This window comes from Scyliorhinus torazame, chromosome 9 (genome assembly GCF_047496885.1).
Source record: "Scyliorhinus torazame isolate Kashiwa2021f chromosome 9, sScyTor2.1, whole genome shotgun sequence".
NCBI classification, from domain to species: Eukaryota; Metazoa; Chordata; class Chondrichthyes; order Carcharhiniformes; family Scyliorhinidae; genus Scyliorhinus; species Scyliorhinus torazame.
This window is the reverse complement of record NC_092715.1, coordinates 1-134,744: the sequence shown is the minus strand read 5'-3', so window position 1 is coordinate 134,744 and position 134,744 is coordinate 1. Positions and strand designations below refer to the sequence as shown.

Here is a 134,744-nt window from a genome sequence, read left to right as displayed (position 1 = left end):
TCTCCCGTTTCCCCCTCCTGTCTCTCTCTCTCTCCCGTTTCCCCCTCCTGTCTCCAGCTCTCCCGTTTCCCCCTCCTGTCTCTCTCTCTCCCGTTTCCCTCTCCTGTCTCTCTCTCTCCCGTTTCCCTCTCCTGTCTCTCTCTCTCCCGTTTCCCTTTTCTGTCTCTCTCTCTCCCGTTTCCCTCTCCTGTCTCTCTCTCTCCCGTTTCCCTCTCCTGTCTCTCTCTCTCTCCCGTTTCCCCCTCCTGTCTCCAGCTCTCCCGTTTACCTCTCCTGTCTCTTACTCTCCCGTTTACCTCTCCTGTCTCTGACTCTCCCGTTTCCCTCTCCTGTCTCTCTCTCTCCCATTTCCCTCTCCTGTCTCTCTCTCTCCCGTTTCCCTCTCCTGTCTCTGACTCTCCCCTTTCCCTCTCCTGTCTCTCTCTCTCCCGTTTCCCTCTCCTGTCTCTCTCCCGTTTCCCTCTCCTGTCTCTCTCTCTCCCGTTTCCCTCTCCTGTCTCTCTCTCTCCCGTTTCCCTCTCCTGTCTCTCTCTCTCCCGTTTCCCTCTCCTGTCTCTCTCTCCCGTTTCCCTCTCCTGTCTCTGACTCTCCCGTTTCCCTCTCCTGTCTCTATCTCTCCCGTTACCCCCTCCTGTCTCTGACTCTCCCGTTTCCCTCTCCTGTCTATCTCTCCCGTTTCCCTCTCCTGTCTCTATCTCTCCCGTTTCCCTCTCCTGTCTCTCTCTCTCCCGTTTCCCTCTCCTGTCTCTGACTCTCCCGTTTCCCTCTCCTGTCTCTCTCTCTCCCGTTTCCCTCTCCTGTCTCTCTCTCTCCCGTTTCCCTCTCCTGTCTCTGACTCTCCCGTTTCCCTCTCCTGTCTCTCTCTCTCTCCCGTTTCCCTCTCCTGTCTCTATCTCTCCCGTTTCCCTCTCCTGTCTCTGACTCTCCCGTTTCCCTCTCCTGTCTCTGACTCTCCCGTTTCCCTCTCCTGTCTCTGACTCTCCCGTTTCCCTCTCCTGTCTCTGACTCTCCCGTTTCCCTCTCCTGTCTCTCTCTCTCCCGTTTCCCACTTCTTTCTCTATCTCTCCCGTTTCCCTCTCCTGTCTCTGACTCTCCCGTTTCCCTCTCCTGTCTCTGACTCTCCCGTTTCCCTCTCCTGTCTGACTCTCCCGTTTCCCTCTTCTGTCTCTGACTCTCCCGTTTCCCTCTACTGTCGCTCTCTCTCCAGTTTCCCTCTCTCTCCCGTTTCCCTCTCCTGTCTCTCTCTCTCCCGTTTCCCTCTCCTGTCTCTATCTCTCCCAACTCCCTCTCCTGTCTCTCTCTCTCCCGTTTCCCTCTCCTGTCTCTCTCTCTCCCGTTTCCCTCTCCTGTCTCTCTCTCTCCCGTTTCCCTCTCCTGTCTCTCTCTCTCCCGTTTCCCTCTCCTGTCTCTATCTCTCCCGTTTCCCTCTCCTGTCTCTGACTCTCCCGTTTCCCTCTCCTGTCTCTCTCTCTCCCGTTTCCCCCTCCTGTCTCTGACTCTCCCGTTTCCCTCTCCTGTCTCTCTCTCTCCCGTTTCCCCCTCCTGTCTCTCTCTCTCTCCCGTTTCCCCCTCCTGTCTCCAGCTCTCCCGTTTCCCTCTCCTGTCTCTCTCTCTCCCGTTTCCCTCTCCTGTCTCTCTCTCTCCCGTTTCCCTCTCCTGTCTCTCTCTCTCCCGTTTCCCCCTCCTGTCTCTCTCTCTCTCCCGTTTCCCCCTCCTGTCTCCAGCTCTCCCGTTTCCCTCTCCTGTCTCTCTCTCTCCCGTTTCCCTCTCCTGTCTCTCTCTCTCCCGTTTCCCTCTCCTGTCTCTCTCTCTCCCGTTTCCCCCTCCTGTCTCTCTCTCTCTCCCGTTTCCCCCTCCTGTCTCCAGCTCTCCCGTTTCCCTCTCCTGTCTCTCTCTCTCCCGTTTCCCTCTCCTGTCTCTCTCTCTCCCGTTTCCCTCTCCTGTCTCTCTCTCTCCCGTTTCCCTCTCCTGTCTCTCTCTCTCCCGTTTCCCTCTCCTGTCTCTCTCTCTCTCCCGTTTCCCCCTCCTGTCTCCAGATCTCCCGTTTACCTCTCCTGTCTCTGACTCTTCCGTTTCCCTCTCCTGTCTCTCCCCCGTTTCCCTCTCCTGTCTCTGACTCTCCCGTTTCCCTCTCCTGTCTCTATCTCTCCCGTTTCCCTCTCCTGTGTCTCTCTCTCCCGTTTCCCTCTCCTGTCTCTCTCTCTCTCCCGTTACCCTCTCCTGTCTCTGACTCTCCCGTTTCCCTCTCCTGTCTCTGACTCCCCCGTTTCCCTCTCCTGTGTCTCTCTCTCCCGTTTCCCTCTCCTGTGTCTCTCTCTCCCGTTTCCCTCTCCTGTCTCTCTCTCTCCCGTTTCCCTCTCCTGTCTCTCTCTCTCTCCCGTTTCCCTCTCCTGTCTCTGACTCTCCCGTTTCCCTCTCCTGTCTCTGACTCCCCCGTTTCCCTCTCCTGTCTCTCTCTCTCCCGTTTCCCTCTCCTGTCTCAATCTCTCCCGTTTCCCTCTCCTGTGTCTCTCTCTCCCGTTTCCCTCTCCTGTGTCTCTCTCTCCCGTTTCCCTCTCCTGTCTGTATCTCTCCCGTTTCCCTCTCCTCTCTCTCTCTCTTTCTCCCGTTTCCCTCTCCTGTCTCTCTCTCTCCCGTTTCCCTCTCCTGTCTCTCTCTCTCCCGTTTCCCTCTCCTGTCTCTCTCTCTCCCGTTTCCCTCTCCTGTCTCTCTCTCTCCCGTTTCCCTCTCCTGTCTCTATCTCTCCCGTTTCCCTCTCCTGTCTCTGACTCTCCCGTTTCCCTCTCCTGTCTCTCTCTCTCCTGTTTCCCCCTCCTGTCTCTGACTCTCCCGTTTCCCTCTCCTGTCTCTCTCTCTCCCGTTTCCCTCTCCTGTCTCTCTCTCTCCCGTTTCCCCCTCCTGTCTCTCTCTCTCCCGTTTCCCTCTCCTGTCTCTCTCTCCCGTTTCCCTCTCCTGTCTCTGACTCTCCCGTTTCCCTCTCCTGTCTCTATCTCTCCCGTTACCCCCTCCTGTCTCTGACTCTCCCGTTTCCCTCTCCTGTCTATCTCTCCCGTTTCCCTCTCCTGTCTCTATCTCTCCCGTTTCCCTCTCCTGTCTCTATCTCTCCCGTTTCCCTCTCCTGTCTCTATCTCTCCCGTTTCCCTCTCCTGTCTCTCTCTCTCCCGTTTCCCTCTCCTGTCTCTGACTCTCCCGTTTCCCTCTCCTGTCTCTATCTCTCCCGTTTCCCTCTCCTGTCTCTGACTCTCCCGTTTTCCTCTCCTGTCTCTCTCTCTCCCGTTTCCCTCTCCTGTCTCTCTCTCTCCCGTTTCCCTCTCCTGTCTCTCTCTCTCCCGTTTCCCTCTCCTGTCTCTCTCTCTCCCGTTTCCCTCTCCTGTCTCTCTCTCTCTCCCGTTTCCCTCTCCTGTCTCTGACTCTCCCGTTTCCCTCTCCTGTCTCTGACTCCCCCGTTTCCCTCTCCTGTCTCTCTCTCTCCCGTTTCCCTCTCCTGTCTCAATCTCTCCCGTTTCCCTCTCCTGTGTCTCTCTCTCCCGTTTCCCTCTCCTGTGTCTCTCTCTCCCGTTTCCCTCTCCTGTCTGTATCTCTCCCGTTTCCCTCTCCTCTCTCTCTCTCTTTCTCCCGTTTCCCTCTCCTGTCTCTCTCTCTCCCGTTTCCCTCTCCTGTCTCTCTCTCTCCCGTTTCCCTCTCCTGTCTCTCTCTCTCCCGTTTCCCTCTCCTGTCTCTATCTCTCCCGTTTCCCTCTCCTGTCTCTGACTCTCCCGTTTCCCTCTCCTGTCTCTCTCTCTCCTGTTTCCCCCTCCTGTCTCTGACTCTCCCGTTTCCCTCTCCTGTCTCTCTCTCTCCCGTTTCCCTCTCCTGTCTCTCTCTCTCCCGTTTCCCCCTCCTGTCTCTCTCTCTCCCGTTTCCCTCTCCTGTCTCTCTCTCCCGTTTCCCTCTCCTGTCTCTGACTCTCCCGTTTCCCTCTCCTGTCTCTATCTCTCCCGTTACCCCCTCCTGTCTCTGACTCTCCCGTTTCCCTCTCCTGTCTATCTCTCCCGTTTCCCTCTCCTGTCTCTATCTCTCCCGTTTCCCTCTCCTGTCTCTATCTCTCCCGTTTCCCTCTCCTGTCTCTCTCTCTCCCGTTTCCCTCTCCTGTCTCTGACTCTCCCGTTTCCCTCTCCTGTCTCTATCTCTCCCGTTTCCCTCTCCTGTCTCTGACTCTCCCGTTTTCCTCTCCTGTCTCTCTCTCTCCCGTTTCCCTCTCCTGTCTCTCTCTCTCCCGTTTCCCTCTCCTGTCTCTCTCTCTCCCGTTTCCCTCTCCTGTCTCTATCTCTCCCGTTTCCCTCTCCTGTCTCTGACTCTCCCGTTTCCCTCTCCTGTCTCTCTCTCTCCCGTTTCCCCCTCCTGTCTCTGACTCTCCCGTTTCCCTCTCCTGTCTCTCTCTCTCCCGTTTCCCCCTCCTGTCTCTCTCTCTCTCCCGTTTCCCCCTCCTGTCTCCAGCTCTCCCGTTTCCCTCTCCTGTCTCTCTCTCTCCCGTTTCCCTCTCCTGTCTCTCTCTCTCCCGTTTCCCTCTCCTGTCTCTCTCTCTCCCGTTTCCCCCTCCTGTCTCTCTCTCTCTCCCGTTTCCCCCTCCTGTCTCCAGCTCTCCCGTTTCCCTCTCCTGTCTCTCTCTCTCCCGTTTCCCTCTCCTGTCTCTCTCTCTCCCGTTTCCCTCTCCTGTCTCTCTCTCTCCCGTTTCCCCCTCCTGTCTCTCTCTCTCTCCCGTTTCCCCCTCCTGTCTCCAGCTCTCCCGTTTCCCTCTCCTGTCTCTCTCTCTCCCGTTTCCCTCTCCTGTCTCTCTCTCTCCCGTTTCCCTCTCCTGTCTCTCTCTCTCCCGTTTCCCTCTCCTGTCTCTCTCTCTCCCGTTTCCCTCTCCTGTCTCTCTCTCTCTCCCGTTTCCCCCTCCTGTCTCCAGATCTCCCGTTTACCTCTCCTGTCTCTGACTCTCCCGTTTCCCTCTCCTGTCTCTCCCCCGTTTCCCTCTCCTGTCTCTGACTCTCCCGTTTCCCTCTCCTGTCTCTATCTCTCCCGTTTCCCTCTCCTGTGTCTCTCTCTCCCGTTTCCCTCTCCTGTCTCTCTCTCTCTCCCGTTACCCTCTCCTGTCTCTGACTCTCCCGTTTCCCTCTCCTGTCTCTGACTCCCCCGTTTCCCTCTCCTGTGTCTCTCTCTCCCGTTTCCCTCTCCTGTGTCTCTCTCTCCCGTTTCCCTCTCCTGTCTCTCTCTCTCCCGTTTCCCTCTCCTGTCTCTCTCTCTCTCCCGTTTCCCTCTCCTGTCTCTGACTCTCCCGTTTCCCTCTCCTGTCTCTGACTCCCCCGTTTCCCTCTCCTGTCTCTCTCTCTCCCGTTTCCCTCTCCTGTCTCAATCTCTCCCGTTTCCCTCTCCTGTGTCTCTCTCTCCCGTTTCCCTCTCCTGTGTCTCTCTCTCCCGTTTCCCTCTCCTGTCTGTATCTCTCCCGTTTCCCTCTCCTGTCTCTCTCTCCCGTTTCCCTCTCCTGTCTCTGACTCTCCCGTTTTCCTCTCCTGTCTCTCTCTCTCCCGTTTCCCTCTCCTGTCTCTCTCTCTCCCGTTTCCCTCTCCTGTCTCGCTCTCTCCCGTTTCCCTCTCCTGTCTCTCTCTCCCGTTTCCCTCTCCTGTCTCTCTCTCTCTCTCCCGTTTCCCTCTCCTGTCTCTCTCTCTCCCGTTTCCCTCTCCTGTCTCTCTCTCTCCCGTTTCCCTCTCCTGTCTCTCTCTCTCCCGGTTCACTCTCCTGTCTCTGACTCTCCCGTTTCCCTCTCCTGTCTCTCTCTCTCTCCCGTTTCCCTCTCCTGTCTCTATCTCTCCCGTTTCCCTCTCCTGTCTCTGACTCTCCCGTTTCCCTCTCCTGTCTCTGACTCTCCCGTTTCCCTCTCCTGTCTCTGACTCTCCCGTTTCCCTCTCCTGTCTCTGACTCTCCCGTTTCCCTCTCCTGTCTCTCTCTCTCCCGTTTCCCACTTCTTTCTCTATCTCTCCCGTTTCCCTCTCCTGTCTCTGACTCTCCCGTTTCCCTCTCCTGTCTCTCTCTCTCCCGTTTCCCTCTCCTGTCTCTCTCTCTCCCGTTTCCCTCTCCTGTCTCTCTCTCTCCCGTTTCCCTCTCCTGTCTCTCTCTCTCCCGTTTCCCTCTCCTGTCTCTATCTCTCCCGTTTCCCTCTCCTGTCTCTGACTCTCCCGTTTCCCTCTCCTGTCTCTCTCTCTCCTGTTTCCCCCTCCTGTCTCTGACTCTCCCGTTTCCCTCTCCTGTCTCTCTCTCTCCCGTTTCCCTCTCCTGTCTCTCTCTCTCCCGTTTCCCCCTCCTGTCTCTCTCTCTCCCGTTTCCCTCTCCTGTCTCTCTCTCCCGTTTCCCTCTCCTGTCTCTCTCTCCCGTTTCCCTCTCCTGTCTCTGACTCTCCCGTTTCCCTCTCCTGTCTCTCTCTCTCCCGTTTCCCTCTCCTGTCTCTCTCTCTCCCGTTTCCCTCTCCTGTCTCTCTCTCCCGTTTCCCTCTCCTGTCTCTGACTCTCCCGTTTCCCTCTCCTGTCTCTCTCTCTCCCGTTTCCCTCTCCTGTCTCTGACTCTCCCGTTTCCCTCTCCTGTCTCTATCTCTCCCGTTTCCCTCTCCTGTCTCTGACTCTCCCGTTTTCCTCTCCTGTCTCTCTCTCTCCCGTTTCCCTCTCCTGTCTCTCTCTCTCCCGTTTCCCTCTCCTGTCTCTCTCTCTCCCGTTTCCCTCTCCTGTCTCTCTCTCCCGTTTCCCTCTCCTGTCTCTCTCTCTCTCTCCCGTTTCCCTCTCCTGTCTCTCTCTCTCCCGTTTCCCTCTCCTGTCTCTCTCTCTCCCGTTTCCCTCTCCTGTCTCTCTCTCTCCCGGTTCACTCTCCTGTCTCTGACTCTCCCGTTTCCCTCTCCTGTCTCTCTCTCTCTCCCGTTTCCCTCTCCTGTCTCTATCTCTCCCGTTTCCCTCTCCTGTCTCTCTCTCTCTCCCGTTTCCCTCTCCTGTCTCTGACTCTCCCGTTTCCCTCTCCTGTCTCTGACTCTCCCGTTTCCCTCTCCTGTCTCTGACTCTCCCGTTTCCCTCTCCTGTCTCTGACTCTCCCGTTTCCCTCTCCTGTCTCTCTCTCTCCCGTTTCCCACTTCTTTCTCTATCTCTCCCGTTTCCCTCTCGTGTCTCTGACTCTCCCGTTTCCCTCTCCTGTCTGACTCTCCCGTTTCCCTCTCCTGTCTCTCTCTCTCCTGTTTCCCCCTCCTGTCTCTGACTCTCCCGTTTCCCTCTCCTGTCTCTCTCTCTCCCGTTTCCCTCTCCTGTCTCTCTCTCTCCCGTTTCCCCCTCCTGTCTCTCTCTCTCCCGTTTCCCTCTCCTGTCTCTCTCTCCCGTTTCCCTCTCCTGTCTCTGACTCTCCCGTTTCCCCCTCCTGTCTCTCTCTCTCCCGTTTCCCTCTCCTGTCTCTCTCTCCCGTTTCCCTCTCCTGTCTCTGACTCTCCCGTTTCCCTCTCCTGTCTCTCTCTCTCCCGTTTCCCTCTCCTGTCTCTCTCTCTCCCGTTTCCCTCTCCTGTCTCTCTCTCCCGTTTCCCTCTCCTGTCTCTGACTCTCCCGTTTCCCTCTCCTGTCTCTATCTCTCCCGTTACCCCCTCCTGTCTCTGACTCTCCCGTTTCCCTCTCCTGTCTATCTCTCCCGTTTCCCTCTCCTGTCTCTATCTCTCCCGTTTCCCTCTCCTGTCTCTCTCTCTCCCGTTTCCCTCTCCTGTCTCTGACTCTCCCGTTTCCCTCTCCTGTCTCTATCTCTCCCGTTTCCCTCTCCTGTCTCTGACTCTCCCGTTTTCCTCTCCTGTCTCTCTCTCTCCCGTTTCCCTCTCCTGTCTCTCTCTCTCCCGTTTCCCTCTCCTGTCTCTCTCTCTCCCGTTTCCCTCTCCTGTCTCTCTCTCCCGTTTCCCTCTCCTGTCTCTCTCTCTCTCTCCCGTTTCCCTCTCCTGTCTCTCTCTCTCCCGTTTCCCTCTCCTGTCTCTCTCTCTCCCGTTTCCCTCTCCTGTCTCTCTCTCTCCCTGTTCACTCTCCTGTCTCTGACTCTCCCGTTTCCCTCTCCTGTCTCTCTCTCTCTCCCGTTTCCCTCTCCTGTCTCTATCTCTCCCGTTTCCCTCTCCTGTCTCTGACTCTCCCGTTTCCCTCTCCTGTCTCTGACTCTCCCGTTTCCCTCTCCTGTCTCTCTCTCTCCCGTTTCCCTCTCCTGTCTCTCTCTCTCCCTGTTCACTCTCCTGTCTCTGACTCTCCCGTTTCCCTCTCCTGTCTCTCTCTCTCTCCCGTTTCCCTCTCCTGTCTCTGACTCTCCCGTTTCCCTCTCCTGTCTCTGACTCTCCCGTTTCACTCTCCTGTCTCTGACTCTCCCGTTTCCCTCTCCTGTCTCTCTCTCTCCCGTTTCCCTCTCCTGTCTCTGACTCTCCCGTTTCCCTCTCCTGTCTCTGACTCTCCCGTTTCCCTCTCCTGTCTCTCTCTCTCCCGTTTCCCACTTCTTTCTCTATCTCTCCCGTTTCCCTCTCCTGTCTCTGACTCTCCCGTTTCCCTCTCCTGTCTCTCTCTCTCCCGTTTCCCTCTCCTGTCTCTCTCTCTCCCGTTTCCCTCTCCTGTCTCTCTCTCTCCCGTTTCCCTCTCCTGTCTCTCTCTCTCCCGTTTCCCTCTCCTGTCTCTCTCTCTCCCGTTTCCCTCTCCTGTCTCTGACTCTCCCGTTTCCCTCTCCTGTCTCTCTCTCTCCTGTTTCCCCCTCCTGTCTCTGACTCTCCCGTTTCCCTCTCCTGTCTCTCTCTCTCCCGTTTCCCTCTCCTGTCTCTCTCTCTCCCGTTTCCCCCTCCTGTCTCTCTCTCTCCCGTTTCCCTCTCCTGTCTCTCTCTCCCGTTTCCCTCTCCTGTCTCTCTCTCCCGTTTCCCTCTCCTGTCTCTGACTCTCCCGTTTCCCTCTCCTGTCTCTCTCTCTCCCGTTTCCCTCTCCTGTCTCTCTCTCCCGTTTCCCTCTCCTGTCTCTGACTCTCCCGTTTCCCTCTCCTGTCTCTATCTCTCCCGTTACCCCCTCCTGTCTCTGACTCTCCCGTTTCCCTCTCCTGTCTCTATCTCTCCCGTTTCCCTCTCCTGTCTCTCTCTCTCCCGTTTCCCTCTCCTGTCTCTGACTCTCCCGTTTCCCTCTCCTGTCTCTCTCTCTCCCGTTTCCCTCTCCTGTCTCTCTCTCCCGTTTCCCTCTCCTGTCTCTGACTCTCCCGTTTCCCTCTCCTGTCTCTCTCTCTCTCCCGTTTCCCTCTCCTGTCTCTATCTCTCCCGTTTCCCTCTCCTGTCTCTGACTCTCCCGTTTCCCTCTCCTGTCTCTGACTCTCCCGTTTCCCTCTCCTGTCTCTGACTCTCCCGTTTCCCTCTCCTGTCTCTGACTCTCCCGTTTCCCTCTCCTGTCTCTATCTCTCCCGTTACCCCCTCCTGTCTCTGACTCTCCCGTTTCCCTCTCCTGTCTATCTCTCCCGTTTCCCTCTCCTGTCTCTATCTCTCCCGTTTCCCTCTCCTGTCTCTATCTCTCCCGTTTCCCTCTCCTGTCTCTCTCTCTCCCGTTTCCCTCTCCTGTCTCTGACTCTCCCGTTTCCCTCTCCTGTCTCTATCTCTCCCGTTTCCCTCTCCTGTCTCTGACTCTCCCGTTTTCCTCTCCTGTCTCTCTCTCTCCCGTTTCCCTCTCCTGTCTCTCTCTCTCCCGTTTCCCTCTCCTGTCTCTCTCTCTCCCGTTTCCCTCTCCTGTCTCTCTCTCCCGTTTCCCTCTCCTGTCTCTCTCTCTCTCTCCCGTTTCCCTCTCCTGTCTCTCTCTCTCCCGTTTCCCTCTCCTGTCTCTCTCTTTCCCGTTTCCCTCTCCTGTCTCTCTCTCTCCCGGTTCACTCTCCTGTCTCTGACTCTCCCGTTTCCCTCTCCTGTCTCTGACTCTCCCGTTTCCCTCTCCTGTCTCTCTCTCTCTCCCGTTTCCCTCTCCTGTCTCTATCTCTCCCGTTTCCCTCTCCTGTCTCTGACTCTCCCGTTTCCCTCTCCTGTCTCTGACTCTCCCGTTTCCCTCTCCTGTCTCTGACTCTCCCGTTTCCCTCTCCTGTCTCTCTCTCTCCCGTTTCCCACTTCTTTCTCTATCTCTCCCGTTTCCCTCTCCTGTCTCTCTCTCTCCCGTTTCCCTCTCCTGTCTCTCTCTCTCCCGTTTCCCTCTCCTGTCTCTCTCTCTCCCGTTTCCCTCTCCTGTCTCTCTCTCTCCCGTTTCCCTCTCCTGTCTCTATCTCTCCCGTTTCCCTCTCCTGTCTCTGACTCTCCCGTTTCCCTCTCCTGTCTCTCTCTCTCCTGTTTCCCCCTCCTGTCTCTGACTCTCCCGTTTCCCTCTCCTGTCTCTCTCTCTCCCGTTTCCCTCTCCTGTCTCTCTCTCTCCCGTTTCCCCCTCCTGTCTCTCTCTCTCCCGTTTCCCTCTCCTGTCTCTCTCTCCCGTTTCCCTCTCCTGTCTCTCTCTCCCGTTTCCCTCTCCTGTCTCTGACTCTCCCGTTTCCCTCTCCTGTCTCTCTCTCTCCCGTTTCCCTCTCCTGTCTCTCTCTCTCCCGTTTCCCTCTCCTGTCTCTCTCTCCCGTTTCCCTCTCCTGTCTCTGACTCTCCCGTTTCCCTCTCCTGTCTCTATCTCTCCCGTTACCCCCTCCTGTCTCTGACTCTCCCGTTTCCCTCTCCTGTCTATCTCTCCCGTTTCCCTCTCCTGTCTCTATCTCTCCCGTTTCCCTCTCCTGTCTCTATCTCTCCCGTTTCCCTCTCCTGTCTCTCTCTCTCCCGTTTCCCTCTCCTGTCTCTGACTCTCCCGTTTCCCTCTCCTGTCTCTATCTCTCCCGTTTCCCTCTCCTGTCTCTGACTCTCCCGTTTTCCTCTCCTGTCTCTCTCTCTCCCGTTTCCCTCTCCTGTCTCTCTCTCTCCCGTTTCCCTCTCCTGTCTCTCTCTCTCCCGTTTCCCTCTCCTGTCTCTCTCTCCCGTTTCCCTCTCCTGTCTCTCTCTCTCTCTCCCGTTTCCCTCTCCTGTCTCTCTCTCTCCCGTTTCCCTCTCCTGTCTCTCTCTCTCCCGTTTCCCTCTCCTGTCTCTCTCTCTCCCGTTTCCCTCTCCTGTCTCTCTCTCTCCCGGTTCACTCTCCTGTCTCTGACTCTCCCGTTTCCCTCTCCTGTCTCTCTCTCTCTCCCGTTTCCCTCTCCTGTCTCTATCTCTCCCGTTTCCCTCTCCTGTCTCTGACTCTCCCGTTTCCCTCTCCTGTCTCTGACTCTCCCGTTTCCCTCTCCTGTCTCTCTCTCTCCCGTTTCCCACTTCTTTCTCTATCTCTCCCGTTTCCCTCTCCTGTCTCTGACTCTCCCGTTTCCCTCTCGTGTCTCTGACTCTCCCATTTCCCTCTCCTGTCTCTCTCTCTCCTGTTTCCCCCTCCTGTCTCTGACTCTCCCGTTTCCCTCTCCTGTCTCTCTCTCTCCCGTTTCCCTCTCCTGTCTCTCTCTCTCCCGTTTCCCCCTCCTGTCTCTCTCTCTCCCGTTTCCCTCTCCTGTCTCTCTCTCCCGTTTCCCTCTCCTGTCTCTCTCTCCCGTTTCCCTCTCCTGTCTCTGACTCTCCCGTTTCCCTCTCCTGTCTCTGACTCTCCCGTTTCCCTCTCCTGTCTCTCTCTCTCCCGTTTCCCCCTCCTGTCTCTGACTCTCCCGTTTCCCTCTCCTGTCTCTCTCTCTCCCGTTTCCCCCTCCTGTCTCTCTCTCTCTCCCGTTTCCCCCTCCTGTCTCCAGCTCTCCCGTTTCCCTCTCCTGTCTCTCTCTCTCCCGTTTCCCTCTCCTGTCTCTCTCTCTCCCGTTTCCCTCTCCTGTCTCTCTCTCTCCCGTTTCCCCCTCCTGTCTCTCTCTCTCTCCCGTTTCCCCCTCCTGTCTCCAGCTCTCCCGTTTCCCTCTCCTGTCTCTCTCTCTCCCGTTTCCCTCTCCTGTCTCTCTCTCTCCCGTTTCCCTCTCCTGTCTCTCTCTCTCCCGTTTCCCCCTCCTGTCTCTCTCTCTCTCCCGTTTCCCCCTCCTGTCTCCAGCTCTCCCGTTTCCCTCTCCTGTCTCTCTCTCTCCCGTTTCCCTCTCCTGTCTCTCTCTCTCCCGTTTCCCTCTCCTGTCTCTCTCTCTCCCGTTTCCCTCTCCTGTCTCTCTCTCTCCCGTTTCCCTCTCCTGTCTCTCTCTCTCTCCCGTTTCCCCCTCCTGTCTCCAGATCTCCCGTTTACCTCTCCTGTCTCTGACTCTCCCGTTTCCCTCTCCTGTCTCTCCCCCGTTTCCCTCTCCTGTCTCTGACTCTCCCGTTTCCCTCTCCTGTCTCTATCTCTCCCGTTTCCCTCTCCTGTGTCTCTCTCTCCCGTTTCCCTCTCCTGTCTCTCTCTCTCTCCCGTTACCCTCTCCTGTCTCTGACTCTCCCGTTTCCCTCTCCTGTCTCTGACTCCCCCGTTTCCCTCTCCTGTGTCTCTCTCTCCCGTTTCCCTCTCCTGTGTCTCTCTCTCCCGTTTCCCTCTCCTGTCTCTCTCTCTCCCGTTTCCCTCTCCTGTCTCTCTCTCTCTCCCGTTTCCCTCTCCTGTCTCTGACTCTCCCGTTTCCCTCTCCTGTCTCTGACTCCCCCGTTTCCCTCTCCTGTCTCTCTCTCTCCCGTTTCCCTCTCCTGTCTCAATCTCTCCCGTTTCCCTCTCCTGTGTCTCTCTCTCCCGTTTCCCTCTCCTGTGTCTCTCTCTCCCGTTTCCCTCTCCTGTCTGTATCTCTCCCGTTTCCCTCTCCTCTCTCTCTCTCTTTCTCCCGTTTCCCTCTCCTGTCTCTCTCTCTCCCGTTTCCCTCTCCTGTCTCTCTCTCTCCCGTTTCCCTCTCCTGTCTCTCTCTCTCCCGTTTCCCTCTCCTGTCTCTCTCTCTCCCGTTTCCCTCTCCTGTCTCTATCTCTCCCGTTTCCCTCTCCTGTCTCTGACTCTCCCGTTTCCCTCTCCTGTCTCTCTCTCTCCTGTTTCCCCCTCCTGTCTCTGACTCTCCCGTTTCCCTCTCCTGTCTCTCTCTCTCCCGTTTCCCTCTCCTGTCTCTCTCTCTCCCGTTTCCCCCTCCTGTCTCTCTCTCTCCCGTTTCCCTCTCCTGTCTCTCTCTCCCGTTTCCCTCTCCTGTCTCTGACTCTCCCGTTTCCCTCTCCTGTCTCTATCTCTCCCGTTACCCCCTCCTGTCTCTGACTCTCCCGTTTCCCTCTCCTGTCTATCTCTCCCGTTTCCCTCTCCTGTCTCTATCTCTCCCGTTTCCCTCTCCTGTCTCTATCTCTCCCGTTTCCCTCTCCTGTCTCTCTCTCTCCCGTTTCCCTCTCCTGTCTCTGACTCTCCCGTTTCCCTCTCCTGTCTCTATCTCTCCCGTTTCCCTCTCCTGTCTCTGACTCTCCCGTTTTCCTCTCCTGTCTCTCTCTCTCCCGTTTCCCTCTCCTGTCTCTCTCTCTCCCGTTTCCCTCTCCTGTCTCTCTCTCTCCCGTTTCCCTCTCCTGTCTCTCTCTCTCCCGTTTCCCTCTCCTGTCTCTCTCTCTCTCCCGTTTCCCTCTCCTGTCTCTGACTCTCCCGTTTCCCTCTCCTGTCTCTGACTCCCCCGTTTCCCTCTCCTGTCTCTCTCTCTCCCGTTTCCCTCTCCTGTCTCAATCTCTCCCGTTTCCCTCTCCTGTGTCTCTCTCTCCCGTTTCCCTCTCCTGTGTCTCTCTCTCCCGTTTCCCTCTCCTGTCTGTATCTCTCCCGTTTCCCTCTCCTCTCTCTCTCTCTTTCTCCCGTTTCCCTCTCCTGTCTCTCTCTCTCCCGTTTCCCTCTCCTGTCTCTCTCTCTCCCGTTTCCCTCTCCTGTCTCTCTCTCTCCCGTTTCCCTCTCCTGTCTCTGACTCTCCCGTTTCCCTCTCCTGTCTCTCTCTCTCCCGTTTCCCTCTCCTGTCTCTCTCTCTCCCGTTTCCCCCTCCTGTCTCTCTCTCTCCCGTTTCCCTCTCCTGTCTCTCTCTCCCGTTTCCCTCTCCTGTCTCTGACTCTCCCGTTTCCCTCTCCTGTCTCTATCTCTCCCGTTACCCCCTCCTGTCTCTGACTCTCCCGTTTCCCTCTCCTGTCTATCTCTCCCGTTTCCCTCTCCTGTCTCTATCTCTCCCGTTTCCCTCTCCTGTCTCTATCTCTCCCGTTTCCCTCTCCTGTCTCTCTCTCTCCCGTTTCCCTCTCCTGTCTCTGACTCTCCCGTTTCCCTCTCCTGTCTCTATCTCTCCCGTTTCCCTCTCCTGTCTCTGACTCTCCCGTTTTCCTCTCCTGTCTCTCTCTCTCCCGTTTCCCTCTCCTGTCTCTCTCTCTCCCGTTTCCCTCTCCTGTCTCTCTCTCCCGTTTCCCTCTCCTGTCTCTCTCTCTCTCTCCCGTTTCCCTCTCCTGTCTCGCTCTCTCCCGTTTCCCTCTCCTGTCTCTCTCTCCCGTTTCCCTCTCCTGTCTCTCTCTCTCTCTCCCGTTTCCCTCTCCTGTCTCTCTCTCTCCCGTTTCCCTCTCCTGTCTCTCTCTCTCCCGTTTCCCTCTCCTGTCTCTCTCTCTCCCGGTTCACTCTCCTGTCTCTGACTCTCCCGTTTCCCTCTCCTGTCTCTCTCTCTCTCCCGTTTCCCTCTCCTGTCTCTATCTCTCCCGTTTCCCTCTCCTGTCTCTGACTCTCCCGTTTCCCTCTCCTGTCTCTGACTCTCCCGTTTCCCTCTCCTGTCTCTGACTCTCCCGTTTCCCTCTCCTGTCTCTGACTCTCCCGTTTCCCTCTCCTGTCTCTCTCTCTCCCGTTTCCCACTTCTTTCTCTATCTCTCCCGTTTCCCTCTCCTGTCTCTGACTCTCCCGTTTCCCTCTCCTGTCTCTCTCTCTCCCGTTTCCCTCTCCTGTCTCTCTCTCTCCCGTTTCCCTCTCCTGTCTCTCTCTCTCCCGTTTCCCTCTCCTGTCTCTCTCTCTCCCGTTTCCCTCTCCTGTCTCTATCTCTCCCGTTTCCCTCTCCTGTCTCTGACTCTCCCGTTTCCCTCTCCTGTCTCTCTCTCTCCTGTTTCCCCCTCCTGTCTCTGACTCTCCCGTTTCCCTCTCCTGTCTCTCTCTCTCCCGTTTCCCTCTCCTGTCTCTCTCTCTCCCGTTTCCCCCTCCTGTCTCTCTCTCTCCCGTTTCCCTCTCCTGTCTCTCTCTCTCCCGTTTCCCTCTCCTGTCTCTCTCTCCCGTTTCCCTCTCCTGTCTCTGACTCTCCCGTTTCCCTCTCCTGTCTCTCTCTCTCCCGTTTCCCTCTCCTGTCTCTGACTCTCCCGTTTCCCTCTCCTGTCTCTATCTCTCCCGTTTCCCTCTCCTGTCTCTGACTCTCCCGTTTTCCTCTCCTGTCTCTCTCTCTCCCGTTTCCCTCTCCTGTCTCTCTCTCTCCCGTTTCCCTCTCCTGTCTCTCTCTCTCCCGTTTCCCTCTCCTGTCTCTCTCTCCCGTTTCCCTCTCCTGTCTCTCTCTCTCTCTCCCGTTTCCCTCTCCTGTCTCTCTCTCTCCCGTTTCCCTCTCCTGTCTCTCTCTCTCCCGTTTCCCTCTCCTGTCTCTCTCTCTCCCGGTTCACTCTCCTGTCTCTGACTCTCCCGTTTCCCTCTCCTGTCTCTCTCTCTCTCCCGTTTCCCTCTCCTGTCTCTATCTCTCCCGTTTCCCTCTCCTGTCTCTGACTCTCCCGTTTCCCTCTCCTGTCTCTGACTCTCCCGTTTCCCTCTCCTGTCTCTGACTCTCCCGTTTCCCTCTCCTGTCTCTGACTCTCCCGTTTCCCTCTCCTGTCTCTCTCTCTCCCGTTTCCCACTTCTTTCTCTATCTCTCCCGTTTCCCTCTCGTGTCTCTGACTCTCCCGTTTCCCTCTCCTGTCTGACTCTCCCGTTTCCCTCTCCTGTCTCTCTCTCTCCTGTTTCCCCCTCCTGTCTCTGACTCTCCCGTTTCCCTCTCCTGTCTCTCTCTCTCCCGTTTCCCTCTCCTGTCTCTCTCTCTCCCGTTTCCCCCTCCTGTCTCTCTCTCTCCCGTTTCCCTCTCCTGTCTCTCTCTCCCGTTTCCCTCTCCTGTCTCTCTCTCTCCCGTTTCCCTCTCCTGTCTCTCTCTCTCCCGTTTCCCTCTCCTGTCTCTCTCTCCCGTTTCCCTCTCCTGTCTCTGACTCTCCCGTTTCCCTCTCCTGTCTCTATCTCTCCCGTTACCCCCTCCTGTCTCTGACTCTCCCGTTTCCCTCTCCTGTCTCTATCTCTCCCGTTTCCCTCTCCTGTCTCTATCTCTCCCGTTTCCCTCTCCTGTCTCTCTCTCTCCCGTTTCCCTCTCCTGTCTCTGACTCTCCCGTTTCCCTCTCCTGTCTCTATCTCTCCCGTTTCCCTCTCCTGTCTCTGACTCTCCCGTTTTCCTCTCCTGTCTCTCTCTCTCCCGTTTCCCTCTCCTGTCTCTCTCTCTCCCGTTTCCCTCTCCTGTCTCTCTCTCTCCCGTTTCCCTCTCCTGTCTCTCTCTCCCGTTTCCCTCTCCTGTCTCTCTCTCTCTCTCCCGTTTCCCTCTCCTGTCTCTCTCTCTCCCGTTTCCCTCTCCTGTCTCTCTCTCTCCCGTTTCCCTCTCCTGTCTCTCTCTCTCCCGGTTCACTCTCCTGTCTCTGACTCTCCCGTTTCCCTCTCCTGTCTCTCTCTCTCTCCCGTTTCCCTCTCCTGTCTCTATCTCTCCCGTTTCCCTCTCCTGTCTCTGACTCTCCCGTTTCCCTCTCCTGTCTCTGACTCTCCCGTTTCCCTCTCCTGTCTCTGACTCTCCCGTTTCCCTCTCCTGTCTCTGACTCTCCCGTTTCCCTCTCCTGTCTCTCTCTCTCCCGTTTCCCACTTCTTTCTCTATCTCTCCCGTTTCCCTCTCCTGTCTCTGACTCTCCCGTTTCCCTCTCCTGTCTCTCTCTCTCCCGTTTCCCTCTCCTGTCTCTCTCTCTCCCGTTTCCCTCTCCTGTCTCTCTCTCTCCCGTTTCCCTCTCCTGTCTCTCTCTCTCCCGTTTCCCTCTCCTGTCTCTCTCTCTCCCGTTTCCCTCTCCTGTCTCTGACTCTCCCGTTTCCCTCTCCTGTCTCTCTCTCTCCTGTTTCCCCCTCCTGTCTCTGACTCTCCCGTTTCCCTCTCCTGTCTCTCTCTCTCCCGTTTCCCTCTCCTGTCTCTCTCTCTCCCGTTTCCCCCTCCTGTCTCTCTCTCTCCCGTTTCCCTCTCCTGTCTCTCTCTCCCGTTTCCCTCTCCTGTCTCTCTCTCCCGTTTCCCTCTCCTGTCTCTGACTCTCCCGTTTCCCTCTCCTGTCTCTCTCTCTCCCGTTTCCCTCTCCTGTCTCTCTCTCCCGTTTCCCTCTCCTGTCTCTGACTCTCCCGTTTCCCTCTCCTGTCTCTATCTCTCCCGTTACCCCCTCCTGTCTCTGACTCTCCCGTTTCCCTCTCCTGTCTCTATCTCTCCCGTTTCCCTCTCCTGTCTCTATCTCTCCCGTTTCCCTCTCCTGTCTCTCTCTCTCCCGTTTCCCTCTCCTGTCTCTGACTCTCCCGTTTCCCTCTCCTGTCTCTCTCTCTCCCGTTTCCCTCTCCTGTCTCTCTCTCTCCCGTTTCCCTCTCCTGTCTCTCTCTCCCGTTTCCCTCTCCTGTCTCTGACTCTCCCGTTTCCCTCTCCTGTCTCTCTCTCTCTCCCGTTTCCCTCTCCTGTCTCTATCTCTCCCGTTTCCCTCTCCTGTCTCTGACTCTCCCGTTTCCCTCTCCTGTCTCTGACTCTCCCGTTTCCCTCTCCTGTCTCTGACTCTCCCGTTTCCCTCTCCTGTCTCTGACTCTCCCGTTTCCCTCTCCTGTCTCTATCTCTCCCGTTACCCCCTCCTGTCTCTGACTCTCCCGTTTCCCTCTCCTGTCTATCTCTCCCGTTTCCCTCTCCTGTCTCTATCTCTCCCGTTTCCCTCTCCTGTCTCTATCTCTCCCGTTTCCCTCTCCTGTCTCTCTCTCTCCCGTTTCCCTCTCCTGTCTCTGACTCTCCCGTTTCCCTCTCCTGTCTCTATCTCTCCCGTTTCCCTCTCCTGTCTCTGACTCTCCCGTTTTCCTCTCCTGTCTCTCTCTCTCCCGTTTCCCTCTCCTGTCTCTCTCTCTCCCGTTTCCCTCTCCTGTCTCTCTCTCTCCCGTTTCCCTCTCCTGTCTCTCTCTCCCGTTTCCCTCTCCTGTCTCTCTCTCTCTCTCCCGTTTCCCTCTCCTGTCTCTCTCTCTCCCGTTTCCCTCTCCTGTCTCTCTCTTTCCCGTTTCCCTCTCCTGTCTCTCTCTCTCCCGGTTCACTCTCCTGTCTCTGACTCTCCCGTTTCCCTCTCCTGTCTCTGACTCTCCCGTTTCCCTCTCCTGTCTCTCTCTCTCTCCCGTTTCCCTCTCCTGTCTCTATCTCTCCCGTTTCCCTCTCCTGTCTCTGACTCTCCCGTTTCCCTCTCCTGTCTCTGACTCTCCCGTTTCCCTCTCCTGTCTCTGACTCTCCCGTTTCCCTCTCCTGTCTCTGACTCTCCCGTTTCCCTCTCCTGTCTCTCTCTCTCCCGTTTCCCACTTCTTTCTCTATCTCTCCCGTTTCCCTCTCCTGTCTCTGACTCTCCCGTTTCCCTCTCCTGTCTCTCTCTCTCCCGTTTCCCTCTCCTGTCTCTCTCTCTCCCGTTTCCCTCTCCTGTCTCTCTCTCTCCCGTTTCCCTCTCCTGTCTCTATCTCTCCCGTTTCCCTCTCCTGTCTCTGACTCTCCCGTTTCCCTCTCCTGTCTCTCTCTCTCCTGTTTCCCCCTCCTGTCTCTGACTCTCCCGTTTCCCTCTCCTGTCTCTCTCTCTCCCGTTTCCCTCTCCTGTCTCTCTCTCTCCCGTTTCCCCCTCCTGTCTCTCTCTCTCCCGTTTCCCTCTCCTGTCTCTCTCTCCCGTTTCCCTCTCCTGTCTCTCTCTCTCCCGTTTCCCTCTCCTGTCTCTGACTCTCCCGTTTCCCTCTCCTGTCTCTCTCTCTCCCGTTTCCCTCTCCTGTCTCTCTCTCTCCCGTTTCCCTCTCCTGTCTCTCTCTCCCGTTTCCCTCTCCTGTCTCTGACTCTCCCGTTTCCCTCTCCTGTCTATCTCTCCCGTTTCCCTCTCCTGTCTCTATCTCTCCCGTTTCCCTCTCCTGTCTCTATCTCTCCCGTTTCCCTCTCCTGTCTCTCTCTCTCCCGTTTCCCTCTCCTGTCTCTATCTCTCCCGTTACCCCCTCCTGTCTCTGACTCTCCCGTTTCCCTCTCCTGTCTCTGACTCTCCCGTTTCCCTCTCCTGTCTCTGACTCTCCCGTTTCCCTCTCCTGTCTATCTCTCCCGTTTCCCTCTCCTGTCTCTATCTCTCCCGTTTCCCTCTCCTGTCTCTGACTCTCCCGTTTCCCTCTCCTGTCTATCTCTCCCGTTTCCCTCTCCTGTCTCTCTCTCTCCCGTTTCCCTCTCCTGTCTCTGACTCTCCCGTTTCCCTCTCCTGTCTATCTCTCCCGTTTCCCTCTCCTGTCTCTATCTCTCCCGTTTCCCTCTCCTGTCTCTATCTCTCCCGTTTCCCTCTCCTGTCTCTCTCTCTCCCGTTTCCCTCTCCTGTCTCTGACTCTCCCGTTTCCCTCTCCTGTCTCTATCTCTCCCGTTTCCCTCTCCTGTCTCTGACTCTCCCGTTTTCCTCTCCTGTCTCTCTCTCTCCCGTTTCCCTCTCCTGTCTCTCTCTCTCCCGTTTCCCTCTCCTGTCTCTCTCTCTCCCGTTTCCCTCTCCTGTCTCTCTCTCCCGTTTCCCTCTCCTGTCTCTCTCTCTCTCTCCCGTTTCCCTCTCCTGTCTCTCTCTCTCCCGTTTCCCTCTCCTGTCTCTCTCTCTCCCGTTTCCCTCTCCTGTCTCTCTCTCTCCCGTTTCCCTCTCCTGTCTCTCTCTCTCCCGGTTCACTCTCCTGTCTCTGACTCTCCCGTTTCCCTCTCCTGTCTCTCTCTCTCTCCCGTTTCCCTCTCCTGTCTCTATCTCTCCCGTTTCCCTCTCCTGTCTCTCTCTCTCCCGTTTCCCTCTCCTGTCTCTCTCTCTCCCGTTTCCCTCTCCTGTCTCTCTCCCGTTTCCCCCTCCTGTCTCCAGCTCACCCGTTTACCTCTACTGTCTCTCTCTCTCTCCCGTTTCCCTCTCCTGTCTCTCTCCCGTTTCCCTCTCCTGTCTCTCTCTCTCTCCCGTTTCCCCCTCCTGTCTCTCTCTCTCTCCCGTTACCCTCTCCTGTCTCTATCTCTCCCGTTTCCCTCTCCTGTCTCTGACTCTCCCGTTTCCCTCTCCTGTCTCTGACTCTCCCGTTTCCCTCTCCTGTCTCTCTCTCTCCCGTTTCCCTCTCCTGTCTCTCTCTCTCCCGTTTCCCTCTCCTGTCTCTCTCTCTCTCCCGTTTCCCTCTCCTGTCTCTGACTCTCCCGTTTCCCTCTCCTGTCTCTGACTCTCCCGTTTCCCTCTCCTGTCTCTGACTCCCCCGTTTCCCTCTCCTGTCTCTCTCTCTCCCGTTTCCCTCTCCTGTCTCAATCTCTCCCGTTTCCCTCTCCTGTGTCTCTCTCTCCCGTTTCCCTCTCCTGTGTCTCTCTCTCCCGTTTCCCTCTCCTGTCTGTATCTCTCCCGTTTCCCTCTCCTCTCTCTCTCTCTCTCTCCCGTTTCCCTCTCCTGTCTCTCTCTCTCCCGTTTCCCTCTCCTGTCTCTCTCTCTCCCGTTTCCCTCTCCTGTCTCTCTCTCTCCCGTTTCCCTCTCCTGTCTCTCTCTCTCCCGTTTCCCTCTCCTGTCTCTATCTCTCCCGTTTCCCTCTCCTGTCTCTGACTCTCCCGTTTCCCTCTCCTGTCTCTCTCTCTCCTGTTTCCCCCTCCTGTCTCTGACTCTCCCGTTTCCCTCTCCTGTCTCTCTCTCTCCCGTTTCCCTCTCCTGTCTCTCTCTCTCCCGTTTCCCCCTCCTGTCTCTCTCTCTCCCGTTTCCCCCTCCTGTCTCTGACTCCCGTTTCCCTCTCCTATCTCTATCTCTCCCGTTTCCCCCTCCTGTCTCTCTCTCTCTCCCGTTTCCCTCTCCTGTCTCTCTCTCTCCCGTTTCCCTCTCCTGTCTCTATCTCTCCTGTTTCCCTCTCCTGTCTCTCTCTCTCCCGTTTCCTTCTCCTGTCACTGACTCTCCCGTTTCCCTCTCCTGTCTCTCTCTCTCCCGTTTCCCTCTCCTGTCTCTCTCTCTCCCGTTTCCCTCTCCTGTCTCTGACTCTCCCGTTTCCCTCTCCTGTCTCTGACTCTCCCGTTTCCCTCTCCTGTCTCTCTCTCTCCCGTTTCCCTCTCCTGTCTCTCTCTCTCTCCCGTTTCCCCCTCCTGTCTCCAGATCTCCCGTTTACCTCTCCTGTCTCTGACTCTCCCGTTTCCCTCTCCTGTCTCTCCCCCGTTTCCCTCTCCTGTCTCTGACTCTCCCGTTTCCCTCTCCTGTCTCTATCTCTCCCGTTTCCCTCTCCTGTGTCTCTCTCTCCCGTTTCCCTCTCCTGTCTCTCTCTCTCCCGTTTCCCTCTCCTGTCTCTGACTCTCCCGTTTCCCTCTCCTGTCTCTGACTCTCCCGTTTCCCTCTCCTGTCTCTCTCTCTCCCGTTTCCCCCTCCTGTCTCTCTCTCTCCCGTTTCCCTCTCCTGTCTCTCTCTCCCGTTTCCCTCTCCTGTCTCTCTCTCTCCCGTTTCCCTCTCCTGTCTCTCTCCCGTTTCCCCCTCCTGTCTCCAGCTCTCCCGTTTACCTCTCCTGTCTCTGACTCTCCCGTTTCCCTCTCCTGTCTCTCTCTCTCCCGTTTCCCTCTCCTGTCTCTGACTCTCCCCTTTCCCTCTACTGTCTCTCTCTCTCCCGTTTCCCTCTCCTGTCTCTCTCCCGTTTCCCTCTCCTGTCTCTCTCTCTCTCCCGTTTCCCTCTCCTGTCTCTCTCTCTCTCCCGTTACCCTCTCCTGTCTCTATCTCTCCCGTTTCCCTCTACTGTCTCTCTCTCTCCCGTTTCCCTCTCCTGTCTCTCTCCCGTTTCCCTCTCCTGTCTCTCTCTCTCTCCCGTTACCCTCTCCTGTCTCTATCTCTCCCGTTTCCCTCTCCTGTCTCTGACTCTCCCGTTTCCCTCTCCTGTCTCTGACTCTCCCGTTTCCCTCTCCTGTCTCTCTCTCTCTCCCGTTTCCCTCTCCTGTCTCTGACTCTCCCGTTTCCCTCTCCTGTCTCTGACTCCCCCGTTTCCCTCTCCTGTGTCTCTCTCTCCCGTTTCCCTCTCCTGTGTGTCTCTCTCCTGTTTCCCTCTCCTGTCTCTCTCTCTCCCGTTTCCCTCTCCTGTCTCTCTCTCTCTCCCGTTTCCCTCTCCTGTCTCTGACTCTCCCGTTTCCCTCTCCTGTCTCTGACTCCCCCGTTTCCCTCTCCTGTCTCTCTCTCTCCCGTTTCCCTCTCCTGTCTCAATCTCTCCCGTTTCCCTCTCCTGTGTCTCTCTCTCCCGTTTCCCTCTCCTGTGTCTCTCTCTCCCGTTTCCCTCTCCTGTCTGTATCTCTCCCGTTTCCCTCTCCTCTCTCTCTCTCTCTCTCCCGTTTCCCTCTCCTCTCTCTCTCTCTCTCTCCCGTTTCCCTCTCCTGTCTCTCTCTCTCCCGTTTCCCTCTCCTGTCTCTCTCTCTCCCGTTTCCCTCTCCTGTCTCTCTCTCTCCCGTTTCCCTCTCCTGTCTCTCTCTCTCCCGTTTCCCTCTCCTGTCTCTATCTCTCCCGTTTCCCTCTCCTGTCTCTGACTCTCCCGTTTCCCTCTCCTGTCTCTCTATCTCCTGTTTCCCCCTCCTGTCTCTGACTCTCCCGTTTCCCTCTCCTGTCTCTCTCTCTCCCGTTTCCCTCTCCTGTCTCTCTCTCTCCCGTTTCCCCCTCCTGTCTCTGACTCTCCCGTTTCCCTCTCCTATCTCTATCTCTCCCGTTTCCCCCTCCTGTCTCTCTCTCTCCCGTTTCCCTCTCCTGTCTCTCTCTCTCTCCCGTTTCCCTCTCCTGTCTCTCTCTCTCCCGTTTCCCTCTCCTGTCTCTATCTCTCCCGTTTCCCTCTCCTGTCTCTCTCTCTCCCGTTTCCTTCTCCTGTCTCTGACTCTCCCGTTTCCCTCTCCTGTCTCTCTCTCTCCCGTTTCCCTCTCCTGTCTCTCTCTCTCCCGTTTCCCTCTCCTGTCTCTCTCTCTCCCGTTTCCCTCTCCTGTCTCTCTCTCTCCCGTTTCCCTCTCCTGTCTCTATCTCTCCCGTTTCCCTCTCCTGTCTCTATCTCTCCCGTTTCCCTCTCCTGTCTCTCTCTCTCCCGTTTCCCTCTCCTGTCTCTCTCTCTCCCGTTTCCCTCTCCTGTCTCTCTCTCTCCCGTTTCCCTCTCCTGTCTCTCTCTCTCCCGTTTCCCTCTCCTGTCTCTGACTCTCCCGTTTCCCTCTCCTGTCTCTCTCTCTCCCGTTTCCCTCTCCTGTCTCTGACACTCCCGTTTCCCTCTCCTGTCTCTCTCTCTCCCGTTTCCCTCTCCTGTCTCTCTCTCTCCCGTTTCCCTCTCCTGTCTCTCTCTCTCCCGTTTCCCTCTCCTGTCTCTCTCTCTCCCGTATCCCTCTCCTGTCTCTCTCTCTCTCTCCCGTTTCCCTCTCCTGTCTCTCTCTCTCCCGTTTCCCTCTCCTGTCTCTCTCTCTCCCGTTTCACTCTCCTGTCTCTGACTCTCCCGTTTCCCTCTCCTGTCTCTATCTCTCCCGTTTCCCCCTCCTGTCTCTATCTCTCCCGTATCCCTCTCCCGTTTCCCTCTCCTGTCTCTCTCTCTCCTGTTTCCCCCTCCTGTCTCTGACTCTCCCGTTTCCCTCTCCTGTCTCTCTCTCTCCCGTTTCCCTCTCCTGTCTCTCTCTCTCCCGTTTCCCCCTCCTGTCTCTGACTCTCCCGTTTCCCTCTCCTATCTCTATCTCTCCCGTTTCCCCCTCCTGTCTCTCTCTCTCCCGTTTCCCTCTCCTGTCTCTCTCTCTCTCCCTCTCTCCCGTTTCCCTCTCCTGTCTCTCTCTCTCCCGTTTCCCTCTCCTATCTCTATCTCTCCTGTTTCCCTCTCCTGTCTCTCTCTCTCCCGTTTCCTTCTCCTGTCTCTGACTCTCCCGTTTCCCTCTCCTGTCTCTCTCTCTCCCGTTTCCCTCTCCTGTCTCTCTCTCTCCCGTTTCCCTCTCCTGTCTCTCTCTCTCCCGTTTCCCTCTCCTGTCTCTCTCTCTCCCGTTTCCCTCTCCTGTCTCTATCTCTCCCGTTTCCCTCTCCTGTCTCTCTCTCTCCCGTTTCCCTCTCCTGTCTCTCTCTCTCCCGTTTCCCTCTCCTGTCTCTCTCTCTCCCGTTTCCCTCTCCTGTCTCTCTCTCTCCCGTTTCCCTCTCCTGTCTCTCTCTCTCCCGTTTCCCTCTCCTGTCTCTGACTCTCCCGTTTCCCTCTCCTGTCTCTCTCTCTCCCGTTTCCCTCTCCTGTCTCTGACACTCCCGTTTCCCTCTCCTGTCTCTCTCTCTCCCGTTTCCCTCTCCTGTCTCTCTCTCTCCCGTTTCCCTCTCCTGTCTCTCTCTCTCCCGTTTCCCTCTCCTGTCTCTCTCTCTCCCGTATCCCTCTCCTGTCTCTCTCTCTCTCTCCCGTTTCCCTCTCCTGTCTCTCTCTCTCCCGTTTCCCTCTCCTGTCTCTCTCTCTCCCGTTTCACTCTCCTGTCTCTGACTCTCCCGTTTCCCTCTCCTGTCTCTCTCTCTCCCGTTTCCCCCTCCTGTCTCTATCTCTCCCGTATCCCTCTCCCGTATCCCTCTCCTGTCTCTCTCTCTCCCGTTTCCCTCTTCTGTCTCTGACTCTCCCGTTTCCCTCTCCTGTCTCTCTCTCCCGTTTCCCTCTCCTGTCTCTCTCTCTCCCGTTTCCCTCTCCTGTCTCTCTCTCTCCCGTTTCCCTCTCCTGTCTCTCTCTCTCCCATTTCCCTCTCCTGTCTCTCTCTCTCCCGTTTCCCTCTCCTGTCTCTCTCTCTCCCGTTTCCTTCTCCTGTCTCTGACTCTCCCGTTTCCCTCTCCTGTCTCTCTCTCTCTCACCGTTTCCCTCTCCTGTCTCTCTCTCTCTCCCGTTTCCCTCTCCTGTCTCTGACTCTCCCGTTTCCCCCTCCTGTCTCTATCTCTCCCGTTTCCCTCTCCTGTCTCTCTCTCTCCCGTTTACCTCTCCTGTCTCTGACTCTCCCGTTTCCCCCTCCTGTCTCTCTCTCTCTCCCGTTTCCCTCTCCTGTCTCTCTCTCTCTCCCGTTTCCCTCTCCTGTCTCTATCTCTCCCGTTTCCCTCTCCTCTCTCTCTCTCTCTCTCCCGTTTCCCTCTCCTGTCTCTCTCTCTCTCCCGTTTCCCTCTCCTCTCTCTCTCTCTCTCTCTCTCCCGTTTCCCTCTCCTGTCTCTCTCTCTCCCCGTTTCCCTCTCCTTTCTCTCTCTCTCTCCCGTTTCCCTCTCCTGTCTCTCTCTCTCCCGTTTCCCTCTCCTGTCTCTCTCTCTCCCGTTTCCCTCTCCTGTCTCTGACTCTCCCGTTTCCCTCTCCTGTCTCTCTCTCTCCCGTTTCCCTCTCCTGTCTCTGACTCTCCCGTTTCCCTCTCCTGTCTCTCTCTCTCCCGTTTCCCTCTCCTGTCTCTGACTCTCCCGTTTCCCTCTCCTGTCTCTCTCTCTCCCGTTTCCCTCTCCTGTCTCTGACTCTCCCGTTTCCCTCTCCGGTCTCTCTCTCTCCCGTTTCCCTCTCCTGTCTCTCTCTCTCCCGTTTCCCTCTCCTGTCTCTCTCTCTCCCGTTTCCCCCTCCTGTCTCTATCTCTCCCGTTACCCCCTCCTGTCTCTGACTCTCCCGTTTCCCTCTCCTGTCTATCTCTCCCGTTTCCCTCTCCTGTCACTATCTCTCCCGTCTCTATCTCTCCCGTTTCCCTCTCCTGTCTCTCTCTCTCCCGTTTCCCTCTCCTGTCTCTGATTCTCCCGTTTCCCCCTCCTGTCTCTCTCTCTCCCGTTTCCCTCTCCTGTCTCTGCTTCTCCCGTTTCCCTCTCCTGTCTCTTTCTCTCCCGTTTCCCTCTCCTCTCTCTCTCTCTCCCGTTTCCCTCTCCTGTCTCTCTCTCTCTCTCTCTCTCCCGTTTCCCTCTCCTGTCTCTCTCTCTCCCGTTTCCCTCTCCTGTCTCTCTCTCCCGTTTCCCTCTCCTGTCTCCCTCTCTCCCGGTTCACTCTCCTGTCTCTGACTCTCCCGTTTCCCTCTCCTGTCTCTCTCTCTCCCGTTTCCCTCTCCTGTCTCTGACTCTCCCGTTTCCCTCTCCTGTCTCACTCTCTCCCGTTTCCCTCTCCTGTCTCTGACTCTCGCGTTTCCCTCTCCTGTCTCTCTCTCTCCCGTTTCCCTCTCCTGTCTCTCTCTCTCCCGTTTCCCTCTCCTGTCTCTCTCTCTCCCGTTTCCCTCTCCTGTCTCTCTCTCTCCCGTTTCCCTCTCCTGTCTCTCTCTCTCTCCCGTTTCCCTCTCCTGTCTCTGACTCTCCCGTTTCCCTCTCCTGTCTCTCTCTCTCCCGTTTCCCTCTCCTGTCTCTGACACTCCCGTTTCCCTCTCCTGTCTCTCTCTCTCCCGTTTCCCTCTCCTGTCTCTCTCTCTCCCGTTTCCCTCTCCTGTCTCTCTCTCTCCCGTTTCCCTCTCCTGTCTCTCTCTCTCCCGTATCCCTCTCCTGTCTCTCTCTCTCTCTCCCGTTTCCCTCTCCTGTCTCTCTCTCTCCCGTTTCCCTCTCCTGTCTCTCTCTCTCCCGTTTCACTCTCCTGTCTCTGACTCTCCCGTTTCCCTCTCCTGTCTCTATCTCTCCCGTTTCCCCCTCCTGTCTCTATCTCTCCCGTATCCCTCTCCCGTTTCCCTCTCCTGTCTCTCTCTCTCTCCTGTTTCCCCCTCCTGTCTCTGACTCTCCCGTTTCCCTCTCCTGTCTCTCTCTCTCCCGTTTCACCCTCCTGTCTCTGACTCTCCCGTTTCCCTCTCCTATCTCTATCTCTCCCGTTTCCCCCTCCTGTCTCTCTCTCTCCCGTTTCCCTCTCCTGTCTCTCTCTCTCTCCCGTTTCCCTCTCCTGTCTCTCTCTCTCCCGTTTCCCTCTCCTGTCTCTATCTCTCCTGTTTCCCTCTCCTGTCTCTCTCTCTCCCGTTTCCTTCTCCTGTCTCTGACTCTCCCGTTTCCCTCTCCTGTCTCTCTCTCTCCCGTTTCCCTCTCCTGTCTCTCTCTCTCCCGTTTCCCTCTCCTGTCTCTCTCTCTCCCGTTTCCCTCTCCTGTCTCTCTCTCTCCCGTTTCCCTCTCCTGTCTCTATCTCTCCCGTTTCCCTCTCCTGTCTCTCTCTCTCCCGTTTCCCTCTCCTGTCTCTCTCTCTCCCGTTTCCCTCTCCTGTCTCTCTCTCTCCCGTTTCCCTCTCCTGTCTCTCTCTCTCCCATTTCCCTCTCCTGTCTCTCTCTCTCCCGTTTCCCTCTCCTGTCTCTCTCTCTCCCGTTTCCCTCTCCTGTCTCTCTCTCTCCCGTTTCCCTCTCCTGTCTCTGACTCTCCCGTTTCCCTCTCCTGTCTCTCTCTCTCCCGTTTCCCTCTCCTGTCTCTGACACTCCCGTTTCCCTCTCCTGTCTCTCTCTCTCCCGTTTCCCTCTCCTGTCTCTCTCTCTCCCGTTTCCCTCTCCTGTCTCTCTCTCTCCCGTTTCCCTCTCCTGTCTCTCTCTCTCCCGTATCCCTCTCCTGTCTCTCTCTCTCTCTCCCGTTTCCCTCTCCTGTCTCTCTCTCTCCCGTTTCCCTCTCCTGTCTCTCTCTCTCCCGTTTCACTCTCCTGTCTCTGACTCTCCCGTTTCCCTCTCCTGTCTCTATCTCTCCCGTTTCCCCCTCCTGTCTCTATCTCTCCCGTATCCCTCTCCCGTATCCCTCTCCTGTCTCTCTCCCGTTTCCCTCTTCTGTCTCTGACTCTCCCGTTTCCCTCTCCTGTCTCTCTCTCTCCCGTTTCCCTCTCCTGTCTCTCTCTCTCCCGTTTCCCTCTCCTGTCTCTCTCTCTCCCGTTTCCCTCTCCTGTCTCTCTCTCTCCCATTTCCCTCTCCTGTCTCTCTCTCTCCCGTTTCCCTCTCCTGTCTCTCTCTCTCCCGTTTCCTTCTCCTGTCTCTGACTCTCCCGTTTCCCTCTCCTGTCTCTCTCTCTCTCACCGTTTCCCTCTCCTGTCTCTCTCTCTCTCCCGTTTCCCTCTCCTGTCTCTGACTCTCCCGTTTCCCCCTCCTGTCTCTATCTCTCCCGTTTCCCTCTCCTGTCTCTCTCTCTCCCGTTTACCTCTCCTGTCTCTGACTCTCCCGTTTCCCCCTCCTGTCTCTCTCTCTCTCCCGTTTCCCTCTCCTGTCTCTCTCTCTCTCCCGTTTCCCTCTCCTGTCTCTATCTCTCCCGTTTCCCTCTCCTCTCTCTCTCTCTCTCTCCCGTTTCCCTCTCCTGTCTCTCTCTCTCCCGTTTCCCTCTCCTCTCTCTCTCTCTCTCTCTCCCGTTTCCCTCTCCTGTCTCTCTCTCTCCCCGTTTCCCTCTCCTTTCTCTCTCTCTCTCCCGTTTCCCTCTCCTGTCTCTCTCTCTCCCGTTTCCCTCTCCTGTCTCTCTCTCTCCCGTTTCCCTCTCCTGTCTCTGACTCTCCCGTTTCCCTCTCCTGTCTCTCTCTCTCCCGTTTCCCTCTCCTGTCTCTGACTCTCCCGTTTCCCTCTCCTGTCTCTCTCTCTCCCGTTTCCCTCTCCTGTCTCTGACTCTCCCGTTTCCCTCTCCTGTCTCTCTCTCTCCCGTTTCCCTCTCCTGTCTCTGACTCTCCCGTTTCCCTCTCCGGTCTCTCTCTCTCCCGTTTCCCTCTCCTGTCTCTCTCTCTCTCCCGTTTCCCTCTCCTGTCTCTCTCTCTCCCGTTTCCCCCTCCTGTCTCTATCTCTCCCGTTACCCCCTCCTGTCTCTGACTCTCCCGTTTCCCTCTCCTGTCTATCTCTCCCGTTTCCCTCTCCTGTCACTATCTCTCCCGTCTCTATCTCTCCCGTTTCCCTCTCCTGTCTCTCTCTCTCCCGTTTCCCTCTCCTGTCTCTGATTCTCCCGTTTCCCCCTCCTGTCTCTCTCTCTCCCGTTTCCCTCTCCTGTCTCTGATTCTCCCGTTTCCCTCTCCTGTCTCTTTCTCTCCCGTTTCCCTCTCCTCTCTCTCTCTCTCCCGTTTCCCTCTCCTGTCTCTCTCTCTCTCTCTCTCCCGTCTCTCTCTCTCCCGTTTCCCTCTCCTGTCTCTCTCTCCCGTTTCCCTCTCCTGTCTCCCTCTCTCCCGGTTCACTCTCCTGTCTCTGACTCTCCCGTTTCCCTCTCCTGTCTCTCTCTCTCCCGTTTCCCTCTCCTGTCTCTGACTCTCCCGTTTCCCTCTCCTGTCTCACTCTCTCCCGTTTCCCTCTCCTGTCTCTGACTCTCGCGTTTCCCTCTCCTGTCTCTCTCTCTCCCGTTTCCCTCTCCTGTCTCTCTCTCTCCCGTTTCCCTCTCCTGTCTCTCTCTCTCCCGTTTCCCTCTCCTGTCTCTCTCTCTCTCCCGTTTCCCCCTCCTGTCTCTGACTCTCCCGTTTCCCTCTCCTGTCTCTGACTCTCCCGTTTCCCTCTCCTGTCTCTCTCTCTCCCATTTCCCTCTCCTGTCTCTCTCTCTCCCATTTCCCTCTCCTGTCTCTCTCTCTCCCGTTTCCCTCTCCTGTCTCTGACTCTCCCCTTTCCCTCTCCTGTCTCTCTCTCTCCCGTTTCCCCCTCCTGTCTCTCTCTCTCCCGTTTCCCTCTCCTGTCTCTGACTCTCCCGTTTCCCTCTCCTGTCTCTCTCTCTCCCGTTTCCCTCTCCTGTCTCTCTCTCTCCCGTTTCCCTCTCCTGTCTCTCTCTCTCCCGTTTCCCTCTCCTGTCTCTCTCTCTCCCGTTTCCCTCTCCTGTCTCTCTCTCTCCCGTTTCCCTCTCCTGTCTCTCTCTCTCCCGTTTCCCTCTCCTGTCTCTCTCTCTCCCGTTTCCCTCTCCTGTCTCTCTCTCTCCCGTTTCCCTCTCCTGTCTCTCTCTCTCCCGTTTCCCTCTCCTGTCTCTCTCTCTCCCGTTTCCCTCTCCTGTCTCTCTCTCCCGTTTCCCTCTCCTGTCTCTGACTCTCCCGTTTCCCTCTCCTGTCTCTATCTCTCCCGTTACCCCCTCCTGTCTCTGACTCTCCCGTTTCCCTCTCCTGTCTATCTCTCCCGTTTCCCTCTCCTGTCTCTATCTCTCCCGTTTCCCTCTCCTGTCTCTCTCTCTCCCGTTTCCCTCTCCTGTCTCTGACTCTCCCGTTTCCCTCTCCTGTCTCTGACTCTCCCGTTTCCCTCTCCTGTCTGACTCTCCCGTTTCCCTCTTCTGTCTCTGACTCTCCCGTTTCCCTCTACTGTCGCTCTCTGTCCAGTTTCCCTCTCCTGTCTCTCTCTCTCCCGTTTCCCTCTCCTGTCTCTCTCTCTCCCGTTTCCCTCTCCTGTCTCTATCTCTCCCAACTCCCTCTCCTGTCTCTCTCTCTCCCGTTTCCCTCTCCTGTCTCTCTCTCTCTCCCGTTTCCCTCTCCTGTCTCTCTCTCTCCCGTTTCCCTCTCCTGTCTCTGACTCTCCCGTTTCCCTCTCCTGTCTCTGACTCTCCCGTTTCCCCCTCCTGTCTCTCTCTCTCCCGTTTCCCTCTCCTGTCTCTCTCTCTCCCGTTTCCCCCTCCTGTCTCGATCTCTCCCAACTCCCTCTCCTGTCTCTCTCTCTCCCGTTTCCCTCTCCTGTCTCTCTCTCTCCCGTTTCCCTCTCCTGTCTCTCTCTCTCCCGTTTCCCTCTCCTGTCTCTCTCTCTCCCATTTCCCTCTCCTGTCTCTATCTCTCCCGTTTCCCTCTCCTGTCTCTATCTCTCCCGTTTCCCTCTCCTGTCTCTCTCTCTCCCGTTTCCTCTCCTGTCTCTCTCTCTCCCGTTTCCCTCTCCTGTCTCTATCTCTCCCGTTTCCCTCTCCTGTCTCTCTCTCTCTCCCGTTTCCCCCTCCTGTCTCCAGCTCTCCCGTTTCCCTCACCTGTCTCTCTCTCTCCCGTTTCCCTCTCCTGTCTCTCTCTCTCCCGTTTCCCTCTCCTGTCTCTCTCTCTCCCGTTTCCCTCTCCTGTCTCTATCTCTCCCGTTTCCCTCTCCTGTCTCTGACTCTCCCGTTTCCCTCTCCTGTCTCTGACTCTCCCGTTTCCCTCTCCTGTCTCTCTCTCTCCCGTTTCCCTCTCCTGTCTCTCTCTCTCCCGTTTCCTTCTCCTGTCTCTGACTCTCCCGTTTCCCTCTCCTGTCTCTCTCTCTCTCCCGTTTCCCTCTCCTGTCTCTCTCTCTCCCGTTTCCCTCTCCTGTCTCTCTCTCTCCCGTTTCCCTCTCCTGTCTCTCTCTCTCCCGTTTCCCTCTCCTGTCTCTCTCTCTCCCGTTTCCCTCTCCTGTCTCTATCTCTCCCGTTTCCCTCTCCTGTCTCTCTCTCTCCCGTTTCCCTCTCCTGTCTCTCTCTCTCCCGTTTCCCTCTCCTGTCTCTCTCTCTCCCGTTTCCCTCTCCTGTCTCTCTCTCTCCCGTTTCCCTCTCCTGTCTCTCTCTCTCCCGTTTCCCTCTCCTGTCTCTCTCTCTCCCGTTTCCCTCTCCTGTCTCTGACTCTCCCGTTTCCCTCTCCTGTCTCTCTCTCTCCCGTTTCCCTCTCCTGTCTCTGACACTCCCGTTTCCCTCTCCTGTCTCTCTCTCTCCCGTTTCCCTCTCCTGTCTCTCTCTCTCCCGTTTCCCTCTCCTGTCTCTCTCTCTCCCGTTTCCCTCTCCTGTCTCTCTCTCTCTCCCGTATCCCTCTCCTGTCTCTCTCTCTCTCCCGTTTCCCTCTCCTGTCTCTCTCTCTCCCGTTTCCCTCTCCTGTCTCTCTCTCTCCCGTTTCACTCTCCTGTCTCTGACTCTCCCGTTTCCCTCTCCTGTCTCTATCTCTCCCGTTTCCCCCTCCTGTCTCTATCTCTCCCGTATCCCTCTCCCGTATCCCTCTCCTGTCTCTCTCTCTCCCGTTTCCCTCTTCTGTCTCTGACTCTCCCGTTTCCCTCTCCTGTCTCTCTCTCTCCCGTTTCCCTCTCCTGTCTCTCTCTCTCCCGTTTCCCTCTCCTGTCTCTCTCTCTCCCGTTTCCCTCTCCTGTCTCTCTCTCTCCCGTTTCCCTCTCCTGTCTCTCTCTCTCCCGTTTCCTTCTCCTGTCTCTGACTCTCCCGTTTCCCTCTCCTGTCTCTCTCTCTCTCACCGTTTCCCTCTCCTGTCTCTCTCTCTCTCCCGTTTCCCTCTCCTGTCTCTGACTCTCCCGTTTCCCTCTCCTGCCTCTATCTCTCCCATAACCCTCTCCTGTCTCTATCTCTCCCGTTTCCCTCTCCTGTCTCTCTCTCTCCCGTTTACCTCTCCTGTCTCTGACTCTCCCGTTTCCCCCTCCTGTCTCTCTCTCTCTCCCGTTTCCCTCTCCTGTCTCTCTCTCTCTCCCGTTTCCCTCTCCTGTCTCTATCTCTCCCGTTTCCCTCTCTCTCTCTCTCTCTCCCGTTTCCCCCTCCTGTCTCTCTCTCTCCCGTTTCCCTCTCCTCTCTCTCTCTCTCTCTCTCCCGTTTCCCTCTCCTGTCTCTCTCTCTCCCCGTTTCCCTCTCCTGTCTCTCTCTCTCTCCCGTTTCCCTCTCCTGTCTCTCTCTCTCCCGTTTCCCTCTCCTGTCTCTCTCTCTCCCGTTTCCCTCTCCTGTCTCTCTCTCTCCCGTTTCCCACTCCTGTCTCTGACTCTCCCGTTTCCCTCTCCTGTCTCTCTCTCTCCCGTTTCCCTCTCCTGTCTCTGACTCTCCCGTTTCCCTCTCCTGTCTATCTCTCCCGTTTCCCTCTCCTGTCACTATCTCTCCCGTCTCTATCTCTCCCGTTTCCCTCTCCTGTCTCTCTCTCTCCCGTTTCCCTCTCCTGTCTCTGATTCTCCCGTTTCCCCCTCCTGTCTCTCTCTCTCCCGTTTCCCTCTCCTGTCTCTGATTCTCCCGTTTCCCTCTCCTGTCTCTTTCTCTCCCGTTTCCCTCTCCTCTCTCTCTCTCTCCCGTTTCCCTCTCCTGTCTCTCTCTCTCTCTCTCTCCCGTTTCCCTCTCCTGTCTCTCTCTCTCCCGTTTCCCTCTCCTGTCTCTCTCTCTCCCGTTTCCCTCTCCTGTCTCCCTCTCTCCCGGTTCACTCTCCTGTCTCTGACTCTCCCGTTTCCCTCTCCTGTCTCTCTCTCTCCCGTTTCCCTCTCCTGTCTCTGACTCTCCCGTTTCCCTCTCCTGTCTCACTCTCTCCCGTTTCCCTCTCCTGTCTCTGACTCTCGCGTTTCCCTCTCCTGTCTCTCTCTCTCCCGTTTCCCTCTCCTGTCTCTCTCTCTCCCGTTTCCCTCTCCTGTCTCTCTCTCTCCCGTTTCCCTCTCCTGTCTCTCTCTCTCCCGTTTCCCTCTCCTGTCTCTCTCTCTCCCGTTTCCCTCTCCTGTCTCTCTCTCTCTCCCGTTTCCCCCTCCTGTCTCCAGCTCTCCCGTTTACCTCTCCTGTCTCTTACTCTCCCGTTTACCTCTCCTGTCTCTGACTCTCCCGTTTCCCTCTCCTGTCTCTCTCTCTCTCCCATTTCCCTCTCCTGTCTCTCTCTCTCCCGTTTCCCTCTCCTGTCTCTGACTCTCCCCTTTCCCTCTCCTGTCTCTCTCTCTCCCGTTTCCCTCTCCTGTCTCTCTCTCTCCCGTTTCCCTCTCCTGTCTCTGACTCTCCCGTTTCCCTCTCCTGTCTCTCTCTCTCTCCCATTTCCCTCTCCTGTCTCTCTCTCTCCCGTTTCCCTCTCCTGTCTCTCTCTCTCCCGTTTCCCTCTCCTGTCTCTCTCTCTCCCGTTTCCCTCTCCTGTCTCTCTCTCTCCCGTTTCCCTCTCCTGTCTCTCTCTCTCCCGTTTCCCTCTCCTGTCTCTCTCTCTCCCGTTTCCCTCTCCTGTCTCTCTCTCTCTCCCGTTTCCCTCTCCTGTCTCTCTCTCTCCCGTTTCCATCTCCTGTCTCTCTCTCTCCCGTTTCCCCCTCCTGTCTCTCTCTCTCTCCCGTTTCCCCCTCCTGTCTCCAGCTCTCCCGTTTCCCTCTCCTGTCTCTCTCTCTCCCGTTTCCCTCTCCTGTCTCTCTCTCTCCCGTTTCCCTCTCCTGTCTCTCTCTCTCCCGTTTCCCTCTCCTGTCTCTCTCTCTCCCGTTTCCCTCTCCTGTCTCTCTCTCTCTCCCGTTTCCCCCTCCTGTCTCCAGATCTCCCGTTTACCTCTCCTGTCTCTGACTCTCCCGTTTCCCTCTCCTGTCTCTCCCCCGTTTCCCTCTCCTGTCTCTGACTCTCCCGTTTCCCTCTCCTGTCTCTCCCCCGTTTCCCTCTCCTGTCTCTGACTCTCCCGTTTCCCTCTCCTGTCTCTATCTCTCCCGTTTCCCTCTCCTGTCTCTCTCTCTCCCGTTTCCCTCTCCTGTCTCTCTCTCTCCCGTTTCCCTCTCCTGTCTCTGACTCTCCCGTTTCCCTCTCCTGTCTCTGACTCTCCCGTTTCCCTCTCCTGTCTCTCTCTCTCCCGTTTCCCCCTCCTGTCTCTCTCTCTCCCGTTTCCCTCTCCTGTCTCTCTCTCCCGTTTCCCTCTCCTGTCTCTCTCTCTCCCGTTTCCCTCTCCTGTCTCTCTCCCGTTTCCCCCTCCTGTCTCCAGCTCCCCCGTTTGCCTCTCCTGTCTCTGACTCTCCCGTTTCCCTCTCCTGTCTCTCTCTCTCCCGTTTCCCTCTCCTGTCTCTGACTCTCCCCTTTCCCTCTACTGTCTCTATCTCTCCCGTTTCCCCCTCCTGTCTCTCTCTCCCGTTTCCCTCTCCTGTCTCTCTCTCTCCCGTTTCCCTCTCCTGTCTCTCTCCCGTTTCCCTCTCCTGTCTCTCTCTCTCTCCCGTTTCCCTCTCCTGTCTCTCTCTCTCTCCCGTTACCCTCTCCTGTCTCTATCTCTCCCGTTTCCCTCGACTGTCTCTCTCTCTCCCGTTTCCCTCTCCTGTCTCTCTCCCGTTTCCCTCTCCTGTCTCTCTCTCTCTCCCGTTTCCCTCTCCTGTCTCTCTCCCGTTACCCTCTCCTGTCTCTATCTCTCCCGTTTCCCTCTCCTGTCTCTCTCCCGTTTCCCTCTCCTGTCTCTCTCCCGTTTCCCTCTCCTGTCTCTCTCCCGTTTCCCTCTCCTGTCTCTCTCTCTCCCGTTACCCTCTCCTGTCTCTATCTCTCCCGTTTCCCTCTCCTGTCTCTGACTCTCCCGTTTCCCTCTCCTGTCTCTGACTCTCCCGTTTCCCTCTCCTGTCTCTGACTCTCCCGTTTCCCTCTCCTGTCTCTCTCTCTCTCCCGTTTCCCTCTCCTGTCTCTGACTCTCCCGTTTCCCTCTCCTGTCTCTGACTCCCCCGTTTCCCTCTCCTGTGTCTCTCTCTCCCGTTTCCCTCTCCTGTGTCTCTCTCTCCTGTTTCCCTCTCCTGTCTCTCTCTCTCCCGTTTCCCTCTCCTGTCTCTCTCCCGTTTCCCTCTCCTGTCTCTGACTCTCCCGTTTCCCTCTCCTGTCTCTGACTCCCCCGTTTCCCTCTCCTGTCTCTCTCTCTCCCGTTTCCCTCTCCTGTCTCAATCTCTCCCGTTTCCCTCTCCTGTGTCTCTCTCTCCCGTTTCCCTCTCCTGTGTCTCTCTCTCCCGTTTCCCTCTCCTGTCTGTATCTCTCCCGTTTCCCTCTCCTCTCTCTCTCTCTCTCTCCCGTTTCCCTCTCCTGTCTCTCTCTCTCCCGTTTCCCTCTCCTGTCTCTCTCTCTCCCGTTTCCCTCTCCTGTCTCTCTCTCTCCCGTTTCCCTCTCCTGTCTCTCTCTCTCCCTTTTCCCTCTCCTGTCTCTCTCTCTCCCGTTTCCCTCTCCTGTCTCTATCTCTCCCGTTTCCCTCTCCTGTCTCTGACTCTCCCGTTTCCCTCTCCTGTCTCTCTCTCTCCTGTTTCCCCCTCCTGTCTCTGACTCTCCCGTTTCCCTCTCCTGTCTCTCTCTCTCCCGTTTCCCTCTCCTGTCTCTATCTCTCCCGTATCCCTCTCCCGTATTCCTCTCCTGTCTCTCTCTCTCCCGTTTCCCTCTTCTGTCTCTGACTCTCCCGTTTCCCTCTCCTGTCTCTCTCCCGTTTCCCTCTCCTGTCTCTCTCTCTCCCGTTTCCCTCTCCTGTCTCTCTCTCTCCCGTTTCCCTCTCCTGTCTCTATCTCTCCCGTTTCCCTCTCCTGTCTCTCTCTCTCCCGTTTCCCTCTCCTGTCTCTCTCTCCCGTTTCCCTCTCCTGTCTCTGACTCTCCCGTTTCCCTCTCCTGTCTCTGACTCTCCCGTTTCCCTCTCCTGTCTATCTCTCCCGTTTCCGCCTCCTGTCTCTATCTCTCCCGTTTCCCTCTCCTGTCTCTCTCTCTCCCGTTTCCCTCTCCTGTCTCTGACTCTCCCGTTTCCCTCTCCTGTCTCTATCTCTCCCGTTTCCCTCTCCTGTCTCTGACTCTCCCGTTTCCCTCTCCTGTCTCTCTCTCTCCCGTTTCCCTCTCCTGTCTCTCTCTCTCCCGTTTCCCTCTCCTGTCTCTCTCTCTCCCGTTTCCCTCTCCTGTCTCTATCTCTCCTGTTTCCCTCTCCTGTCTCTGACTCTCCCGTTTCCCTCTCCTGTCTCTGACTCTTCCGTTTCCCTCTCCTGTCTCTCTCTCTCTCTCCCGTTTCCCTCTCCTGTCTCTCTCTCTCCCGTTTCCCTCTCCTGTCTCTCTCTCTCCCGTTTCCCTCTCCTGTCTCTCTCTCTCTCCCGTTTCCCCCTCCTGTCTCCAGCTCTCCCGTTTCCCCCTCCTGTCTCTGACTCTCCCGTTTCCCTCTCCTGTCTCTGTCTCTCCCGTTTCCCTCTCCTGTCTCTCTCTCTCCCGTTTCCCTCTCCTGTCTCTCTCTCTCTTCCGTTTCCCTCTCCTGTCTCTCTCTCTCCCGTTTCCCTCTCCTGTCTCTCTCTCTCCCGTTTCCCTCTCCTGTCTCTCTCTCTCTCCCGTTTCCCCCTCCTGTCTCCAGCTCTCCCGTTTACCTCTCCTGTCTCTGACTCTCCCGTTTCCCTCTCCTGTCTCTGACTCTCCCGTTTCCCTCTCCTGTCTCTCTCTCTCCCATTTCCCTCTCCTGTCTCTCTCTCTCCCGTTTCCCTCTCCTGTCTCTGACTCTCCCCTTTCCCTCTCCTGTCTCTCTCTCTCCCCTTTCCCTCTCCTGTCTCTCTCTCTCCCGTTTCCCTCTCCTGTCTCTCTCTCTCCCGTTTCCCTCTCCTGTCTCTCTCTCTCCCGTTTCCCTCTCCTGTCTCTCTCTCTCCCGTTTCCCTCTCCTGTCTCTCTCTCTCTCCCGTTTCCCTCTCCTGTCTCCGGCTCTCCCGTTTACCTCTCCTGTCTCTGACTCTCCCGTTTCCCTCTCCTGTCTCTGACTCTCCCCTTTCCCTCTCCTGTCTCTGACTCTCCCGTTTCCCTCTCCTGTCTCTCTCTCTCCCGTTTCCCTCTCCTGTCTCTCTCTCTCCCGTTTCCCTCTCCTGTCTCTCTCTCTCCCGTTTCCCTCTCCTGTCTCTCTCTCTCCCGTTTCCCTCTCCTGTCTCTCTCTCTCCCGTTTCCTTCTCCTGTCTCTGACTCTCCCGTTTCCCTCTCCTGTCTCTCTCTCTCTCACCGTTTCCCTCTCCTGTCTCTCTCTCTCTCCCGTTTCCCTCTCCTGTCTCTGACTCTCCCGTTTCCCTCTCCTGCCTCTATCTCTCCCATAACCCTCTCCTGTCTCTATCTCTCCCGTTTACCTCTCCTGTCTCTCTCTCTCCCGTTTACCTCTCCTGTCTCTGACTCTCCCGTTTCCCCCTCCTGTCTCTCTCTCTCTCCCGTTTCCCTCTCCTGTCTCTCTCTCTCTCCCGTTTCCCTCTCCTGTCTCTATCTCTCCCGTTTCCCTCTCCTCTCTCTCTCTCTCTCTCCCGTTTCCCCCTCCTGTCTCTCTCTCTCCCGTTTCCCTCTCCTCTCTCTCTCTCTCTCTCTCCCGTTTCCCTCTCCTGTCTCTCTCTCTCCCCGTTTCCCTCTCCTGTCTCTCTCTCTCTCCCGTTTCCCTCTCCTGTCTCTCTCTCTCCCGTTTCCCTCTCCTGTCTCTCTCTCTCCCGTTTCCCTCTCCTGTCTCTCTCTCTCCCGTTTCCCACTCCTGTCTCTGACTCTCCCGTTTCCCTCTCCTGTCTCTCTCTCTCCCGTTTCCCTCTCCTGTCTCTGACTCTCCCGTTTCCCTCTCCTGTCTCTCTCTCTCCCGTTTCCCTCTCCTGTCTCTGACTCTCCCGTTTCCCTCTCCTGTCTCTCTCTCTCCCGTTTCCCTCTCCTGTCTCTGACTCTCCCGTTTCCCTCTCCGGTCTCTCTCTCTCCCGTTTCCCTCTCCTGTCTCTCTCTCTCTCCCGTTTCCCTCTCCTGTCTCTCTCTCTCCCGTTTCCCCCTCCTGTCTCTCTCTCTCCCGTTTCCCTCTCCGGTCTCTCTCTCTCCCGTTTCCCTCTCCGGTCTCTCTCTCTCCCGTTTCCCTCTCCTGTCTCTCTCTCTCTCCCGTTTCCCTCTCCGGTCTCTCTCTCTCCCGTTTCCCTCTCCGGTCTCTCTCTCTCCCGTTTCCCTCTCCTGTCTCTCTCTCTCTCCCGTTTCCCCCTCCTGTCTCTCTCTCTCCCGTTTCCCCCTCCTGTCTCTGACTCTCCCGTTTCCCTCTCCTGTCTATCTCTCCCGTTTCCCTCTCCTGTCACTATCTCTCCCGTCTCTATCTCTCCCGTTTCCCTCTCCTGTCTCTCTCTCTCCCGTTTCCTTCTCCTGTCTCTGATTCTCCCGTTTCCCCCTCCTGTCTCTCTCTCTCCCGTTTCCCTCTCCTGTCTCTGATTCTCCCGTTTCCCTCTCCTGTCTCTTTCTCTCCCGTTTCCCTCTCCTCTCTCTCTCTCTCCCGTTTCCCTCTCCTGTCTCTCTCTCTCTCTCTCTCTCTCCCGTTTCCCTCTCCTGTCTCTCTCTCTCCCGTTTCCCTCTCCTGTCTCTCTCTCTCCCGTTTCCCTCTCCTGTCTCCCTCTCTCCCGGTTCACTCTCCTGTCTCTGACTCTCCCGTTTCCCTCTCCTGTCTCTCTCTCTCCCGTTTCCCTCTCCTGTCTCTGACTCTCCCGTTTCCCTCTCCTGTCTCACTCTCTCCCGTTTCCCTCTCCTGTCTCTGACTCTCGCGTTTCCCTCTCCTGTCTCTCTCTCTCCCGTTTCCCTCTCCTGTCTCTCTCTCTCCCGTTTCCCTCTCCTGTCTCTCTCTCTCCCGTTTCCCTCTCCTGTCTCTCTCTCTCTCCCGTTTCCCCCTCCTGTCTCTGACTCTCCCGTTTCCCTCTCCTGTCTCTGACTCTCCCGTTTCCCTCTCCTGTCTCTCTCTCTCCCATTTCCCTCTCCTGTCTCTCTCTCTCCCGTTTCCCTCTCCTGTCTCTGACTCTCCCCTTTCCCTCTCCTGTCTCTCTCTCTCCCGTTTCCCCCTCCTGTCTCTCTCTCTCCCGTTTCCCTCTCCTGTCTCTGACTCTCCCGTTTCCCTCTCCTGTCTCTCTCTCTCCCGTTTCCCTCTCCTGTCTCTCTCTCTCCCGTTTCCCTCTCCTGTCTCTCTCTCTCCCGTTTCCCTCTCCTGTCTCTCTCTCTCCCGTTTCCCTCTCCTGTCTCTCTCTCTCCCGTTTCCCTCTCCTGTCTCTCTCTCTCCCGTTTCCCTCTCCTGTCTCTCTCTCTCCCGTTTCCCTCTCCTGTCTCTCTCTCCCGTTTCCCTCTCCTGTCTCTGACTCTCCCGTTTCCCTCTCCTGTCTCTCTCTCTCCCGTTTCCCTCTCCTGTCTCTCTCTCTCCCGTTTCCCTCTCCTGTCTCTCTCTCTCCCGTTTCCCTCTCCTGTCTCTGACTCTCCCGTTTCCCTCTCCTGTCTCTCTCTCTCCCGTTTCCCTCTCCTGTCTCTCTCTCTCCCGTTTCCCTCTCCTGTCTCTCTCTCTCCCGTTTCCCTCTCCTGTCTCTCTCTCTCCCGTTTCCCTCTCCTGTCTCTCTCTCTCCCGTTTCCCTCTCCTGTCTCTCTCTCTCCCGTTTCCCTCTCCTGTCTCTCTCTCTCCCGTTTCCCTCTCCTGTCTCTCTCTCCCGTTTCCCTCTCCTGTCTCTGACTCTCCCGTTTCCCTCTGCTGTCTCTATCTCTCCCGTTACCCCCTCCTGTCTCTGACTCTCCCGTTTCCCTCTCCTGTCTATCTCTCCCGTTTCCCTCTCCTGTCTCTATCTCTCCCGTTTCCCTCTCCTGTCTCTCTCTCTCCCGTTTCCCTCTCCTGTCTCTGACTCTCCCGTTTCCCTCTCCTGTCTCTGACTCTCCCGTTTCCCTCTCCTGTCTGACTCTCCCGTTTCCCTCTTCTGTCTCTGACTCTCCCGTTTCCCTCTACTGTCGCTCTCTGTCCAGTTTCCCTCTCCTGTCTCTCTCTCTCCCGTTTCCCTCTCCTGTCTCTATCTCTCCCAACTCCCTCTCCTGTCTCTCTCTCTCCCGTTTCCCTCTCCTGTCTCTCTCTCTCTCCCGTTTCCCTCTCCTGTCTCTCTCTCTCCCGTTTCCCTCTCCTGTCTCTGACTCTCCCGTTTCCCTCTCCTGTCTCTGACTCTCCCGTTTCCCCCTCCTGTCTCTCTCTCTCCCGTTTCCCTCTCCTGTCTCTCTCTCTCCCGTTTCCCCCTCCTGTCTCGATCTCTCCCAACTCCCTCTCCTGTCTCTCTCTCTCCCGTTTCCCTCTCCTGTCTCTCTCTCTCCCGTTTCCCTCTCCTATCTCTCTCTCTCCCGTTTCCCTCTCCTGTCTCTCTCTCTCCCGTTTCCCTCTCCTGTCTCTATCTCTCCCGTTTCCCTCTCCTGTCTCTCTCTCTCCCGTTTCCCTCTCCTGTCTCTCTCTCTCCCGTTTCCCTCTCCTGTCTCTATCTCTCCCGTTTCCCTCTCCTGTCTCTCTCTCTCTCCCGTTTCCCCCTCCTGTCTCTCTCTCTCTCCCGTTTCCCCCTCCTGTCTCCAGCTCTCCCGTTTCCCTCACCTGTCTCTCTCTCTCCCGTTTCCCTCTCCTGTCTCTCTCTCTCCCGTTTCCCTCTCCTGTCTCTCTCTCTCCCGTTTCCCTCTCCTGTCTCTCTCTCTCCCGTTTCCCTCTCCTGTCTCTCTCTCTCCCGTTTCCCCCTCCTGTCTCTCTCTCTCTCCCGTTTCCCCCTCCTGTCTCCAGCTCTCCCGTTTCCCTCTCCTGTCTCTCTCTCTCCCGTTTCCCTCTCTTGTCTCTCTCTCTCCCGTTTCCCTCTCCTGTCTCTCTCTCTCCCGTTTCCCTCTCCTGTCTCTCTCTCTCCCGTTTCCCTCTCCTGTCTCTCTCTCTCCCGTTTCCCTCTCCTGTCTCTCTCTCTCTCCCGTTTCCCCCTCCTGTCTCCAGATCTCCCGTTTACCTCTCCTGTCTCTGACTCTCCCGTTTCCCTCTCCTGTCTCTGACTCTCCCGTTTCCCCCTCCTGTCTCTCTCTCTCCCGTTTCCCTCTCCTGTCTCTCTCTCTCCCGTTTCCCTCTCCTGTCTCTCTCTCTCCCGTTTCCCTCTCCTGTCTCTCTCTCTCTCCCGTTTCCCCCTCCTGTCTCCAGCTCTCCCGTTTACCTCTCCTGTCTCTTACTCTCCCGTTTACCTCTCCTGTCTCTGACTCTCCCGTTTCCCTCTCCTGTCTCTCTCTCTCTCCCATTTCCCTCTCCTGTCTCTCTCTCTCCCGTTTCCCTCTCCTGTCTCTGACTCTCCCCTTTCCCTCTCCTGTCTCTCTCTCTCCCGTTTCCCTCTCCTGTCTCTCTCTCTCCCGTTTCCCTCTCCTGTCTCTGACTCTCCCGTTTCCCTCTCCTGTCTCTCTCTCTCTCCCATTTCCCTCTCCTGTCTCTCTCTCTCCCGTTTCCCTCTCCTGTCTCTCTCTCTCCCGTTTCCCTCTCCTGTCTCTCTCTCTCCCGTTTCCCTCTCCTGTCTCTCTCTCTCCCGTTTCCCTCTCCTGTCTCTCTCTCTCCCGTTTCCCTCTCCTGTCTCTCTCTCTCCCGTTTCCCTCTCCTGTCTCTCTCTCTCCCGTTTCCCTCTCCTGTCTCTCTCTCTCCCGTTTCCCTCTCCTGTCTCTCTCTCTCCCGTTTCCCTCTCCTGTCTCTGATTCTCCCGTTTCCCCCTCCTGTCTCTCTCTCTCCCGTTTCCCTCTCCTGTCTCTGATTCTCCCGTTTCCCTCTCCTGTCTCTTTCTCTCCCGTTTCCCTCTCCTCTCTCTCTCTCTCCCGTTTCCCTCTCCTGTCTCTTTCTCTCTCTCTCCCGTTTCCCTCTCCTGTCTCTCTCTCTCCCGTTTCCATCTCCTGTCTCTCTCTCTCCCGTTTCCCTCTCCTGTCTCTCTCTCTCCCGGTTCACTCTCCTGTCTCTGACTCTCCCGTTTCCCTCTCCTGTCTCTCTCTCTCCCGGTTCACTCTCCTGTCTCTGACTCTCCCGTTTCCCTCTCCTGTCTCTATCTCTCCCGTTTCCCTCTCCTGTCTCTATCTCTCCCGTTTCCCTCTCCTGTCTCTGACTCTCCCGTTTCCCGCTCCTGTCTCTGACTCTCCCGTTTCCCTCTCCTGTCTCTCTCTCTCCCGTTTCCCTCTCCTGTCTCTATCTCTCCCGTTACCCTCTCCTGTCTCTGACTCTCCCGTTTCCCTCTCCTGTCTCTGACTCTCCCGTTTCCCTCTCCTGTCTGACTCTCCCGTTTCCCTCTTCTGTCTCTGACTCTTTCGTTTCCCTCTACTGTCGCTCTCTCTCCCGTTTCCCTCTCCTGTCTCTCTCTCTCCCGTTTCCCTCTCCTGTCTCTCTCTCTCCCGTTTCCCTCTCCTGTCTCTGACTCTCCCGTTTCCCTCTCCTGTCTCTCTATCTCTCCCAACTCCCTCTCCTGTCTCTCTCTCTCCCGTTTCCCTCTCCTGTCTCTCTCTCTCCCGTTTCCCTCTCCTGTCTCTCTCTTTCCCGTTTCCCCCTCCTGTCTCTCTCTCTCCCGTTTCCCTCTCCTGTCTCTATCTCTCCCAACTCCCTCTCCTGTCTCTATCTCTCCCGTTTCCCTCTCCTGTCTCTCTCTCTCCCGTTTCCCTCTCCTGTCTCTCTCTCTCCCGTTTCCCTCTCCTGTCTCTCTCTCCCGTTTCCCTCTCCTGTCTCTCTCTCTCCCGTTTCCCTCTCCTGTCTCTCTCTCTCCCGTTTCCCTCTCCTGTCTCTATCTCTCCCGTTTCCCTCTCCTGTCTCTCTCTCTCCCGTTTCCCTCTCCTGTCTCTCTCTCTCTCCCGTTTCCCCCTCCTGTCTCTCTCTCTCTCCCGTTTCCCCCTCCTGTCTCCAGCTCTCCCGTTTCCCTCTCCTGTCTCTCTCTCTCCCGTTTCCCTCTCCTGTCTCTCTCTCTCCCGTTTCCATCTCCTGTCTCTCTCTCTCCCGTTTCCCCCTCCTGTCTCTCTCTCTCTCCCGTTTCCCCCTCCTGTCTCCAGCTCTCCCGTTTCCCTCTCCTGTCTCTCTCTCTCCCGTTTCCCTCTCCTGTCTCTCTCTCTCCCGTTTCCCTCTCCTGTCTCTCTCTCTCCCGTTTCCCTCTCCTGTCTCTCTCTCTCCCGTTTCCCTCTCCTGTCTCTCTCTCTCTCCCGTTTCCCCCTCCTGTCTCCAGATCTCCCGTTTACCTCTCCTGTCTCTGACTCTCCCGTTTCCCTCTCCTGTCTCTCCCCCGTTTCCCTCTCCTGTCTCTGACTCTCCCGTTTCCCTCTCCTGTCTCTCCCCCGTTTCCCTCTCCTGTCTCTGACTCTCCCGTTTCCCTCTCCTGTCTCTATCTCTCCCGTTTCCCTCTCCTGTCTCTCTCTCTCCCGTTTCCCTCTCCTGTCTCTCTCTCTCCCGTTTCCCTCTCCTGTCTCTGACTCTCCCGTTTCCCTCTCCTGTCTCTCTCTCTCCCGTTTCCCCCTCCTGTCTCTCTCTCTCCCGTTTCCCTCTCCTGTCTCTATCTCTCCCGTTTCCCTCTCCTGTCTCTGACTCTCCCGTTTCCCCCTCCTGTCTCTCTCTCTCCCGTTTCCCTCTCCTGTCTCTCTCTCCCGTTTCCCTCTCCTGTCTCTCTCTCTCCCGTTTCCCTCTCCTGTCTCTCTCCCGTTTCCCCCTCCTGTCTCCAGCTCCCCCGTTTGCCTCTCCTGTCTCTGACTCTCCCGTTTCCCTCTCCTGTCTCTCTCTCTCCCGTTTCCCTCTCCTGTCTCTGACTCTCCCCTTTCCCTCTACTGTCTCTATCTCTCCCGTTTCCCCCTCCTGTCTCTCTCTCCCGTTTCCCTCTCCTGTCTCTCTCTCTCCCGTTTCCCTCTCCTGTCTCTCTCCCGTTTCCCTCTCCTGTCTCTCTCTCTCTCCCGTTTCCCTCTCCTGTCTCTCTCTCTCTCCCGTTACCCTCTCCTGTCTCTATCTCTCCCGTTTCCCTCGACTGTCTCTCTCTCTCCCGTTTCCCTCTCCTGTCTCTCTCCCGTTTCCCTCTCCTGTCTCTCTCTCTCTCCCGTTTCCCTCTCCTGTCTCTCTCCCGTTACCCTCTCCTGTCTCTATCTCTCCCGTTTCCCTCGACTGTCTCTCTCTCTCCCGTTTCCCTCTCCTGTCTCTCTCCCGTTTCCCTCTCCTGTCTCTCTCTCTCCCGTTACCCTCTCCTGTCTCTATCTCTCCCGTTTCCCTCTCCTGTCTCTGACTCTCCCGTTTCCCTCTCCTGTCTCTGACTCTCCCGTTTCCCTCTCCTGTCTCTGACTCTCCCGTTTCCCTCTCCTGTCTCTCTCTCTCTCCCGTTTCCCTCTCCTGTCTCTGACTCTCCCGTTTCCCTCTCCTGTCTCTGACTCCCCCGTTTCCCTCTCCTGTGTCTCTCTCTCCCGTTTCCCTCTCCTGTGTCTCTCTCTCCTGTTTCCCTCTCCTGTCTCTCTCTCTCCCGTTTCCCTCTCCTGTCTCTCTCCCGTTTCCCTCTCCTGTCTCTGACTCTCCCGTTTCCCTCTCCTGTCTCTGACTCCCCCGTTTCCCTCTCCTGTCTCTCTCTCTCCCGTTTCCCTCTCCTGTCTCAATCTCTCCCGTTTCCCTCTCCTGTGTCTCTCTCTCCCGTTTCCCTCTCCTGTGTCTCTCTCTCCCGTTTCCCTCTCCTGTCTGTATCTCTCCCGTTTCCCTCTCCTCTCTCTCTCTCTCTCTCCCGTTTCCCTCTCCTGTCTCTCTCTCTCCCGTTTCCCTCTCCTGTCTCTCTCTCTCCCGTTTCCCTCTCCTGTCTCTCTCTCTCCCGTTTCCCTCTCCTGTCTCTCTCTCTCCCTTTTCCCTCTCCTGTCTCTCTCTCTCCCGTTTCCCTCTCCTGTCTCTATCTCTCCCGTTTCCCTCTCCTGTCTCTGACTCTCCCGTTTCCCTCTCCTGTCTCTCTCTCTCCTGTTTCCCCCTCCTGTCTCTGACTCTCCCGTTTCCCTCTCCTGTCTCTCTCTCTCCCGTTTCCCTCTCCTGTCTCTATCTCTCCCGTATCCCTCTCCCGTATTCCTCTCCTGTCTCTCTCTCTCCCGTTTCCCTCTTCTGTCTCTGACTCTCCCGTTTCCCTCTCCTGTCTCTCTCCCGTTTCCCTCTCCTGTCTCTCTCTCTCCCGTTTCCCTCTCCTGTCTCTCTCTCTCCCGTTTCCCTCTCCTGTCTCTCTCTCTCCCGTTTCCCTCTCCTGTCTCTCTCTCTCCCGTTTCCCTCTCCTGTCTCTCTCTCTCCCGTTTCCTTCTCCTGTCTCTGACTCTCCCGTTTCCCTCTCCTGTCTCTCTCTCTCTCACCGTTTCCCTCTCCTGTCTCTCTCTCTCTCCCGTTTCCCTCTCCTGTCTCTGACTCTCCCGTTTCCCTCTCCTGCCTCTATCTCTCCCATAACCCTCTCCTGTCTCTATCTCTCCCGTTTCCCTCTCCTGTCTCTGACTCTCCCGTTTCCCTCTCCTGTCTCTGACTCTCCCGTTTCCCTCTCCTGTCTCTGACTCTCCCGTTTCCCTCTCCTGTCTGACTCTCCCGTTTCCCTCTTCTGTCTCTGACTCTCCCGTTTCCCTCTACTGTCGCTCTCTGTCCAGTTTCCCTCTCCTGTCTCTCTCTCTCCCGTTTCCCTCTCCTGTCTCTATCTCTCCCAACTCCCTCTCCTGTCTCTCTCTCTCCCGTTTCCCTCTCCTGTCTCTCTCTCTCTCCCGTTTCCCTCTCCTGTCTCTCTCTCTCCCGTTTCCCTCTCCTGTCTCTGACTCTCCCGTTTCCCTCTCCTGTCTCTGACTCTCCCGTTTCCCCCTCCTGTCTCTCTCTCTCCCGTTTCCCTCTCCTGTCTCTCTCTCTCCCGTTTCCCCCTCCTGTCTCGATCTCTCCCAACTCCCTCTCCTGTCTCTCTCTCTCCCGTTTCCCTCTCCTGTCTCTCTCTCTCCCGTTTCCCTCTCCTATCTCTCTCTCTCCCGTTTCCCTCTCCTGTCTCTCTCTCTCCCGTTTCCCTCTCCTGTCTCTATCTCTCCCGTTTCCCTCTCCTGTCTCTCTCTCTCCCGTTTCCCTCTCCTGTCTCTCTCTCTCCCGTTTCCCTCTCCTGTCTCTATCTCTCCCGTTTCCCTCTCCTGTCTCTCTCTCTCTCCCGTTTCCCCCTCCTGTCTCTCTCTCTCTCCCGTTTCCCCCTCCTGTCTCCAGCTCTCCCGTTTCCCTCACCTGTCTCTCTCTCTCCCGTTTCCCTCTCCTGTCTCTCTCTCTCCCGTTTCCCTCTCCTGTCTCTCTCTCTCCCGTTTCCCTCTCCTGTCTCTCTCTCTCCCGTTTCCCTCTCCTGTCTCTCTCTCTCCCGTTTCCCCCTCCTGTCTCTCTCTCTCTCCCGTTTCCCCCTCCTGTCTCCAGCTCTCCCGTTTCCCTCTCCTGTCTCTCTCTCTCCCGTTTCCCTCTCTTGTCTCTCTCTCTCCCGTTTCCCTCTCCTGTCTCTCTCTCTCCCGTTTCCCTCTCCTGTCTCTCTCTCTCCCGTTTCCCTCTCCTGTCTCTCTCTCTCCCGTTTCCCTCTCCTGTCTCTCTCTCTCTCCCGTTTCCCCCTCCTGTCTCCAGATCTCCCGTTTACCTCTCCTGTCTCTGACTCTCCCGTTTCCCTCTCCTGTCTCTGACTCTCCCGTTTCCCCCTCCTGTCTCTCTCTCTCCCGTTTCCCTCTCCTGTCTCTCTCTCTCCCGTTTCCCTCTCCTGTCTCTCTCTCTCCCGTTTCCCTCTCCTGTCTCTCACTCTCTCCCGTTTCCCCCTCCTGTCTCCAGCTCTCCCGTTTACCTCTCCTGTCTCTTACTCTCCCGTTTACCTCTCCTGTCTCTGACTCTCCCGTTTCCCTCTCCTGTCTCTCTCTCTCTCCCATTTCCCTCTCCTGTCTCTCTCTCTCCCGTTTCCCTCTCCTGTCTCTGACTCTCCCCTTTCCCTCTCCTGTCTCTCTCTCTCCCGTTTCCCTCTCCTGTCTCTCTCTCTCCCGTTTCCCTCTCCTGTCTCTGACTCTCCCGTTTCCCTCTCCTGTCTCTCTCTCTCTCCCATTTCCCTCTCCTGTCTCTCTCTCTCCCGTTTCCCTCTCCTGTCTCTCTCTCTCCCGTTTCCCTCTCCTGTCTCTCTCTCTCCCGTTTCCCTCTCCTGTCTCTCTCTCTCCCGTTTCCCTCTCCTGTCTCTCTCTCTCCCGTTTCCCTCTCCTGTCTCTCTCTCTCCCGTTTCCCTCTCCTGTCTCTCTCTCTCCCGTTTCCCTCTCCTGTCTCTCTCTCTCCCGTTTCCCTCTCCTGTCTCTCTCTCTCCCGTTTCCCTCTCCTGTCTCTGATTCTCCCGTTTCCCCCTCCTGTCTCTCTCTCTCCCGTTTCCCTCTCCTGTCTCTGATTCTCCCGTTTCCCTCTCCTGTCTCTTTCTCTCCCGTTTCCCTCTCCTCTCTCTCTCTCTCCCGTTTCCCTCTCCTGTCTCTCTCTCTCTCTCTCCCGTTTCCCTCTCCTGTCTCTCTCTCTCCCGTTTCCATCTCCTGTCTCTCTCTCTCCCGTTTCCCTCTCCTGTCTCTCTCTCTCCCGGTTCACTCTCCTGTCTCTGACTCTCCCGTTTCCCTCTCCTGTCTCTCTCTCTCCCGGTTCACTCTCCTGTCTCTGACTCTCCCGTTTCCCTCTCCTGTCTCTATCTCTCCCGTTTCCCTCTCCTGTCTCTATCTCTCCCGTTTCCCTCTCCTGTCTCTGACTCTCCCGTTTCCCGCTCCTGTCTCTGACTCTCCCGTTTCCCTCTCCTGTCTCTCTCTCTCCCGTTTCCCTCTCCTGTCTCTATCTCTCCCGTTACCCTCTCCTGTCTCTGACTCTCCCGTTTCCCTCTCCTGTCTCTGACTCTCCCGTTTCCCTCTCCTGTCTGACTCTCCCGTTTCCCTCTTCTGTCTCTGACTCTTTCGTTTCCCTCTACTGTCGCTCTCTCTCCCGTTTCCCTCTCCTGTCTCTCTCTCTCCCGTTTCCCTCTCCTGTCTCTCTCTCTCCCGTTTCCCTCTCCTGTCTCTGACTCTCCCGTTTCCCTCTCCTGTCTCTCTATCTCTCCCAACTCCCTCTCCTGTCTCTCTCTCTCCCGTTTCCCTCTCCTGTCTCTCTCTCTCCCGTTTCCCTCTCCTGTCTCTCTCTTTCCCGTTTCCCCCTCCTGTCTCTCTCTCTCCCATTTCCCTCTCCTGTCTCTATCTCTCCCAACTCCCTCTCCTGTCTCTATCTCTCCCGTTTCCCTCTCCTGTCTCTCTCTCTCCCGTTTCCCTCTCCTGTCTCTCTCTCTCCCGTTTCCCTCTCCTGTCTCTCTCTCCCGTTTCCCTCTCCTGTCTCTCTCTCTCCCGTTTCCCTCTCCTGTCTCTCTCTCTCCCGTTTCCCTCTCCTGTCTCTATCTCTCCCGTTTCCCTCTCCTGTCTCTCTCTCTCCCGTTTCCCTCTCCTGTCTCTCTCTCTCTCCCGTTTCCCCCTCCTGTCTCTCTCTCTCTCCCGTTTCCCCCTCCTGTCTCCAGCTCTCCCGTTTCCCTCTCCTGTCTCTCTCTCTCCCGTTTCCCTCTCCTGTCTCTCTCTCTCCCGTTTCCATCTCCTGTCTCTCTCTCTCCCGTTTCCCCCTCCTGTCTCTCTCTCTCTCCCGTTTCCCCCTCCTGTCTCCAGCTCTCCCGTTTCCCTCTCCTGTCTCTCTCTCTCCCGTTTCCCTCTCCTGTCTCTCTCTCTCCCGTTTCCCTCTCCTGTCTCTCTCTCTCCCGTTTCCCTCTCCTGTCTCTCTCTCTCCCGTTTCCCTCTCCTGTCTCTCTCTCTCTCCCGTTTCCCCCTCCTGTCTCCAGATCTCCCGTTTACCTCTCCTGTCTCTGACTCTCCCGTTTCCCTCTCCTGTCTCTCCCCCGTTTCCCTCTCCTGTCTCTGACTCTCCCGTTTCCCTCTCCTGTCTCTCCCCCGTTTCCCTCTCCTGTCTCTGACTCTCCCGTTTCCCTCTCCTCTCTCTCTCCCGTTTCCCTCTCCTGTCTCTATCTCTCCCGTTTCCCTCTCCTGTCTCTCTCTCTCCCGTTTCCCTCTCCTGTCTCTCTCTCTCCCGTTTCCCTCTCCTGTCTCTGACTCTCCCGTTTCCCTCTCCTGTCTCTCTCTCTCCCGTTTCCCCCTCCTGTCTCTCTCTCTCCCGTTTCCCTCTCCTGTCTCTATCTCTCCCGTTTCCCTCTCCTGTCTCTGACTCTCCCGTTTCCCCCTCCTGTCTCTCTCTCTCCCGTTTCCCTCTCCTGTCTCTCTCTCCCGTTTCCCTCTCCTGTCTCTCTCTCTCCCGTTTCCCTCTCCTGTCTCTCTCCCGTTTCCCCCTCCTGTCTCCAGCTCCCCCGTTTGCCTCTCCTGTCTCTGACTCTCCCGTTTCCCTCTCCTGTCTCTCTCTCTCCCGTTTCCCTCTCCTGTCTCTGACTCTCCCCTTTCCCTCTACTGTCTCTATCTCTCCCGTTTCCCCCTCCTGTCTCTCTCTCCCGTTTCCCTCTCCTGTCTCTCTCTCTCTCCCGTTTCCCTCTCCTGTCTCTCTCCCGTTTCCCTCTCCTGTCTCTCTCTCTCTCCCGTTTCCCTCTCCTGTCTCTCTCTCTCTCCCGTTACCCTCTCCTGTCTCTATCTCTCCCGTTTCCCTCGACTGTCTCTCTCTCTCCCGTTTCCCTCTCCTGTCTCTCTCCCGTTTCCCTCTCCTGTCTCTCTCTCTCTCCCGTTTCCCTCTCCTGTCTCTCTCCCGTTACCCTCTCCTGTCTCTATCTCTCCCGTTTCCCTCGACTGTCTCTCTCTCTCCCGTTTCCCTCTCCTGTCTCTCTCCCGTTTCCCTCTCCTGTCTCTCTCTCTCCCGTTACCCTCTCCTGTCTCTATCTCTCCCGTTTCCCTCTCCTGTCTCTGACTCTCCCGTTTCCCTCTCCTGTCTCTGACTCTCCCGTTTCCCTCTCCTGTCTCTGACTCTCCCGTTTCCCTCTCCTGTCTCTCTCTCTCTCCCGTTTCCCTCTCCTGTCTCTGACTCTCCCGTTTCCCTCTCCTGTCTCTGACTCCCCCGTTTCCCTCTCCTGTGTCTCTCTCTCCCGTTTCCCTCTCCTGTGTCTCTCTCTCCTGTTTCCCTCTCCTGTCTCTCTCTCTCCCGTTTCCCTCTCCTGTCTCTCTCCCGTTTCCCTCTCCTGTCTCTGACTCTCCCGTTTCCCTCTCCTGTCTCTGACTCCCCCGTTTCCCTCTCCTGTCTCTCTCTCTCCCGTTTCCCTCTCCTGTCTCAATCTCTCCCGTTTCCCTCTCCTGTGTCTCTCTCTCCCGTTTCCCTCTCCTGTGTCTCTCTCTCCCGTTTCCCTCTCCTGTCTGTATCTCTCCCGTTTCCCTCTCCTCTCTCTCTCTCTCTCTCCCGTTTCCCTCTCCTGTCTCTCTCTCTCCCGTTTCCCTCTCCTGTCTCTCTCTCTCCCGTTTCCCTCTCCTGTCTCTCTCTCTCCCGTTTCCCTCTCCTGTCTCTCTCTCTCCCTTTTCCCTCTCCTGTCTCTCTCTCTCCCGTTTCCCTCTCCTGTCTCTATCTCTCCCGTTTCCCTCTCCTGTCTCTGACTCTCCCGTTTCCCTCTCCTGTCTCTCTCTCTCCTGTTTCCCCCTCCTGTCTCTGACTCTCCCGTTTCCCTCTCCTGTCTCTCTCTCTCCCGTTTCCCTCTCCTGTCTCTATCTCTCCCGTATCCCTCTCCCGTATTCCTCTCCTGTCTCTCTCTCTCCCGTTTCCCTCTTCTGTCTCTGACTCTCCCGTTTCCCTCTCCTGTCTCTCTCCCGTTTCCCTCTCCTGTCTCTCTCTCTCCCGTTTCCCTCTCCTGTCTCTCTCTCTCCCGTTTCCCTCTCCTGTCTCTCTCTCTCCCGTTTCCCTCTCCTGTCTCTCTCTCTCCCGTTTCCCTCTCCTGTCTCTCTCTCTCCCGTTTCCTTCTCCTGTCTCTGACTCTCCCGTTTCCCTCTCCTGTCTCTCTCTCTCTCACCGTTTCCCTCTCCTGTCTCTCTCTCTCTCCCGTTTCCCTCTCCTGTCTCTGACTCTCCCGTTTCCCTCTCCTGCCTCTATCTCTCCCATAACCCTCTCCTGTCTCTATCTCTCCCGTTTCCCTCTCCTGTCTCTGACTCTCCCGTTTCCCTCTCCTGTCTCTGACTCTCCCGTTTCCCTCTCCTGTCTCTCTCTCTCCCGTTTCCCTCTCCTGTCTCTGACTCTCCCGTTTCCCTCTCCTGTCTCTGACTCTCCCGTTTCCCTCTCCTGTCTGACTCTCCCGTTTCCCTCTACTGTCGCTCTCTCTCCAGTTTCCCTCTCCTGTCTCTCTCTCTCCCGTTTCCCTCTCCTGTCTCTCTCTCTCCCGTTTCCCTCTCCTGTCTCTATCTCTCCCAACTCCCTCTCCTGTCTCTCTCTCTCCCGTTTCCCTCTCCTGTCTCTCTCTCTCCCGTTTCCCCCTCCTGTCTCTGACTCTCCCGTTTCCCTCTCCTGTCTCTCTCTCTCCCGTTTCCCTCTCCTGTCTCTCTCTCTCCCGTTTCCCTCTCCTGTCTCTCTCTCTCCCGTTTCCCTCTCCTGTCTCTCTCTCTCCTGTTTCCCCCTCCTGTCTCTGACTCTCCCGTTTCCCTCTCCTGTCTCTCTCTCTCCCGTTTCCCTCTCCTGTCTCTATCTCTCCCGTTTCCCTCTCCTGTCTCTCTCTCTCCCGTTTCCCTCTCCTATCTCTATCTCTCCCGTTTCCCCCTCCTGTCTCTCTCTCTCTCCCGTTTCCCTCTCCTGTCTCTCTCTCTCCCGTTTCCCTCTCCTGTCTCTATCTCTCCTGTTTCCCTCTCCTGTCTCTCTCTCTCCCGTTTCCTTCTCCTGTCTCTGACTCTCCCGTTTCCCTCTCCTGTCTCTCTCTCTCCCGTTTCCCTCTCCTGTCTCTCTCTCTCCCGTTTCCCTCTCCTGTCTCTCTCTCTCCCGTTTCCCTCTCCTGTCTCTCTCTCTCCCGTTTCCCTCTCCTGTCTCTATCTCTCCCGTTTCCCTCTCCTGTCTCTCTCTCTCCCGTTTCCCTCTCCTGTCTCTCTCTCTCCCGTTTCCCTCTCCTGTCTCTCTCTCTCCCGTTTCCCTCTCCTGTCTCTCTCTCTCCCGTTTCCCTCTCCTGTCTCTCTCTCTCCCGTTTCCCTCTCCTGTCTCTATCTCTCCCGTTTCCCTCTCCTGTCTCTCTCTCTCCCGTTTCCCTCTCCTGTCTCTGACTCTCCCGTTTCCCTCTCCTGTCTCTGACTCTCCCGTTTCCCTCTCCTGTCTCTCTCTCTCCCGTTTCCCTCTCCTGTCTCTGACACTCCCGTTTCCCTCTCCTGTCTCTCTCTCTCCCGTTTCCCTCTCCTGTCTCTCTCTCTCCCGTTTCCCTCTCCTGTCTCTCTCTCTCCCGTTTCCCTCTCCTGTCTCTCTCTCTCCCGTTTCCCTCTCCTGTCTCTCTCTCTCCCGTATCCCTCTCCTGTCTCTCTCTCTCTCCCGTTTCCCTCTCCTGTCTCTCTCTCTCCCGTTTCACTCTCCTGTCTCTGACTCTCCCGTTTCCCTCTCCTGTCTCTATCTCTCCCGTTTCCCCCTCCTGTCTCTATCTCTCCCGTATCCCTCTCCCGTATTCCTCTCCTGTCTCTCTCTCTCCCGTTTCCCTCTTCTGTCTCTGACTCTCCCGTTTCCCTCTCCTGTCTCTCTCCCGTTTCCCTCTCCTGTCTGTCTCTCTCCCGTTTCCCTCTCCTGTCTCTCTCTCTCCCGTTTCCCTCTCCTGTCTCTCTCTCTCCCGTTTCCCTCTCCTGTCTCTCTCTCTCCCGTTTCCCTCTCCTGTCTCTCTCTCTCCCGTTTCCCTCTCCTGTCTCTCTCTCTCCCGTTTCCTTCTCCTGTCTCTGACTCTCCCGTTTCCCTCTCTTGTCTCTCTCTCTCTCACCGTTTCCCTCTCCTGTCTCTCTCTCTCTCCCGTTTCCCTCTCCTGTCTCTGACTCTCCCGTTTCCCTCTCCTGCCTCTATCTCTCCCATAACCCTCTCCTGTCTCTATCTCTCCCGTTTCCCTCTCCTGTCTCTCTCTCTCCCGTTTACCTCTCCTGTCTCTGACTCTCCCGTTTCCCCCTCCTGTCTCTCTCTCTCTCCCGTTTCCCTCTCCTGTCTCTATCTCTCCCGTTTCCCTCTCCTCTCTCTCTCTCTCTCTCCCGTTTCCCTCTCCTGTCTCTCTCTCTCCCGTTTCCCCCTCCTGTCTCTATCTCTCCCGTTACCCCCTCCTGTCTCTGACTCTCCCGTTTCCCTCTCCTGTCTATCTCTCCCGTTTCCCTCTCCTGTCTCTATCTCTCCCGTTTCCCTCTCCTGTCTCTCTCTCTCCCGTTTCCCTCTCCTGTCTCTGATTCTCCCGTTTCCCCCTCCTGTCTCTCTCTCTCCCGTTTCCCTCTCCTGTCTCTGATTCTCCCGTTTCCCTCTCCTGTCTCTTTCTCTCCCGTTTCCCTCTCCTCTCTCTCTCTCTCCCGTTTCCCTCTCCTGTCTCACTCTCTCTCTCTCCCGTTTCCCTCTCCTGTCTCACTCTCTCCCGTTTCCCTCTCCTGTCTCTCTCTCTCCCGGTTCACTCTCCTGTCTCTGACTCTCCCGTTTCCCTCTCCTGTCTCTGACTCTCCCGTTTCCCTCTCCTGTCTCACTCTCTTCCGTTTCCCTCTCCTGTCTCTGACTCTCCCGTTTCCCTCTCCTGTCTCTGACTCTCCCGTTTCCCTCTCCTGTCTCTCTCTCTCCCGTTTCCCTCTCCTGTCTCTCTCTCTCCCGTTTCCCTCTCCTGTCTCTCTCTCTCCCGTTTCCCTCTCCTGTCTCTCTCTCTCCCGTTTCCCTCTCCTGTCTCTATCTCTCCCGTTTCCCTCTCCTGTCTCTCTCTCTCCCGTTTCCCTCTCCTGTCTCTCTCTCTCCCGTTTCCCTCTCCTGTCTCTCTCTCTCCCGTTTCCCTCTCCTGTCTCTCTCTCTCCCGTTTCCCTCTCCTGTCTCTCTCTCTCCCGTTTCCCTCTCCTGTCTCTATCTCTCCCGTTTCCCTCTCCTGTCTGTATCTCTCCCGTTTCCCTCTCCTCTCTCTCTCTCTCTCTCCCGTTTCCCTCTCCTGTCTCTCTCTCTCCCGTTTCCCTCTCCTGTCTCTCTCTCTCTCCCGTTTCCCTCTCCTGTCTCTCTCTCTCCCGTTTCCCTCTCCTGTCTCTCTCTCTCCCTTTTCCCTCTCCTGTCTCTCTCTCTCCCGTTTCCCTCTCCTGTCTCTATCTCTCCCGTTTCCCTCTCCTGTCTCTGACTCTCCCGTTTCCCTCTCCTGTCTCTCTCTCTCCTGTTTCCCCCTCCTGTCTCTGACTCTCCCGTTTCCCTCTCCTGTCTCTCTCTCTCCCGTTTCCCTCTCCTGTCTCTATCTCTCCCGTATCCCTCTCCCGTATTCCTCTCCTGTCTCTCTCTCTCCCGTTTCCCTCTTCTGTCTCTGACTCTCCCGTTTCCCTCTCCTGTCTCTCTCCCGTTTCCCTCTCCTGTCTCTCTCTCTCCCGTTTCCCTCTCCTGTCTCTCTCTCTCCCGTTTCCCTCTCCTGTCTCTCTCTCTCCCGTTTCCCTCTCCTGTCTCTCTCTCTCCCGTTTCCCTCTCCTGTCTCTCTCTCTCCCGTTTCCTTCTCCTGTCTCTGACTCTCCCGTTTCCCTCTCCTGTCTCTCTCTCTCTCACCGTTTCCCTCTCCTGTCTCTCTCTCTCTCCCGTTTCCCTCTCCTGTCTCTGACTCTCCCGTTTCCCTCTCCTGCCTCTATCTCTCCCATAACCCTCTCCTGTCTCTATCTCTCCCGTTTCCCTCTCCTGTCTCTGACTCTCCCGTTTCCCTCTCCTGTCTCTGACTCTCCCGTTTCCCTCTCCTGTCTCTCTCTCTCCCGTTTCCCTCTCCTGTCTCTGACTCTCCCGTTTCCCTCTCCTGTCTCTGACTCTCCCGTTTCCCTCTCCTGTCTGACTCTCCCGTTTCCCTCTACTGTCGCTCTCTCTCCAGTTTCCCTCTCCTGTCTCTCTCTCTCCCGTTTCCCTCTCCTGTCTCTCTCTCTCCCGTTTCCCTCTCCTGTCTCTATCTCTCCCAACTCCCTCTCCTGTCTCTCTCTCTCTCCCGTTTCCCTCTCCTGTCTCTCTCTCTCCCGTTTCCCCCTCCTGTCTCTGACTCTCCCGTTTCCCTCTCCTGTCTCTCTCTCTCCCGTTTCCCTCTCCTGTCTCTCTCTCTCCCGTTTCCCTCTCCTGTCTCTCTCTCTCCCGTTTCCCTCTCCTGTCTCTCTCTCTCCTGTTTCCCCCTCCTGTCTCTGACTCTCCCGTTTCCCTCTCCTGTCTCTCTCTCTCCCGTTTCCCTCTCCTGTCTCTATCTCTCCCGTTTCCCTCTCCTGTCTCTCTCTCTCCCGTTTCCCTCTCCTATCTCTATCTCTCCCGTTTCCCCCTCCTGTCTCTCTCTCTCTCCCGTTTCCCTCTCCTGTCTCTCTCTCTCCCGTTTCCCTCTCCTGTCTCTATCTCTCCTGTTTCCCTCTCCTGTCTCTCTCTCTCCCGTTTCCTTCTCCTGTCTCTGACTCTCCCGTTTCCCTCTCCTGTCTCTCTCTCTCCCGTTTCCCTCTCCTGTCTCTCTCTCTCCCGTTTCCCTCTCCTGTCTCTCTCTCTCCCGTTTCCCTCTCCTGTCTCTCTCTCTCCCGTTTCCCTCTCCTGTCTCTATCTCTCCCGTTTCCCTCTCCTGTCTCTCTCTCTCCCGTTTCCCTCTCCTGTCTCTCTCTCTCCCGTTTCCCTCTCCTGTCTCTCTCTCTCCCGTTTCCCTCTCCTGTCTCTCTCTCTCCCGTTTCCCTCTCCTGTCTCTCTCTCTCCCGTTTCCCTCTCCTGTCTCTATCTCTCCCGTTTCCCTCTCCTGTCTCTCTCTCTCCCGTTTCCCTCTCCTGTCTCTGACTCTCCCGTTTCCCTCTCCTGTCTCTGACTCTCGCGTTTCCCTCTCCTGTCTCTCTCTCTCCCGTTTCCCTCTCCTGTCTCTGACACTCCCGTTTCCCTCTCCTGTCTCTCTCTCTCCCGTTTCCCTCTCCTGTCTCTCTCTCTCCCGTTTCCCTCTCCTGTCTCTCTCTCTCCCGTTTCCCTCTCCTGTCTCTCTCTCTCCCGTTTCCCTCTCCTGTCTCTCTCTCTCCCGTATCCCTCTCCTGTCTCTCTCTCTCTCCCGTTTCCCTCTCCTGTCTCTCTCTCTCCCGTTTCACTCTCCTGTCTCTGACTCTCCCGTTTCCCTCTCCTGTCTCTATCTCTCCCGTTTCCCCCTCCTGTCTCTATCTCTCCCGTATCCCTCTCCCGTATTCCTCTCCTGTCTCTCTCTCTCCCGTTTCCCTCTTCTGTCTCTGACTCTCCCGTTTCCCTCTTCTGTCTCTCTCCCGTTTCCCTCTCCTGTCTGTCTCTCTCCCGTTTCCCTCTCCTGTCTCTCTCTCTCCCGTTTCCCTCTCCTGTCTCTCTCTCTCCCGTTTCCCTCTCCTGTCTCTCTCTCTCCCGTTTCCCTCTCCTGTCTCTCTCTCTCCCGTTTCCCTCTCCTGTCTCTCTCTCTCCCGTTTCCTTCTCCTGTCTCTGACTCTCCCGTTTCCCTCTCTTGTCTCTCTCTCTCTCACCGTTTCCCTCTCCTGTCTCTCTCTCTCTCCCGTTTCCCTCTCCTGTCTCTGACTCTCCCGTTTCCCTCTCCTGCCTCTATCTCTCCCATAACCCTCTCCTGTCTCTATCTCTCCCGTTTCCCTCTCCTGTCTCTCTCTCTCCCGTTTACCTCTCCTGTCTCTGACTCTCCCGTTTCCCCCTCCTGTCTCTCTCTCTCTCCCGTTTCCCTCTCCTGTCTCTATCTCTCCCGTTTCCCTCTCCTCTCTCTCTCTCTCTCTCCCGTTTCCCTCTCCTGTCTCTCTCTCTCCCGTTTCCCCCTCCTGTCTCTATCTCTCCCGTTACCCCCTCCTGTCTCTGACTCTCCCGTTTCCCTCTCCTGTCTATCTCTCCCGTTTCCCTCTCCTGTCTCTATCTCTCCCGTTTCCCTCTCCTGTCTCTCTCTCTCCCGTTTCCCTCTCCTGTCTCTGATTCTCCCGTTTCCCCCTCCTGTCTCTCTCTCTCCCGTTTCCCTCTCCTGTCTCTGATTCTCCCGTTTCCCTCTCCTGTCTCTTTCTCTCCCGTTTCCCTCTCCTCTCTCTCTCTCTCCCGTTTCCCTCTCCTGTCTCACTCTCTCTCTCTCCCGTTTCCCTCTCCTGTCTCACTCTCTCCCGTTTCCCTCTCCTGTCTCTCTCTCTCCCGGTTCACTCTCCTGTCTCTGACTCTCCCGTTTCCCTCTCCTGTCTCTGACTCTCCCGTTTCCCTCTCCTGTCTCACTCTCTTCCGTTTCCCTCTCCTGTCTCTGACTCTCCCGTTTCCCTCTCCTGTCTCTGACTCTCCCGTTTCCCTCTCCTGTCTCTCTCTCTCCCGTTTCCCTCTCCTGTCTCTCTCTCTCCCGTTTCCCTCTCCTGTCTCTCTCTCTCCCGTTTCCCTCTCCTGTCTCTCTCTCTCCCGTTTCCCTCTCCTGTCTCTCTCTCTCCCGTTTCCCTCTCCTGTCTCTCTCTCTCCCGTTTCCCTCTCCTGTCTCTCTCTCTCCCGTTTCCCTCTCCTGTCTCTCTCTCTCCCGTTTCCCTCTCCTGTCTCTCTCTCTCCCGTTTCCCTCTCCTGTCTCTCTCTCTCCCGTTTCCCTCTCCTGTCTCTATCTCTCCCGTTTCCCTCTCCTGTCTCTCTCTCTCCCGTTTCCCTCTCCTGTCTCTGACTCTCCCGTTTCCCTCTCCTGTCTCTGACTCTCCCGTTTCCCTCTCCTGTCTCTCTCTCTCCCGTTTCCCTCTCCTGTCTCTGACACTCCCGTTTCCCTCTCCTGTCTCTCTCTCTCCCGTTTCCCTCTCCTGTCTCTCTCTCTCCCGTTTCCCTCTCCTGTCTCTCTCTCTCCCGTTTCCCTCTCCTGTCTCTCTCTCTCCCGTTTCCCTCTCCTGTCTCTCTCTCTCCCGTATCCCTCTCCTGTCTCTCTCTCTCTCCCGTTTCCCTCTCCTGTCTCTCTCTCTCCCGTTTCACTCTCCTGTCTCTGACTCTCCCGTTTCCCTCTCCTGTCTCTATCTCTCCCGTTTCCCCCTCCTGTCTCTATCTCTCCCGTATCCCTCTCCCGTATTCCTCTCCTGTCTCTCTCTCTCCCGTTTCCCTCTTCTGTCTCTGACTCTCCCGTTTCCCTCTCCTGTCTCTCTCTCTCCCGTTTCCCTCTCCTGTCTCTCTCTCTCCCGTTTCCCTCTCCTGTCTCTCTCTCTCCCGTTTCCCTCTCCTGTCTCTCTCTCTCCCGTTTCCCTCTCCTGTCTCTCTCTCTCCCGTTTCCCTCTCCTGTCTCTCTCTCTCCCGTTTCCTTCTCCTGTCTCTGACTCTCCCGTTTCCCTCTCTTGTCTCTCTCTCTCTCACCGTTTCCCTCTCCTGTCTCTCTCTCTCTCCCGTTTCCCTCTCCTGTCTCTGACTCTCCCGTTTCCCTCTCCTGCCTCTATCTCTCCCATAACCCTCTCCTGTCTCTATCTCTCCCGTTTCCCTCTCCTGTCTCTCTCTCTCCCGTTTACCTCTCCTGTCTCTGACTCTCCCGTTTCCCCCTCCTGTCTCTCTCTCTCTCCCGTTTCCCTCTCCTGTCTCTATCTCTCCCGTTTCCCTCTCCTCTCTCTCTCTCTCTCTCCCGTTTCCCTCTCCTGTCTCTGACTCTCCCGTTTCCCTCTCCTGCCTCTATCTCTCCCATAACCCTCTCCTGTCTCTATCTCTCCCGTTTCCCTCTCCTGTCTCTCTCTCTCCCGTTTACCTCTCCTGTCTCTGACTCTCCCGTTTCCCCCTCCTGTCTCTCTCTCTCTCCCGTTTCCCTCTCCTGTCTCTATCTCTCCCGTTTCCCTCTCCTCTCTCTCTCTCTCTCTCCCGTTTCCCTCTCCTGTCTCTCTCTCTCCCGTTTCCCCCTCCTGTCTCTATCTCTCCCGTTACCCCCTCCTGTCTCTGACTCTCCCGTTTCCCTCTCCTGTCTATCTCTCCCGTTTCCCTCTCCTGTCTCTATCTCTCCCGTTTCCCTCTCCTGTCTCTCTCTCTCCCGTTTCCCTCTCCTGTCTCTGATTCTCCCGTTTCCCCCTCCTGTCTCTCTCTCTCCCGTTTCCCTCTCCTGTCTCTGATTCTCCCGTTTCCCTCTCCTGTCTCTTTCTCTCCCGTTTCCCTCTCCTCTCTCTCTCTCTCCCGTTTCCCTCTCCTGTCTCACTCTCTCTCTCTCCCGTTTCCCTCTCCTGTCTCACTCTCTCCCGTTTCCCTCTCCTGTCTCTCTCTCTCCCGTTTCCCTCTCCTGTCTCTGACTCTCCCGTTTCCCTCTCCTGTCTCTGACTCTCCCGTTTCCCTCTCCTGTCTCACTCTCTTCCGTTTCCCTCTCCTGTCTCTGACTCTCCCGTTTCCCTCTCCTGTCTCTGACTCTCCCGTTTCCCTCTCCTGTCTCTGACTCTCCCGTTTCCCTCTCCTGTCTCTGACTCTCCCGTTTCCCTCTCCTGTCTCTGTCTCTCCCGTTTCCCTCTCCTGTCTCTATCTCTCCCGTTTCCCTCTCCTGTCTCTGACTCTCCCGTTTCCCTCTCCTGTCTCTGACTCTCCCGTTTCCCTCTCCTGTCTCTCTCTCTCCCGTTTCCCTCTCCTGTCTCTGACTCTCCCGTTTCCCTCTCCTGTCTCTGACTCTCCCGTTTCCCTCTCCTGTCTGACTCTCCCGTTTCCCTCTTCTGTCTCTGACTCTCCCGTTTCCCTCTACTGTCGCTCTCTCTCCAGTTTCCCTCTCCTGTCTCTCTCTCTCCCGTTTCCCTCTCCTGTCTCTCTCTCTCCCGTTTCCCTCTCCTGTCTCTATCTCTCCCAACTCCCTCTCCTGTCTCTCTCTCTCCCGTTTCCCTCTCCTGTCTCTCTCTCTCCCGTTTCCCCCTCCTGTCTCTGACTCTCCCGTTTCCCTCTCCTGTCTCTCTCTCTCCCGTTTCCCTCTCCTGTCTCTCTCTCTCCCGTTTCCCTCTCCTGTCTCTCTCTCTCCCGTTTCCCTCTCCTGTCTCTCTCTCTCCCGTTTCCCTCTCCTGTCTCTCTCTCTCTCCCGTTTTCCCCTCCTGTCTCCAGCTCTCCCGTTTACCTCTCCTGTCTCTGACTCTCCCGTTTCCCTCTCCTGTCTCTGACTCTCCCGTTTCCCTCTCCTGTCTCTCTCTCTCCCATTTCCCTCTCCTGTCTCTCTCTCTCCCGTTTCCCTCTCCTGTCTCTGACTCTCCCCTTTCCCTCTCCTGTCTCTCTCTCTCCCCTTTCCCTCTCCTGTCTCTCTCTCTCCCCTTTCCCTCTCCTGTCTCTCTCTCTCCCGTTTCCCTCTCCTGTCTCTCTCTCTCCCGTTTCCCTCTCCTGTCTCTCTCTCTCCCGTTTCCCTCTCCTGTCTCTCTCTCTCTCCCGTTTCCCTCTCCTGTCTCCAGCTCTCCCGTTTACCTCTCCTGTCTCTGACTCTCCCGTTTCCCTCTCCTGTCTCTGACTCTCCCGTTTCCCTCTCCTGTCTCTCTCTCTCCCATTTCCCTCTCCTGTCTCTCTCTCTCCCGTTTCCCTCTCCTGTCTCTGACTCTCCCGTTTCCCTCTCCTGTCTCTCTCTCTCCCGTTTCCCTCTCCTGTCTCTCTCTCCCGTTTCCCTCTCCTGTCTCTCTCTCTCCCGTTTCCCTCTCCTGTCTCTCTCTCTCTCCCGTTTCCCTCTCCTGTCTCTCTCTCTCCCGTTTCCCTCTCCTGTCTCTCTCTCTCCCGTTTCCCTCTCCTGTCTCTCTCTCTCCCGTTTCCCTCTCCTGTCTCTCTCTCTCTCCCGTTTCCCTCTCCTGTCTCTCTCTCTCCCGTTTCCCTCTCCTGTCTCTCTCTCTCCCGTTTCCCTCTCCTGTCTCTCTCTCTCCCGTTTCCCTCTCCTGTCTCTGACTCTCCCGTTTCCCTCTCCTGTCTCTGACTGTTCCGTTTCCCCCTCCTGTCTCTATCTCTCCCGTTTCCCCCTCCTGTCTCTCTCTCTCCCGTTTCTCTCTCCTGTCTCTCTCTCTCTCCCGTTTCCCTCTTCTGTCTCTCTCTCTCTCCCGTTTCCCTCTCCTGTCTCTCTCTCTCTCCCGTTTCCCTCTCCTGTCTCTCTCTCTCCCGTTTCCCTCTCCCATTTCCCTCTCCCCCGTTTCCCTCTCCTGTCTCTGACTCTCCTGTTTCCCTCTCCTGTCTCTCTCTGACTCTCCCGTTTCCCTCTCCTGTCTCTGACTCTCCTGTTTCCCTCTCCTGTCTCTCTCTCTCCCGTTTCCCTCTCCTGTCTCTCTCTCTCCCGTTTCCCTCTCCTGTCTCTCTCTCTCCCGTTTCCCTCTCCTGTCTCTCTCTCCCGTTTCCCTCTCCTGTCTCTGACTCTCCCGTTTCCCTCTCCTGTCTCTGACTCTCCCGTTTCCCTCTCCTGTCTATCTCTCCCGTTTCCCTCTCCTGTCTCTATCTCTCCCGTTTCCCTCTCCTGTCTCTCTCTCTCCCGTTTCCCTCTCCTGTCTCTGACTCTCCCGTTTCCCTCTCCTGTCTCTATCTCTCCCGTTTCCCTCTCCTGTCTCTGACTCTCCCGTTTCCCTCTCCTGTCTCTCTCTCTCCCGTTTCCCTCTCCTGTCTCTCTCTCTCCCGTTTCCCTCTCCTGTCTCTCTCTCTCCCGTTTCCCTCTCCTGTCTCTATCTCTCCTGTTTCCCTCTCCTGTCTCTGATTCTCCCGTTTCCCTCTCCTGTCTCTGACTCTTCCGTTTCCCTCTCCTGTCTCTCTCTCTCTCTCCCGTTTCCCTCTCCTGTCTCTCTCTCTCCCGTTTCCCTCTCCTGTCTCTCTCTCTCCCGTTTCCCTCTCCTGTCTCTCTCTCTCTTCCGTTTCCCTCTCCTGTCTCTCTCTCTCCCGTTTCCCTCTCCTGTCTCTCTCTCTCCCGTTTCCCTCTCCTGTCTCTCTCTCTCTCCCGTTTCCCCCTCCTGTCTCCAGCTCTCCCGTTTACCTCTCCTGTCTCTGACTCTCCCGTTTCCCTCTCCTGTCTCTGACTCTCCCGTTTCCCTCTCCTGTCTCTCTCTCTCCCATTTCCCTCTCCTGTCTCTCTCTCTCCCGTTTCCCTCTCCTGTCTCTGACTCTCCCCTTTCCCTCTCCTGTCTCTCTCTCTCCCCTTTCCCTCTCCTGTCTCTCTCTCTCCCGTTTCCCTCTCCTGTCTCTCTCTCTCCCGTTTCCCTCTCCTGTCTCTCTCTCTCCCGTTTCCCTCTCCTGTCTCTCTCTCTCCCGTTTCCCTCTCCTGTCTCTCTCTCTCTCCCGTTTCCCTCTCCTGTCTCCAGCCCTCCCGTTTACCTCTCCTGTCTCTGACTCTCCCGTTTCCCTCTCCTGTCTCTGACTCTCCCCTTTCCCTCTCCTGTCTCTGACTCTCCCGTTTCCCTCTCCTGTCTCTCTCTCTCCCCTTTCCCTCTCCTGTCTCTCTCTCTCCCGTTTCCCTCTCTTGTCTCTGACTCTCCCGTTTCCCTCTCCTGTCTCTCTCTCTCCCGTTTCCCTCTCCTGTCTCTCTCTCCCGTTTCCCTCTCCTGTCTCTCTCTCTCCCGTTTCCCTCTCCTGTCTCTCTCTCTCCCGTTTCCCTCTCCTGTCTCTCTCTCTCCCGTTTCCCTCTCCTGTCTCTCTCTCTCCCGTTTCCCTCTCCTGTCTCTCTCTCTCCCGTTTCCCTCTCCTGTCTCTCTCTCTCCCGTTTCCCTCTCCTGTCTCTCTCTCTCCCGTTTCCCTCTCCTGTCTCTCTCTCTCCCGTTTCCCTCTCCTGTCTCTCTCTCTCCCGTTTCCCTCTCCTGTCTCTCTCTCTCCCGTTTCCCTCTCCTGTCTCTGACTCTTCCGTTTCCCTCTCCTGTCTCTCTCTCCCGTTTCCCTCTCCTGTCTCTCTCTCTCTCTCCCGTTTCCCTCTCCTGTCTCTCTCTCTCCCGTTTCCCTCTCCTGTCTCTATCTCTCCCAACTCCCTCTCCTGTCTCTGACTCTCCCGTTTCCCTCTTCTGTCTCTGACTCTCCCGTTTCCCTCTCCTGTCTCTCTCTCTCCAGTTTCCCTCTCCTGTCTCTCTCTCTCCCGTTTCCCTCTCCTGTCTCTCTCTCTCCCGTTTCCCTCTCCTGTCTCTATCTCTCCCAACTCCCTCTCCTGTCTCTCTCTCTCCCGTTTCCCTCTCCTGTCTCTCTCTCTCCCGTTTCCCTCTCCTGTCTCTCTCTCTCCCGTTTCCCTCTCCTGTCTCTCTCTCTCCCGTTTCCCCCTCCTGTCTCTGACTCTCCCGTTTCCCTCTCCTGTCTCGATCTCTCCCAACTCCCTCTCCTGTCTCTCTCTCTCCCGTTTCCCTCTCCTGTCTCTCTCCCGTTTCCCTCTCCTGTCTCTCTCTCTCTCCCGTTTCCCCCTCCTGTCTCTCTCTCTCTCCCGTTTCCCTCTCCTGTCTCTCTCTCTCCCGTTTCCCTCTCCTGTCTCTCTCTCTCCCGTTTCCCTCTCCTGTCTCTCTCTCTCCCGTTTCCCCCTCCTGTCTCTCTCTCTCTCCCGTTTCCCCCTCCTGTCTCCAGCTCTCCCGTTTCCCTCTCCTGTCTCTCTCTCTCCCGTTTCCCTCTCCTGTCTCTCTCTCTCCCGTTTCCCTCTCCTGTCTCTCTCTCTCCCGTTTCCCTCTCCTGTCTCTCTCTCTCCCGTTTCCCTCTCCTGTCTCTCTCTCTCTCCCGTTTCCCCCTCCTGTCTCTCTCTCTCCCGTTTCCCTCTCCTGTCTCTCTCCCGTTTCCCTCTCCTGTCTCTCTCTCCCGTTTCCCTCTCCTGTCTCTCTCTCTCTCCCGTTTCCCTCTCCTGTCTCTCTCTCTCTCCCGTTTCCCTCTCCTGTCTCTCTCTCTCCCGTTTCCCTCTCCTGTCTCTCTCTCTCCCGTTTCCCTCTCCTGTCTCTCTCTCTCCCGGTTCACTCTCCTGTCTCTGACTCTCCCGTTTCCCTCTCCTGTCTCTCTCTCTCCCGTTTCCCTCTCCTGTCTCTGACTCTCCCGTTTCCCTCTCCTGTCTCTCTCTCTCCCGTTTCCCACTTCTTTCTCTATCTCTCCCGTTTCCCTCTCCTGTCTCTGACTCTCCCGTTTCCCTCTCCTGTCTCTGACTCTCCCGTTTCCCTCTCCTGTCTGACTCTCCCGTTTCCCTCTTCTGTCTCTGACTCTCCCGTTTCCCTCTACTGTCGCTCTCTCTCCAGTTTCCCTCTCCTGTCTCTCTCTCTCCCGTTTCCCTCTCCTGTCTCTCTCTCTCCCGTTTCCCTCTCCTGTCTCTCTCTCTCCCAACTCCCTCTCCTGTCTCTCTCTCTCCCGTTTCCCTCTCCTGTCTCTCTCTCTCCCGTTTCCCTCTCCTGTCTCTCTCTCTCCCGTTTCCCTCTCCTGTCTCTCTCTCTCCCGTTTCCCTCTCCTGTCTCTGACTCTCCCGTTTCCCTCTCCTGTCTCTGACTCTCCCGTTTCCCTCTCCTGTCTGACTCTCCCGTTTCCCTCTTCTGTCTCTGACTCTCCCGTTTCCCTCTACTGTCGCTCTCTCTCCAGTTTCCCTCTCCTGTCTCTCTCCCGTTTCCCTCTCCTGTCTCTCTCTCTCCCGTTTCCCTCTCCTGTCTCTATCTCTCCCAACTCCCTCTCCTGTCTCTATCTCTCCCAACTCCCTCTCCTGTCTCTCTCTCTCCCGTTTCCCCCTCCTGTCTCTCTCTCTCCCGTTTCCCTCTCCTGTCTCTATCTCTCCCAACTCCCTCTCCTGTCTCTATCTCTCCCAACTCCCTCTCCTGTCTCTCTCTCTCCCGTTTCCCTCTCCTGTCTCTCTCTCTCCCGTTTCCCTCTCCTGTCTCTCTCTCTCTCCCGTTTCCCTCTCCTGTCTCTCTCTCTCCCGTTTCCCTCTCCTGTCTCTCTCTCTCTCCCGTTTCCCTCTCCTGTCTCTATCTCTCCCGTTTCCCTCTCCTGTCTCTCTCTCTCCCGTTTCCCTCTCCTGTCTCTCTCTCTCTCCCGTTTCCCCCTCCTGTCTCTCTCTCTCTCCCGTTTCCCCCTCCTGTCTCTCTCTCTCTCCCGTTTCCCCCTCCTGTCTCTCTCTCTCCCGTTTCCCTCTCCTGTCTCTCTCTCTCCCGTTTCCCTCTCCTGTCTCTCTCTCTCCCGTTTCCCCCTCCTGTCTCTCTCTCTCTCCCGTTTCCCCCTCCTGTCTCCAGCTCTCCCGTTTCCCTCTCCTGTCTCTCTCTCTCCCGTTTCCCTCTCCTGTCTCTCTCTCTCCCGTTTCCCTCTCCTGTCTCTCTCTCTCCCGTTTCCCTCTCCTGTCTCTCTCTCTCCCGTTTCCCTCTCCTGTCTCTCTCTCTCCCGTTTCCCTCTCCTGTCTCTCTCTCTCCCGTTTCTCTCTCCTGTCTCTCTCTCTCCCGTTTCCCTCTCCTGTCTCTCTTTCTCTCCCGTTTCCCCCTCCTGTCTCCAGATCTCCCGTTTACCTCTCCTGTCTCTGACTCTCCCGTTTCCCTCTCCTGTCTGTCCCCCGTTTCCCTCTCCTGTCTCTGACTCTCCCGTTTCCCTCTCCTGTCTCTATCTCTCCCGTTTCCCTCTCCTGTGTCTCTCTCTCCCGTTTCCCTCTCCTGTCTCTCTCTCTCCCGTTTCCCTCTCCTGTCTCTGACTCTCCCGTTTCCCTCTCCTGTCTCTGACTCTCCCGTTTCCCTCTCCTGTCTCTCTCTCTCCCGTTTCCCTCTCCTGTCTCTCTCTCTCACGTTTCCCTCTCCTGTCTCTCTCTCTCCCGTTTCCCTCTCCTGTCTCTCTCTCTCCCGTTTCCCTCTCCTGTCTCTCTCCCGTTTACCCCTCCTGTCTCCAGCTCTCCCGTTTACCTCTCCTGTCTCTGACTCTCCCGTTTCCCTCTCCTGTCTCTCTCCCGTTTCCCCCTCCTGTCTCCAGCTCTCCCGTTTCCCTCTCCTGTCTCTGACTCTCCCGTTTCCCTCTCCTGTCTCTCTCTCTCCCGTTTCCCTCTCCTGTCTCTGACTCTCCCCTTTCCCTCTACTGTCTCTCTCTCTCCCGTTTCCCTCTCCTGTCTCTCTCCCGTTTCCCTCTCCTGTCTCTCTCTCTCTCCCGTTTCCCTCTCCTGTCTCTATCTCTCCCGTTTCCCTCTCCTGTCTCTGACTGTCCCGTTTCCCTCTCCTGTCTCTGACTCTCCCGTTTCCCTCTCCTGTCTCTCTCTCTCCCGTTTCCCTCTCCTGTCTCTCTCTCTCTCCCGCTTCCCTCTCCTGTCTCTGACTCTCCCGTTTCCCTCTCCTGTCTCTCTCTCCCGTTTCCCTCTCCTGTCTCTCTCTCTCTCCCGTTTCCCTCTCCTGTCTCTCTCTCTCTCCCGTTTCCCTCTCCTGTCTCTGACTCTCCCGTTTCCCTCTCCTGTCTCTGACTCTCCCGTTTCCCTCTCCTGTGTCTCTCTCTCCCGTTTCCCTCTCCTGTCTCTCTCTCTCCCGTTTCCCTCTCCTGTCTCTCTCTCTCCCGTTTCCCTCTCCTGTCTCTGACTCTCCCCTTTCCCTCTCCTGTCTCTGACTCTCCCCTTTCCCTCTCCTGTCTCTCTCTCTCCCGTTTCCCTCTCCTGTCTCTCTCTCTCCCGTTTCCCTCTCCTGTCTCTCTCTCTCCCGTTTCCCCCTCCTGTCTCTCTCTCTCCCGTTTCCCTCTCCTGTCTCTGATTCTCCCGTTTCCCTCTCCTGTCTCTTTCTCTCCCGTTTCCCTCTCCTCTCTCTCTCTCTCCCGTTTCCCTCTCCTGTCTCTCTCTCTCTCTCTCCCGTTTCCCTCTCCTGTCTCTCTCTCTCCCGTTTCCCTCTCCTGTCTCTCTCTCTCCCGTTTCCCTCTCCTGTCTCTCTCTCTCCCGGTTCACTCTCCTGTCTCTGACTCTCCCGTTTCCCTCTCCTGTCTCTCTCTCCCGTTTCCCTCTCCTGTCTCTGACTCTCCCGTTTCCCTCTCCTGTCTCTGACTCTCCCGTTTCCCTCTCCTGTCTCTGACTCTCCCGTTTACCTCTCCTGTCTCTGACTCTCCCGTTTCCCTCTCCTGTCTCTCTCTCTCCCGGTTCACTCTCCTGTCTCTGACTCTCCCGTTTCCCTCTCCTGTCTCTATCTCTCCCGTTTCCCTCTCCTGTCTCTGACTCTCCCGTTTCCCTCTCCTGTCTCTGACTCTCCCGTTTCCCTCTCCTGTCTCTCTCTCTCCCGTTTCCCTCTCCTGTCTCTATCTCTCCCGTTACCCTCTCCTGTCTCTGACTCTCCCGTTTCCCTCTCCTGTCTCTGACTCTCCCGTTTCCCTCTCCTGTCTGACTCTCCCGTTTCCCTCTTCTGTCTCTGACTCTCCCGTTTCCCTCTCCTGTCTCTCTCTCTCTCCCGTTTCCCTCTCCTGTCTCTCTCTCTCTCCCGTTTCCCTCTCCTGTCTCTATCTCTCCCAACTCCCTCTCCTGTCTCTCTCTCTCCCGTTTCCCTCTCCTGTCTCTCTCTCTCCCGTTTCCCCCTCCTGTCTCTGACTCTCCCGTTTCCCTCTCCTGTCTCTCTCTCTCCCGTTTCCCTCTCCTGTCTCTCTCTCTCCCGTTTCCCTCTCCTGTCTCTCTCTCTCCCGTTTCCCCCTCCTGTCTCCAGCTCTCCCGTTTCCCTCTCCTGTCTCTCTCTCTCCCGTTTCCCTCTCCTGTCTCTCTCTCTCCCGTTTCCCTCTCCTGTCTCTCTCTCTCCCGTTTCCCCCTCCTGTCTCTCTCTCTCTCCCGTTTCCCCCTCCTGTCTCCAGCTCTCCCGTTTCCCTCTCCTGTCTCTCTCTCTCCCGTTTCCCTCTCCTGTCTCTCTCTCTCCCGTTTCCCTCTCCTGTCTCTCTCTCTCCCGTTTCCCTCTCCTGTCTCTCTCTCTCCCGTTTCCCTCTCCTGTCTCTCTCTCTCTCCCGTTTCCCCCTCCTGTCTCCAGATCTCCCGTTTACCTCTCCTGTCTCTGACTCTCCCGTTTCCCTGTCTCTGACTCTCCCGTTTCCCTCTCCTGTCTCTATCTCTCCCGTTTCCCTCTCCTGTGTCTCTCTCTCTCCCGTTTCCCTCTCCTGTCTCTCTCTCTCCCGTTTCCCTCTCCTGTCTCTGACTCTCCCGTTTCCCTCTCCTGTCTCTGACTCTCCCGTTTCCCTCTCCTGTCTCTCTCTCTCCCGTTTCCCTCTCCTGTCTCTATCTCTCCCGTTTCCCTCTCCTGTGTCTCTCTCTCCCGTTTCCCTCTCCTGTCTCTCTCTCTCCCGTTTCCCTCTCCTGTCTCTGACTCTCCCGTTTCCCTCTCCTGTCTCTATCTCTCCCGTTTCCCCCTCCTGTCTCTCTCTCTCCCGTTTCCCTCTCCTGTCTCTCTCTCCCGTTTCCCTCTCCTGTCTCTCTCTCTCCCGTTTCCCTCTCCTGTCTCTCTCCCGTTTCCCCCTCCTCTCTCCAGCTCTCCCGTTTACCTCTCCTGTCTCTGACTCTCCCGTTTCCCTCTCCTGTCTCTCTCCCGTTTCCCCCTCCTGTCTCTCTCCCGTTTCCCTCTCCTGTCTCTCTCTCTCCCGTTTCCCTCTCCTGTCTCTATCTCTCCCAACTCCCTCTCCTGTCTCTATCTCTCCCAACTCCCTCTCCTGTCTCTCTCTCTCCCGTTTCCCCCTCCTGTCTCTCTCTCTCCCGTTTCCCTCTCCTGTCTCTATCTCTCCCAACTCCCTCTCCTGTCTCTATCTCTCCCAACTCCCTCTCCTGTCTCTCTCTCTCCCGTTTCCCTCTCCTGTCTCTCTCTCTCCCGTTTCCCTCTCCTGTCTCTCTCTCTCTCCCGTTTCCCTCTCCTGTCTCTCTCTCTCCCGTTTCCCTCTCCTGTCTCTCTCTCTCTCCCGTTTCCCTCTCCTGTCTCTCTCTCTCCCGTTTCCCTCTCCTGTCTCTCTCTCTCTCCCGTTTCCCCCTCCTGTCTCTCTCTCTCTCCCGTTTCCCCCTCCTGTCTCCAGCTCTCCCGTTTCCCTCTCCTGTCTCTCTCTCTCCCGTTTCCCTCTCCTGTCTCTCTCTCTCCCGTTTCCCTCTCCTGTCTCTCTCTCTCCCGTTTCCCCCTCCTGTCTCTCTCTCTCTCCCGTTTCCCCCTCCTGTCTCCAGCTCTCCCGTTTCCCTCTCCTGTCTCTCTCTCTCCCGTTTCCCTCTCCTGTCTCTCTCTCTCCCGTTTCCCTCTCCTGTCTCTCTCTCTCCCGTTTCCCTCTCCTGTCTCTCTCTCTCCCGTTTCCCTCTCCTGTCTCTCTCTCTCCCGTTTCCCTCTCCTGTCTCTCTCTCTCCCGTTTCCCTCTCCTGTCTCTCTCTCTCCCGTTTCCCTCTCCTGTCTCTCTTTCTCTCCCGTTTCCCCCTCCTGTCTCCAGATCTCCCGTTTACCTCTCCTGTCTCTGACTCTCCCGTTTCCCTCTCCTGTCTCTCTCTCTCCCGTTTCCCTCTCCTGTCTCTGACTCTCCCCTTTCCCTCTACTGTCTCTCTCTCTCCCGTTTCCCTCTCCTGTCTCTCTCCCGTTTCCCTCTCCTGTGTCTCTCTCTCCCGTTTCCCTCTCCTGTCTCTCTCTCTCCCGTTTCCCTCTCCTGTCTCTGACTGTCCCGTTTCCCTCTCCTGTCTCTGACTCTCCCGTTTCCCTCTCCTGTCTCTCTCTCTCCCGTTTCCCTCTCCTGTCTCTCTCTCTCTCCCGCTTCCCTCTCCTGTCTCTGACTCTCCCGTTTCCCTCTCCTGTCTCTCTCTCCCGTTTCCCTCTCCTGTGTCTCTCTCTCCCGTTTCCCTCTCCTGTCTCTCTCTCTCTCCCGTTTCCCTCTCCTGTCTCTGACTCTCCCGTTTCCCTCTCCTGTCTCTCTCTCTCCCCTTTCCCTCTACTGTCTCTCTCTCTCCCGTTTCCCTCTCCTGTCTCTCTCCCGTTTCCCTCTCCTGTGTCTCTCTCTCCCGTTTCCCTCTCCTGTCTCTCTCTCTCCCGTTTCCCTCTCCTGTCTCTCTCTCTCCCGTTTCCCTCTCCTGTCTATCTCTCCCGTTTCCCTCTCCTGTCTCTGACTCTCCCGTTTCCCTCTCCTGTCTCTCTCTCTCCCGTTTCCCTCTCCTGTCTCTCTCTCTCTCCCGCTTCCCTCTCCTGTCTCTGACTCTCCCGTTTCCCTCTCCTGTCTCTCTCTCCCGTTTCCCTCTCCTGTGTCTCTCTCTCCCGTTTCCCTCTCCTGTCTCTCTCTCTCTCCCGTTTCCCTCTCCTGTCTCTGACTCTCCCGTTTCCCTCTCCTGTCTCTGACTCCCCCGTTTCCCTCTCCTGTGTCTCTCTCTCCCCGTTTCCCTCTCCTGTCTCTATCTCTCCCGTTTCCCTCTCCTGTCTCTGACTCTCCCGTTTCCCTCTCCTGTGTCTCTCTCTCCCGTTTCCCTCTCCTGTGTCTCTCTCTCTCGTTTCCCTCTCCTGTCTCTCTCTCTCCCGTTTCCCTCTCCTGTCTCTGACTCTCGCTGCCATTTCCCTGTAGGCTAGCACAACAGTACCAAGAGCAGAGCTGGGTGGCCATGTCAGATCTGGAAAAGGACCTGCAGCAGATGGAGGCTCGGTACGAGGAGGAGTTTGGTGAAGGTTCAGGCAATCTGGAGGAAGGTCACGAGCTGAATGGGACAGGAGAAGGTAAAGGCAATAAAATGCCCCCTGCCCCCGGGACAAGCCCCCCCTGCCCCCGGGACAAGCCCCCCCTGCCCCCGGGACAAGCCCCCCCTGCCCCCGGGACAAGCCCCCCCTGCCCCCGGGACAAGCCCCCCCTGCCCCCGGGACAAGCCCCCCCTGCCCCCGGGACAAGCCCCCCTGCCCCCGGGACAAGCCCCCCTGCCCTCGGGTGGCCCCCCCCCTGCCCTCGGGTGGCCACCCCCCTGCCCTCGGGGGGGGCGGGGGCGCCTCGGTCCCCTGCCACACCCGTGGTTGCGCAGCATCAGTTTCTTCCCTCTATCTTCAAACCTCCAAATTGATCCGTGTCATACTCGGGATCTCGCTGCACCACCTGCCTCGCTCCCGCCCGCCTGCACCCCGCTCTGTGATTCTGTGTGGGAGTAAGGTCTGTGGCTCAGATGGTTAAAGCCCCTGTCTAGTAAACCGGTGGCCCCAAGTTCGAATCTCAGTGTTGGCTTCATATCTTACGGTGGCACAGTGGTTAGCACTGTTGCTTCACAGCTCCAGGGTCCCAGGTTCGATTCCCGGCTTGGGTCACTGTCTGTGTGGAGTCTGCACGTTCTCCTCGTGTGTGCGTGGGTTTCCTCCGGGTGCTCCGGTTTCCTCCCACAAGTCCCGAAAGACGTGCTGTTAGGTGAATTGGACATTCTGAATTCTCCCTCTGTGTACCCGAACAGGCGCCGGAATGTGGTGACTAGGGGCTTTTCACAGTAACTTCATTACAGTGTTAATGTAAGCCTACTTGTGACAATAATTAAGATTATTATTAATATCTGTCCTGTTATTCACACCGTTGTTTGTTCCAGGCTCGCTCACTGACACAACTAAGGGTGATATTGAATTATCTGATGAGCTATTCTGCCCAGCTTGTGAGAAAATCTTCCAAAGCGTGAAATCGTAAGTGTATCCACATTGTCTGCCCCCTGTCCCTGGCAATGTACGGGTTTTGGGGAATGATGTCCCAAGGAGGAGGCGGGTCGGGTCGAAGGGTTTGCACCGGTGTGCGAGGGAGGTGTGAGCAGTGTACTGGGGCTGGGTTAGGCAGCGGTGTGCGAGGGAGTGTGAGCAGTGGACCGGGGCTGGATTAGGCAGCGGTGTGCGGGGGAGGTGTGGGTGGTGTGCGAGGGAGGTGTGAGCAGTGTACCGGGGCTGGGGTTAGGCAGCGGTGTGCGAGGGAGGTGTGAGCAGTGTACCGGGGCTGGGGTTAGACAGCGGTGTGCGGGGGAGGTGTGAGCAGTGGACCGGGGCTGGGTTAGGCAGCGGTGTGCGAGGGAGGTGTGAGCAGTGTACCGGCGCTGGGTGAGGCAGTGGTGTACGAGGGAGGTGTGAGCAGTGTCCCTGGCCGGGGCTAGGCAGCGGTGTGCGAGGGAGGTGCGAGCAGTGTACTGGGGCTGGGTTAGGCAGCGGTGTGCGAGGGAGGTGTGAGCAGTGGACCGGGGCTGGGTTAGGCAGCGGTGTGCGAGGGAGGTGTGAGCAGTGTACCGGGGCTGGGGTTAGACAGCGATGTGCGAGGGAGGTGTGAGCAGTGGACCGGGGCTGGGTTAGGCACCGGTGTGCGAGGGAGGTGTGAGCAGTGTACCGGGGCTGGGGTTAGACAGCGGTGTGCGAGGGAGGTGTGAGCAGTGGACCGGGGCTGGGTTAGGCAGCAGTGTGCGAGGGAGGTGTGAGCAGTGTACCGGGGCTGGGGTTAGACAGCGGTGTGCGAGGGAGGTGTGAGCAGTGGACCGGGGCTGGGTTAGGCAGTGGTGTGCGAGGGAGGTGTGAGCAGTGGACCGGGGCTGGGTTAGACAGCGGTGTGCGAGGGAGGTGTGAGCAGTGGACCGGGTCTGGTTTAGGCAGCGGTGTGCGAGGGAGGTGTGAGCAGTGGACCGGGGCTGGGTTAGGCAGCGGTGTGCGAGGGAGGTGTGAGCAGTGGACCGGGGCTGGGGTTAGACAGCGGTGTGCGAGGGAGGTGTGAGCAGTGTACCGGGGCTGGGTTAGGCAGCGGTGTGCGAGGGAGGTGTGAGCAGTGTCCCTGGCCGGGGCTAGGCAGCGGTGTGCGAGGGAGGTGCGAGCAGTGTACCGGGGCTGGGTTAGGCAGCGGTGTGCGAGGGAGGTGTGAGCAGTGGACCGGGGCTGGGTTAGGCAGCGGTGTGCGAGGGAGGTGTGAGCAGTGTACCGGGGCTGGGGTTAGACAGCGGTGTGCGAGGGAGGTGTGAGCAGTGGACCGGGGCTGGGTTAGGCACCGGTGTGCGAGGGAGGTGTGAGCAGTGTACCGGGGCTGGGGTTAGACAGCGGTGTGCGAGGGAGGTGTGAGCAGTGGACCGGGGCTGGGTTAGGCAGCAGTGTGCGAGGGAGGTGTGAGCAGTGTACCGGGGCTGGGGTTAGACAGCGATGTGCGAGGGAGGTGTGAGCAGTGGACCGGGGCTGGGTTAGGCAGTGGTGTGCGAGGGAGGTGTGAGCAGTGGACCGGGGCTGGGTTAGACAGCGGTGTGCGAGGGAGGTGTGAGCAGTGGACCGGGTCTGGTTTAGGCAGCGGTGTGCGAGGGAGGTGTGAGCAGTGGACCGGGGCTGGGTTAGGCAGCGGTGTGCGAGGGAGGTGTGAGCCGTGGACCGGGGCTGGGGTTAGACAGCGGTGTGCGAGGGAGGTGTGAGCAGTGTACCGGGGCTGGGTTAGGCAGCGGTGTGCGAGGGAGGTGTGAGCAGTGGTGTGCGGGGGAGGTGTGGGCAGTGTACCGGGGCTGGGTTAGGCAGCGGTGTGCGAGGGAGGTGTGCGCGGTGTGCGAGGGAGGTGTGAGCAGTGTACCGGGGCTGGGGTTAGGCAGTGGTGTGCGAGGGAGTGTGAGCAGTGGACCGGGGCTGGGTTAGGCAGTGGTGTGCGAGGGAGGTGTGAGCAGTGGACCGGGGCTGGGTTAGGCAGCGGGTGCGAGGGAGGTGTGAGCAGCGGACCGGGGCTGGGTTAGGCAGTGGTGTGCGAGGGAGTGTGAGCAGTGGACCGGGGCTGGGTTAGGCAGTGGTGTGCGAGGGAGGTGTGAGCAGTGGACCGGGGCTGGGTTAGGCAGCGGTGTGCGAGGGAGGTGTGAGCAGTGTACCGGGGCTGGGTTAGGCAGCGGTGAGCGAGGGAGGTGTGAGCAGTGGACCGGGGCTGGGTTAGGCAGCGGTGTGCGAGGGAGGTGTGAGCAGTGTACCGGGGCTGGGTTAGGCAGCGGTGTGCGAGGGAGTGTGAGCAGTGGACCGGGGCTGGGTTAGGCAGCGGTGTGCGAGGGAGGTGTGAGCAGTGTACCGGGGCTGGGTTAGGCAGCGGTGTGCGAGGGAGGTGTGAGCAGTGTACCGGCGCTGGGTGAGGCAGTGGTGTACGAGGGAGGTGTGAGCAGTGGACCGGGGCTGGGTTAGGCAGCGGTGTGCGAGGGAGGTGTGAGCAGTGTACCGGGGCTGGGTTAGGCAGCGGTGTGCGAGGGAGGTGTGAGCAGTGTACCGGGGCTGGGTTAGGCAGCGGTGTGCGAGGGAGGTGTGAGCAGTGTACCGGGGCTGGGTTAGGCAGCGGTGTGCGAGGGAGGTGTGGGCAGTGGACCGGGGCTGGGTTAGGCAGCGGTGTGCGAGGGAGGTGTGAGCAGTGTACCGGGGCTGGGTTAGGCAGCGGTGTGCGAGGGAGGTGTGGGCAGTGGACCGGGTATTGATGCCCTTCTTTCCTGTAACCGGCCTCCTGTCTATGTGCAGTATGAAGAACCACAAAAAGTCCAAGAAACACCGGGAGTTGGTGGCATTATTACGGCAGCAGCTGGAGGCTGAGGAAGAGGAGCTGTGTGAATGGTCAGGAGAGGGTCGAGGCGACGAGGAGGATTTGCCGGAGGGCCGAGGCGGAGAGGATGGATCGCCAGGCGCCGAGGAGGACTCGCCGGAGGGGCGAGGCGGCGAGGAGGATTCGCCGGAGGGTGGAAGTGGCGAGGAGGGATCGCCAGAGGCGGCTCTGAGGTAATTATGGAAACAAAAGCAAATGCTCCGGATGCCGAAATCTGAAATAAACACCAAAATTGGAAGTAATTCTCAGCAGGTCCAACAGCCTCTGTGGAGAGAGAAACCGAGTTAGCATTTCAGCTCTAACCTCAGTCATCTCCAACTCCTTGCCCCACTCCCGATGGCATCTTTCCTGCAACAGTTTTATATCCTCCATTCTCACCATCCATGGCTCAAAGCTGAAACAATAATTTATTTAAGTCCTCTCAATTTGGAACTCTTTAAATTTAAATTTGGTACACTAAATTTGAATTTGGAACACTAAATTTGAATTTGGTACACCGTAAATTTGAATTTGGTCCATTGTAAATTTGAATTTGGTGCATTGTAAATTTGAATTTTGTTCACTATAAATTTGAATTTGGTCCATTGTAAATTTTAATTTGGTTCATTGTAAATTTTAATTTGGTACACTAAATTTGAATTTGCTACACTGAATTTGAATTTGGTACAGTAAATTTAAATTTTGAACTCTGTAAATTTGAATTTGGAACACTAAATTTGAATTTAAATTTGGTGCACTATAACTTTGAATTTGGTATACTGTAAATTTTAATTTGGTCCATTGTAAATTTGAATTTGGTTCACTGTAAATTTGAATTTGGTCCACTAAATTTTAAATTTGGTTCACTGTACATTAGAATTTGGTCCATTGTAAATATTAATTTGGTTCACTGTAAATTTGAATTTGGTACTGTAAATTTCAATTTGGTACACTGAAAATTTGAATTTGGTACACTAAATTTGAATTTAAATTTCGAACTCTGAAAATTTGAATTTGGCACACTAAATTTAATTAAAGTATCAGAATAGGACAGCTTTGAGTGAGAGAGAAATATTTAACTAGCTGGTTAAATCAGCTGCTTAATCGCATTAATCTTTGGAATCTCATTTAAAGGGTCTGTTTAGCTCAGTGGGCTAGACAGCTGGTTTGTGATGCAGAACAAGGCCAGCAGCGTGGGTTCAATTCCCGTACCAGCTGAGAATCGGATTCTCCCTGTATACCCGAACAGGCGCCGGAATGTGGCGACTAGGAGGCTTTTCAACAGTAACTTCATACTTGTGAAAATAAATTATTATTATTATTTTTATTGATTTTAATAATCTGCTTCTAGAGTCTCCAAGAAACAGAAGAGGAGGAAGCAACGAGCGGAGGTAAGAAATGCAGTGAAAGCAGAGGGCTCCAGTTAAACCTGCCTCCCCACCCCCTCCCCCATACCCACCACACACCCCGCCTCTCCATCCCCCGCCTCCCCATCCCCCCGCCTCCCCGTCCCCCCGCCAACCCCGCGCGCCCCATCCCCCCCCGCCTCCCTGTCCCCCGCCTCCCCTGTCCCCCGCCGCCCCGTCCCCCCGCCACCCCCAATTCCCCCCCGCCACCCCCATTCCCCTGCCACCCCCGTCCCCTCGCCTCCCCGTCCCCCCGCCTCCCCGTCCCCCCGCGGCCCCACCCCCCCCCGGCTCCCCATCCCCCCGCCGCCCCATCCCCCCGCCACCCCATTCCCCCCCGCCACCCCATCACCCTGCCACCCCGTCCCCCCATCCCCCCGTCCCCCCCGCCACCCCGTCCCCCGGCCCCCACGCCTCCACGTCCCCCATCCCCCCACCACCCCATCCCCCCCGCCTCCCCATCCTCCCCGCCTCCCCATCCCTCACGCCTCCCCGTCCCCCATCCCCCCCCCGCCTCCCCGTCCCCCATCCCCCCCGCCTCCCCGTCCCCCATCCCCCCCCGCCTCCCCCGCCCCCCATCCCCCCTGCCTCCCCGTCCCCCACCCCCCCGCCTCCCCGTCCCCCATCCCCCCCGCCTCCCCGTCCCCATCCCCCCCTCCCCCATCCCCGCCTCCCCATCCCCCCCGCCTCCCCATCCCCGCCTCCCCATCCCCGCCTCCCCATCCCCGCCTCCCCATCCCCGCCTCCCCATCCCCGCCTCCCCATCCCCGCCTCCCCATCCCCGCCTCCCCATCCCCGCCTCCCCATCCCCGCCTCCCCATCCCCGCCTCCCATCCCCGCCTCCCCATCCCCGCCTCCCCATCCCCCGCCTCCCCCATCCCCGCCCTCCCCATCCCCGCCCATCCCCATCCCCGCCTCCCCATCCCCGCCTCCCCATCCCCGCCTCCCCATCCCCGCCTCCCCATCCCCCGCCTCCCATTCCCCCCCGCCTCCCCAATTCCCCCGCCCTCCCCATTCCCCCGCCTCCCATTCCCCCCGCCTCCCCATCTTCCCCCGCCTCCCCATTCCCCCCGCCTCCCCATCCCCCCGCCTCCCCCCATCCCCCCCGCCTCCCCATCCCACCCCGCCTCCCCATCCCCCCCGCCTCCCCATCCCCCCCCGCCTCCCCATCCCCCCCCGCCTCCCCATCCCCCCCGCCTCCCCATCCCCCCCCGCCTCCCCATCCCCCCCGCCTCCCCCATCCCCCCCGCCTCCCCAATCCCCCCCGCCTCCCCATCCCCCCGTCTCCCATCGCCCCCGCCACCCCATCGCCCCGCCACCCCATCGCCCGCCTCCCATCGCCCCGCCTCCCATCGCCCGCCTCCCCATCGCCCCCGCCTCCCCATCCCCCCGCCTCCCCATCGCCCCGCCTCCCCATCCCCCCGCCTCCCCATCCCCCCGCCTCCCCATCCCCCCGCCTCCCCATCCCCCCGCCACCCCATCCCCCCGCCACCCCATCGCCCCGCCACCCCATCGCCCCGCCTCCCCATCCCCCCGCCTCCCCATCCCCCCGCCTCCCCATCCCCCCGCCTCCCCATCGCCCCGCCTCCCCATCCCCCCGCCTCCCCATCCCCCCGCCTCCCCATCCCCCCGCCACCCCCATCGCCCCCGCCACCCCCATCGCCCCGCCACCCCATCGCCCCGCCACCCCATCGCCCCGCCACCCCATCGCCCCGCCACCCCATCGCCCCGCCACCCCCATCGCCCCGCCACCCCATCGCCCCGCCACCCCCATCGCCCCGCCACCCCCATCGCCCCGCCACCACCATCGCCCCGCCACCCCATCGCCCCCGCCACCCCATCGCCCCGCCCACCCCATCGCCCCGCCACCCATCGCCCCGCCACCCCATCGCCCCGCCACCCCATCGCCCCGCACCCCTCGCCCAGCCCCGCCACCCCATCGCCCCGCCACCCCATCCCGCCCAGCCCCCACCCCATCGCCCCCCCACCCCATCGCCCCCCCACCCCATCGCCCCCCCACCCCATCGCCCCCCCCACCCCCATCGCCCCCCCACCCATCGCCCCCCACCCCATCGCCCCCCCACCCCATCGCCCCCCCACCCCATCGCCCCCCCACCCCATCGCCCCCCACCCCAATCGCCCCCCACCCCATCGCCCCCCCACCCCCATCGCCCCCCCACCCATCGCCCCCCACCCCATCGCCCCCCCACCCATCGCCCCCCCCACCCCATCGCCCCCCCCACCCCATCGCCCCCCCACCCCATCGCCCCCCCACCCCATCGCCCCCCCACCCCATCGCCCCCCCACCCCATCGCCCCCCCACCCCATCGCCCCCCCACCCCATCGCCCCCCCACCCCATCGCCCCCCCACCCATCGCCCCCCCACCCATCGCCCCCCCACCCCCATCGCCCCCCCACCCATCGCCCCCCCCACCCCATCCCCCCCCCACCCCATCCCCCCCCCACCCCCATCCCCCCCCACCCCATCCCCCCCCACCCCATCCCCCCCCACCCCATCCCCCCCCACCCCATCCCCCCACCCATCCCCCCCCACCCCATCCCCCCCCACCCCATCCCCCCCCACCCCATCCCCCCCCACCCCATCCCCCCCACCCCATCCCCCCCCACCCCATCCCCCCCCCACCCCATCCCCCCCCCACTCCATCCCCCCCCCCACTCCATCCCCCCCCACTCCATCCCCCCCCCACTCCATCCCCCCCCCACTCATCCCCCCCCCACTCCATCCCCCCCCCACTCCATCCCCCCCCACTCCATCCCCCCCACTCCATCCCCCCCCACTCCATCCCCCCACTCCATCCCCCCACTCCATCCCCCCCCACTCCATCCCCCCCCCCCCCACTCCATCCCCCCCTCACTCCATCCCCCCCCACTCCATCCCCCCCCCCACTCCATCCGCCCCCCCACTCCATCGCCCCCGCCACCCCCCCGCCTCTCCCCCCCGCCTCTCCCCCCCCCGCCTCCCCATCCCCCCGCCTCCCCATCCCCCCCGCCTCCCCATCCCCCCGTCTCCCCATCCCCCCGTCTCCCCATCCCCCCGTCTCCCCATCCCCCCGCCTCCCCATCCCCCCGCCTCCCCATCCCCCCGCCTCCCCATCCCCCCGCCTCCCCATCCCCCCCGCCTCCCCATCCCCCCGCCTCCCCCTCCCCCCCGCCTCCCCATCCCCCCGCCTCCCCATCCCCCCGCCTCCCCATCCCCCCGCCTCCCCCATCCCCCCGCCTCCCCCATCCCCCCGCCTCCCATCCCCCGCCTCCCCATCCCCCGCCTCCCCATCCCCCCGCCTCCCCATCCCCCCGCCTCCCCATCCCCCCGCCTCCCCATCCCCCCGCCTCCCCATCCCCCCGCCTCCCCATCCCCCCGCCTCCCCATCCCCCCGCCTCCCCATCCCCCCGCCTCCCCATTCCCCCCGCCTCCCCATCCCCCCGCCTCCCCATCCCCCCCGCCTCCCCATCCCCCCGCCTCCCCATCCCCCCGCCTCCCCATCCCCCCGCCTCCCCATCCCCCCCGCCTCCCCATCCCCCCGCCTCCCCATCCCCCCGCCTCCCCATCTCCCCCCGCCTCCCCATCCCCCCCGCCACTTCGCCTCCCCATCCCCCCGCCACTTCGCCTCCCCCATCCCCCCGCCACACTTCGCCTCCCCATCCCCCCGCCACTTCGCCTCCCCCATCCCCCCCGCCACTTCGCCCCCTCCCCCCCGCTCCCCATCCCCGCCGCCTCCCCATCCCCCCGCCACTTCGCCTCCCCATCCCCCCGCCAACTTCGCCTCCCCATCCCCCCCGCCACTTCGCCTCCCCATCCCCCCGCCACTTCGCCTCCCCATCCCCCCGCCACTTCGCCTCCCCATCCCGCCTGCCACTTCGCCTCCCATCCCCCCGCCACTTCGCCTCCCATCCCCCCGCCACTTCGCCTCCCCATCCCCCCGCCACTTCGCCTCCCCATCCCCCCCGCCACTTCGCCTCCCCATCCCCCCGCCACTTCGCCTCCCCATCCCCCCGCCACTTCGCCTCCCCATCCCCCCGCCACTTCGCCTCCCCATCCCCCCGCCACTTCGCCTCCCCATCCCCCCCGCCACTTCGCCTCCCATCCCCCCGCCACTTCGCCTCCCCATCCCCCCGCCACTTCGCCTCCCCATCCCCCCGCCACTTCGCCTCCCCATCCCCCCGCCACTTCGCCTCCCCATCCCCCCGCCACTTCGCCTCCCCATCCCCCCGCCACTTCGCCTCCCCATCCCCCCGCCACTTCGCCTCCCCATCCCCCCGCCACTTCGCCTCCCCCATCCCCCCGCCACTTCGCCTCCCCATCCCCCCGCCACTTCGCCTCCCCATCCCCCCGCCACTTCGCCTCCCCATCCCCCCGCCACTTCGCCTCCCCATCCCCCCGCCACTTCGCCTCCCCATCCCCCCGCCACTTCGCCTCCCCATCCCCCCGCCACTTCGCCTCCCCATCCCCCCGCCACTTCGCCTCCCCATCCCCCCGCCACTTCGCCTCCCCATCCCCCCCGCCACTTCGCCTCCCCATCCCCCCGCCACTTCGCCTCCCCATCCCCCCGCCACTTCGCCTCCCCATCCCCCCCCCCACTTCGCCTCCCCATCCCCCCGCCACTATATCCCCCCCGCCTCCCCATCCCCCCGCCTCCCCATCCCCCCACCACCCAGGAACTGTGACGGAGTATGTGGAGAGAGGATGGAACGAGGAAACTGAGACACAGTCTGTGGGGAGAGGATAGAGCGAGGAACTGAGACAGAGTCTGTGGAGAGAGGACAGAGCGAGGGAACTGAAACAGAGTCTGTGGGGAGAGGACAGAGCGAGGAACTGAGACAGAGTCTGTGGAGAGAGGACAGAGCGAGGAACTGAAACAGAGTCTGTGGGGAGAGGACAGAGCGAGGAACTGAGACAGAGTCTGTGGAGAGAGGGACAGAGCGAGGAACTGAGACAGAGTCTGTGGAGAGAGGGACAGAGCGAGGAACTGAGACAGAGTCTGTGGAGAGAGGACAGAGCGAGGAACTGAGACAGAGTCTGCGGAGAGAGGACAGAGCGAGGAACTGAGACAGAGTCTGCGGAGAGAGGACAGAGCGAGGAACTGAGACAGTCTGTGGAGAGAGGGACAGAGCGAGGAACTGAGACAGAGTCTGTGGAGAGAGGACAGAGCGAGGAACTGAGACAGAGTCTGTGGAGAGAGGATGGAACGAGGAACTGAGACAGAGTCTGCGGAGAGAGGGACAGAGCGAGGAACTGAGACAGAGTCTGCGGAGAGAGGACAGAGCGAGGAACTGAGACAGAGTCTGCGGAGAGAGGACAGAGCGAGGAACTGAGACAGAGTCTGCGGAGAGAGGACAGAGCGAGGAACTGAGACAGTCTGTGGAGAGAGGGACAGAGCGAGGAACTGAGACAGAGTCTGTGGAGAGAGGACAGAGCGAGGAACTGAGACAGTCTGTGGAGAGAGGGACAGAGCGAGGAACTGAGACAGAGTCTGTGGAGATAGGGACAGTGCGAGGAACTGAGACAGTCTGTGGAGAGAGGACAGAGCGAGGAACTGAGACAGAGTCTGTGGAGAAAGGGACAGAGCGAGGAACTGAGACAGAGTCTGCGGAGAGAGGACAGAGCGAGTAACTGAGACAGAGTCTGTGGGGAGAGGGACAGAGCGAGGAACTGAGACAGTGTCTGTGGGGAGAGGGACAGAGCGAGGAACTGAGACAGAGTCTGTGCGGAGAGGGACAGAGCAAGGAACTGAGACAGAGTCTGTGGAGAGAGGACAGAGCGAGGAACTGAGACAGAGTCTGTGGAGAGAGGGACAGAGCGAGGAACTGAGACAGAGTCTGCGGAGAGAGGACAGAGCGAGGAACTGAGACAGAGTCTGTGGAGAGAGGACACAGCGAGGAACTGAGACAGAGTCTGTGGAGAGAGGACAGAGCGAGGAACTGAAACAGAGTCTGTGGGGAGAGGATAGAGCGAGGAACTGCGACAGAGTCTGTGGAGAGAGGACAGAGCGACGATCTGAAACAGAGTCTGTGGGGAGAGGACAGAGCGAGGAACTGAGACAGAGTCTGTGGAGAGAGGGACAGAGCGAGGAACTGAGACAGAGTCTGTGGAGAGAGGGACAGAGCGAGGAACTGAGACAGAGTCTATGGAGAGAGGATGGAACGAGGAACTGAGACAGAGTCTGCGGAGAGAGGGACAGAGCGAGGAACTGAGACAGAGTCTGTGGAGAGAGGGACAGAGCGAGGAACTGAGACAGAGTCTACGGAGAGTGGACAGAGCGAGGAACTTAGACAGAGTCTGTGGAGAGAGGGATAGAGCGAGGAACTGAGACAGAGTCTGCGGAGAGAGGGACAGAGCGAGGAACTGAGACCGAGTCTGTGGAGAGAGGGACAGAGCGAGGAACTGAGACAGAGTCTGCGGAGAAAGGGACAGAGCGAGGAACTGAGACACAGTCTGTGGAGAGAGGGACAGAGCGAGGAACTGAGACAGTGTCTGTGGAGAGAGGGACAGAGCGAGGAACTGAGACAGTCTGTGGAGAAAGGACAGAGCGAGGTACTGAGACAGAGTCTGTGGAGAGAGGGACAGAGTGAGGAACTGAGACAGAGTCTGCGGAGAGAGGGACAGAGCGAGGAACTGAGACAGAGTCTGTGGAGAGAGGACAGAGCGAGGAACTGAGACAGAGTCTGTGGAGAGAGGGACAGAGCGAGGAACTGAGACAGAGTCTGTGGAGAGAGGGACAGAGCGAGGAACTGAAACAGAGTCTGCGGAGAGAGGACAGAGCGAGGAACTGAGACTGAGTCTGCGGAGAAAGGGACAGAGCGAGGAACTGAGACAGAGGCTGCGGAGAGAGGACAGAGCGAGGAACTGAGACGGAGTCTGTGGAGAGAGGGACAGAGCGAGGAACTGAGACAGATTCTGTGGAGAGAGGACAGAGCGAGGAACTGAGACAGAGAGGACAGAGCGAGGAACTGAGACGGAGTCTGTGGAGAGAGGGACAGAGCGAGGAACTGAGACAGAGGCTGCGGAGAGAGGACAGAGCGAGGAACTGAGACGGAGTCTGTGGAGAGAGGGACAGAGCGAGGAACTGAGACAGAGTCTGTGGAGAGAGGACAGAGCGAGGAACTGAGACAGAGAGGACAGAGCGAGGAACTGAGACGGAGTCTGTGGAGAGAGGGACAGAGCGAGGAACTGAAACAGAGTCTGTGGTGAGAGGACAGAGCGAGGAACTGAGACAGAGTGTGTGGGGAGAGGACAGAGCGAGGAACTGAGACAGAGTCTGTGGAGAGAGGACAGAGCGAGGAACTGAGACAGAGTCTGTGGAGAGAGGGACAGAGCGAGGAACTGAGACGGAGTCTGTGGAGAGAGGGACAGAGCGAGGAACTGAGACAGAGTCTGCGGAGAGAGGGACAGAGCGAGGAACTGAGACAGAGACTGCGGAGAGAGGACAGAGCGAGGAACTGAGACAGAGTCTGCGGAGAGAGGACAGAGCGAGGAACTGAGACAGAGTCTGCGGAGAAAGGGACAGAGCGAGGAACTGAGACAGAGTCTGTGGAGAGAGGGACAGAGCGAGGAACTGAGACAGAGTCTGTGGAGAGAGGGACAGAGCGAGGAACTGAAACAGAGTCTGCGGAGAGAGGACAGAGCGAGGAACTGAGACAGAGTCTGCGGAGAAAGGGACAGAGCGAGGAACTGAGACAGAGGCTGCGGAGAGAGGACAGAGCGAGGAACTGAGACGGAGTCTGTGGAGAGAGGGACAGAGCGAGGAACTGAGACAGAGTCTGTGGAGAGAGGACAGAGCGAGGAACTGAGACAGAGAGGACAGAGCGAGGAACTGAGACGGAGTCTGTGGAGAGAGGGACAGAGCGAGGAACTGAAACAGAGTCTGTGGTGAGAGGACAGAGCGAGGAACTGAGACAGAGTCTGTGAAGAGAGGACAGAGCGAGGAACTGAGACAGAGTCTGCGGAGAGAGGACAGAGCGAGGAACTGAGACAGAGTCTGTGGGGAGAGGATAGAGCGAGGAACTGAGACAGAGTCTGCGGAGAAAGGACAGAGCGAGGAACTGAGACAGAGACTGTGGAGAGAGGGACAGAGCGAGGAACTGAGACAGTCTGTGGAGAGAGGACAGAGCGAGGAACCTAGACAGAGTCTGTGGAGAGAGGGACAGAGCGAGGAACTGAGACAGAGTCTGTGGAGAGAGGACAGAGCGAGGAACCTAGACAGAGTCTGTGGAGAGAGGGACAGAGCGAGGAACTGAGACAGAGACTGCGGAGAGAGGACAGAGCGAGGAACTGAGACGGAGTCTGTGGAGAGAGGACAGAGCGAGGAACTGAGACAGAGTCTGTGGAGAGAGGACAGAGCGAGGAACTGAGGCAGAGTCTGCGGAGAGAGGACAGAGCGAGGAACTGAGACGGAGCCTGTGGAGAGAGGACAGAGCGAGGAACTGAGACAGTCTGTGGAGAGAGGGACATGGCGAGGAACTGAGACAGAGTCTGCGGAGAGAGGAACAGAGCGAGGAACTGAGACAGAGTCTGCGGAGAGAGGACAGAGCGAAGAACTGAGACACAGTCTGTGGAGAAAGGGACAGAGCGAGGAACTGAGACAGAGTCTGTGGAGAGAGGGACAGAGCGAGGAACTGAGACACAGTCTGTGGAGAGAGGACAGAGCGAGGAACTGAGACAGAGTCTGCGGAGAAAGGACAGAGCGAGGAACTGAGACAGAGTCTGTGGAGAGAGGACAGAGCGAGGAACTGAGACAGAGTCTGTGGAGAGAGGGACAGAGCGAGGAACTGAGACAGAGTCTGCGGAGAAAGGGACAGAGCGAGGAACTGAGACAGAGTCTGTGGAGAGAGGGACAGAGCGAGGAACTGAGACAGAGTCTGTGGAGAGAGGGACAGAGCGAGGAACTGAAACAGAGTCTGCGGAGAGAGGACAGAGCGAGGAACTGAGACAGAGGCTGCGGAGAGAGGACAGAGCGAGGAACTGAGACGGAGTCTGTGGAGAGAGGGACAGAGCGAGGAACTGAGACAGAGTCTGTGGAGAGAGGACAGAGCGAGGAACTGAGACAGAGAGGACAGAGCGAGGAACTGAGACGGAGTCTGTGGTGAGAGGGACAGAGCGAGAAACTGAAACAGAGTCTGTGGTGAGAGGACAGAGCGAGGAACTGAGACAGAGTGTGTGGGGAGAGGATAGAGCGAGGAACTGAGACAGAGTCTGTGGAGAGAGGGACAGAGCGAGGAACTGAGACAGAGTCTGCGGAGATAGGACACAGCGAGGAACTGAGACAGAGTCTGCGGAGAGAGAACAGAGCGAGGAACTGAGACAGAGTCTGTGGGGAGAGGGACAGAGCGAGGAACTGAGACAGAGTCTGTGAAGAGAGGACAGAGCGAGGAACTGAGACAGAGTCTGCGGAGAGAGGACAGAGCGAGGAACTGAGACAGAGTCTGTGAAGAGAGGACAGAGCGAGGAACTGAGACAGAGTCTGTGGAGAGAGGGACAGAGCGAGGAACTGAGACAGAGTCTGTGAAGAGAGGACAGAGCGAGGAACTGAGACAGAGTCTGCGGAGAGAGGACAGAGCGAGGAACTGAGACAGAGTCTGTGGGGAGAGGATAGAGCGAGGAACTGAGACAGAGTCTGCGGAGAAAGGACAGAGCGAGGAACTGAGACAGAGACTGTGGAGAGAGGGACAGAGCGAGGAACTGAGACGGAGTCTGTGGAGAGAGGACAGAGCGAGGAACTGAGACAGAGTCTGTGGAGAGAGGACAGAGCGAGGAACTGAGGCAGAGTCTGCGGAGAGAGGACAGAGCGAGGAACTGAGACGGAGCCTGTGGAGAGAGGACAGAGCGAGGAACTGAGACTGTCTGTGGAGAGAGGGACAGAGCGAGGAACTGAGACAGAGTCTGCGGAGAGAGGAACAGAGCGAGGAACTGAGACAGAGTCTGCGGAGAGAGGACAGAGCGAGGAACTGAGACACAGTCTGTGGAGAGAGGGACAGAGCGAGGAACTGAGACAGTCTGTGGAGAGAGGACCGAGCGAGGAACTGAGACAGAGTCTGCGGAGAAAGGACAGAGCGAGGAACTGAGACAGAGTCTGTGGTGAGAGGGACAGAGCGAGGAACTGAGACACAGTCTGTGGTGAGAGGGACAGAGCGAGGAACTGAGACCGAGTCTTTGGAGAGAGGACACAGCGAGGAACTGAGACAGTCTGTGGAGAGAGGACAGAGCGAGGAACTGAGACGGAGTCTGTGGAGAGAAGACAGAGCGAGGATCTGAGACAGTCTGCGGAGAGAGGGACAGAGCGAGGAACTGAGACGGAGTCTGTGGGGAGAGGGACAGAGCGAGGAACTGAGACACAGTCTGTGGAGAGAGGGACAGAGCGAGGAACTGAGACGGAGTCTGTGGTGAGAGGACAGAGCGAGGAACTGAGACAGAGTCTGTGGGGACAGGACAGAGCGAGGAACCTAGACAGAGTCTGCGGAGAGAGGACAGAGCGAGGAACTGAGACAGAGTCTGTGGAGAGAGGGACAGAGCGAGGAACTGAGACACAGTCTGTGGAGAGAGGGACAGAGCGAGGAACTGAGACGGAGTCTGTGGTGAGAGGTCAGAGCGAGGAACTGAGACAGAGTCTGTGGGGACAGGACAGAGCGAGGAACCTAGACAGAGTCTGCGGAGAGAGGACAGAGCGAGGAACTGAGACAGAGTCTGCGGAGAGAGGACAGAGCGAGGAACTGAGACAGAGTCTGTGGAGAGAGGGACAGAGCGAGGAACTGAGACAGAGTCTGTGGGGAGAGGATAGAGCGAGGAACTGAGACACAGTCTGTGGAGAGAGGGACAGAGCGAGGAACTGAGACAGAGTCTGCGGAGAAAGGACAGAGCGAGGAACTGAGACACAGTCTGTGGAGGGAGGACAGAGCGAGGAACTGAGACAGTCTGTGGAGAGAGGGACAGAGCGAGGAACTGAGACGGAGTCTGTGGAGAGAGGACACAGCGAGGAACTGAGACAGAGTCTGCGGAGAGAGGGACAGAGCGAGGAACTGAGATGGAGTCTGTGGAGAGAGGGACAGAGCGAGGAACTGAGACAGAGTCTGTGGAGAGAGGACAGAGCGAGGAACTGAGACAGTCTGTGGAGAGAGGGACAGAGCGAGGAACTGAGACAGAGTCTGTGGAGAGAGGGACAGAGCGAGGAACTGAGACAGAGTCTGCGGAGAGAGGACAGAGCGAGGAACTGAGACACAGTCTGTGGAGAGAGGGACAGAGCGAGGAACTGAGACAGAGTCTGTGGAGAGAGGGACAGAGCGAGGAACTGAGACACAGTCTGTGGAGAGAGGACAGAGCGAGGAACTGAGACAGAGTCTGCGGAGAAAGGACAGAGCGAGGAACTGAGACAGAGTCTGTGGTGAGAGGGACAGAGCGAGGAACTGAGACACAGTCTGTGGTGAGAGGGACAGAGCGAGGAACTGAGACAGAGTCTGTGGGGAGAGGACAGAGCGAGGAACTGAGACCGAGTCTTTGGAGAGAGGACACAGCGAGGAACTGAGACAGTCTGTGGAGAGAGGACAGAGCGAGGAACTGAGACGGAGTCTGTGGAGAGAAGACAGAGCGAGGATCTGAGACAGTCTGCGGAGAGAGGGACAGAGCGAGGAACTGAGACGGAGTCTGTGGGGAGAGGGACAGAGCGAGGAACTGAGACACAGTCTGTGGAGAGAGGGACAGAGCGAGGAACTGAGACGGAGTCTGTGGTGAGAGGACAGAGCGAGGAACTGAGACAGAGTCTGTGGGGACAGGACAGAGCGAGGAACCTAGACAGAGTCTGCGGAGAGAGGACAGAGCGAGGAACTGAGACAGAGTCTGTGGAGAGAGGGACAGAGCGAGGAACTGAGACACAGTTTGTGGAGAGAGGGACAGAGCGAGGAACTGAGACGGAGTCTGTGGTGAGAGGTCAGAGCGAGGAACTGAGACAGAGTCTGTGGGGACAGGACAGAGCGAGGAACCTAGACAGAGTCTGCGGAGAGAGGACAGAGCGAGGAACTGAGACAGAGTCTGCGGAGAGAGGACAGAGCGAGGAACTGAGACAGAGTCTGTGGAGAGAGGGACAGAGCGAGGAACTGAGACAGAGTCTGTGGGGAGAGGATAGAGCGACGAACTGAGACACAGTCTGTGGAGAGAGGGACAGAGCGAGGAACTGAGACAGAGTCTGCGGAGAAAGGACAGAGCGAGGAACTGAGACACAGTCTGTGGAGAGAGGACAGAGCGAGGAACTGAGACAGTCTGTGGAGAGAGGGACAGAGCGAGGAACTGAGACGGAGTCTGTGGAGAGAGGACACAGCGAGGAACTGAGACAGAGTCTGCGGAGAGAGGGACAGAGCGAGGAACTGAGATGGAGTCTGGAGAGAGGGACAGAGCGAGGAACTGAGACAGAGTCTGCGGAGAAAGGACAGAGCGAGGAACTGAGACAGAGACTGTGGAGAGAGGGACAGAGCGAGGAACTGAGACGGAGTCTGGAGAGAGGACAGAGCGAGGAACTGAGGCAGAGTCTGCGGAGAGAGGACAGAGCGAGGAACTGAGACGGAGCCTGTGGAGAGAGGACAGAGCGAGGAACTGAGACAGTCTGTGGAGAGAGGGACAGAGCGAGGAACTGAGACAGTCTGTGGAGAGAGGACAGAGCGAGGAACTGAGACAGAGTCTGCGGAGCAGGAACAGAGCGAGGAACTGAGACAGAGTCTGCGGAGAGAGGACAGAGCGAGGAACTGAGACACAGTCTGTGGAGAGAGGGACAGAGCGAGGAACTGAGACAGAGTCTGTGGAGAGAGGGACAGAGCGAGGAACTGAGACACAGTCTGTGGAGAGAGGACAGAGCGAGGAACTGAGACAGTGTCTGTGGTGAGAGGGACAGAGCGAGGAACTGAGACACAGTCTGTGGAGAGAGGGACAGAGCGAGGAACTGAGACAGAGTCTGTGGTGAGAGGGACAGAGCGAGGAACTGAGACCGAGTCTGTGGAGAGAGGACACAGCGAGGAACTGAGACAGTCTGTGGAGAGAGGACAGAGCGAGGAACTGAGACGGAGTCTGCGGAGAGAAGACAGAGCGAGGATCTGAGACAGTCTGCGGAGAGAGGGACAGAGAGAGGAACTGAGACGGAGTCTGTGGGGAGAGGGACAGAGCGAGGAACTGAGACAGAGTCTGTGGAGAGAGGGACAGAGCGAGGAACTGAGACAGTGTCTGTGGTGAGAGGGACAGAGCGAGGAACTGAGACACAGTCTGTGGAGAGAGGGACAGAGCGAGGAACTGAGACAGAGTCTGTGGTGAGAGGGACAGAGCGAGGAACTGAGACCGAGTCTGTGGAGAGAGGACACAGCGAGGAACTGAGACAGTCTGTGGAGAGAGGACAGAGCGAGGAACTGAGACGGAGTCTGCGGAGAGAAGACAGAGCGAGGATCTGAGACAGTCTGCGGAGAGAGGGACAGAGCGAGGAACTGAGACGGAGTCTGTGGGGAGAGGGACAGAGCGAGGAACTGAGACACAGTCTGTGGAGAGAGGGACAGAGCGAGGAACTGAGACGGAGTCTGTGGTGAGAGGACAGAGCGAGGAACTGAGACAGAGTCTGTGGGGACAGGACAGAGCGAGGAACCTAGACAGAGTCTGCGGAGAGAGGACAGAGCGAGGAACTGAGACAGAGTCTGCGGAGAGAGGACAGAGCGAGGAACTGAGACAGAGTCTGTGGAGAGAGGACAGAGCGAGGAACTGAGACAGAGTCTGCGGAGAGAGGACAGAGCGAGGAACCTAGACAGAGTCTGCGGAGAGAGGACAGAGCGAGGAACTGAGACAGAGTCTGCGGAGAGAGGACAGAGCGAGGAACTGAGACAGAGTCTGTGGAGAGAGGACAGAGCGAGGAACTGAGACAGAGTCTGCGGAGAGAGGTCAGAGCGAGGAACTGAGACAGAGTCTGCGGAGAGAGGACAGAGCGAGGAACTGAGACAGAGTCTGTGGAGTGAGGGACAGAGCGAGGAACTGAGACAGAGTCTACGGAGAAAGGACAGAGCGAGGAACTGAGACACAGTCTGTGGAGAGAGGACAGAGCGAGGAACTGAGACAGTCTGTGGAGAGAGGGACAGAGCGAGGAACTGAGACAGAGTCTACGGAGAGAGGACAGAGCGAGGAACTGAGACACAGTCTGTGGAGAGAGGGACAGAGCGAGGAACTGAGACGGAGTCTGTGGTGAGAGGTCAGAGCGAGGAACTGAGACAGAGTCTGTGGGGACAGGACAGAGCGAGGAACCTAGACAGAGTCTGCGGAGAGAGGACAGAGCGAGGAACTGAGACAGAGTCTGCGGAGAGGGGGACAGAGCGAGGAACTGAGACAGAGTCTGTGGAGAGAGGGACAGAGCGAGGAACTGAGACAGAGTCTGTGGGGAGAGGATAGAGCGAGGAACTGAGACACAGTCTGTGGAGAGAGGGACAGAGCGAGGAACTGAGACAGAGTCTGCGGAGAAAGGACAGAGCGAGGAACTGAGACACAGTCTGTGGAGAGAGGACAGAGCGAGGAACTGAGACAGTCTGTGGAGAGAGGGACAGAGCGAGGAACTGAGACGGAGTCTGTGGAGAGAGGACACAGCGAGGAACTGAGACAGAGTCTGCGGAGAGAGGGACAGAGCGAGGAACTGAGATGGAGTCTGTGGAGAGAGGGACAGAGCGAGGAACTGAGACAGAGTCTGTGGAGAGAGGACAGAGCGAGGAACTGAGACAGTCTGTGGAGAGAGGGACAGAGCGAGGAACTGAGACAGAGTCTGTGGAGAGAGGGACAGAGCGAGGAACTGAGACGGAGTCTGTGGAGAGAGGACACAGCGAGGAACTGAGACAGAGTCTGCGGAGAGAGGGACAGAGCGAGGAACTGAGATGGAGTCTGTGGAGAGAGGGACAGAGCGAGGAACTGAGACAGAGTCTGTGGAGAGAGGGACAGAGCGAGGAACTGAGACAGAGTCTGTGGAGAGAGGGACAGAGCGAGGAACTGAGACAGAGTCTGTGGTGAGAGGACAGAGCGAGGAACTGAGACAGAGTCTGTGGAGAGAGGGACAGAGCGAGGAACTGAGACAGTCTGTGGAGAGAGGGACAGAGCGAGGAACTGAGACAGAGTCTGTGGGGAGAGCATAGAGCGAGGAACTGAGACACAGTCTGTGGAGAGAGGGACAGAGCGAGGAACTGAGACACAGTCTGTGGAGAGAGGGACAGAGCGAGGAACTGAGACAGAGTCTGTGGAGAGAGGGACAGAGCGAGGAACTGAGACAGTCTGTGGAGAGAGGGACAGAGCGAGGAACTGAGACAGAGTCTGTGGGGAGAGCATAGAGCGAGGAACTGAGACACAGTCTGTGGAGAGAGGGACAGAGCGAGGAACTGAGACAGAGTCTGTGAAGAGAGGACAGAGCGAGGAACTGAGACAGAGTCTGCGGAGAGAGGACAGAGCGAGGAACTGAGACAGAGTCTGTGGGGAGAGGATAGAGCGAGGAACTGAGACAGAGTCTGCGGAGAAAGGACAGAGCGAGGAAATGAGACAGAGACTGTGGAGAGAGGGACAGAGCGAGGAACTGAGACGGAGTCTGTGGAGAGAGGACAGAGCGAGGAACTGAGGCAGAGTCTGCGGAGAGAGGACAGAGCGAGGAACTGAGACGGAGCCTGTGGAGAGAGGACAGAGCGAGGAACTGAGACAGTCTGTGGAGAGAGGGACAGAGCGAGGAACTGAGACAGTCTGTGGAGAGAGGACAGAGCGAGGAACTGAGACAGAGTCTGTGGAGAGAGGAACAGAGCGAGGAACTGAGACAGAGTCTGCGGAGAGAGGACAGAGCGAGGAACTGAGACACAGTCTGTGGAGAGAGGGACAGAGCGAGGAACTGAGACACAGTCTGTGGAGAGAGGACAGAGCGAGGAACTGAGACAGTGTCTGTGGTGAGAGGGACAGAGCGAGGAACTGAGACACAGTCTGTGGAGAGAGGGACAGAGCGAGGAACTGAGACGGAGTCTGCGGAGAGAAGACAGAGCGAGGATCTGAGACAGTCTGCGGAGAGAGGGACAGAGAGAGGAACTGAGACGGAGTCTGTGGGGAGAGGGACAGAGCGAGGAACTGAGACAGAGTCTGTGGAGAGAGGGACAGAGCGAGGAACTGAGACAGTGTCTGTGGTGAGAGGGACAGAGCGAGGAACTGAGACACAGTCTGTGGAGAGAGGGACAGAGCGAGGAACTGAGACAGAGTCTGTGGTGAGAGGGACAGAGCGAGGAACTGAGACCGAGTCTGTGGAGAGAAGACAGAGCGAGGATCTGAGACAGTCTGCGGAGAGAGGGACAGAGCGAGGAACTGAGACTGAGTCTGTGGGGAGAGGGACAGAGCGAGGAACTGAGACACAGTCTGTGGAGAGAGGGACAGAGCGAGGAACTGAGACAGAGTCTGTGGGGACAGGACAGAGCGAGCAACCTAGACAGAGTCTGCGGAGAGAGGACAGAGCGAGGAACTGAGACAGAGTCTGTGGAGAGAGGGACAGAGCGAGGAACTGAGACGGAGTCTGTGGTGAGAGGACAGAGCGAGGAACTGAGACAGAGTCTGTGGGGACAGGACAGAGCGAGGAACCTAGACAGAGTCTGCGGAGAGAGGACAGAGCGAGGAACTGAGACAGAGTCTGCGGAGAGAGGACAGAGCGAGGAACTGAGACAGAGTCTGTGGAGAGAGGACAGAGCGAGGAACTGAGACAGAGTCTGCGGAGAGAGGACAGAGCGAGGAACCTAGACAGAGTCTGCGGAGAGAGGACAGAGCGAGGAACTGAGACAGAGTCTGCGGAGAGAGGACAGAGCGAGGAACTGAGACAGAGTCTGTGGAGAGAGGACAGAGCGAGGAACTGAGACAGAGTCTGCGGAGAGAGGACAGAGCGAGGAACTGAGACAGAGTCTGCGGAGAGAGGACAGAGCGAGGAACTGAGACAGAGTCTGTGGAGAGAGGGACAGAGCGAGGAACTGAGACAGAGTCTACGGAGAAAGGACAGAGCGAGGAACTGAGACACAGTCTGTGGAGAGAGGACAGAGCGAGGAACTGAGACAGTCTGTGGAGAGAGGGACAGAGCGAGGAACTGAGACAGAGTCTACGGAGAGAGGACAGAGCGAGGAACTGAGACAGAGTCTGTGGAGAGAGGGACAGAGCGAGGAACTGAGACGGAGTCTGTGGAGAGAGGACACAGCGAGGAACTGAGACAGAGTCTGCGGAGAGAGGGACAGAGCGAGGAACTGAGATGGAGTCTGTGGAGAGAGGGACAGAGCGAGGAACTGAGACAGAGTCTGTGGAGAGAGGGACAGAGCGAGGAACTGAGATAGAGTCTGTGGTGAGAGGACAGAGCGAGGAACTGAGACAGTCTATGGAGAGAGGGACAGAGCGAGGAACTGAGACACAGTCTGTGGAGAGAGGGACAGAGCGAGGAACTGAGACGGAGTCTGTGGTGAGAGGACAGAGCGAGGAACTGAGACAGAGTCTGTGGGGACAGGACAGAGCGAGGAACCTAGACAGAGTCTGCGGAGAGAGGACAGAGCGAGGAACTGAGACAGAGTCTGTGGAGAGAGGGACAGAGCGAGGAACTGAGACACAGTCTGTGGAGAGAGGGACAGAGCGAGGAACTGAGACGGAGTCTGTGGTGAGAGGTCAGAGCGAGGAACTGAGACAGAGTCTGTGGGGACAGGACAGAGCGAGGAACCTAGACAGAGTCTGCGGAGAGAGGACAGAGCGAGGAACTGAGACAGAGTCTGCGGAGAGGGGGACAGAGCGAGGAACTGAGACAGAGTCTGTGGAGAGAGGGACAGAGCGAGGAACTGAGACAGAGTCTGTGGGGAGAGGATAGAGCGAGGAACTGAGACACAGTCTGTGGAGAGAGGGACAGAGCGAGGAACTGAGACAGAGTCTACGGAGAAAGGACAGAGCGAGGAACTGAGACACAGTCTGTGGAGAGAGGACAGAGCGAGGAACTGAGACAGTCTGTGGAGAGAGGGACAGAGCGAGGAACTGAGACGGAGTCTGTGGAGAGAGGACACAGCGAGGAACTGAGACAGAGTCTGCGGAGAGAGGGACAGAGCGAGGAACTGAGATGGAGTCTGTGGAGAGAGGGACAGAGCGAGGAACTGAGACAGAGTCTGTGGAGAGAGGACAAAGCGAGGAACTGAGACAGTCTGTGGAGAGAGGGACAGAGCGAGGAACTGAAACAGAGTCTGTGGAGAGAGGGACAGAGCGAGGAACTGAGACGGAGTCTGTGGAGAGAGGACACAGCGAGGAACTGAAACGGAGCCTGTGGAGAGAGGACAGAGCGAGGAACTGAGACAGTCTGTGGAGAGAGGGACAGAGCGAGGAACTGAGACAGTCTGTGGAGAGAGGACAGAGCGAGGAACTGAGACAGAGTCTGCGGAGAGAGGAACAGAGCGAGGAACTGAGACAGAGTCTGCGGAGAGAGGACAGAGCGAGGAACTGAGACACAGTCTGTGGAGAGAGGGACAGAGCGAGGAACTGAGACAGAGTCTGTGGAGAGAGGGACAGAGCGAGGAACTGAGACACAGTCTGTGGAGAGAGGACAGAGCGAGGAACTGAGACAGAGTCTGCGGAGAAAGGACAGAGCGAGGAACTGAGACAGAGTCTGTGGAGAGAGGACAGAGCGAGGAACTGAGACAGAGTCTGTGGAGAGAGGGACAGAGCGAGGAACTGAGACAGTGTCTGTGGTGAGAGGGACAGAGCGAGGAACTGAGACACAGTCTGTGGAGAGAGGGACAGAGCGAGGAACTGAGACAGAGTCTGTGGTGAGAGGGACAGAGCGAGGAACTGAGACCGAGTCTGTGGAGAGAGGACACAGCGAGGAACTGAGACAGTCTGTGGAGAGAGGACAGAGCGAGGAACTGAGACGGAGTCTGCGGAGAGAAGACAGAGCGAGGATCTGAGACAGTCTGCGGAGAGAGGGACAGAGCGAGGAACTGAGACGGAGTCTGTGGGGAGAGGGACAGAGCGAGGAACTGAGACACAGTCTGTGGAGAGAGGGACAGAGCGAGGAACTGAGACGGAGTCTGTGGTGAGAGGACAGAGCGAGGAACTGAGACAGAGTCTGTGGGGACAGGACAGAGCGAGCAACCTAGACAGAGTCTGCGGAGAGAGGACAGAGCGAGGAACTGAGACAGAGTCTGTGGAGAGAGGGACAGAGCGAGGAACTGAGACGGAGTCTGTGGTGAGAGGACAGAGCGAGGAACTGAGACAGAGTCTGTGGGGACAGGACAGAGCGAGGAACCTAGACAGAGTCTGCGGAGAGAGGACAGAGCGAGGAACTGAGACAGAGTCTGCAGAGAGAGGACAGAGCGAGGAACTGAGACAGAGTCTGTGGAGAGAGGACAGAGCGAGGAACTGAGACAGAGTCTGCGGAGAGAGGACAGAGCGAGGAACTGAGACAGAGTCTGCGGAGAGAGGACAGAGCGAGGAACTGAGACAGAGTCTGTGGAGAGAGGGACAGAGCGAGGAACTGAGACAGAGTCTGTGGGGAGAGGATAGAGCGAGGAACTGAGACACAGTCTGTGGAGAGAGGGACAGAGCGAGGAACTGAGACAGAGTCTACGGAGAAAGGACAGAGCGAGGAACTGAGACACAGTCTGTGGAGAGAGGACAGAGCGAGGAACTGAGACAGTCTGTGGAGAGAGGAACAGAGCGAGGAACTGAGACGGAGTCTGTGGAGAGAGGACACAGCGAGGAACTGAGACAGAGTCTGCGGAGAGAGGGACAGAGCGAGGAACTGAGATGGAGTCTGTGGAGAGAGGGACAGAGCGAGGAACTGAGACAGAGTCTGTGGAGAGAGGGACAGAGCGAGGAACTGAGACAGAGTCTGCAGAGAGAGGACAGAGCGAGGAACTGAGACAGAGTCTGTGGAGAGAGGACAGAGCGAGGAACTGAGACAGAGTCTGCGGAGAGAGGACAGAGCGAGGAACTGAGACAGAGTCTGCGGAGAGAGGACAGAGCGAGGAACTGAGACAGAGTCTGTGGAGAGAGGGACAGAGCGAGGAACTGAGACAGAGTCTGTGGGGAGAGGATAGAGCGAGGAACTGAGACACAGTCTGTGGAGAGAGGGACAGAGCGAGGAACTGAGACAGAGTCTACGGAGAAAGGACAGAGCGAGGAACTGAGACACAGTCTGTGGAGAGAGGACAGAGCGAGGAACTGAGACAGTCTGTGGAGAGAGGGACAGAGCGAGGAACTGAGACAGAGTCTACGGAGAGAGGACAGAGCGAGGAACTGAGACAGAGTCTGTGGAGAGAGGGACAGAGCGAGGAACTGAGACGGAGTCTGTGGAGAGAGGACACAGCGAGGAACTGAGACAGAGTCTGCGGAGAGAGGGACAGAGCGAGGAACTGAGATGGAGTCTGTGGAGAGAGGGACAGAGCGAGGAACTGAGACAGAGTCTGTGGAGAGAGGGACAGAGCGAGGAACTGAGATAGAGTCTGTGGTGAGAGGACAGAGCGAGGAACTGAGACAGAGTCTGTGGAGAGAGGGACAGAGCGAGGAACTGAGACAGTCTGTGGAGAGAGGGACAGAGCGAGGAACTGAGACACAGTCTGTGGAGAGAGGGACAGAGCGAGGAACTGAGACGGAGTCTGTGGTGAGAGGACAGAGCGAGGAACTGAGACAGAGTCTGTGGGGACAGGACAGAGCGAGGAACCTAGACAGAGTCTGCGGAGAGAGGACAGAGCGAGGAACTGAGACAGAGTCTGTGGAGAGAGGGACAGAGCGAGGAACTGAGACACAGTCTGTGGAGAGAGGGACAGAGCGAGGAACTGAGACGGAGTCTGTGGTGAGAGGTCAGAGCGAGGAACTGAGATAGAGTCTGTGGGGACAGGACAGAGCGAGGAACCTAGACAGAGTCTGCGGAGAAAGGACAGAGCGAGGAACTGAGACAGAGACTGTGGAGAGAGGGACAGAGCGAGGAACTGAGACGGAGTCTGTGGAGAGAGGACAGAGCGAGGAACTGAGGCAGAGTCTGCGGAGAGAGGACAGAGCGAGGAACTGAGACGGAGCCTGTGGAGAGAGGACAGAGCGAGGAACTGAGACAGTCTGTGGAGAGAGGGACAGAGCGAGGAACTGAGACAGTCTGTGGAGAGAGGACAGAGCGAGGAACTGAGACAGAGTCTGCGGAGAGAGGAACAGAGCGAGGAACTGAGACAGAGTCTGCGGAGAGAGGCAGAGCGAGGAACTGAGACACAGTCTGTGGAGAGAGGGACAGAGCGAGGAACTGAGACAGAGTCTGTGGAGAGAGGGACAGAGCGAGGAACTGAGACACAGTCTGTGGAGAGAGGACAGAGCGAGGAACTGAGACAGAGTCTGCGGAGAGAGGACAGAGCGAGGAACCTAGACAGAGTCTGCGGAGAGAGGACAGAGCGAGGAACTGAGACAGAGTCTGTGGAGAGAGGGACAGAGCGAGGAACTGAGACGGAGTCTGTGGAGAGAGGGACAGAGCGAGGAACTGAGACGGAGTCTGTGGTGAGAGGACAGAGCGAGGAACTGAGACAGAGTCTGTGGGGACAGGACAGAGCGAGGAACCTGGACAGAGTCTGTGGAGAGAGGACAGAGCGAGGAACTGAGACAGAGTCTGCGGAGAGAGGACAGAGCGAGGAACTGAGACAGAGTCTGCGGAGAGAGGACAGAGCGAGGAACTGAGACAGAGTCTGTGGAGAGAGGGACAGAGCGAGGAACTGAGACAGAGTCTGTGGGGAGAGGATAGAGCGAGGAACTGAGACACAGTCTGTGGAGAGAGGGACAGAGCGAGGAACTGAGACAGAGTCTACGGAGAAAGGACAGAGCGAGGAACTGAGACACAGTCTGTGGAGAGAGGACAGAGCGAGGAACTGAGACAGTCTGTGGAGAGAGGGACAGAGCGAGGAACTGAGACAGAGTCTACGGAGAGAGGACAGAGCGAGGAACTGAGACAGAGTCTGTGGAGAGAGGGACAGAGCGAGGAACTGAGACGGAGTCTGTGGAGAGAGGACACAGCGAGGAACTGAGACAGAGTCTGCGGAGAGAGGGACAGAGCGAGGAACTGAGACACAGTCTGTGGAGAGAGGGACAGAGCGAGGAACTGAGACGGAGTCTGTGGTGAGAGGTCAGAGCGAGGAACTGAGACAGAGTCTGTGGGGACAGGACAGAGCGAGGAACCTAGACAGAGTCTGCGGAGAGAGGACAGAGCGAGGAACTGAGACAGAGTCTGTGGAGAGAGGGACAGAGCGAGGAACTGAGATAGAGTCTGTGGTGAGAGGACAGAGCGAGGAACTGAGACAGTCTATGGAGAGAGGGACAGAGCGAGGAACTGAGACACAGTCTGTGGAGAGAGGGACAGAGCGAGGAACTGAGACGGAGTCTGTGGTGAGAGGACAGAGCGAGGAACTGAGACAGAGTCTGTGGGGACAGGACAGAGCGAGGAACCTAGACAGAGTCTGCGGAGAGAGGACAGAGCGAGGAACTGAGACAGAGTCTGTGGAGAGAGGGACAGAGCGAGGAACTGAGACACAGTCTGTGGAGAGAGGGACAGAGCGAGGAACTGAGACGGAGTCTGTGGTGAGAGGTCAGAGCGAGGAACTGAGACAGAGTCTGTGGGGACAGGACAGAGCGAGGAACCTAGACAGAGTCTGCGGAGAGAGGACAGAGCGAGGAACTGAGACAGAGTCTGCGGAGAGGGGGACAGAGCGAGGAACTGAGACAGAGTCTGTGGAGAGAGGGACAGAGCGAGGAACTGAGACAGAGTCTGTGGGGAGAGGATAGAGCGAGGAACTGAGACACAGTCTGTGGAGAGAGGGACAGAGCGAGGAACTGAGACAGAGTCTACGGAGAAAGGACAGAGCGAGGAACTGAGACACAGTCTGTGGAGAGAGGACAGAGCGAGGAACTGAGACAGTCTGTGGAGAGAGGGACAGAGCGAGGAACTGAGACGGAGTCTGTGGAGAGAGGACACAGCGAGGAACTGAGACAGAGTCTGCGGAGAGAGGGACAGAGCGAGGAACTGAGATGGAGTCTGTGGAGAGAGGGACAGAGCGAGGAACTGAGACAGAGTCTGTGGAGAGAGGACAAAGCGAGGAACTGAGACAGTCTGTGGAGAGAGGGACAGAGCGAGGAACTGAAACAGAGTCTGTGGAGAGAGGGACAGAGCGAGGAACTGAGACGGAGTCTGTGGAGAGAGGACACAGCGAGGAACTGAAACGGAGCCTGTGGAGAGAGGACAGAGCGAGGAACTGAGACAGTCTGTGGAGAGAGGGACAGAGCGAGGAACTGAGACAGTCTGTGGAGAGAGGACAGAGCGAGGAACTGAGACAGAGTCTGCGGAGAGAGGAACAGAGCGAGGAACTGAGACAGAGTCTGCGGAGAGAGGACAGAGCGAGGAACTGAGACACAGTCTGTGGAGAGAGGGACAGAGCGAGGAACTGAGACAGAGTCTGTGGAGAGAGGGACAGAGCGAGGAACTGAGACACAGTCTGTGGAGAGAGGACAGAGCGAGGAACTGAGACAGAGTCTGCGGAGAAAGGACAGAGCGAGGAACTGAGACAGAGTCTGTGGAGAGAGGACAGAGCGAGGAACTGAGACAGAGTCTGTGGAGAGAGGGACAGAGCGAGGAACTGAGACAGTGTCTGTGGTGAGAGGGACAGAGCGAGGAACTGAGACACAGTCTGTGGAGAGAGGGACAGAGCGAGGAACTGAGACAGAGTCTGTGGTGAGAGGGACAGAGCGAGGAACTGAGACCGAGTCTGTGGAGAGAGGACACAGCGAGGAACTGAGACAGTCTGTGGAGAGAGGACAGAGCGAGGAACTGAGACGGAGTCTGCGGAGAGAAGACAGAGCGAGGATCTGAGACAGTCTGCGGAGAGAGGGACAGAGCGAGGAACTGAGACGGAGTCTGTGGGGAGAGGGACAGAGCGAGGAACTGAGACACAGTCTGTGGAGAGAGGGACAGAGCGAGGAACTGAGACGGAGTCTGTGGTGAGAGGACAGAGCGAGGAACTGAGACAGAGTCTGTGGGGACAGGACAGAGCGAGCAACCTAGACAGAGTCTGCGGAGAGAGGACAGAGCGAGGAACTGAGACAGAGTCTGTGGAGAGAGGGACAGAGCGAGGAACTGAGACGGAGTCTGTGGTGAGAGGACAGAGCGAGGAACTGAGACAGAGTCTGTGGGGACAGGACAGAGCGAGGAACCTAGACAGAGTCTGCGGAGAGAGGACAGAGCGAGGAACTGAGACAGAGTCTGCAGAGAGAGGACAGAGCGAGGAACTGAGACAGAGTCTGTGGAGAGAGGACAGAGCGAGGAACTGAGACAGAGTCTGCGGAGAGAGGACAGAGCGAGGAACTGAGACAGAGTCTGCGGAGAGAGGACAGAGCGAGGAACTGAGACAGAGTCTGTGGAGAGAGGGACAGAGCGAGGAACTGAGACAGAGTCTGTGGGGAGAGGATAGAGCGAGGAACTGAGACACAGTCTGTGGAGAGAGGGACAGAGCGAGGAACTGAGACAGAGTCTACGGAGAAAGGACAGAGCGAGGAACTGAGACACAGTCTGTGGAGAGAGGACAGAGCGAGGAACTGAGACAGTCTGTGGAGAGAGGAACAGAGCGAGGAACTGAGACGGAGTCTGTGGAGAGAGGACACAGCGAGGAACTGAGACAGAGTCTGCGGAGAGAGGGACAGAGCGAGGAACTGAGATGGAGTCTGTGGAGAGAGGGACAGAGCGAGGAACTGAGACAGAGTCTGTGGAGAGAGGGACAGAGCGAGGAACTGAGACAGAGTCTGCAGAGAGAGGACAGAGCGAGGAACTGAGACAGAGTCTGTGGAGAGAGGACAGAGCGAGGAACTGAGACAGAGTCTGCGGAGAGAGGACAGAGCGAGGAACTGAGACAGAGTCTGCGGAGAGAGGACAGAGCGAGGAACTGAGACAGAGTCTGTGGAGAGAGGGACAGAGCGAGGAACTGAGACAGAGTCTGTGGGGAGAGGATAGAGCGAGGAACTGAGACACAGTCTGTGGAGAGAGGGACAGAGCGAGGAACTGAGACAGAGTCTACGGAGAAAGGACAGAGCGAGGAACTGAGACACAGTCTGTGGAGAGAGGACAGAGCGAGGAACTGAGACAGTCTGTGGAGAGAGGGACAGAGCGAGGAACTGAGACAGAGTCTACGGAGAGAGGACAGAGCGAGGAACTGAGACAGAGTCTGTGGAGAGAGGGACAGAGCGAGGAACTGAGACGGAGTCTGTGGAGAGAGGACACAGCGAGGAACTGAGACAGAGTCTGCGGAGAGAGGGACAGAGCGAGGAACTGAGATGGAGTCTGTGGAGAGAGGGACAGAGCGAGGAACTGAGACAGAGTCTGTGGAGAGAGGGACAGAGCGAGGAACTGAGATAGAGTCTGTGGTGAGAGGACAGAGCGAGGAACTGAGACAGAGTCTGTGGAGAGAGGGACAGAGCGAGGAACTGAGACAGTCTGTGGAGAGAGGGACAGAGCGAGGAACTGAGACGGAGTCTGTGGTGAGAGGACAGAGCGAGGAACTGAGACAGAGTCTGTGGGGACAGGACAGAGCGAGGAACCTAGACAGAGTCTGCGGAGAGAGGACAGAGCGAGGAACTGAGACAGAGTCTGTGGAGAGAGGGACAGAGCGAGGAACTGAGACACAGTCTGTGGAGAGAGGGACAGAGCGAGGAACTGAGACGGAGTCTGTGGTGAGAGGTCAGAGCGAGGAACTGAGATAGAGTCTGTGGGGACAGGACAGAGCGAGGAACCTAGACAGAGTCTGCGGAGAAAGGACAGAGCGAGGAACTGAGACAGAGACTGTGGAGAGAGGGACAGAGCGAGGAACTGAGACGGAGTCTGTGGAGAGAGGACAGAGCGAGGAACTGAGGCAGAGTCTGCGGAGAGAGGACAGAGCGAGGAACTGAGACGGAGCCTGTGGAGAGAGGACAGAGCGAGGAACTGAGACAGTCTGTGGAGAGAGGGACAGAGCGAGGAACTGAGACAGTCTGTGGAGAGAGGACAGAGCGAGGAACTGAGACAGAGTCTGCGGAGAGAGGAACAGAGCGAGGAACTGAGACAGAGTCTGCGGAGAGAGGCAGAGCGAGGAACTGAGACACAGTCTGTGGAGAGAGGGACAGAGCGAGGAACTGAGACAGAGTCTGTGGAGAGAGGGACAGAGCGAGGAACTGAGACACAGTCTGTGGAGAGAGGACAGAGCGAGGAACTGAGACAGAGTCTGCGGAGAGAGGACAGAGCGAGGAACCTAGACAGAGTCTGCGGAGAGAGGACAGAGCGAGGAACTGAGACAGAGTCTGTGGAGAGAGGGACAGAGCGAGGAACTGAGACGGAGTCTGTGGAGAGAGGGACAGAGCGAGGAACTGAGACGGAGTCTGTGGTGAGAGGACAGAGCGAGGAACTGAGACAGAGTCTGTGGGGACAGGACAGAGCGAGGAACCTGGACAGAGTCTGTGGAGAGAGGACAGAGCGAGGAACTGAGACAGAGTCTGCGGAGAGAGGACAGAGCGAGGAACTGAGACAGAGTCTGCGGAGAGAGGACAGAGCGAGGAACTGAGACAGAGTCTGTGGAGAGAGGGACAGAGCGAGGAACTGAGACAGAGTCTGTGGGGAGAGGATAGAGCGAGGAACTGAGACACAGTCTGTGGAGAGAGGGACAGAGCGAGGAACTGAGACAGAGTCTACGGAGAAAGGACAGAGCGAGGAACTGAGACACAGTCTGTGGAGAGAGGACAGAGCGAGGAACTGAGACAGTCTGTGGAGAGAGGGACAGAGCGAGGAACTGAGACAGAGTCTACGGAGAGAGGACAGAGCGAGGAACTGAGACAGAGTCTGTGGAGAGAGGGACAGAGCGAGGAACTGAGACGGAGTCTGTGGAGAGAGGACACAGCGAGGAACTGAGACAGAGTCTGCGGAGAGAGGGACAGAGCGAGGAACTGAGATGGAGTCTGTGGAGAGAGGGACAGAGCGAGGAACTGAGACAGAGTCTGTGGAGAGAGGGACAGAGCGAGGAACTGAGACGGAGTCTGTGGTGAGAGGACAGAGCGAGGAACTGAGACAGAGTCTGTGGAGAGAGGGACAGAGCGAGGAACCTAGACAGAGTCTGCGGAGAGAGGACAGAGCGAGGAACTGAGACAGAGTCTGTGGAGAGAGGGACAGAGCGAGGAACTGAGACACAGTCTGTGGACAGAGGGACAGAGCGAGGAACTGAGACGGAGTCTGTGGTGAGAGGTCAGAGCGAGGAACTGAGATAGAGTCTGTGGGGACAGGACAGAGCGAGGAACCTAGACAGAGTCTGCGGAGAGAGGACAGAGCGAGGAACTGAGACAGAGTCTGCGGAGAGAGGACAGAGCGAGGAACTGAGACAGAGTCTGCGGAGAGGGGGACAGAGCGAGGAACTGAGACAGAGTCTGTGGAGAGAGGGACAGAGCGAGGAACTGAGACAGAGTCTGTGGGGAGAGGATAGAGCGAGGAACTGAGACACAGTCTGTGGAGAGAGGGACAGAGCGAGGAACTGAGACAGAGTCTACGGAGAAAGGACAGAGCGAGGAACTGAGACACAGTCTGTGGAGAGAGGACAGAGCGAGGAACTGAGACAGTCTGTGGAGAGAGGGACAGAGCGAGGAACTGAGACGGAGTCTGTGGAGAGAGGACACAGCGAGGAACTGAGACAGAGTCTGCGGAGAGAGGGACAGAGCGAGGAACTGAGATGGAGTCTGTGGAGAGAGGGACAGAGCGAGGAACTGAGACAGAGTCTGTGGAGAGAGGACAGAGCGAGGAACTGAGACAGTCTGTGGAGAGAGGGACAGAGCGAGGAACTGAGACAGAGTCTGTGGAGAGAGGGACAGAGCGAGGAACTGAGACAGTCTGTGGAGAGAGGGACAGAGCGAGGAACTGAGACAGAGTCTGTGGGGAGAGCATAGAGCGAGGAACTGAGACACAATCTGTGGAGAGAGGACACAGCGAGGAACTGAGACAGAGTCTGCGGAGAGAGGGACAGAGCGAGGAACTGAGACAGAGTCTGTGGAGAGAGGGACAGAGCGAGGAACTGAGACAGAGTCTGTGAAGAGAGGACAGAGCGAGGAACTGAGACAGAGTCTGCGGAGAGAGGACAGAGCGAGGAACTGAGACAGAGTCTGTGGGGAGAGGATAGAGCGAGGAACTGAGACAGAGTCTGCGGAGAAAGGACAGAGCGAGGAACTGAGACAGAGACTGTGGAGAGAGGGACAGAGCGAGGAACTGAGACGGAGTCAGTGGAGAGAGGACAGAGCGAGGAACTGAGGCAGAGTCTGCGGAGAGAGGACAGAGCGAGGAACTGAGACGGAGCCTGTGGAGAGAGGACAGAGCGAGGAACTGAGACAGTCTGTGGAGAGAGGGACAGAGCGAGGAACTGAGACAGTCTGTGGAGAGAGGACAGAGCGAGGAACTGAGACAGAGTCTGCGGAGAGAGGAACAGAGCGAGGAACTGAGACAGAGTCTGCGGAGAGAGGCAGAGCGAGGAACTGAGACACAGTCTGTGGAGAGAGGGACAGAGCGAGGAACTGAGACAGAGTCTGTGGAGAGAGGGACAGAGCGAGGAACTGAGACACAGTCTGTGGAGAGAGGACAGAGCGAGGAACTGAGACAGAGTCTGCGGAGAAAGGACAGAGCGAGGAACTGAGACAGAGTCTGTGGAGAGAGGACAGAGCGAGGAACTGAGACAGAGTCTGTGGAGCGAGGGACAGAGCGAGGAACTGAGACAGTGTCTGTGGTGAGAGGGACAGAGCGAGGAACTGAGACACAGTCTGTGGAGAGAGGGACAGAGCGAGGAACTGAGACAGAGTCTGTGGTGAGAGGGACAGAGCGAGGAACTGAGACCGAGTCTGTGGAGAGAGGACACAGCGAGGAACTGAGACAGTCTGTGGAGAGAGGACAGAGCGAGGAACTGAGACGGAGTCTGCGGAGAGAAGACAGAGCGAGGATCTGAGACAGTCTGCGGAGAGAGGGACAGAGCGAGGAACTGAGACACAGTCTGTGGAGAGAGGGACAGAGCGAGGAACTGAGACGGAGTCTGTGGTGAGAGGACAGAGCGAGGAACTGAGACGGAGTCTGTGGAGAGAGGGACAGAGCGAGGAACTGAAACAGAGTCTGTGGTGAGAGGACAGAGCGAGGAACTGAGACAGAGTCTGTGGAGAGAGGACAGAGCGAGGAACTGAGACAGAGTCTGCGGAGAAAGGACAGAGCGAGGAACTGAGACAGAGACTGTGGAGAGAGGGACAGAGCGAGGAACTGAGACGGAGTCTGTGGAGAGAGGACAGAGCGAGGAACTGAGGCAGAGTCTGCGGAGAGAGGACAGAGCGAGGAACTGAGACGGAGCCTGTGGAGAGAGGACAGAGCGAGGAACTGAGACAGTCTGTGGAGAGAGGGACAGAGTGAGGAACTGAGACAGTCTGTGGAGAGAGGACAGAGCGAGGAACTGAGACAGAGTCTGCGGAGAGAGGAACAGAGCGAGGAACTGAGACAGAGTCTGCGGAGAGAGGCAGAGCGAGGAACTGAGCCACAGTCTGTGGAGAGAGGGACAGAGCGAGGAACTGAGACAGAGTCTGTGGAGAGAGGGACAGAGCGAGGAACTGAGACACAGTCTGTGGAGAGAGGACAGAGCGAGGAACTGAGACAGAGTCTGCGGAGAAAGGACAGAGCGAGGAACTGAGACAGAGTCTGTGGAGAGAGGACAGAGCGAGGAACTGAGACAGAGTCTGTGGAGAGAGGGACAGAGCGAGGAACTGAGACAGTGTCTGTGGTGAGAGGGACAGAGCGAGGAACTGAGACACAGTCTGTGGAGAGAGGGACAGAGCGAGGAACTGAGACAGAGTCTGTGGTGAGAGGGACAGAGCGAGGAACTGAGACCGAGTCTGTGGAGAGAGGACACAGCGAGGAACTGAGACAGTCTGTGGAGAGAGGACAGAGCGAGGAACTGAGACGGAGTCTGCGGAGAGAAGACAGAGCGAGGATCTGAGACAGTCTGCGGAGAGAGGGACAGAGCGAGGAACTGAGACGGAGTCTGTGGGGAGAGGGACAGAGCGAGGAACTGAGACACAGTCTGTGGAGAGAGGGACAGAGCGAGGAACTGAGACGGAGTCTGTGGTGAGAGGACAGAGCGAGGAACTGAGACGGAGTCTGTGGAGAGAGGGACAGAGCGAGGAACTGAAACAGAGTCTGTGGTGAGAGGACAGAGCGAGGAACTGAGACAGAGTCTGCGGAGAGAGGACAGAGCGAGGAACTGAGACAGAGTCTGTGGGGAGAGGGACAGAGCGAGGAACTGAGACAGAGTCTGTGAAGAGAGGACAGAGCGAGGAACTGAGACAGAGTCTGTGGGGAGAGGATAGAGCGAGGAACTGAGACAGAGTCTGCGGAGAAAGGACAGAGCGAGGAACTGAGACAGAGACTGTGGAGAGAGGGACAGAGCGAGGAACTGAGACGGAGTCTGTGGAGAGAGGACAGAGCGAGGAACTGAGACGGAGTCCGTGGAGAGAGGACAGAGCGAGGAACTGAGGCAGAGTCTGCGGAGAGAGGACAGAGCGAGGAACTGAGACGGAGCCTGTGGAGAGAGGACAGAGCGAGGAACTGAGACAGTCTGTGGAGAGAGGGACAGAGCGAGGAACTGAGACAGAGTCTGCGGAGAGAGGAACAGAGCGAGGAACTGAGACAGAGTCTGCGGAGAGAGGACAGAGCGAGGAACTGAGACACAGTCTGTGGAGAGAGGGACAGAGCGAGGAACTGAGACAGAGTCTGTGGAGAGAGGGACAGAGCGAGGAACTGAGACACAGTCTGTGGAGAGAGGACAGAGCGAGGAACTGAGACAGAGTCTGCGGAGAGAGGACAGAGCGAGGAACTGAGACAGAGTCTGCGGAGAGGGGGACAGAGCGAGGAACTGAGACAGAGTCTGTGGAGAGAGGGACAGAGCGAGGAACTGAGACAGAGTCTGTGGGGAGAGGATAGAGCGAGGAACTTAGACACAGTCTGTGGAGAGAGGGACAGAGCGAGGAACTGAGACAGAGTCTACGGAGAAAGGACAGAGCGAGGAACTGAGACACAGTCTGTGGAGAGAGGACAGAGCGAGGAACTGAGACAGTCTGTGGAGAGAGGGACAGAGCGAGGAACTGAGACGGAGTCTGTGGAGAGAGGACACAGCGAGGAACTGAGACAGAGTCTGCGGAGAGAGGGACAGAGCGAGGAACTGAGATGGAGTCTGTGGAGGGACAGAGCGAGGAACTGAGACAGAGTCTGTGGAGAGAGGACAGAGCGAGGAACTGAGACAGTCTGTGGAGAGAGGGACAGAGCGAGGAACTGAGACAGAGTCTGTGGAGAGAGGGACAGAGCGAGGAACTGAGACGGAGTCTGTGGAGAGAGGACACAGCGAGGAACTGAGACAGAGTCTGCGGAGAGAGGGACAGAGCGAGGAACTGAGATGGAGTCTGTGGAGAGAGGGACAGAGCGAGGAACTGAGACAGAGTCTGTGGAGAGAGGGACAGAGCGAGGAACTGAGACAGAGTCTGTGGAGAGAGGGACAGAGCGAGGAACTGAGACAGAGTCTGTGGTGAGAGGACAGAGCGAGGAACTGAGACAGAGTCTGTGGAGAGAGGGACAGAGCGAGGAACTGAGACAGTCTGTGGAGAGAGGGACAGAGCGAGGAACTGAGACAGAGTCTGTGGGGAGAGCATAGAGCGAGGAACTGAGACACAATCTGTGGAGAGAGGACACAGCGAGGAACTGAGACAGAGTCTGCGGAGAGAGGGACAGAGCGAGGAACTGAGACAGAGTCTGTGGAGAGAGGGACAGAGCGAGGAACTGAGACAGAGTCTGTGAAGAGAGGACAGAGCGAGGAACTGAGACAGAGTCTGCGGAGAGAGGACAGAGCGAGGAACTGAGACAGAGTCTGTGGGGAGAGGATAGAGCGAGGAACTGAGACAGAGTCTGCGGAGAAAGGACAGAGCGAGGAACTGAGACAGAGACTGGAGAGAGGGACAGAGCGAGGAACTGAGACGGAGTCTGTGGAGAGAGGACAGAGCGAGGAACTGAGGCAGAGTCTGCGGAGAGAGGACAGAGCGAGGAACTGAGACGGAGCCTGTGGAGAGAGGACAGAGCGAGGAACTGAGACAGTCTGTGGAGAGAGGGACAGAGCGAGGAACTGAGACAGTCTGTGGAGAGAGGACAGAGCGAGGAACTGAGACAGAGTCTGCGGAGAGAGGAACAGAGCGAGGAACTGAGACAGAGTCTGCGGAGAGAGGCAGAGCGAGGAACTGAGACACAGTCTGTGGAGAGAGGGACAGAGCGAGGAACTGAGACAGAGTCTGTGGAGAGAGGGACAGAGCGAGGAACTGAGACACAGTCTGTGGAGAGAGGACAGAGCGAGGAACTGAGACAGAGTCTGCGGAGAAAGGACAGAGCGAGGAACTGAGACAGAGTCTGTGGAGAGAGGACAGAGCGAGGAACTGAGACAGAGTCTGTGGAGAGAGGGACAGAGCGAGGAACTGAGACAGTGTCTGTGGTGAGAGGGACAGAGCGAGGAACTGAGACACAGTCTGTGGAGAGAGGGACAGAGCGAGGAACTGAGACAGAGTCTGTGGTGAGAGGGACAGAGCGAGGAACTGAGACCGAGTCTGTGGAGAGAGGACACAGCGAGGAACTGAGACAGTCTGTGGAGAGAGGACAGAGCGAGGAACTGAGACGGAGTCTGCGGAGAGAAGACAGAGCGAGGATCTGAGACAGTCTGCGGAGAGAGGGACAGAGCGAGGAACTGAGACGGAGTCTGTGGGGAGAGGGACAGAGCGAGGAACTGAGACACAGTCTGTGGAGAGAGGGACAGAGCGAGGAACTGAGACGGAGTCTGTGGTGAGAGGACAGAGCGAGGAACTGAGACGGAGTCTGTGGAGAGAGGGACAGAGCGAGGAACTGAAACAGAGTCTGTGGTGAGAGGACAGAGCGAGGAACTGAGACAGAGTGTGTGGGGAGAGGATAGAGCGAGGAACTGAGACAGAGTCTGTGGAGAGAGGGACAGAGCGAGGAACTGAGACAGAGTCTGCGGAGAGAGGACACAGCGAGGAACTGAGACAGAGTCTGCGGAGAGAGGACACAGCGAGGAACTGAGACAGAGTCTGCGGAGAGAGGACAGAGCGAGGAACTGAGACAGAGTCTGTGGGGAGAGGGACAGAGCGAGGAACTGAGACAGAGTCTGTGAAGAGAGGACAGAGCGAGGAACTGAGACAGAGTCTGTGGGGAGAGGATAGAGCGAGGAACTGAGACAGAGTCTGCGGAGAAAGGACAGAGCGAGGAACTGAGACAGAGACTGTGGAGAGAGGGACAGAGCGAGGAACTGAGACGGAGTCTGTGGAGAGAGGACAGAGCGAGGAACTGAGACAGAGTCCGTGGAGAGAGGACAGAGCGAGGAACTGAGACGGAGCCTGTGGAGAGAGGACAGAGCGAGGAACTGAGACAGTCTGTGGAGAGAGGGACAGAGCGAGGAACTGAGACAGAGTCTGCGGAGAGAGGAACAGAGCGAGGAACCTAGACAGAGTCTGCGGATAGAGGACAGAGCGAGGAACTGAGACAGAGTCTGTGGAGAGAGGGACAGAGCGAGGAACTGAGACATAGTCTGTGGAGAGAGGGACAGAGCGAGGAACTGAGACAGAGTCTGTGGGGACAGGACAGAGCGAGGAACTGAGACAGAGTCTACGGAGAAAGGACAGAGCGAGGAACTGAGACACAGTCTGTGGAGAGAGGACAGAGCGAGGAACTGAGATGGAGTCTGTGGAGAGAGGGACAGAGCGAGGAACTGAGACAGAGTCTGTGGAGAGAGGGACAGAGCGAGGAACTGAGACGGAGTCTGTGGAGAGAGGACACAGCGAGGAACTGAGACGGAGCCTGTGGAGAGAGGACAGAGCGAGGAACTGAGACAGTCTGTGGAGAGAGGGACAGAGCGAGGAACTGAGACAGTCTGTGGAGAGAGGACAGAGCGAGGAACTGAGACAGAGTCTGCGGAGAGAGGAACAGAGCGAGGAACTGAGACAGAGTCTGCGGAGAGAGGACAGAGCGAGGAACTGAGACACAGTCTGTGGAGAGAGGGACAGAGCGAGGAACTGAGACAGAGTCTGTGGAGAGAGGGACAGAGCGAGGAACTGAGACACAGTCTGTGGAGAGAGGACAGAGCGAGGAACTGAGACAGAGTCTGCGGAGAAAGGACAGAGCGAGGAACTGAGACAGAGTCTGTGGAGAGAGGACAGAGCGAGGAACTGAGACAGAGTCTGTGGAGAGAGGGACAGAGCGAGGAACTGAGACAGTGTCTGTGGTGAGAGGGACAGAGCGAGGAACTGAGACACAGTCTGTGGAGAGAGGGACAGAGCGAGGAACTGAGACGGAGTCTGTGGAGAGAGGACACAGCGAGGAACTGAGACCGAGTCTGTGGAGAGAGGACACAGCGAGGAACTGAGACAGTCTGTGGAGAGAGGGACAGAGCGAGGAACTGAGACAGTCTGTGGAGAGAGGACAGAGCGAGGAACTGAGACAGAGTCTGCGGAGAGAGGAACAGAGCGTGGAACTGAGACAGAGTCTGCGGAGAGAGGACAGAGCGAGGAACTGAGACACAGTCTGTGGAGAGAGGGACAGAGCGAGGAACTGAGACACAGTCTGTGGAGAGAGGACAGAGCGAGGAACTGAGACAGAGTCTGTGGAGAGAGGGACAGAGCGAGGAACTGAGACAGTGTCTGTGGTGAGAGGGACAGAGCGAGGAACTGAGACAGTCTCTGGAGAGATGGACAGAGCGAGGAACTGAGACAGAGTCTGTGGTGAGAGGGACAGAGCGAGGAACTGAGACAGTCTTTGGAGAGAGGACAGAGCGAGGAACTGAGACGGAGTCTGCGGAGAGAAGACAGAGCGAGGATCTGAGACAGTCTGCGGAGAGAGGGACAGAGCGAGGACCTGAGACGGAGTCTGTGGGGAGAGGGACAGAGCGAGGAACTGAGACACAGTCTGTGGAGAGAGGGACAGAGCGAGGAACTGAGACGGAGTCTGTGGTGAGAGGACAGAGCGAGGAACTGAGACAGAGTCTGTGGGGACAGGACAGAGCGAGCAACCTAGACAGAGTCTGCGGAGAGAGGACAGAGCGAGGAACTGAGACAGAGTCTGTGGAGAGAGGGACAGAGCGAGGAACTGAGACGGAGTCTGTGGGGACAGGACAGAGCGAGGAACCTAGACAGAGTCTGCGGAGAGAGGACAGAGCGAGGAACTGAGACAGAGTCTGCGGAGAGAGGACAGAGCGAGGAACTGAGACAGAGTCTGTGGAGAGAGGACAGAGCGAGGAACTGAGACAGAGTCTGCGGAGAGAGGACAGAGCGAGGAACTGAGACAGAGTCTGCGGAGAGAGGGACAGAGCGAGGAACTGAGACAGAGTCTGCGGAGAGAGGACAGAGCGAGGAACTGAGACAGAGTCTGTGGAGAGAGGGACAGAGCGAGGAACTGAGACAGAGTCTGTGGGGAGAGGATAGAGCGAGGAACTGAGACACAGTCTGTGGAGAGAGGGACAGAGCGAGGAACTGAGACAGAGTCTACGGAGAGAGGACAGAGCGAGGAACTGAGACAGAGTCTGTGGAGAGAGGGACAGAGCGAGGAACTGAGATGGAGTCTGTGGAGAGAGGGACAGAGCGAGGGACTGAGACAGAGTCTGTGGAGAGAGGGACAGAGCGAGGAACTGAGATAGAGTCTGTGGTGAGAGGACAGAGCGAGGAACTGAGACAGAGTCTGTGGAGAGAGGGACAGAGCGAGGAACTGAGACAGTCTGTGGAGAGAGGGACAGAGCGAGGAACTGAGACAGAGTCTGTGGGGAGAGCATAGAGCGAGGAACTGAGACACAGTCTGTGGAGAGAGGACACAGCGAGGAACTGAGACAGAGTCTGCGGAGAGAGGGACAGAGCGAGGAACTGAGACAGAGTCTGTGGAGAGAGGGACAGAGCGAGAAACTGAGACAGAGTCTGTGGAGAGAGGACAGAGCGAGGAACTGAGACAGAGTCTGTGGAGAGAGGGACAGAGCGAGGAACTGAGACAGTCTGTGGAGAGAGGGACAGAGCGAGGAACTGAGACAGAGTCTGTGGGGAGAGCATAGAGCGAGGAACTGAGACACAGTCTGTGGTGAGAGGACAGAGCGAGGAACTGAGACGGAGTCTGTGGAGAGAGGACAGAGCGAGGAACTGAGACAGTCTGTGGAGAGAGGGACAGAGCGAGGAACTGAGACAGAGTCTGTGGTGAGAGGGACAGAGCGAGGAACTGAGACAGAGTCTGTGGTGAGAGGACACAGCGAGGAACTGAGACAGAGTCTGTGGAGAGAGGGCAGAGCGAGGAACTGAAACAGAGTCTGTGGTGAGAGGACAGAGCGAGGAACTGAGACAGAGTCTGTGGAGAGAGGACAGAGCGAGGAACTGAGACAGAGTCTGTGGAGAGAGGGACAGAGCGAGGAACTGAGATGGAGTCTGTGGAGAGAGGGACAGAGCGAGGGACTGAGACAGAGTCTGTGGAGAGAGGGACAGAGCGAGGAACTGAGATAGAGTCTGTGGTGAGAGGACAGAGCGAGGAACTGAGACAGAGTCTGTGGAGAGAGGGACAGAGCGAGGAACTGAGACAGAGTCTACGGAGAGAGGACAGAGCGAGGAACTGAGACAGAGTCTGTGGAGAGAGGGACAGAGCGAGGAACTGAGATGGAGTCTGTGGAGAGAGGGACAGAGCGAGGGACTGAGACAGAGTCTGTGGAGAGAGGGACAGAGCGAGAAACTGAGACAGAGTCTGTGGAGAGAGGACAGAGCGAGGAACTGAGACAGAGTCTGTGGAGAGAGGGACAGAGCGAGGAACTGAGACAGTCTGTGGAGAGAGGGACAGAGCGAGGAACTGAGACAGAGTCTGTGGGGAGAGCATAGAGCGAGGAACTGAGACACAGTCTGTGGTGAGAGGACAGAGCGAGGAACTGAGACGGAGTCTGTGGAGAGAGGACAGAGCGAGGAACTGAGACAGTCTGTGGAGAGAGGGACAGAGCGAGGAACTGAGACAGAGTCTGTGGTGAGAGGGACAGAGCGAGGAACTGAGACAGAGTCTGTGGTGAGAGGACACAGCGAGGAACTGAGACAGAGTCTGTGGAGAGAGGGCAGAGCGAGGAACTGAAACAGAGTCTGTGGTGAGAGGACAGAGCGAGGAACTGAGACAGAGTCTGTGGAGAGAGGACAGAGCGAGGAACTGAGACAGAGTCTACGGAGAGAGGACAGAGCGAGGAACTGAGACAGAGTCTGTGGAGAGAGGACACAGCGAGGAACTGAGACAGAGTCTGCGGAGAGAGGGACAGAGCGAGGAACTGAGACAGAGTCTGTGGAGAGAGGGACAGAGCGAGAAACTGAGACAGAGTCTGTGGAGAGAGGACAGAGCGAGGAACTGAGACAGAGTCTGTGGAGAGAGGGACAGAGCGAGGAACTGAGACAGTCTGTGGAGAGAGGGACAGAGCGAGGAACTGAGACAGAGTCTGTGGGGAGAGCATAGAGCGAGGAACTGAGACACAGTCTGTGGTGAGAGGACAGAGCGAGGAACTGAGACGGAGTCTGTGGAGAGAGGACAGAGCGAGGATCTGAGACAGTCTGCGGAGAGAGGGACAGAGCGAGGACCTGAGACGGAGTCTGTGGGGAGAGGGACAGAGCGAGGAACTGAGACACAGTCTGTGGAGAGAGGGACAGAGCGAGGAACTGAGACGGAGTCTGTGGTGAGAGGACAGAGCGAGGAACTGAGACAGAGTCTGTGGGGACAGGACAGAGCGAGCAACCTAGACAGAGTCTGCGGAGAGAGGACAGAGCGAGGAACTGAGACAGAGTCTGTGGAGAGAGGGACAGAGCGAGGAACTGAGACGGAGTCTGTGGGGACAGGACAGAGCGAGGAACCTAGACAGAGTCTGCGGAGAGAGGACAGAGCGAGGAACTGAGACAGAGTCTGCGGAGAGAGGACAGAGCGAGGAACTGAGACAGAGTCTGTGGAGAGAGGACAGAGCGAGGAACTGAGACAGAGTCTGCGGAGAGAGGACAGAGCGAGGAACTGAGACAGAGTCTGCGGAGAGAGGGACAGAGCGAGGAACTGAGACAGAGTCTGCGGAGAGAGGACAGAGCGAGGAACTGAGACAGAGTCTGTGGAGAGAGGGACAGAGCGAGGAACTGAGACAGAGTCTGTGGGGAGAGGATAGAGCGAGGAACTGAGACACAGTCTGTGGAGAGAGGGACAGAGCGAGGAACTGAGACAGAGTCTACGGAGAGAGGACAGAGCGAGGAACTGAGACAGAGTCTGTGGAGAGAGGGACAGAGCGAGGAACTGAGATGGAGTCTGTGGAGAGAGGGACAGAGCGAGGGACTGAGACAGAGTCTGTGGAGAGAGGGACAGAGCGAGGAACTGAGATAGAGTCTGTGGTGAGAGGACAGAGCGAGGAACTGAGACAGAGTCTGTGGAGAGAGGGACAGAGCGAGGAACTGAGACAGTCTGTGGAGAGAGGGACAGAGCGAGGAACTGAGACAGAGTCTGTGGGGAGAGCATAGAGCGAGGAACTGAGACACAGTCTGTGGAGAGAGGACACAGCGAGGAACTGAGACAGAGTCTGCGGAGAGAGGGACAGAGCGAGGAACTGAGACAGAGTCTGTGGAGAGAGGGACAGAGCGAGAAACTGAGACAGAGTCTGTGGAGAGAGGACAGAGCGAGGAACTGAGACAGAGTCTGTGGAGAGAGGGACAGAGCGAGGAACTGAGACAGTCTGTGGAGAGAGGGACAGAGCGAGGAACTGAGACAGAGTCTGTGGGGAGAGCATAGAGCGAGGAACTGAGACACAGTCTGTGGTGAGAGGACAGAGCGAGGAACTGAGACGGAGTCTGTGGAGAGAGGACAGAGCGAGGAACTGAGACAGTCTGTGGAGAGAGGGACAGAGCGAGGAACTGAGACAGAGTCTGTGGTGAGAGGGACAGAGCGAGGAACTGAGACAGAGTCTGTGGTGAGAGGACACAGCGAGGAACTGAGACAGAGTCTGTGGAGAGAGGGCAGAGCGAGGAACTGAAACAGAGTCTGTGGTGAGAGGACAGAGCGAGGAACTGAGACAGAGTCTGTGGAGAGAGGACAGAGCGAGGAACTGAGACAGAGTCTGTGGAGAGAGGGACAGAGCGAGGAACTGAGATGGAGTCTGTGGAGAGAGGGACAGAGCGAGGGACTGAGACAGAGTCTGTGGAGAGAGGGACAGAGCGAGGAACTGAGATAGAGTCTGTGGTGAGAGGACAGAGCGAGGAACTGAGACAGAGTCTGTGGAGAGAGGGACAGAGCGAGGAACTGAGACAGAGTCTACGGAGAGAGGACAGAGCGAGGAACTGAGACAGAGTCTGTGGAGAGAGGGACAGAGCGAGGAACTGAGATGGAGTCTGTGGAGAGAGGGACAGAGCGAGGGACTGAGACAGAGTCTGTGGAGAGAGGGACAGAGCGAGAAACTGAGACAGAGTCTGTGGAGAGAGGACAGAGCGAGGAACTGAGACAGAGTCTGTGGAGAGAGGGACAGAGCGAGGAACTGAGACAGTCTGTGGAGAGAGGGACAGAGCGAGGAACTGAGACAGAGTCTGTGGGGAGAGCATAGAGCGAGGAACTGAGACACAGTCTGTGGTGAGAGGACAGAGCGAGGAACTGAGACGGAGTCTGTGGAGAGAGGACAGAGCGAGGAACTGAGACAGTCTGTGGAGAGAGGGACAGAGCGAGGAACTGAGACAGAGTCTGTGGTGAGAGGGACAGAGCGAGGAACTGAGACAGAGTCTGTGGTGAGAGGACACAGCGAGGAACTGAGACAGAGTCTGTGGAGAGAGGGCAGAGCGAGGAACTGAAACAGAGTCTGTGGTGAGAGGACAGAGCGAGGAACTGAGACAGAGTCTGTGGAGAGAGGACAGAGCGAGGAACTGAGACAGAGTCTACGGAGAGAGGACAGAGCGAGGAACTGAGACAGAGTCTGTGGAGAGAGGACACAGCGAGGAACTGAGACAGAGTCTGCGGAGAGAGGGACAGAGCGAGGAACTGAGACAGAGTCTGTGGAGAGAGGGACAGAGCGAGAAACTGAGACAGAGTCTGTGGAGAGAGGACAGAGCGAGGAACTGAGACAGAGTCTGTGGAGAGAGGGACAGAGCGAGGAACTGAGACAGAGTCTGTGGAGAGAGGGACAGAGCGAGGAACTGAGACAGAGTCTGCGGAGAGAGGACAGAGCGAGGAACTGAGACAGAGTCTGTGGAGAGCGGATGGAACGAGGAACTGAGACGGAGTCTGCGGAGAGAGGACAGAGCGAGGAACTGAGACAGAGTCTGTGGAGAGAGGACAGAGCGAGGAACTGAGACAGAGTCTGCGGAGAGAGGACAGAGCGAGGAACTGAGACGGAGCCTGTGGAGAGAGGACAGAGCGAGGAACTGAGACAGTCTGTGGAGAGAGGGACAGAGCGAGGAACTGAGACAGTCTGTGGAGAGAGGACAGAGCGAGGAACTGAGACAGTCTGTGGAGAGAGGACAGAGCGAGGAACTGAGACGGAGTCTGTGGAGAGAGGACAGAGCGAGGAACTGAGACAGAGTCTGCGGAGAGAGGGACAGAGCGAGGAACTGAGACACAGTCTGTGGAGAAAGGGACAGAGCGAGGAACTGAGACGGAGCCTGTGGTGAGAGGACAGAGCGAGGAACTGAGACAGAGTATGTGGAGAGAGGACAGAGCGAGGAACTGAGACAGAGTCTGCGGAGAGAGGGACAGAGCGAGGAACTGAGACAGAGTCTGCGGAGAGAGGACAGAGCGAGGAACTGAGACGGAGCCTGTGGTGAGAGGACAGAGCGAGGAACTGAGACAGAGTATGTGGAGAGAGGACAGAGCGAGGAACTGAGACAGAGTCTGCGGAGAGAGGGACAGAGCGAGGAACTGAGACAGAGTCTGCGGAGAGAGGACAGAGCGAGGAACTGAGACAGAGACTGTGGAGAGAGGGACAGAGCGAGGAACTGAGACAGAGTCTGTGGGGAGAGGATAGAGAGAGGAACTGAGACACAGTCTGTGGAGAGAGGGACAGAGCGAGGAACTGAGACAGAGTCTACGGAGAAAGGACAGAGCGAGGAACTGAGACGGAGTCTGCGGAGAGAGGACAGAGCGAGGAACTGAGACAGTCTGTGGAGAGAGGGACAGAGCGAGGAACTGAGGCAGAGTCTGCGGAGAGAGGACAGAGCGAGGAACTGAGACAGAGTCTGTGGTGAGAGGACAGAGCGAGGAACTGAGACAGAGTCTGTGGAGAGAGGACAGAGCGAGGAACTGAGACAGAGTCTGTGGAGAGAGGACACAGCGAGGAACTGAGACAGAGTCTGTGGAGAGAGGATGGAACGAGGAACTGAGACAGAGTCTGCGGAGAGAGGACAGAGCGAGGAACTGAGACAGTCTGTGGAGAGAGGGACAGAGCGAGGAACTGAGACAGAGTCTGTGGAGAGAGGACAGAGCGAGGAACTGAGACAGAGTCTGTGGTGAGAGGGACAGAGCGAGGAACTGAGACAGAGTCTGTGGAGAGAGGGACAGAGCGAGGAACTGAGACAGAGTCTGCGGAGAGAGGACAGAGCGAGGAACTGAGACAGAGTCTGTGGAGAGCGGATGGAACGAGGAACTGAGACGGAGTCTGCGGAGAGAGGACAGAGCGAGGAACTGAGACAGAGTCTGTGGAGAGAGGACAGAGCGAGGAACTGAGACAGAGTCTGCGGAGAGAGGACAGAGCGAGGAACTGAGACGGAGCCTGTGGAGAGAGGACAGAGCGAGGAACTGAGACAGTCTGTGGAGAGAGGGACAGAGCGAGGAACTGAGACAGTCTGTGGAGAGAGGACAGAGCGAGGAACTGAGACAGTCTGTGGAGAGAGGACAGAGCGAGGAACTGAGACGGAGTCTGTGGAGAGAGGACAGAGCGAGGAACTGAGACAGAGTCTGCGGAGAGAGGGACAGAGCGAGGAACTGAGACAGAGTCTGTGGGGAGAGCATAGAGCGAGGAACTGAGACACAGTCTGTGGAGAGAGGACACAGCGAGGAACTGAGACAGAGTCTGCGGAGAGAGGGACAGAGCGAGGAACTGAGACACAGTCTGTGGAGAGAGGAACAGAGCGAGGAACTGAGACGGAGTCTGTGGAGAGAGGACAGAGCGAGGAACTGAGGCAGAGTCTGCGGAGAGAGGACAGAGCGAGGAACTGAGACGGAGCCTGTGGAGAGAGGACAGAGCGAGGAACTGAGACAGTCTGTGGAGAGAGGGACAGAGCGAGGAACTGAGACAGTCTGTGGAGAGAGGACAGAGCGAGGAACTGAGACAGAGTCTGCGGAGAGAGGAACAGAGCGAGGAACTGAGACAGAGTCTGCGGAGAGAGGACACAGCGAGGAACTGAGACACAGTCTGTGGAGAGAGGGACAGAGCGAGGAACTGAGACAGAGTCTGTGGAGAGAGGGACAGAGCGAGGAACTGAGACACAGTCTGTGGAGAGAGGACAGAGCGAGGAACTGAGACAGAGTCTGCGGAGAAAGGACAGAGCGAGGAACTGAGACAGAGTCTGTGGAGAGAGGACAGAGCGAGGAACTGAGACAGAGTCTGTGGAGAGAGGGACAGAGCGAGGAACTGAGACAGTGTCTGTGGTGAGAGGGACAGAGCGAGGAACTGAGACACAGTCTGTGGAGAGAGGGACAGAGCGAGGAACTGAGACGGAGTCTGTGGAGAGAGGACACAGCGAGGAACTGAAACGGAGCCTGTGGAGAGAGGACAGAGCGAGGAACTGAGACAGTCTGTGGAGAGAGGGACAGAGCGAGGAACTGAGACAGTCTGTGGAGAGAGGACAGAGCGAGGAACTGAGACAGAGTCTGCGGAGAGAGGAACAGAGCGTGGAACTGAGACAGAGTCTGCGGAGAGAGGACAGAGCGAGGAACTGAGACACAGTCTGTGGAGAGAGGGACAGAGCGAGGAACTGAGACACAGTCTGTGGAGAGAGGACAGAGCGAGGAACTGAGACAGAGTCTGTGGAGAGAGGGACAGAGCGAGGAACTGAGACAGTGTCTGTGGTGAGAGGGACAGAGCGAGGAACTGAGACACAGTCTCTGGAGAGATGGACAGAGCGAGGAACTGAGACAGAGTCTGTGGTGAGAGGGACAGAGCGAGGAACTGAGACAGTCTTTGGAGAGAGGACAGAGCGAGGAACTGAGACGGAGTCTGCGGAGAGAAGACAGAGCGAGGATCTGAGACAGTCTGCGGAGAGAGGGACAGAGCGAGGACCTGAGACGGAGTCTGTGGGGAGAGGGACAGAGCGAGGAACTGAGACACAGTCTGTGGAGAGAGGGACAGAGCGAGGAACTGAGACGGAGTCTGTGGTGAGAGGACAGAGCGAGGAACTGAGACAGAGTCTGTGGGGACAGGACAGAGCGAGCAACCTAGACAGAGTCTGCGGAGAGAGGACAGAGCGAGGAACTGAGACTGAGTCTGTGGAGAGAGGGACAGAGCGAGGAACTGAGACGGAGTCTGTGGGGACAGGACAGAGCGAGGAACCTAGACAGAGTCTGCGGAGAGAGGACAGAGCGAGGAACTGAGACAGAGTCTGCGGAGAGAGGACAGAGCGAGGAACTGAGACAGAGTCTGTGGAGAGAGGACAGAGCGAGGAACTGAGACAGAGTCTGCGGAGAGAGGACAGAGCGAGGAACTGAGACAGAGTCTGCGGAGAGAGGGACAGAGCGAGGAACTGAGACAGAGTCTGCGGAGAGAGGACAGAGCGAGGAACTGAGACAGAGTCTGTGGAGAGAGGGACAGAGCGAGGAACTGAGACAGAGTCTGTGGGGAGAGGATAGAGCGAGGAACTGAGACACAGTCTGTGGAGAGAGGGACAGAGCGAGGAACTGAGACAGAGTCTACGGAGAGAGGACAGAGCGAGGAACTGAGACAGAGTCTGTGGAGAGAGGGACAGAGCGAGGAACTGAGATGGAGTCTGTGGAGAGAGGGACAGAGCGAGGGACTGAGACAGAGTCTGTGGAGAGAGGGACAGAGCGAGGAACTGAGATAGAGTCTGTGGTGAGAGGACAGAGCGAGGAACTGAGACAGAGTCTGTGGAGAGAGGGACAGAGCGAGGAACTGAGACAGTCTGTGGAGAGAGGGACAGAGCGAGGAACTGAGACAGAGTCTGTGGGGAGAGCATAGAGCGAGGAACTGAGACACAGTCTGTGGAGAGAGGACACAGCGAGGAACTGAGACAGAGTCTGCGGAGAGAGGGACAGAGCGAGGAACTGAGACAGAGTCTGTGGAGAGAGGGACAGAGCGAGAAACTGAGACAGAGTCTGTGGAGAGAGGACAGAGCGAGGAACTGAGACAGAGTCTGTGGAGAGAGGGACAGAGCGAGGAACTGAGACAGTCTGTGGAGAGAGGGACAGAGCGAGGAACTGAGACAGAGTCTGTGGGGAGAGCATAGAGCGAGGAACTGAGACACAGTCTGTGGTGAGAGGACAGAGCGAGGAACTGAGACGGAGTCTGTGGAGAGAGGACAGAGCGAGGAACTGAGACAGTCTGTGGAGAGAGGGACAGAGCGAGGAACTGAGACAGAGTCTGTGGTGAGAGGGACAGAGCGAGGAACTGAGACAGAGTCTGTGGTGAGAGGACACAGCGAGGAACTGAGACAGAGTCTGTGGAGAGAGGGCAGAGCGAGGAACTGAAACAGAGTCTGTGGTGAGAGGACAGAGCGAGGAACTGAGACAGAGTCTGTGGAGAGAGGACAGAGCGAGGAACTGAGACAGAGTCTACGGAGAGAGGACAGAGCGAGGAACTGAGACAGAGTCTGTGGAGAGAGGGACAGAGCGAGGAACTGAGACAGAGTCTGTGGAGAGAGGGACAGAGCGAGGAACTGAGACAGAGTCTGCGGAGAGAGGACAGAGCGAGGAACTGAGACAGAGTCTGTGGAGAGCGGATGGAACGAGGAACTGAGACGGAGTCTGCGGAGAGAGGACAGAGCGAGGAACTGAGACAGAGTCTGTGGAGAGAGGACAGAGCGAGGAACTGAGACAGAGTCTGCGGAGAGAGGACAGAGCGAGGAACTGAGACGGAGCCTGTGGAGAGAGGACAGAGCGAGGAACTGAGACAGTCTGTGGAGAGAGGGACAGAGCGAGGAACTGAGACAGTCTGTGGAGAGAGGACAGAGCGAGGAACTGAGACAGTCTGTGGAGAGAGGACAGAGCGAGGAACTGAGACGGAGTCTGTGGAGAGAGGACAGAGCGAGGAACTGAGACAGAGTCTGCGGAGAGAGGGACAGAGCGAGGAACTGAGACACAGTCTGTGGAGAAAGGGACAGAGCGAGGAACTGAGACGGAGCCTGTGGTGAGAGGACAGAGCGAGGAACTGAGACAGAGTATGTGGAGAGAGGACAGAGCGAGGAACTGAGACAGAGTCTGCGGAGAGAGGGACAGAGCGAGGAACTGAGACAGAGTCTGCGGAGAGAGGACAGAGCGAGGAACTGAGACACAGTCTGTGGAGAGAGGGACAGAGCGAGGAACTGAGACGGAGTCTGTGGTGAGAGGACAGAGCGAGGAACTGAGACAGAGTCTGTGGGGACAGGACAGAGCGAGGAACTGAGACAGAGTCTGTGGAGAGAGGACAGAGCGAGGAACTGAGACAGAGTCTGTGGAGAGAGGACACAGCGAGGAACTGAGACAGAGTCTGTGGAGAGAGGATGGAACGAGGAACTGAGACAGAGTCTGCGGAGAGAGGACAGAGCGAGGAACTGAGACAGTCTGTGGAGAGAGGGACAGAGCGAGGAACTGAGACAGAGTCTGTGGAGAGAGGACAGAGCGAGGAACTGAGACAGAGTCTGTGGTGAGAGGGACAGAGCGAGGAACTGAGACAGAGTCTGTGGTGAGAAGACACAGCGAGGAACTGAGACAGAGTCTGTGGAGAGAGGACAGAGCGAGGAACTGAAACAGAGTCTGTGGTGAGAGGACAGAGCGAGGAACTGAGACAGAGTCTGTGGAGAGAGGACAGAGCGAGGAACTGAGACAGAGTCTACGGAGAGAGGACAGAGCGAGGAACTGAGACAGAGTCTGTGGAGAGAGGGACAGAGCGAGGAACTGAGACTGAGTCTGTGGAGAGAGGGACAGAGCGAGGAACTGAGACAGAGTCTGCGGAGAGAGGACAGAGCGAGGAACTGAGACAGAGTCTGTGGAGAGCGGATGGAACGAGGAACTGAGACGGAGTCTGCGGAGAGAGGACAGAGCGAGGAACTGAGACAGAGTCTGTGGAGAGAGGACAGAGCGAGGAACTGAGACAGAGTCTGCGGAGAGAGGACAGAGCGAGGAACTGAGACGGAGCCTGTGGAGAGAGGACAGAGCGAGGAACTGAGACAGTCTGTGGAGAGAGGGACAGAGCGAGGAACTGAGACAGTCTGTGGAGAGAGGACAGAGCGAGGAACTGAGACAGTCTGTGGAGAGAGGACAGAGCGAGGAACTGAGACGGAGTCTGTGGAGAGAGGACAGAGCGAGGAACTGAGACAGAGTCTGCGGAGAGAGGGACAGAGCGAGGAACTGAGACACAGTCTGTGGAGAAAGGGACAGAGCGAGGAACTGAGACGGAGCCTGTGGTGAGAGGACAGAGCGAGGAACTGAGACAGAGTATGTGGAGAGAGGACAGAGCGAGGAACTGAGACAGAGTCTGCGGAGAGAGGGACAGAGCGAGGAACTGAGACAGAGTCTGCGGAGAGAGGACAGAGCGAGGAACTGAGACAGAGTCTGTGGAGAGAGGGACAGAGCGAGGAACTGAGACAGAGTCTGTGGGGAGAGGATAGAGAGAGGAACTGAGACACAGTCTGTGGAGAGAGGGACAGAGCGAGGAACTGAGACAGAGTCTACGGAGAAAGGACAGAGCGAGGAACTGAGACAGTCTGTGGAGAGAGGGACAGAGCGAGGAACTGAGGCAGAGTCTGCGGAGAGAGGACAGAGCGAGGAACTGAGACAGAGTCTGTGGTGAGAGGGACAGAGCGAGGAACTGAGACAGTCTGTGGAGAGAGGACAGAGCGAGGAACTGAGACAGTCTGTGGAGAGAGGACAGAGCGAGGAACTGAGACGGAGTCTGTGGAGAGAGGACAGAGCGAGGAACTGAGACAGAGTCTGCGGAGAGAGGGACAGAGCGAGGAACTGAGACACAGTCTGTGGAGAAAGGGACAGAGCGAGGAACTGAGACGGAGCCTGTGGTGAGAGGACAGAGCGAGGAACTGAGACAGAGTATGTGGAGAGAGGACAGAGCGAGGAACTGAGACAGAGTCTGCGGAGAGAGGGACAGAGCGAGGAACTGAGACAGAGTCTGCGGAGAGAGGACAGAGCGAGGAACTGAGACAGAGACTGTGGAGAGAGGGACAGAGCGAGGAACTGAGACAGAGTCTGTGGGGAGAGGATAGAGAGAGGAACTGAGACACAGTCTGTGGAGAGAGGGACAGAGCGAGGAACTGAGACAGAGTCTACGGAGAAAGGACAGAGCGAGGAACTGAGACGGAGTCTGCGGAGAGAGGACAGAGCGAGGAACTGAGACAGTCTGTGGAGAGAGGGACAGAGCGAGGAACTGAGGCAGAGTCTGCGGAGAGAGGACAGAGCGAGGAACTGAGACAGAGTCTGTGGTGAGAGGACAGAGCGAGGAACTGAGACAGAGTCTGTGGAGAGAGGACAGAGCGAGGAACTGAGACAGAGTCTGTGGAGAGAGGACACAGCGAGGAACTGAGACAGAGTCTGTGGAGAGAGGATGGAACGAGGAACTGAGACAGAGTCTGCGGAGAGAGGACAGAGCGAGGAACTGAGACAGTCTGTGGAGAGAGGGACAGAGCGAGGAACTGAGACAGAGTCTGTGGAGAGAGGACAGAGCGAGGAACTGAGACAGAGTCTGTGGTGAGAGGGACAGAGCGAGGAACTGAGACAGAGTCTGTGGTGAGAAGACACAGCGAGGAACTGAGACAGAGTCTGTGGAGAGAGGACAGAGCGAGGAACTGAAACAGAGTCTGTGGTGAGAGGACAGAGCGAGGAACTGAGACAGAGTCTGTGGAGAGAGGACAGAGCGAGGAACTGAGACAGAGTCTACGGAGAGAGGACAGAGCGAGGAACTGAGACAGAGTCTGTGGAGAGAGGGACAGAGCGAGGAACTGAGACAGAGTCTGTGGAGAGAGGGACAGAGCGAGGAACTGAGACAGAGTCTGCGGAGAGAGGACAGAGCGAGGAACTGAGACAGAGTCTGTGGAGAGCGGATGGAACGAGGAACTGAGACGGAGTCTGCGGAGAGAGGACAGAGCGAGGAACTGAGACAGAGTCTGTGGAGAGAGGACAGAGCGAGGAACTGAGACAGAGTCTGCGGAGAGAGGACAGAGCGAGGAACTGAGACGGAGCCTGTGGAGAGAGGACAGAGCGAGGAACTGAGACAGTCTGTGGAGAGAGGGACAGAGCGAGGAACTGAGACAGTCTGTGGAGAGAGGACAGAGCGAGGAACTGAGACAGTCTGTGGAGAGAGGACAGAGCGAGGAACTGAGACGGAGTCTGTGGAGAGAGGACAGAGCGAGGAACTGAGACAGAGTCTGCGGAGAGAGGGACAGAGCGAGGAACTGAGACACAGTCTGTGGAGAAAGGGACAGAGCGAGGAACTGAGACGGAGCCTGTGGTGAGAGGACAGAGCGAGGAACTGAGACAGAGTATGTGGAGAGAGGACAGAGCGAGGAACTGAGACAGAGTCTGCGGAGAGAGGGACAGAGCGAGGAACTGAGACAGAGTCTGCGGAGAGAGGACAGAGCGAGGAACTGAGACAGAGTCTGTGGAGAGAGGGACAGAGCGAGGAACTGAGACAGAGTCTGTGGGGAGAGGATAGAGAGAGGAACTGAGACACAGTCTGTGGAGAGAGGGACAGAGCGAGGAACTGAGACAGAGTCTACGGAGAAAGGACAGAGCGAGGAACTGAGACAGTCTGTGGAGAGAGGGACAGAGCGAGGAACTGAGGCAGAGTCTGCGGAGAGAGGACAGAGCGAGGAACTGAGACAGAGTCTGTGGTGAGAGGACAGAGCGAGGAACTGAGACAGAGTCTGTGGAGAGAGGACAGAGCGAGGAACTGAGACAGAGTCTGTGGAGAGAGGACACAGCGAGGAACTGAGACAGAGTCTGTGGAGAGAGGATGGAACGAGGTACTGAGACAGAGTCTGCGGAGAGAGGACAGAGCGAGGAACTGAGACAGAGTCTGTGGAGAGAGGGACAGAGCGAGGAACTGAGACAGAGTCTGTGGAGAGAGGGACAGAGCGAGGAACTGAGACACAGTCTGTGGAGAGAGGACAGAGCGAGGAACTGAGACAGAGTCTGCGGAGAGAGGGACAGAGCGAGGAACTGAAACAGAGTCTGTGGAGAGAGGACAGAGCGAGGAACTGAGACAGAGTCTGCGGAGAAAGGACAGAGCGAGGAACTGAGACAGTCTGTGGAGAGAGGGACAGAGCGAGGAACTGAGGCAGAGTCTGCGGAGAGAGGACAGAGCGAGGAACTGAGACAGAGTCTGTGGTGAGAGGACAGAGCGAGGAACTGAGACAGAGTCTGTGGAGAGAGGACAGAGCGAGGAACTGAGACAGAGTCTGTGGAGAGAGGACACAGCGAGGAACTGAGACAGAGTCTGTGGAGAGAGGATGGAACGAGGTACTGAGACAGAGTCTGCGGAGAGAGGACAGAGCGAGGAACTGAGACAGAGTCTGTGGAGAGAGGGACAGAGCGAGGAACTGAGACAGAGTCTGTGGAGAGAGGGACAGAGCGAGGAACTGAGACACAGTCTGTGGAGAGAGGACAGAGCGAGGAACTGAGACAGAGTCTGCGGAGAGAGGGACAGAGCGAGGAACTGAAACAGAGTCTGTGGAGAGAGGACAGAGCGAGGAACTGAGACAGAGTCTGCGGAGAGAGGACAGCGAGGAACTGAGACAGAGTCTGCGGAGAGAGGGACAGAGCGAGGAACTGAGACAGAGTCTGTGGAGAGAGGATGGAACGAGGAACTGAGACAGAGTCTGCGGAGAGAGGACAGAGCGAGGAACTGAGACAGAGTCTGTGGAGAGAGGGACAGAGCGAGGAACTGAGACAGAGTCTGCGGAGAGAGGGACAGAGCGAGGAACTGAGACAGAGTCTGTGGAGAGAGGATGGAACGAGGAACTGAGACAGAGTCTGCGGAGAGAGGACAGAGCGAGGAACTGAGACAGAGTCTGTGGAGAGAGGGACAGAGCGAGGAACTGAGACAGAGTCTGTGGAGAGAGGGACAGAGCGAGGAACTGAGACACAGTCTGTGGAGAGAGGGACAGAGCGAGGAACTGAGACAGAGTCTGCGGAGAGAGGGACAGAGCGAGGAACTGAAACAGAGTCTGTGGAGAGAGGGACAGAGCGAGGAACTGAGACAGAGTCTGTGGAGAGAGGACAGAGCGAGGAACTGAGACAGAGTCTGCGGAGAGAGGACAGCGAGGAACTGAGACAGAGCCTGCGGAGAGAGGGACAGAGCGAGGAACTGAGACAGAGTCTGCGGAGAGAGGACAGCGAGGAACTGAGACAGAGTCTGCGGAGAGAGGGACAGAGCGAGGAACTGAGACAGAGTCTGTGGAGAGAGGGACAGAGCGAGGAACTGAGACACAGTCTGTGGAGAGAGGGACAGTTTCTGAAGTGTGATCCAGACTCGAAGCGTGAATTCTGTTTCTCTCTCTATACACACACTGTTTAGACCTGCTGTGTTTCTCCAGCATTTTCTGTTTATATCTTCTATTTAATCGCCTTCTCCATTAACAACCTTTAGCTGGCTCGGACCCAAGCGCCAGCCGTCTTCCCCCCCCCCCCCCTCTGGTTTAGCCAGTCTGTTCACTTTGCGCTGCTCTAGTGTCAGCGCTCCAGATGACCTTCGGCCCTCCGTGGCACAGTCTGCGTCCCGAGGGTGCGGGGCTCTGGATACCCAGCTTGTATAATGGATTGTGTGCCCTCTCCTAGATGTTCAGTGAGAGTTTCCCTGAAGCCACTGACGCCCAGGGCCTTACTACCCCGGACCTGCACTCGGACAGGAAGAATGGGACGGTAGAGGAGGAAGAAAGATTGAGGGAGAGCAGCAAACCTGATCAGAACCATGAATTGGACTCCACCATTGCGGTGCATCACCAGGAGATCTCCACCGAGGAACAGACAGCACCTTCATCGAGGTGGGCACTCCGACAGCAGCCTGGCGGGAGCCGAAATCCAGCACCGGCCAATCAGCCCCGTTCATTGCAATCCCAGACCAGAGCCCAACATTTGCTCGAATACCAGACCAGGACCCCTGATTCAACAGGTGCATTCCAAATTGCAAATGGTGGGTGGCACATTGGTTAGCACTGCTGCCTCACAGCTCCAGGGTCCCAGGTTCCATTCCGGCTTGGGTTACTGTCTGTGCGGAGTCTGCACGTCCTCCTCGTGTGTGCGTGGGTTTCCTCCGGGTGCTCCGGTTTCCTCCCACAGTCCAAAGATGTGCAGATCAGGTAGATTGGCAGTGTTAAATTGCCCATCGTGTCCAAAATTGCCCTTAGAGGGTTACAGGGATAGGGTGGAGGTGTGGGCTTGGGTAGGATGCTCTTTCCAAGGGCCGTTGTAGACTCGATGGGCCGAATGGTCTCCTTCTGCACTGTAAATTCAGAAGAAAAAATTCAAATGGAATTCCTTTATCCCAATCCTCTGGATAATCCTGACTATCAGCCCGCAACATGATCTTTAAAGTTTGATGCCACCTTTCTGATGCTCCCTGTGATTCTGAATGATACACAGTTAAGTTAAATTGCTTCACTCCAAAGCTATCCAGAACTTACCTGAGTAACTTTGACAGAAAATTGGATCCTTGATGTGATTGGATTTCTTTTCTAGTCCGTACCTGCTAAAATATTAATCAACTCTCCTCCAACCCTCTTAGCTGTAATGTTTCCGAATGGAATGGCCTCTGGAAATCCAGTAGACACACCCATTCCGGGCAACAGATACTGATTCCCACTTTTGGTTTCAGGAAGGGGTCGCATGGAATCAATTAGGACCCGAGTAATAGGTTCTTCAAATGTTGGAACTTGACAACACAGGTGGAGAGGGTAGTCAAGAAGGCATACGGCATGCTTGCCTTCATTGGCCGGGGCATTGAGTATAAGAATTGGCAAGTCATGTTGCAGCTGTATAGAACCTTAGTTAGGCCACACTTGGAGTATAGTGTTCAATTCTGGTCGCCACACTACCAGAAGGATGAGGAGGCTTTAGAGAGGGTGCAGAAGAGATTTACCAGAATGTTGCCTGGTATGGAGGGCATTAGCTATGAGTAGAGGTTGGATAAACTCAGTTCTCACTGGAACGACGGAGGTTGAGGGGTGACATAAGAACATAAGAACTAGGAGCAGGAGTAGGCCATCTGGCCCCTCGAGCCTGCTCCACCATTCAATGAGATCATGGCTGATCTTTTGTGGACTCAGCTCCACTTTCCGGCCCGAACACCATAAGCCTTAATCCCTTTATTCTTCAAAAAACTATCTATCTTTATCTTAAAAACATTTAATGAAGGAGCCTCTACTGCTTCACTGGGCAAGGAATTCCATAGATTCACAACCCTTTGGGTGAAGAAGTTCCTCCTAAACTCAGTCCTAAATCTACTTCCCCTTATTTTGAGGCTATGCCCCCTAGGTCTGCTTTCACCCGCCAGTGGAAACAACCTGCCCGCATCTATCCTATCTATTCCCTTCATAATCTTATATGTTTCTATAAGATCCCCCCTCCTCCTTCTAAATTCCAACGAGTACAGTCCCAGTCTACTCAACCTCTCCTCGTAATCCAACCCCTTCAGGTCTGGGATTAACCTAGTGAATCTCCTCTGCACACCCTCCAGTGCCAGTACGTCCTTTCTCAAGTAAGGAGACCAAAACTGAACACAATACTCCAGGTGTGGCCTCACTAACACCTGGACTAGCACACCCAGGTCTCTCTGCACAGCAGCATGTTTTAATATTTTATCATTTAAATAATAATCCTTTTTGCTGTTATTCCTACCAAAATGGATAACCTCACATTTGTCAAAATTGTATTCCATCTGCCAGACCCTAGCCCATTCACTTGGTTTATTCAAATCCCTCTGCAGATTTCCAGTATCCTCTGCACTTTTTGCTTTACCACTAATCTTAGTATCATCTGCAAACTTGGACACATTGCCCTTGGTCCCCAACTCCAAATCATCTATGTAAATTGTGAACAATTGTGGGCCCAACACTGATCCCTGAGGGACACCACTAGCTACTGATTGCCAACCAGAGAAGCACCCATTAATCCCCACTCTTTGCTTTCTATTAATTAACCAATCCTCTATCCATGCTACTACTTTACCCTTAATGCCATGCATCTTTATCTTATGCAACAACCTTTTGTGTGGCACCTTGTCAAAGGCTTTCTGGAAATCCAGATATACCACATCCATTGGCTCCCTGTTATCTGCCGCACTGTTAATGTCCTCAAAATATTCCACTAAATTAGTTAGGCATGACCTGCCCTTTATGAACCCCTGCTGCGTCTGTCCAATGGGACAATTTCCATCCAGATGCCTCGCTATTTCTTCCTTGTTGATAGATTCCAGCATCTTCCCTACTACCGAAGTTAAGCTCACTGGCCTATAATTACCCGCTTTCTGCCTACCTCCTTTTTTAAACAGTGGTGTCACGTTTGCTAATTTCCAATCCGCCGGGACCACCCCAGAGTCTAGTGAATTTTGGTAAATTATCACTAGTGCATTTGCAATTTCCCTAGCCATCTCTTTTAGCACTCTGGGATGCATTCCATCAGGTCCAGGAGACTTGTCTACCTTTAGCCCCATCAGCTTGCCCATCACTACCTCCTTGGTGATATCCATCCTCTCCAGGTCCTCACCTGTCATAGCCTCATTTCCATCAGTCACTGGCATGTTATTTGTGTCTTCCACTGTGAAGACCGACCCAAAAAACCTGTTCAGTTCCTCAGCCATTTCCTCATCTCCCATTATTAAATCTCCCTCCTCATCCTCTAAAGGACCAATATTGACCTTAGCCACTCTTTTTTGTTTTATGTATTTGTAGAAACTTTTACTATCTGTTTTTATATTCTGAGCAAGTTTCCTCTCATAATCTATCTTACTCTTCTTTATAGCTTTTTTAGTAGCTTTCTGTTGCCCCCTAAAGATTTCCCAGTCCTCTAGTCTCCCACTGATCTTTGCTACTTTGTATGTTTTTTCCTTCAATTTGATACTCTCCCTTATTTCCTTAGATATCCACGGTCGATTTTCCCTCTTTTTACCGTCCTTCCTTTTTGTTGGTATAAACCTTTGCTGGGCACTGTGAAAAATCACTTGGCAGGTTCTCCACTGTTCCTCAACTGTTTCACCATAAAGTCTTTGCTCCCAGTCTACCTTAGCTAGTTCTTCTCTCATCCCATTGTAATCTCCTTTGTTTAAGCACAAAACACTAGTGTTTGATTTTACCTTCTCACCCTCCATCTGTATTTTAAATTCCACCATATTGGGATCGCTCCTTCCGAGAGGATCCCTAACTATGAGATCCTGAATCAATCCTGTCTCATTACACAGGACCAGATCTAGGACCGCTTGTTCCCTCGTAGGTTCCATTACATACTGTTCGAGGAAACTATCGCGGATACATTCTATAAACTCCTCCTCAAGGCTGCCTTGACCGACCTGGTTAAACCAATCAACATGTAGATTAAAATCCCCCATGATAACTGCTGTACCATTTCTACATGCATCTGTTATTTCTTTGTTTATTGCCTGCCCCACCATAATATTACTATTTGGTGGCCTATAGATTACTCCTATCAGTGACTTTTTCGCCTTACTATTCCTGATTTCCACCCAAATGGGTTCAACCTTATCCTCCGTAGCACCGATGTCATCCCTTACTGTTGCCCGGATGTCATCCTTAAATAACAGAGCTACACCACCTCCCTTACCATCCACTCTGTCCTTCCGAAAAGTTTGATACCCTCGGATATTTAACTCCCAGTCGTGACCATCCTTTCACCATGTTTCAGTAATGGCCACTAAATCATAGTCATTCACGATGATTTGCGCCATCAACTCATTGACCTTATTCCGAATAGAACATAGAACAATACAGCGCAGTACAGGCCCTTCGGCCCACGATGTTGCACCGAAACAAAAGCCATCCAACCTACACTATGCCATTATCATCCATATGTTTATCCAATAAACTTTTAAATGCCCTCAATGTTGGCGAGTTCACTACTGTAGCAGGTAGGGCATTCCACGGCCTCACTACTCTTTGCGTAAAGAACCTACCTCTGACCTCTGTCCTATATCCATTACCCCTCAGTTTAAAGCTATGTCCCCTCGTGCCAGCCATTTCCATCCGCGGGAGAAGGCTCTCACTGTCCACCCTATCCAACCCCCTGATCATTTTGTATGCCTCTATTAAGTCTCCTCTTAACCTTCTTCTCTCCAACGAAAACAACCTCAAGTCCATCAGCCTTTCCTCATAAGATTTTCCCTCCATACCAGGCAACATCCTGGTAAATCTCCTCTGCACCCGCTCCAAAGCCTCCACGTCCTTCCTATAATGCGGTGACCAGAACTGTACGCAATACTCCAAATGCGGCCGTACCAGAGTTCTGTACAGCTGCAACATGACCTCCCGACTCCGGAACTCAATCCCTCTACCAATAAAGGCCAACACTCCATAGGCCTTCTTCACAACCCTATCAACCTGGGTGGCAACTTTCAGGGATCTATGTACATGGACACCTAGATCCCTCTGCTCATCCACACTTTCAAGAACTTTACCATTAGCCAAATATTCCGCATTCCTGTTATTCCTTCCAAAGTGAATCACCTCACACTTCTCTACATTAAACTCCATTTGCCACCTCTCAGCCCAGCTCTGCAGCTTATCTATATCCCTCTGTAACCTGCTACATCCTTCCACACTATCGACAACACCACCGACTTTAGTATCGTCTGCAAATTTACTCACCCACCCTTCTGCGCCTTCCTCTAGGTCATTGATAAAAATGACAAACTGCAACGGCCCCAGAACAGATCCTTGTGGTACTCCACTTGTGACTGTACTCCATTCTGAACATTTCCCATCAACCACCACCCTCTGTCTTCTTTCAGCTAGCCAATTTCTGATCCACATCTCTAAATCACCCTCAATCCCCAGCCTCCGTATTTTTTGCAATAGCCTAATAGAACATAGAACAATAGAACTACGAGCATTCAGGTAAAGTATACTTATGTTGGCTTTTTTACCTCTGTTCTTAATCTTAACACCTCGATCAGTAACCTCTCCCAAGTTATATTTCCTCTTAACCTTTCTCCTAATTTTCCTTGTCGTCGAACCCATATCTTCATGTAACAACCTGCCGCGTCGCTTACCATTAATGTTTTCACTTCCCGTTTTATTTCTTTTAGTATTCCTGGTCCTATTCACTGAGCTCCCCTCAGTCACTGTACCTTGTACTGTCGCCCTTTTTGATTTTTGACTATGGCTTCTCTGCCTTACACTTTCCCCCTTACTGCCTTTTATTTCTGTCCCTGTTTTACTACCTTCCAACTTCCTGCATCGGTTCCCATCCCCCTGCCGCATTAGTTTAAACTCTCCCCAACAGCTCTAGCAAACAGCCCCCTGGGACATCGGTTCCAGTCCTGCCCAGGTGCAGACCGTCCGGTTTGTACTGGTCCCACCTCCCCCAGAACCGGTTCCAATGTCCCAGGAATTTGAATCCCTCCCTCTTGCACCATCTCTCGAGCCACGTATTCATCTGACCTGACAGAGGTCTACAAAATTATGAGGGGCATAGACAGAGTGGATAGTCGGAGGCTTTTTCCCCAGGGTAGAGGGGTCAATTACCTGGGGGGCATAGGTTTAAGGTGAGAGGGGCAAGGTTTAGAGGAGATGTACGAGGCAAGTTTTTTACACACAGGGTAGTGGGTGCCTGGAAGGTGGTGGAAGCAGGGACGATAGTGACATTTAAGGGGCATCTTGACAAATACATGAATAGGATGGGAATAGAGGGATACGGACCCAGGAAGTGTACAAGATTGTAGGTTAGACGGGCAGCATGTTTAACCTAAAATCTTCTACTCTTGGTGAATACTGCGCAAGGTACTCATTCAGTACCTTCCTATTTCCTCTGGCTCCATGCAGAGATTCCCTCCCCTGTCCTTGAGTAAACCAACTCTTTCCCTGGCTACCCAGGCTTGGAGGGCCGAAGGGCCTGTTCCTGTGCTGTACTTTGTGCTTTGAGGTAACTTGCTAAGTTTGCAGATGATACAAAGATATGTCGAGGGACAGGTAGTATTGAGGAAGCAAGGGGGCTGCAGAAGGATTTGGACAGGCTAGGAGAGTGGGCAATGAAGTGGCAGATGGAAAAGTGTGAGGTTATGCACTTTGGAAGGAGGAATTTAGGCATCGACTATTTTCTAAATGGGGAAATGCTTCGGAAATCAGAAGCACAAAGGGACTTGGGAGTCCTTGTTCACGATTCTCTTAAGGTTAATGTGCAGGTTCAGTCGGTAGTTAGGAAGGCAAATGCAATGTTAGCATTCATGTCGAGAGGGCTAGAATACAAGACCAGGGATGTACTTCTGAGGCTGTATAAGGCTCTGGTCAGACCCCATTTGCAGTATTGTGAGCAGTTTTGGGCCCCGTATCTTAAGGAAGGATGTGCTGACCTTGGAAAGGATCCAGAGGAGGTTCACAAGAATGATCCCTGGAATGAAGAGCTTGTCGTATGAGGAACGGTTGAGGACCCTGGGACTGTACTCGTTGGAGTTTAGAAGGATGAGGGGGGATCTTATTGAAACTTAGAGGATACTGCGAGGCCTGGTTAGAGTGGACGTGGAGAGGATGTTTCCACTTGTGGGAAAAACTAGAAGCAGAGGACACCATCTCAGACTAAAGGGACGATCCTTTTAAAACAGAGATGAGGAGGAATTTCTTCAGCCAGAGGGTGGGGAATCTGTGGAACTCTTTGCCGCAGAAGGCTGTGGAGGCCAAATCACTGAGTGTCTTTAAGACAGAGATAGATAGGCTCTTGATCAATAAGGGGATCAGGAGTAAAGGGGAGAAGGCAGGAGAATGGGGATGAGAAAATATCAGCCATGATTGAATGGGGGAGCAGACCCGATGGCGAGTGGCCTAAATCTGCTCCTGTGTCCTGATGGTCTTACTGTGCAGCAGATATATCCACACCCTCAACCTGGCATTTTAAACCATTGCAGCAGCACAGACACATAATACAATATATATAATATAGATAACAATATATATATTCAATACAGACAGACTCTGATGCTCATCACAGTTTGACCAGAGGTTGGTTTTGGTGAATGGCCATGTTGTTGCGCTGGGCAAGGTCAGGCCCCCTGTAATTGGGGGAGAGTGGGGCGGCATTGATCAATTCTCTGATTTGTTGTCCTGTCTTTCAGCTTGAAATCTAAACATGGAAAAAAGGAAAAGAACAGAAGG

The 134,744-nt window shown here is 56.9% G+C and overlaps 1 protein-coding gene across 1 annotated transcript; it reads left to right on the top strand.

Moving 5' to 3' along the window:
• The first annotated feature begins 70,806 nt into the window (after positions 1-70,806).
• On the top strand, positions 70,807-134,740 carry LOC140429967 (uncharacterized). Its single transcript, XM_072517554.1, has 6 exons — positions 70,807-70,951; positions 71,794-71,884; positions 74,684-74,938; positions 76,096-76,135; positions 127,210-127,543; positions 134,705-134,740. The coding sequence occupies exons 1-6, from the start codon at positions 70,840-70,842 to the stop codon at positions 134,707-134,709; spliced, it is 837 nt and encodes a 278-aa protein (XP_072373655.1). The 5' UTR covers positions 70,807-70,839; the 3' UTR covers positions 134,710-134,740.
• Positions 134,741-134,744: the final 4 nt, after the last annotated feature.

Coding starts and splice junctions, on each gene's coding strand:
- LOC140429967 (XM_072517554.1), top strand. CDS start 70,840: ATGTCAGATCTGGAAAAGGACCTGCAGCAGATGGAGGCTCGGTACGAG. Junction 70,952..71,793: donor GCTGAATGGGACAGGAGAAG/GTAAAGGCAATA, acceptor TGTTTGTTCCAG/GCTCGCTCACTGACACAACT. Junction 76,136..127,209: donor GGAGGAAGCAACGAGCGGAG/GTAAGAAATGCA, acceptor GCCCTCTCCTAG/ATGTTCAGTGAGAGTTTCCC.